The following is a 138633-nucleotide window of genomic DNA, read 5'->3' as shown; positions in this document are numbered from 1 at the left end:
CAGTGATGTGTTGAGCAGAAATGGAAAGTAGGCAGTTTAGAATTTGAGAGAGGGTGACTTGCGGATAAAGCGTGTTTGGTGTGATGGAAGTCAATTTGATTCCAGTGAGCATAGAACAGGAGAGAAAAGGGGCTGGACCAAGCCCTCAGGACACCGACATTTAATGGGTGCGTGTGCATAGGAAGGTGACCCAGTAAGGGAGACTGGGAAAGAGTGACTGGACACGTGGGCAGAAAAGTACAAGAGAATGCTCCCAGAAAGAAGACACGGTCAGTTGGTTGGATGATGCTGAAAAGCCTGGTGAGATGTGTGCTGGGTTTGACAAGGTGGAGGACACTGCGGTAAGAAAAGTTTTGTTGGGAGCGGAAGCTAGGATGAGAGGGTGAGGTGTGAATGGTGGGTGGAGTAGACACAGTGAGTGTCCTTTCTTGGACAGAGCAGCTGGTGTATGGTTGGCCCGTGATCATGACACTAAGGTGGGGGTGGCTGCCTGGCCATTTAATACCGACAATTAAAAAACAATCAGGAAATTAAGACTAAAGGCCAGTCGGTTTTTTTCTTACCATGCACTTGGCAGTTCTAAACAAGATCTGTGATAAAATTCTCCTTCTCTTTAACATCTTCAGTGGGTCTAAGTTCTGTTGAGTTTTGATGATACGTACAAAAGCTTCAAGTTAGCACGTTTATCTTACTTGTCCTTACATACAGCTTGTATTCCACATGGGGATTCATTGAGAGCTCCCAGGTGTGCACTGGGCCCCCAACACACACTGACTCAGCTTCACATCTTCATTTAGAGATGACGTTTACTGTTTTTGAATCATTCAGGCCTACTGGGGCACAGTTTACATCTCCCACCCCTGTGTTTCTACATAACCCTGCATTTAAATAATATATTTGAAGTAAATGATAATGGACAGTGATGGTAAAGGTAAAGCAAAAAACTTGAATGGCTCCAGTTCTGTCATTCTGTGTAACCACTTACAGTTTTTATTGGTGTTTAAAATTTTAAGCAGTGAAACAGTGCAGACTATGAAGTGTAACACTTTTGTTTGGAAAGAGAAAATTTTAGTTCACCAATGAAACATAAAATGAACAATCAAGCACTATCAATCTTGTGATTTATTAGTTGTTCAAAGTTTACTTTTGGCAGATGTATTGATTTTATTAAAATCCACTTACTAGTTACTGGACAATTATTTAAATAAACATTTTTATATAGACCTATAACCAAAATAACCAAAATTAAAATCATTAAGTAAATATATAAATATTATATACATGTAAAAAGTTTAAGTATTTGTGCTCTATTTTGTCCTATGATACTTATTTAATGTGACTGACATAATTACTTTAAAAATTCAATAAAATATTTTCACTGTCTGCATTTCTTGTTACTTCATTCATGATTATTACTGAAGATGATTTTGTCATATCGAGGAGGGGAGAGTTTAAAAGATGATCCTCTGGACTTCCCTGTGGTACAGGAGATAAGAATCCTCCTGCCAATACAGGGGACAGCAGTTTAATCCTTTGTCCAGGAAGATTCCACATGCCTTGAAGCAGCTAAGCCCATGTCCCACAACTACTGAACCTGCACCCTAGAGTCTGTGAGCTGCACCTACTGAAGCCCATGTGCCTGAGGTCTGTGCTCCACAAGAGAAGTCACAGGAATGAGCAGCCCAGGCACCACAACTAGAGAGTAACCCCGGCTCTATGAAACTAGGGAAAGCTCATGCACAGCAACGAAGACCCAGTACAACCAAAGATAAATTTATGAATGAATTTAGATTTTAAAAAAATGATCCTCTGGGTTTTGAGTACACTAGGTACACCACTGGCCAAGGTAAGGATCCTTGGGGACGTCTAGGTCTGCCATCTCTGCAAATAGAATAGGAGTTGGGTCTGACAACCAGGGAAACCAGATCGAACCAAGGCCCTTAATGATGCCAATAAGAGGAGCATCTTATTACTGAGGGAGTGAAACAAGGAGCACATCTTCATGCAGCCTGAGTTGTGGGAGGGAAAGGAAAATGAGAGAGGCAAGATCTAGAATGAAATAACCCTGAACTTGAACTTGTACTAGTTTAGAATGAACTGCTTTCCATCCTTTGCCACACCATGGTCCACCCCACACTAAATCCTGTCCACAGGGGCAACTATTTTCAACTCTTCTCCAATTTCTTCTTGGTTTTGCCTCTGTTTTTTTCAAACACCATATTTTTACCACCTATTCTTGAGTTCTTTCCATCAAAGATGTTATCTACTTTTTTCCTACTGTGGAAGATTAGAATCTGGCTCTTTTCACCCCTTTACCCCCTGCCCCAAATACTTCACTGTGAAAAAGGGGACATCATTGCAGATCCTATAGACATTTAAAGGATAACAAGGAGATACTATGAATAACTTTGTGCTTTTAAATCTGACAACTCACATAAAATGGACACATTTCTTGAAAGGCACAAATTATCAAAACTGACAGAAGAAACAGAAAATCTGAATAGCCTTGTATCTATTAAAGAAACTAACTTTGTCATTAAAAATCTTCCCAGGAAGAAAACTCCAAACCTAGTTAGCTTTACTTGTGAATCCCATCAACCATTTAAGGAGAACTTAATTTCAATCCTGTACAAATTTTTCAGAAAAGAGAGGAAAAAGCACTTTCCAAATCATTTTATGAGGTTAGCATTACTCTAATATCAAAAATGAATAAAAATTTTATAAGAAAACTAAAGACCAATATTCCTCATGGACACAGATGCAAAATTAATTTCTTAAGTTTTTAGCAAATTAATTCAATAAGTCATGAAACCCAATTGAAAATAAGCGAGCTTCTCAGCAAACATTTCACAAAAGAAATATAAAAAAGGCCAAAAAGCACACAAAAAATCTTCAGTATCCCACTCTCAAGGAAATGCAAATTAAAACCACAATGAAACACTACTGCACGCCTGTGGAATAATGTTAAGAATTATGATGATAGCAAGTATCAGCAAGGATGATAGCAAGGATTGGCACATGGAATTCTCATACGTTTGCCAGTGGGGATGTAAAATAGTGAAACTAGTTTGGAAACAGCTTGGCAGTTTCTCAAAGAGTTAACCATACACTCACCACAAGACTCTTCAGTTCTACTCATAGGTATCTACTCAAGAGAAATGGAAATACATTCACACAAAGATTTGTGCACAAATGTTTAATATAGTGAAGTCCTGGAAACATGTCTGTCAATAGATGAATGGAAAAACAAACTGGAGTGTAACACAAGGATGGACTTCTGGTCAGCATGGGACATGAACAAACTACGGACATGCAAAACCACAGGGATGAATCTTGACATCCTATCCAAACTTTAAAAAGATAACTCTGTCAGTGGTGTGGATGGTGGATGGAATGGAAATAATTGGAAGGAGAAGTTCTCCTTAGGGAAATATTCAAATAGTCCAGACAAGAGAAGATAAGGAGTTCAACTAAGGAAATGGAAAGAAGACAAGAGACACGAAAAAAATCTACCCAGTATGCTGATGGGCATATATGCCTGGTGGGGGGAAGGACCACTTTTGCCTGACCAGAATCAACTCTTCCTGGATTGTATATAATCCAATTAAATTGCCAATCAGTGCAATCCTATCCCTAGATACAGGGATTGGTTCTAGAATGGATACATGATCCAGTCAAAGGGAATCCAGGCAACTGGACAGAAGTTACCAGGAAGAGATGGTTTCTTTCCACTGGATTTGAGCCTGTAAGCTGTGAGCCTGAAGCTGCAGGGAGCAGGGTCTGGGGCGGGGCTGCCCCAGAGTGAAGCAAAATGGAGAGAGGCCAGATCTCAAGGACATCCCTTGAGGCCCTGGGTTTTGCTTACATCTGTTCAAAGGTCCATTTACTTGTGTAAGTCACTTGGAACAGGAAGGGTCTTGACTACATACTAGAAGATGGAAAACTGGGAGAGGATGGGCAGGTGGCGAGTTTCATTTTGGACACATTGAACCTGGGACCCTGTGGAACCTCCAGTGAGCAGTGTTGGAAAGATATCTGAGAGTCATTCTTTTGGAGATGATGGTTGAAAAATACCTCGGAGAAGATGACAGTGCTCAGAGAAGGGTGTAAAGTGAGGAGAGACGTGGGCTAAGGTCAGATCCCAGGGGAGACCTGATGGAGGGACTGAGAGAGGAAGAGGAACCAGGGAAGGTCAACAGAGGGGTGATGATGGCAGAGCAAATGTTCTGGAGGGAGAGACTGGGATGTGGTGTCCAGCTCTGCTTGGAGGTCAGATTGCGCAGGACAGAAAAGAAGCCAGTGCATTTGGAAACTAGGCCACAAGCGACTTGCACCCAGTGGTTCTGGTAGTGGCAGGTGTTGAAATAGGATCTAAGAGTGAAGCAGTGAGTATAGATCTTGTGTTAAAATTTGTAGGAGAGAAAGGGAGAGAGTGTTTGTTTCCTTTCAGGTGCTTTAAAAACTATGGGGAGGGACTTCCATGGTGGTCCAGTGGTTGAGAATCCACCTTGCAATGCAGAGGACTTGGGTTCAATCCCTGGCCAGGGAACTAAGATTCCACATGCCTCGGAGCAACTAAACCCACATGCTGTAACTAAAGAGCCATGTGCAGAAATGAAAACATCCCAATGACGCAACGAAGACCTTGTGTGCTGCAACTAAGACCCATCTTGGCCAAATAAATAAAATTGAAAAAACAAAACAAAACAGCAGGGATGTGGCATGCTTGTGGGTAGGAGAGGAAGATCTAGGGGAAGGGGATTGCTAAAGGGGGAGGGAGTCTGACTAGGGGTGAGTGGAATGGGAAGAAACAGGCTCTCAGAGGCCCGGGTAGGATGCCTGATAGCCAAGAGCTGGCCTGTTGCTTGAATCCTGTCCAGCTGTACTTTGTCACATTAACCAAAATGTTTGATGTTCTCTAGTTTTGTGTTTTGAGGCTTTAACTCCCAATAGGCTATGAGGCCTCAGCAACCCCTGAAAGGCGGGGTGCCATCAGGGAAGCAGAACCTCAGGGGTTAACAGGGAAGCCTGTGGTGTTATGGGAGTCAGACCCATCATGGTGGTGGGATGAAGCCTAGGACTAGGGAAGGGCCCAGGGTAGATGTCTTTGGAAGGCTCTTGGCTCTTTGTGACTGTCCTCTGAGGGTTTGCAGCCAAGGGCCTTGGGTCAGTGTAGGTCAGTGAGGCTGGCCCTCAGGGATAAGAGCTTCCTGCGGGACAGGAGCAAGAACCCACCCTAACCCACCAGCTCCCCACTGTCTGTCTCCCACTGCCTCAACCTAACAGTGACCTTGAAAGCCCAGTGACTGCTGCTCACTTGTGTCTCCCAAACTGCATGCACCTTCCCTTTTGGCAACTCTGCCTTGGGATCATACAGGAGAGAGATCCTGAGCCCCATAACTCTTAGCATTACCAAGCAGACCAGCGCCATTCCATAGAAACAGACAAGTCATACACATAACTTAAACTCTTCTATGAGTCACATTTTACAGAAAAAGGAATTGAAAACATATTGCATTAGTGATATTGTTGTTCAGTCTCTAAGTCGTGTATGACTCTTGGTGACCCCATGAACCTAGCACGCCAGGCTTCCCTGTCCTTGACCATCTCCTGGAGCTTGCTCAAACTCCTGTCCACTGAGTTGGTGATGCCATCCAACCGTCTCGTACTCTGTCACCCCCTTCTCCTCCTACCCTCAATCTTCCCCAACAAAATATTATCATTTACTGTGTAATCAGCAGACCAACTATTAATGAGATATTTTGCATTCTTATTCTGCACTACATATTCAATGGATACAAAATCCAAAATTTTGATAACTGAAAATTGCCAACCATTTTGCAGTGCTTGATTGTATTGGGTCTTTCTTGGGCTTTTATTTAGCTAATGAATGAATACATTTGACACTTTGGGGTTTTAGTTGGGATTTTACATAGCTTAAATCTTAATTCTTCGGTTCTTCACTGTTTCTATTCACCCATAGCATTATTTTCCAATACTTTGGCCACTTTTCCCAATAGTAATCTATTCCAGTACTTTGGCCACCTGGTGCGAGGAGCAAACTCACTGGAAAAGACCCTGATGCTGGGAAAGATTGAAGGTAGGAGGAGAAGGGGATGACAGAGGATGAGATGGTTGGATGGCATCACCGACTCAATGGACATGAGTTTCAGCAAGCTCCGGGAGTTGGTGATGGACAGGGAGGCCTGGCGTGCAGCAGTCCATGGGGTCGCAAAGAGTTGGACACGACTGTACAACTGAACTAAACCAGTAGCATTATTTTAGTAAATGTTATAATACCAACCTACCCCCCCAAAATGTCTGGTGTGTGTTGTACTCCCAGCATCTCAGTTCAGACGAGGCGCTGTTCAGTGGTCATGTGTAGCTTGGTGGCTGCCACATAGGACAGAAATGGAAGGAAAGACAACCCACCATTGGTTGTTACACAGAAACACAAAGAAACAAAATATCCTGCTCCCAAGCCCTCGGGGACTGCAGGCCTGCGACTTGATGCAAAGAGCAGGTTCCTGAAGCCCATGCCTGGCCCAGCTGAGGAGCAGCCTTCACCCTTCTTGGCAAACATATCACCTGTTCCCTGTCTAGCCTGAGAGAGTCTACAGGGGCCCAAGACTGTGATTCCACCCGACTCCCCACCTGGACATCACCTTTTGGGATGGGTCAGGACACTCTCAAGCCCCCCAAGATGGAGGATGTGCGGGACTGTGGCAGGGTGGCCAGAGGTGGTACCAAAGGCAGAACCAGCCCTTCCTTGCACTGGATAAAGCTGAACCAGCCAGGGCAGGGGTGGGTGCCAGAGTTTGGACACAATCACTTCTGAAGGCTCCTCTGCCCCAGGCCCTCCTGAGTCCCTAACTGTGACTACAAAGGCCACTGTGAAGGTTCAAGTCTCTGAGTTAAGACCTTGGCATTTGGGAGATTTTGGTGGACAAAGAGCAGATTGTTGTTCAATCACTAAGTTGCGTCCAACTCTGTGACTCCATGGACTGTAGCATGCCAGGCTCCTCTGTCCTTCACTAACTCCTGGAGTTTTCTCAAATTCACGTCATTTGAATCGGTGATGTCATTCAACCATCTTATCCTCTGTCACCCCCTTCTCCTCCTGCCCGCAATCTTTCCCAGCATCAGCGTCTTTTCCAATAAGTCAGCTCTTCACATCAGGCAGTCAACATTTTGGAGTAGATTGCTATCAGGTGTTCAACTTTGGCTTGTGGGGGTCCTGAATCTGTTTCACTTGGGGGCTCTTTGGGAACACACATCTGGAAGAGAGAACAGTGAGGAACAGTCAAGAAGGGAAGCAGGACTGCCATGGGAGAACCAAGGCCATGATCTCCTCTTTGCCAGGGAAGCAGATGACACCAGAGGGGGAGGATAAGGTGATGTGGGCAGCCAATCCCCAGCCCACAGCTTGCCCAGGCCAGTCCAGGCAGGAGTGACCAGTTTTCTCAGAGCTGGGTGCCCAGGGTGGAGTGGCCTGGCCTGTCTGAAGACTCCCTGTCAGCCTTAGGGAGGGTTAGTTCAAGTCTATTTAACCACAAAACTTTGGGAGCGCTTCACGGTGTACACTGAGTCCACCAGGGCTAGAGGGCCTCTGTTTCTCCCTTGTTTGGACTCCAGGAGCCTGACTCCGTTTCTAAACACCAGTATCAGATTAGGCAACTCTGCAAACAAAACCAAGGATCTGGCCAGCTGCCCAGGGTGTATAAAACGCCAGGCACAGAGGCCAGAGGTGAGCATGCAGACACACCATGAGTGAAACAGAACAGGGGAGGAGTACACCAGTCAAAGCCCTGGGGGCCAGGTCTGACCTGAAGCCTCTCCTGGGCCCATCTGTCCTGGGGTTCCTTAGTACATGACTTTCTGGCTACAAACTTCATCCAGTTTATGTCAGAGGATGACTCCTGGGAAAGCAGGGACCCCGTCAGTTCGCAGCTCACATTTTGGCCCTTGGCTTTGTTCTGTTAATCTAGTTCTCACCTCAAGACAGCCCTCACAAATGACTAAAGAGAATGGCTGTGAATATTAGTGTTCTAAAGTCAATAAGTTTTAATATTTCAAATATGTCAACAGACTGAAAATGGGAATGATGAAGCATTGGATATAAACTGTCTTTGCCGGTGGGGGAGAATGTTTCCATTTTAAGAACGAAATGGGCACTTTGAACACATGACAGGCAGAAAGTGGAAGTCACTCAGTTGTGTCTGACTCTTTGTGACCCCATGTACTGGAGTCCATGGAATTCTCTAGGCCAAATTACTGGAGTGGGTAGCCATTCCCACTGGTGGCTTCCCTGGAGGTTCAACTGGTAAAGAATCTGCCTGCAATGTGGGAGATCTGGGTTCAATCCCTAGGTTGGGAAGATCCCCTGGAGAAGGGAACAGCTACCCACTCTAGTATTCTGGCCTGGAGAATTTCATGGACTGTATAGTCCATGGGGTTGTGAAGAGGTGAACACGACTGAGTGACTTTCACTTTCATATAGCCTAGTTTATGGTCAAATTGTTGGGTTTCCATGGTTTGGGTATTTTCTTGATGGGACTACTGAAACAAATCTGTCTAGATGATAAAGTTGTTCAGTCGCTAAGCTGTATCCATCTCTTGGTGACCCCATGGACTGCAGTACACCAGGCTTCTCTGTCCTTCACTATCTCCCAGACTTTGCTCAAATTCATGTCAATTGAGTCGGTGATGCCATCCAACCATCTGATCCTCTGTCACCCCCTTCTCCTCCTGCCCTCAATCTTCCCCAGCATCAGGGTCTTTTCTAATGAGTCAGCCCTTCGCATCAGGTAGCCAAAGTATTAGAGCTTCAGCATCAGTTCTTCCAATGAATATTCAGGACTAATTTCCTTTAGGATTGACTGGTTGAATCTCCTTGCTGTCCAAGGGACCCTCAGGAGTCTTCTCCAGCACCACAGTTTGAAAGCATCAATTCTTCAGTGCTCAGCCTTCTTTATGCTCCTAGTCTCACATCCATACATGACTACTGGAAAAACCATTGCTTTGACAAGATCGATGTTAGTCGGCAAAGTGATGTCCTTGCTTTTTAATATGCTGTCTAGGTTGGTCTTAGCTTTTCTTTCAAGGAGCAAGTGTCTTTCAATTTCATGGCTGCAGTCACCATCTGCAGTGATCTTGGAGCCCAACAAAATAAAATCTGCCACTGTTTCCACTTTTCCCCTTCCTGTTTGCCATGAAGTGGTGCGACCAGATGCCATGACCTTTGCTTTTAGAGTGTTGAGCTTTAAGCCATGCTTTTAAACTCTCCTCTTTCACCCTTATCAAGAGGTTCTTTAGTCCTCCTTCGCTTACTACCATTAGAGTGGTATCATCTGCATATCTAAAGCTGCTGACACTTCTCCTAGCAATCTTGATTCCAGCTTGTGATTCATGCAGCCTGGCATTTCACCTGATGTACTTTGCTTACACATGTACTTGGCAGAAAAAGTGAAGAGGAACTAAAGAGCCTCTAAATGAGGGTGAATGAGGAGAGTGAAAAAGCTGGCTTAAAACTCAATATTAAAAAAACTAAGCTCATGGCATCTAGTCTCATCACTTCATGGCAAACAGAAAGGGAAAAGGTGGAAGCACTAACAGATTTTCTCTTTGGCTCTAAAATCACTGTGGATGGTGACTACAGCCTTGAAATCAGAAGACAATTGCTTCTTAACAGGAAAGCTATGACAAACCTAGATGGTGTGTTAAAAAGCAAAGACATCATTTTGCTGACAAAAGTCCTAATAGTCAAGGCTATTGTCTTTCCAATAGTTATGTACAGGTGTGAGAGCTGGACAGTAAAGAAGGCAGAGTGCTGAAGAACTGATGCTTTCAAACTGTGGTGCTCGAAAAGACTCTTGAGAGTCCCTTGAAAAACAAGGAGATCAAACCAGTCAATCCTAAAGGAAATCAACCCTGAATATTCATTGGAAGGGCTGATGCTGAAGCTGACACCCCAATACTTTGGCCACCTAATGCAAAGAACTGACTCATTGGAAAAGACCTTAGTGCTGGGAAAGATTGAGGGCAGAAAGAGAGGGCGGGGGCGACAGTGGATGAGATGATTGGATGGCATCACCAACTCACTGGACATGAGTTTGAGCAAACACTGGGAGATAGTGAAGGGCAGGGAAGTCTGGTGCACTGCAGTGGGGTCGCAAGGCATGGACACAACTTAGCAACTGAACAACAACACTCTTCTTTGGTCACAGTTAGCTGTGATATTGGTGTTTTCGTGAGAGGAGGTAAGCTGAAGTCCTTCTACTCCACCATCTGAATCACTGCAGAAACATTCTGGAAATCAAGCATGCTAATCTCCTAAGCCCATTAAAAAATACCTTGGAGAGGAAACATGGAGTTCCTGCAACCTAGTTCTCCTTTATTCTTCTATCTTATGGTGCTCCAGCCAGTTTGCCATTTACCTTCCATGAGGATCCCTGCTTCTTATATCACTTCCTTTGGTCTTCTACTTTGTGTAGAAGCATCCACGTTTTTTGGGTCTTTTCTCAAAGGACCAACGTCTGCTGGATCAAGGCTTCTCAAAGTTTCAGCTGCATATGTCTTCTTTGCTCTTTCATAACATCTTGAACACCATTCCACATCAACACATAAAGAGTTTTCTAACTTCCTTAGCGTAGAGTTCCATGGTACAGGTATACTATAATTTATTTAACCATCCCTCACTGATGATCATTTAAGCTGCATCCCAGGTGGGACTAGCGGTAAAGAACCTGCCTGCCAATGCAGGAGACATGAGATGCAGGCTTGACTCCTGGGTCCAGAAGATCCCCTGGAGAATGAGATGGCAACCCACTCCAGTATTCTTGCCTGGGTAAATTCCATGGACAGAGGAACCTGGTGGGCTATAGTCCATGGACTCACACAGAGCCAGACGTGACTGAGTGTACATGCATTCTGTGTAAACAAGCTTCACAAAAACTCTAGTCTTCTTGCTATTAGAAACAAAGCTGCGATGAATCACCTTAGACAGTCTCATTTTTTGACACGTAAATTAAAGTTCAAAAGAGGAATTCCTGGACTTTTGCACAATTATAATTTTGGAATATATTGCCAAATTACCTCCTTTTAAAAAATGTAAGTGTATCTGACATAACAATACTATGTTAGTTTCATTTGTACAACATAGCAATTCGACATTTGTAAACAGGCACACCTCAGAGATACTGTAGGTTCAATTTCAGACCATTAAAATCAAGTGAATATTGCAATAAAGTGAGTCACATAATGGTTTTTTGGTTTCCCAGTGAATATAAAAGTATGTTTACACTCTATTGTAGTCTATTTAGTGTGCAAAAGCATTACATCTAAAAATGATAATGTACATACCTTAATTAAAAAGTATATTGTGTTAGTCACTCAGTCATGTCCAACTGTTTGCAACACCATGGACTGTAGCCCATCAGGTTCCTCTGTCCACGGAATTCTCCAGGCAAGAATACTGAAGTGGGTTGCCATTTCCTTTTCCAGGGGATCTTCCTGCCCCAGAGATCAAACCTATGTCTCCTGCATTGAAGGCAGATTCTTTACTGTCAGAGCCACCAGAGAAACCCTTAATTAAAAAGTACTTTACTGTTAAAAAATGCTAGCAATCATCTGAGGCTTCAGTGAGTCTTAATCTTTTTGCAAGTAGTAAGATCACTGATCACAGATCACCATGACAAATATAACAATAATGGGAAATTTTTAAATATTGTGAGAATTACCAAAATGAGACACAGAGACAAGGAGTGAGGAAATGCTGCTGGAAAAATGGCACCAATAGACTTGCTCAATACAGGGTTACCACAAACCTTCAATTTATGAGATGCGCAATATCTATGAAGGGCAGTGCAATGAAGTCTCCTTCCTGTTGAATTGTCACTGAGTTCACAGAACCTTTTAATTCTCATGTCCAACATTTTATTAAGTGAGTCCAAAGAATTCTTCATTTCAGATACTGTATTTCTCAGTTCAAGAATTTTCATTTAAAGCATTTTATTTCTATGCTGAATTTCCTCATTTGGGCAAAGGTTGTGTTCACCTTTTCCTTTAAATCCTTTAGTACGTTTATATATTTTCATCTTTGCCTGCCAATTCCAACACCTGGAGTTTACTGCTATTGACTGATTTTTCTCTTGGCAATAGATCACATTTCCTGCCTCTGTCTTTGTCTAGTAATTTTTAAAAAATATGTTGGATATTTTGAATGTTACATTGTGAAGATTCAGGATTATAACATCATCCTCTGAAGAGTGCTTTTTTTTTTTTTTTTTTTTTAATTCTGATAGGCAGCTAAGTAACTGGAAGATTACCTTGATCTTACTGATAATAGATTTTAAACTTTGTTTCAGCTTCCTCTATTGTCCTAGGGTGAAATCTTTACTTCTAGGCTGTAGCCTTTCTGGATTTTTAGCTGTATTCTTAGAGTATTCACTAAGGTCTCTCCTCTAAGTGTGGCTCAGAACTCCAATATCACTCCTGCACTGAAACCTCTGAAATCTCTGTTCAACCCTCAGCCTCCAAGCACATATTCTGCTAGGCCTTGCGAAGTCTTGCCATCTGCGTGAACACTTTAGGATTTAGCTATGGACCTTAGGAAATCCATGTGCAAAAATTTGGGACTCCATTTCTACTGCTTTTACTCTGTGGTTCTTTTTTCTTTGGTTTTCTCCCCACAAATTCTTACTGCCTTAACAACCCTAAACTCTGAACTCTCTTGACCACCCAGTGAGACTCTTAACTCTTTGCTTGGAATTTCCTTCCCTTTGCCACAGTTTAAAAGCTACTCCTCAGCAAAAGGTCAAGGTGAATGTGGAGCTCAGCTTCATTTGCTTCCCTTCTCTTAAGGATAGTAGATAGCCTTGCATTGCCTGTGGTCCAGAGCTTGATAATGTTTGTTTCACATATTTTGTCTAGTTTGTTTTATACTTATTTATGTCAGACAGATTAAGTCCAATACCAGCTATTCTGCCATGGATAGAACCAGAAATTTCTCTATTCTTCTTTAATCCCTTTCCAATTACATTTTTATCCTCCAGACTCCACCGTTTCCAAGGTCATAACTGACCTCCACCTTGTCAATCTAGTCTTCATTACAAGGTCTCATCTAACCTGAATAAGCAGCATCATTTTTCGTGGATGATCACTCTCTTCCTCTTAAAATGCTTTTTCCCTACTTGTTGTTTTTCAGTCACTAAGTCATGTCCAACTCTTTGTGACCCCATGGACGGCAGCATGCCAGGCTTCCCTGTCCTTCACTTTATCTCCTGGAGTTTGCTCAAACTCATGTCCATCGAGTCAGTGATGCCATCCAACCATCTGATCCTCTGTCTCCCCCTTCTCCTCCTGCCCTCAGTCTTTCCCAGCATTAGTATCTTTTCCATTGAGTTGGCTCTTTGCATCAGGTGACCAAAGTATTGAAGCTTCAGCATTAGTCTTTCCAATGAATATATTTTCCCCACTTGGCATCCAGGAGACCACTGTTTTTTGCTTCTTCACCTACTTCAGTCTTCTTTGCTGCTTCTTCCTCATCTTCTTGGTCTCCAAATGTTGGGAAACCTCAGAGCTCACTATCAAATCTCTTCCTACCTCCTTCCATACTCTCTTTGGTTAACTCATTGAGTCCCAAATACCCTCTACACATTCATAATTCTTGAATGTATATCTCAAGCCTGGATCTCTGCCCTGGAACGTGGCCTTGGAGTTCCAACTGCGCTTTCAACATCTCCACTTAAATCTGAAAAGCATCCCAAACTTAACAAGCCCAAAACAGAACTCATAATTTCTTCCTTCAAAAGCCTGCTTCTCCCTTAGTCTTATCCATCTTATAACTCCAATCTTCCAGTTATTGAAACCAATAATTTTTGATTCACCCTGGAAACTTCTCTTTTACTCAAACTTCACAAACTGTGGTTTTGGAGAAGACTCTTGTGAGTCCCTTAAGATCAAACCAGTCAATCCTAAAGAAAATCTACCCTGAATATTTATTGGAAGGATTGATGCTGAAACTGAAGCTCCAATACTTTGGCCACCTGATATGAAGAACTGACTCATTGGAAAAGACCCTGATAGAAAGATCAAAGACAGGAGGATAAGGGGATGACAGAGGATGAGATCATTGGATGGCATCACCAGTTCAATGGACATGAGTTTGAGCAAGCTCCAGGAGATGGTGATAGGGAAGCCTGGCGTGCTGCAGTGGGTCGCAAAGAGTCGGACACAACTGAGCAACTGAACAACAACCACCACATCCAATCCACCAGAAAATCTTGTCGCTCAGCTCAGAAGTATATCCTCCCTTATTTCCCTTCTGGATTATTGAAATAGTTTCCTAAACAGCCTCCTTGCTTCCACCCTTGCCTCTGTATCAGTCAGGCACACAGCAGGTAATAGATGGCACATTCAGAGGATATGATTACACAGAGGTCATCAAAGGAGCTGATTACAAGTTGTGGGTAGGGTCAAGAGTACCAACAAGAGATAGTGAAATATCTCACCCCTGGAACAGATAGAGAATTATAAGTCCTAAAAGTGAAAGTGAAGTTGCTCAGACGTGTCCAACTCTTTGCGACCCCATGGACTGTAGCCTACCAGACTCCTCCCTCCATGCGATTCTCCAGGCAAGAGTACTGGAGTGGGTTGCCATTTCCTTCTCCAGGGGATCTTCCCAAGTCAGGGATTGAACCTGGGTCTCCCACATTCCAGGCAGACGCTTTAACCTCTGAGTCACCAGGGAAGCCATAAGTCCTAAAAAGGGCCACCTAAAGGAAGCCATAGCCTTTGGTAGGAAAAGTAATTTATTGTCCAACTATAGCCCAATAGAGAGAGAGCCAGGGAAGTCTCTAACTTCCTGCCTTTGTCTCCCATTGGCTGCATCTAATCAGAAGTCAGCATGTTGGGAGTCCTTTAGAATAGTCCATGGAGGTTGAGGTTAGCCTCCCGGGGCAGAGAGGAGGGTGGGAAAAGGGACAATGGATTTAGAGGGCAAATGGGGAATATCCACCAAACCCCAGCTCTGTCCCCCATGTGCCCACAGCATGGTCTTTTCTCATAACAACTAGAATGATCTGTTCAAACCAGAGGGCACAGCAGAGCCACAAGCTGGATGGAGCCTGGGTCTGTGAAACACTAAATGGAGCACGGCTGCCTGCCAACCAGGAAGCCTCATCTTGGTTACATAAACAAGAAACAAACTGCTATCATATTTGGGTTAAAAACTATTTAGAAATCTGTTTGTTACCACAGTTTAGCCCACATAACTGATACTTCTGTAAAACAAGAGTCACAATGTCATCTCCATAGAGTTGTTGGGAAAGTTCAATAAGACATAACTGCTTAGAGCTATGCTTGGCATATTATTAAGCAATGGTAACAGTTATGTAATATTTGAAATGAATACAAAATCATGCTATTAATCATTTTTTTTTAAAAAAAGACATGTCTTATTATAGGATTTGGGAGATTTTTCCAGGTGAACTGTGGAGGGAGTATATATCAGTGGGAGGGGAGAATTACAGCCTCTCCTCGCCAAGAAGCTCTTGGTCCCCTTGGCCTCCAGGCAAAGAACACAGGAGAAAAGAAAATGTGTCTCACCCCTTTGCTGAGCAAAGCACTCCCACTGTGGATCACACTGTGATAGCCAGTCTGGCCCCAAGAGACCACACTTTCCATCATCCGCTCCCCTGGGTGTCCCCTCCCACACTGAGTCTGGGCTGGCCCATGGCTCACCTTAGGATATGGTGTGCCTGCTCCAGGTCAATACCTTTAGAAGGACCAGGCCCTCTACTTTTGGGAGCCCTAAGTCATGATAAGTAGGGTGGCTATCCTGTGGGAGCGACCACATGTAGGGGTCACATGGTCAGGGAGAAACCCTGAGGCTCTGCAGGGGCGGAGGGTGAGTCACTCAATCACCCCAGTGAACCAGGTGAGCCAGTCCTCCAGGTGTCTCCACAAAGGTACCAGACTTGTGCATGAACTGGGCAGAAGCTTTCCAGTCCAGTGGCGCCCTAGATGGTGGCCACTCCCGCTGACATCACACAGAGCAGAAGATTCACCTCGCTGAGCCCAGTCAACCCTCAGACTCAAGCAATAATGACACGGGGGTTGTTTTAAGCCTCTAAGCTCTGGGGAGCTTGCAACGTGGCAGCAGGTAACCAGACAGCCACCCAAGCCACAGGAGTGGTTTTTGCTGTCTTGAATTTCCAGCTCCCCCAGCTGCTCTCATTGCAGGGGAAACCAAGGGCCATGAGGCAACCAGAGACTCGGGCAGGGGTGGAATTCTCCAGTCACTCTTGGGTGGGGGGTGGGGGGAGTCTGGATCCTGCCCCCTGGCCCAGCCGAGGAGGCTGAGCTCCGCTGCTTGTCGCCATTCCTCTTCTTGATTGGCACTTTAATGAGGGCAGAAGGGGCTGACCCCCTGCCAGGGGGCCAGTTCATGCCCCGTTTATCTCACAGCTCCGGGCAGACTAGAACAACACTGCAGGCGAGCGGCCGGCCAGGAGCCCCCGCCCTCAGTGATGGATTGAGTGACCGCGGCGAGTTGGCAGCTGAAGTGTGTGGTGGCTGCACCGTCCTGTCAGCGAGCAACAATGGAGCCCGGCCTGGCCCGCCCGCTCTTCCCGGGGGCCGGGAAGAGTGACAGCAGCTCCCGGGGGCCCAGTTCTCTCCTCTCGCCCTCCCCCAACGCCAATGCCAAGTTTCAAAGGACAGGCCTGGGGACAGAGCCCAGCAGACTGGAGCAACCGTCCTGGGTCGGGGGCGGGGGGGGGGGGGGGGGGGATGGTGCACGGGGGTGGGGCGGGTAATTCTGGGCTCACAGGATTGTGCAAAACGAGTGCACAAACTTCATCCATTCTGGCTCCTGGCTTCAGGGTCCCAGACTGGCTTGGGTTCTCAGCAAACACCCTTCCTGTCTGTTTCAAAGGTGGATTCTGGACTCCTGCAACCTGTAGAGGATCCCAGCTGGGTCTTTTACCTAGCTGTGCAGCCTTGAGTGAGTTTGACAACCTTTCTGAACCTTAAAGCCCTCATCTGGAAGAGGCTAATACTACTTCTGCCTCCATCACCACCAGGTTCTTGTGAGAATGACGTGAGACTTGCTGGCAGAGCCTCCCTCCCAGAAGGCAGGGTCCTACGAGCAAAGCCTCAGTTTACCTGATGGTCTTCAACCATCTCCATGGCACCCAGGTCAGTGCTGATGACAGACTGAGCGCAGCCACTGGTGGCAAACCCCCCTCCCTCCCCTCAGCTGCCGTCAGGATCCATCACCAGGGGCCATACCATCAGCACTACGCCCTGACGGGCAAGGGTAAACCCATTTTACAAGTGGGGAAAACTGAGGCTCAGTGAGGTAGATCTGCCCAGGATGCTATGGAGCATAGAGACAGATCAGGGAATCTGACCCAGAATTGTCTGGCTCCAAAGTCCATGGAGACATCCCCCAAGGCCCCAAGTGATGGGGTGAAATTTCCTCGCAAGAATGAGTAGAAAGCCAGTGACAGCCCCCGGGCATTTGCAGAGCGGTCACAGAACACACAGCAGCTGGTTGTGTGCCCAGGGGGATGGCCATGCTCATCATCCTGGGACCACAGAGTGAACTTGAGCTCTGAGCCCGTCTCTGCACCTCGAGGGGAGCAGGGGCCACCTAAGGAAATACAGTCCCTCCAGCTTGGGGAAGTCACAGTGGTCTGGCCTGAGCCCTAGGGTCCCCGAGTCAGGGATCCTTCCACTAAGCCCGTGGCTAGAACAGGACAGTCACAGGAGCCCCTGCTGCCTGGTCCCTAGAGCTGGGGAGGGGACAGGACAGAGCTGGATGGACAGTTCTTCAGATCCAGCGAGCCCTGGAAGGGGAGGAAGGGGCCTTCCCGGTCCTCCCTGGAGGAAACTTCACCTCCCCGTGAACTCTGGACGACGGGAGGCCAAGCCCCAGTTGAGGTCAGAGAAAGTAGCAGGGTGACAGTGAGGCCATATGGCCCTCCCTGCTCTCTGCCTCCCATCCTCCCCGAATAGGTTCCGCCCCTCAACTCTCCTGACACCTCTCCCACCCATCAGATAAGAGACAAGCTGCTTGGGTGGGGCAGGGGCAGATGGGGCCCTGAAGGCGGGCCAAACCAAGACAGGGGTCCGCTAAACACTGACCCAGCTGACTGGGAGGGACCCTTTCTTTCAGCCCAACTCTAGACCCGGCTAAGTGGGAGCTGGAAACTGCTGCTTCCTTTATCATCGGCCATCTCTTTGTGTGGTTATTTGGTTAAGAATGATGAGGGTCATCACTACTCACTCAGCTGGGTGTCCCCAGTCCCCGGCAGACAGCCTGACACACAGTAGATGCTCAATAAATACTCTTTAGCTGCTGTTTGGCCAGTGTGCATCTCCCAATAGACTGTGGGCTCTACTGGGGCAGGGATGTGTCTGTTTCATTCACCATTATATCCCTGTACCCAGAGTCTTACACACAGAAGGCTGGAAAGTCAATAAATAAATGAATTTCCTGCAAAAGGAAAAAAGAAAGCAAAAATAGCAGCCACAACGAAATCAAGAAAACTGACTTAGATTGAGGCAAGAGGCCTCAGAATGAGGAGCTTCTGAGCCCTTTCATTTCAAAAGAATTATGACACATGCTTCAATGAGGCCAGTCCCCAGGGAACCAAGACATCAGGAAAGCTGACTGAGCCCAAGACCAAATCAGCTAGATCACTCTGACCCGTAAACCGGCAGACTTGCATGTCTGCCCGCTTTGTTTCCAGACAGTGCTGGAGGGACGGAGGCCCTAATGCCACCCAGGACAGCTCTGGGAAGGAACAGACGTCAAAACCCACCAACTTTACAATAGTCTAAATTTTGTGAACAAAGTAAAATGTCAGGAAACCTGAGGTTAAGGTAGAATGGCTGCAATATATAAAGAGTTCATAAACAAGAAAAGAAGGGGCTTCCCTGGTGGTCCAGTAGTTAAGAATCCACTTTTCAACACAGGGGATGCTGGTCTGATCCCTGGTCAGGGAACTGAGATTCTACATACGGGCCTGCATGCTCAGTTGTGTCCAATTCTTGTGACTCCGTGGACTATAGACTGCCAGGCTCCTCTCTCCATGGAATTATCCAGGCAAGAATACTGGAGTGGATTGCCATTTCCTCCTCCAGGGGATCTTCCTGACCCAAGCATCGAAACTGCATCTCCTGTGTCTCCTGCACTGGCAGATTCTTTACCGCTGAGCCACATGCTGTAGGGCAACTGAGCCCATATGCCGCAACCACTGAACCTGCGTGCTCTGGAGCCCTCAGGACACAGCTAGAGAGTAGCCTGTGCGCCGAAACAAACAAAAAAAGATCCAGCGTGCTGCAAGGAAGATTCCACATCCTGCAACTAAGACCTGAAGCATCCAAATAAATAATGTTTTTTAAAAAGAAGAGGGAAAACATTGAGAGTCCAATACATGTAAACAGAGAACATAGAACGATCATTCCCATACAAAGAAATCAGAGTCAAGCAGTTGGTGTTTGTTAGCCTGTGGGAAGCGCTGCCTTAAGAAGTTCACATTGTACTGCAAGAAAATCCAACCAACACATGTGAAGTCTGGGGACAATGACATGTTCCCAATTTTTTTCTATATTATCTATGAAATGCCATAATCCTTTTGTTTGTCCCAAGAAGACTCAAGCATTCCTGTCTTAATTAAATCTCTTAAGCCAAGCAGGTTCCTGCAAGATGTAATTCTTGCATGCAGGTGTGAAAATCTGGAAAAAATTTACATATTCACAACCCTGACAGCTGTGTCTGGGATAAAATTAATTTATTTCTGGGTTCCGCAGGTAATGTAATTACAGGCACATCTTGTTTGTTACGCTTTGCTTTATTGCACTTAGCAGATATTGAAGTTTTTAACAAACTGAAGATTTTTGGCATTGCTGGGTTATCAGGTGATGGTTGGCGTTTTAGTAATAAAATGGTTTTTTTGGTAAACTTTATTTTGCTTTTCATTGGTGTATAGTTGATTAACAACGTTATGTTCTTTCTGCTGTAAAGTAAATCGGCTATACACAAACAATAATCAACGCATTTTACATTATTTTTCCATTTGGGTCATTACAAATTATAAAACATTTATAAATAAAGATGTGTACATTTTTAAAAGACATAATGCTATTGCACATGGGATAGACTATAGTATGAAAGCAAAAGTCACTCAGTCGTGTCCGACTCTTTATGACTCCACGGACTATACAGTGGAATTCTTCAGGCCAGAATACTGGAGTGGGTAGCTGTTCCCTTCTCCAGGAGATCTTCCCAACCCAGGGATCCAACCCAGGTCTCCTGCACTGCAGGCGGATTCTTTACTAGCTGAGCCACAAGGGATGTAAACCTAATTTTTATATGCACTGGGAAACCAAAATTCGTGTGACTCACTTTATTGCAATATTCACTTTATTTCAGTGGTCTGGAACCAAACCTGCGTTATCCTCTACATGTACCTATACTGTTGGATGGTCAAGTTACCCTTAAAAGACTCATTTAGAGCAGTTCTGAGCAATACTGGAAATATGAAAACACTGTAAGCTCTCAGGTCAAAGCTCCCAAGTCATGCTTTGGGTACTTTGAAAGTACTGCCTGTACCCGAGGCACATAAGTATGCAAATAAAAATCAAATGATTGGGTGAATCAGAAAAAAAAAATCACAATGACACTATGAACAGTGGTATCATACCGTTTCTATCTGACAGTCTGGGGCTCTGAGATTTGTCAAGCTCCCTGGCCCTGAACCACCATGTTGGAAAGGCTTATCACTGCTCATCATCCAGGAAGAGCTGATTAAGGCAGCACCAGGAGGCCATATTTACTAAGTTGGCAAAAAAAAAAAAGTGTTTTTAAAGCCACACCCAGCCTTGGCAAGCATTCAGAGAAGTTCACATCCTTACCCTGCTGCTAAAGGCACTGCAAATTGGTGTCTCCGTTTGGAAAAGCAACACAATAACACTCAGGAATAAAAAGCTGCAAGATTATTATGTTCTCAAGATATGTAACTTCTACTGGAATTCATCCCAAAGGAAAGGTTTAAAAGATGCAAAAGATGCAGCTGCTAAAAATATTCACAGTTGCATTGTTGTCAATGGAGAAAAATTGGACCCAATCGATACGTCCATTAGAAAAAGAACTTACCAACAGTATGGGAGAACCACATGAAGGAATGGCATAAAGTCATTAAAATGATCTTTTTAAAAACAATTTTATTTATTTGGCTATGCTGGGACTTTGTCACTTTTCTCTAACGGTGACAAGCAGGGGCTACTCTCCAGTTGCAGTGCATGGGCTTTTCATTGTGATGGCTTCTCTTGTTGTGATGGCTTCTCTTTCATTGTGATGGCTTCTCAGGCTCTAGCGCGTTCGGGCTTCAGTAGTTGTGGCACATGGGCTGAGTTGCTCTATCGCATGTGGGATCTTCCTGGAGCAGAGATTGAACCCATGTCTCCTGCATTGATAGACGGATTCTTTGCCGCTGAGCCACCTGGGAAGACCTAAAATGACCTTTGAAGTGAGAATATTAAAGATTATGTTGAAATTTTAAAAATCTATTGAACTGCTAAGTAAAAATTGCAAACCATAGACATAATTTAAAAAACTGTGATGACAGGCAAATTTATCTGTGCTGGCTTCCGAGGACCATCTGAGGAAAGAAAACAGTACTTGTTAGGCAGTTAGTAAATGCCCTACATATATATTTTTTTCTTTACATCTTTTTCTTTCTTGTCACGACACCATCTTTTTAATAATACTAAGTAAATATTTTAAAACAATGGTCCCATGGACAGACCATCTGCTCTGGGAAGCCCCTGGCCAAGGAACTGTGGGAAAGGCAGGAAGCAGAGAGGTCACCAGGCCCTAGGGAAATCCCACTGTTAGGCAGGCCCGGCCTGAAGGGGAACCTGTTTTCTGGGGGTGTGTGGGGGGTGGCCAAGATGCTGATGGCCACAAGAGCCCATTTGAAAATAGTTAGCTGTCTTTGAAGGATCACGTGAATATCTGCTGTCATTCATTCATTCATTCATTCACTGACTCACTCATTCAACGCAGCTGAACGGGGCATGTCCCCTGGGACAAATCCAGCTGTCAGGGAGCCATCAAGGGAAGGCAGCCCTGATGCAGGGAGATGTCTACTGAGACCTAAATGCCTTTTAACATTATTGTAATTTTTAAAAATAATGATGAGGGAAAAGGAGAGGGTGGGATGAATTGAGAGAGTAGCATTAACATATATGCACTACTGTGTGTCAAACAGATGGCTAGCGGGAAACTGCCTTATCGTACAGGGAGCTCAGCTCAGAGTTCTGTGATGATCGAGAGGGGTGGGAAGAGGGTGGGGGAGCCTGGAATGAAGGCTCAAGAGGGAAGGATATATGTATACTTGTGGCTGATTCATGTTGTTGTATCGCAGAAACTAACACAACTTTGTAAAGCAATTATACTCCAATTAAGTAATAAATTGCGGTTTCTCAAGTGGTGCAGTGGTAAAGAACCCCTCTGCCAATGCAGGAGACATAGGAGACAAGGGTTCAATCTCTGAGTTGGGAAGATCCCTGGGAGGAGGAAATGGCAATCTGCTCCAGTATTCTTGCCTGGAAAATTCTATGGACAGAAGCACCTGGCAGGCTACAGTCCATCAGGTCACAAAGAGTCAGACATGACTGAGCACACACACACACACACACACATGCATAAATAATAAATTTTTTAAAAAATGAGTATTTTGTAGTTAGGAAACACAGCCAATTTCATGTTAGGAGACACAAGTAGGGTGATGGTTGATGGAATCCCAGGAGGATTCCCTGAAATGGGGGATCTCTTCCTAAGAAAGACACATTTTCATCTTTTCTACCCTGGGCTCAGTTATCTGGCTCAGGTCCTGAGGCCCTGGTGTAGGATTATGGGGGTGATGCCCATGGGGTCCACCCCCAATAGTTCCCTGTCCACCACCTGCCAGGCTCCCAGTCCATCCCAGAAGGACCAGGCAGGAGGGAATAACTGTAACTGTGAGCAGAGCCCCTCTCTTAGGACCACAGCATAAGGGGACCATCTTCTTGACATGATTGGGCTGAAACTGGATATATTTGTTTAATAGGAAGGATGGTTTTGGGTCCAACAGAAGAGCAGGCAGCTTCTCAGGGCCCACAGCCATGAACAGATGCCCATTTTCTCTTCCTACAGTCATCTTGGACCCTTCAACCCTGAACGTTGGTGGAAACGAAGCTCCCACACAGCAGGGACCAAAGCACTCAGGTCTCCACTTCCTCCTCATAGCATGCGTGCTAAGTCATTTCAGCTGTGTCCAACTCTCTGTGACCCCATGGACTGTAGCCCTCCAGGTGCCTCTGTCCATGGGATTCTCCAGGCAAGAATCCTGGAGTGTGTTGCAGTGCCCTCCTCCAGGGGATCTTCCTGACCCAGAGATCGAACCCGCATCTCTTAGTCTCCTGCACTGGCAGGCGGGTTCTTTACACTAGAACCACCCTCGCAGCGTAGGCAGCATTCAAATGTCTGTAGCGGTGAGAAGGGGGCCAAGTTCTTGAGCTTTTCTGCAGAGCTGCAAGTTCACATCTTCCCCTCCGCCTTCTCCCTAGGAGGGAGGCTTCCTTTCCAGGCAGCTGCATTCTTAGACTCTTCCTTAGTCTTTGGGAAGGTTGATACTGAGCTCCCATTTTACAGAGACCTAAACTGAGGCTTTGAGGACTGAAGTCAGGTACCCACATTGCTCAGATGGCAAGTGACAGAGCCTGGGCTCTATCAAGATCACCCATCTCCCACCCAGCCCCTCTGCAGTGGGCAGGACCACACGGTTACCATGTCAGGGAAGCAGATATAGAGAGGATAATCCATCAGGAGGGCCAAGGGAAAGTCTAAGATCTTGGCCTCCATCTGGGTTCTGACACTGCCCCTTGGCCCTCTTCTTTGGGTTCCCAGCTTTCCGCCTCACCCCACACCCCTCCCTTTCCTAGGCTGTCCCCTCCTTATTATTCCAACCTCAGCTCAAGTGTCACCTCTTGCTTAAGGCCGTCCCTGAGCAGCGCAGTCACTGTCAGATATCTGCCCTGTGGTTGGTCTGTGTACCTGCCCGTCTGTCCATCCACCTCCAGACGTACCTCAGTCTCCCCTGCTGTCCCCTCCCGCCCCACCCCACCGCCCACCCAGCTCGCTCTCTCTGTATCCCCGGCACCAGGCCCAGTGCCCAGTACTCCGCAAGCATTCAGTCCTGGTGAACGGAGGGAGCACCAGGCCACCTCCTGCGGCTTGTGCTCACTGAATCACCTGCCTTTCGCCTCCTGGCCCCGGGCACCCACGCCGTCAGGCCGTGCATTTCCTCTGGGCACCATCTATGTGTCCAGGCTGGGCAGCCAGGGGTGAACCGGAAAGTGGGAGGAGCTGCTGGGTAGCTGGGCCTCAGGACCCTTCAGCTCTTCTGCAGACTCCCTCCCTGTGACTTCCCTGGGGTCTGCCTGACCATCATGCCCTCCTCAGCACACGCTCTGTAGCCTGCTGGCCCATGGCCATTTCTGTCCTCAGGCCTGCCTCCGAGAAGGCTGTCTCTTGAGGGGACCCCTCAGACTCAGTCTACCAGACGGAGAGCCTCTTTCTTTGCTCAAAGATGGAGCTGGTCCCTTGAGGGGTGGTTCAGGCTAGGGAAAAAGCAAAGACAAGGTAGATGCGTAGAAGGTTCCTAAACCTCCAGAGCCACCCCCAGTGAGGACACTGGGCAAAGGGAGGAGAAGGTGGGTGGTCTGTCCAGACTGCCCAAGGCTGATGGAGCCCTGGGTCCTGAGTGGATGTCGGCAGCTCCTCACAGGGCCTGCAGCTCGGACCCTGTCCTGGGCGGGCTCCACCCTCAGCCTCTCGCCTGGGTGGCAGTGGCGGTGGTTGGGGAAGAGGCAGGTGACAACACCCCCCATGAGGTGACAGCCTCAGGGCGCGAGCCGCCGCCACCTGAGAGTGGGCGAGAGCAGGTTCGCTGGGTGAAAAGTTCACCGTGAGGGGAGCTGTCTGTTTCCCTCGCTTAATTTATCCACTATTTGGCTAACCTTGCTCTGAACCCAGGCCCCGAGACCCCTCTCCTCTCTCCCCCGCCTCCCCACTGGGCTTCCGAGCCCCGCCACCAGACCTCCTGCCCCGCGCCCAGAGGCGGGGGCCACGCTGGCCTTGAAGAGGCCTCGAGCCCTTGGGCCGCCCCAGGGGGAGAGGCTGGTAGCCTGGCCAGGCAGTTATTTATGACCTGAAACTTCCCATCCTTAGTAACCAAAATAAAGTCCAGTTGCTGGTGAGGTCCAGGCCCCCAAATGCCAGACAAGGGCCGAAGGAGCGCTCAGAAGGCGCCCCACCCCGCCCGCCTCCGCCAAACACACAACTGCTCCGGAGACGGTGACCTTTCCTTGGGGGGCCATCTGTCATTCTGGCTCGGGGCGGGAGCAGGATGCAGGGACCAGCCGGTCGCAGAGGGGAGACCAGCCTCCTTGCCTTGGCCCTGGGTGGCCCCTGGTCCTGACCTTCTGCCTGTCCTGGCCACGCTGGTCCTGTACATGCTTCCCCTTCCCAGCCTCCTTCTTCTGTGGAGTGGGGACGTGGGGGCAGGAAATAAGAGGCAGATAGATGAGGGCAGGAAAAGTTAGGGAGGGTGGGGGGAGAGACAGGATGGCCATCACAGCAGCGACAGCCACCCCCCGGCTCTGGTAAGAGTGACCCCCTGAAGTCTACGTGGCAGTCCCTCTCACAGCTGAGAAGACAGGCCGGGAGGTGGCCAAGGCACCCTCCGCAGGCTCCAAGTCGTTCATAACAGGACGAGGATTCCAACCTGGGTCGCTCTGACCCCAAAGCCAGGCTCTCAGCCACTGTCCTCTCTCTGGTTCTCACTTTTCATACTCTCATTAAGATCCCTTTTTAGCAACTATAAAAGCAACACATGTCCCAGGAGCCAGTGGAAACACAAGGATGCATAAAGAGTGAACTATGCGAGTGCGAGTCCCACCTCGCACTCCTCCATCCCCACACTTCAGGGGTCCGTCCTCCACTTGCTCCACCGCATGCCCAGATGCACACAGACTCACCGGGCACTCATGCGTGTGCACACGTGGGCTGTGAGCAGACAGGGAGTCCCTCATCCATGCAAGGACGGTGACATCCCACATCCACATCCCTCCGCAGCTGGTGTACTAACAGTGTGTGGAGGCAGCTCCCAGCCTGTCTGTCCTGCCTCCCACCCCAGTGTTGCTTCAAATCACCTGCTTCTCTACATCTGCCCCCTCTCGCCCTGGTTACCTCTGGTTCTCAGCCTGATTACTGAACCACTCTCTGCTTCAGCCTGTGTCCTCCATAGTCAGATTTTTCTGGGTCCAGAACGATCTTTCTAAAATGCAAGTCTGGGGCTTCCCTGGTGATCCAGTGGTTAAGAATCCCTCAATGCAGGGGACATGGGTTTGATTGCTGACCCGGGAAGATTCCACGTGCTGCGGGGCAACTAAGCCCAGGCACCAAAACTATCAGCCCGTGTGTTCGAGCCCATGCTCCGCAACAAGAGAAGCCACCGCAATGGGAAGCCCACTCCCTGCAACTAGAGAGTAAGCCCCTGCTTGCCAAAACCAGAGAAAGCCCATGCCCAACAACAGAGACACAGCGCAACCATAAATAATAAATAAAATTCAAGTCTGTTCATGACACTGCCCTGCTCAAATGCTTTCTCCCTCAGGAGAATGTCCTAAACCCTTACCAGGGCCCGTCATGCCCCCTACGATTTGGCCTCCTCGACACTCTGGACCCCTGTGGCCCCTCACCCGAGTATCCTTCACTCCAGCCTCTGTTCATTGCCCTAAGCTCTTCTTTACCTGAGTCTTCCCTCTCTGATCCTCCTGTCGGGGTCTCCCCCGGGTCTCAGCTTACGTGTCTGCTCTCTGGACCACCATCTCCACCCTGTCTAACAGGTCATGACTCGACCCAGACTCCCTCTCCCTGATGGGCTGAAAGCTCGGTGAGGACAAGCTATGTCTGTTAAGTTCACTGCTACCCGCCAGGGCCTGACCCAGGCCAGCCTTTCAGAGCTCTTTGTTGGAAGCTGAGTGACACCAAATGAACAGGGGAAAACCACACATCCATCCTAACAATTCCTGAATCCCCTCATTCCAAGACCATTCTACCCTGGCTCCCAGAGTGCACTACTGGCCCCAAACGGCCTCTTACTGCCACTGGACAGGAGCTCCTGCGAAAGCCTTTGTAAGCAGCCTCAGCCTCCCTCTCCCGGGTGGGGAGAGATGGTGCTAGGGTGAGGCTGGGTGGGATGGTGTGGACCCTGGAGATCTCCCCTCTGGCCCTCAGGACGGCCCCATGAAGGACTTCCAGACAGGACTCGTCACTTGCGAAGCGCTGAGTCAGCCAACTGCTCACCAGGTGGCCCACTGACAGCCAGTCGGAGGGGCCAGCGGTCCAGCGTGGGGCTGCCAACTGCCCGTCACCCCTTCAGCCAACTGTCAATCAAGAGAGGCGAAAGTCTCGCTCTGGGATCTCAGGCCTGCCTGGCTGGGCATGGCCAGCTGCCACTCCAAAAAGTCCAGGGGCAAGTCGTGGAGTCCATCAACGGTCATTCTGGTGACAGTTGTTTCTGCACCCAGTGTCCTTTCTCTCTTCTGGCCAGGGCACTCCACTGGACCTTTGGGGAACCACCCCTCTCCAATTCTCAGCCCATGTGTTTCAATGGGTTAGATTCCCTCCCCGGCTGCAAAGACGGATCACATGACTTAGCACTGACCAATCAGAGCACTACATTCCTCTGACCCCTGTGATTGGTTCATGTGACTCAAATCAATCCAATGAGAACCAATCAGAGCTAACTCTTTGGACACACTCTCTCCTTTTTTCTTTTGCTATTTTTTTTTTTTTAATAAATAAGATTTATTAATTTTTGGTTATTTATTTAACTATTTTTTGATGCACTGGGTCTTCATTGCTTTGCCTGGGCTTTCTTAATTTTTGGTTATTTATTTAACTGTCTATTTTCATTGCTTTGCCTGGGCTTTCTCTAGTTGTAGCAAGTGGGGGCTACTCTCTGTCGCCATGCACAGGGTTCTCATTGTTATGGCTCCTCTTGTTGTGGAGCATGGGCTTCAGGCATGAGGGCTTCAGTAAAATTGGGACACACAGATTCAGTAGTTGTGGCTCACAGGATTAGCTGCTCCATGGCATGTGGAATCTTCCTAGATCGGGGATCGAGCCCATGTCCCCTGTGTTCAGGCGGATTCTTACCCACCATGCCACCAGGAAAGTTCCTCTTCCTGCTTTGAATCTGGGAGGGTGTGAGGATGGAACTGAGGAGCCAGCTTGCCATCACTAGAATAAGACATCTGAGAATCAAGCCAACAAAGAGGATATGGAATTGGAGGACAGAGAAATTGAGCCCTAAACCAAGTACTGGAAGCACTGCTTGCACCTCTGGATCCAGCCATACCTGAAACTGACTACAAATGGGCTTTTTACTTATTTGAACCAATTTCACCTTTTGTCTAAGCAAAAATCATTGTGAGTGGGACTCATAGCCACTCAGGGAGTCTGCCAGTATCCAGTGCTGGTCAGGGCACCAGTTCTTGTCTGAAGCTCAGGGTGGGTCTAGGGGAACTCCTGACCGAAAGTCACAGACAAGCATGTTTGCTCTCCCTGCTCCTGGCTCCCGAGGCTTGCACACGCAATGATGGCTCCACCAATCAGATATTCCCCCAGCCTTTGACCCAAGCAAGTGATGTGGAGTAGTGGGATGGGGTAATTTTCTTCAGTGGTAGCAGCAGCAGAGATTGTCCAGGGCCAGCAGGTTGGCCCAGGGTCCAGACCTTCCTGTGGCAGGATCTGGGGCTGGGGGCCGTCTGTATCCCGTGGACTCTGCCCAGTTTTCAAGCCCTGTTTTTGGTAGCCCAGGCTACTCTGAAGCTTCCCAGGTGGTACTAGTGGTAAAGAACTTGCCTGCCAATGCAGGAGAACTAAGAGATGCAGGTTCGAGCCCTGGATAAGGAAGATCCCCTGGAGAAGGGAATGGCTACCCCCTCCAGTATTCTTGCCTGGGAAATCCCATGGACAGAGGAGCCTGGCAGGCTATAGTCTTTAGGGTCACACAGAGTTGGACACGATTGAAGTGAGTTAGCATTCAGGAGCTCTCAGCATGTACACAGGCCATTCTGAGCTCCCAACACCCACTCTAGAAAGTCTGAAGGTGGAATCTGTGTCTGCTGCTGAAGCCAGTAGTACCTTGTGCCCTCAGGGAGGGGCTGGGGTAAACACGGAAGGGAACGGCTCTGGGCACGTTAGACTCCTGCCTGGGTCACCACTGTTCATGCCCTGAGCTGGCACTTCGTGAACTGTTTGGTGTCCCTTGGAGCACCTGGTAGAGTGCTGGGAACATTTTAGGAGCTCAGAAGTCGGTGATGGGGCGCAGTCTGTCCATGGGCACCAGCTTTGTACCTCGGGGGCCTAGAGAGGGTGTGTCTGAGGAAGGTCTGGGGCACTGAAATAGTAGACACTTCCTCCCTCCCAGGCCATGGTCAAGAGAGCAGGGCTGACCACAGCAAGCTCTGGAAGGAGCCTGTGTGTGTGCTAAGTTGCTTCAGTTGTATCCACCAGGCTCCTCTGTCCATGGGATTCTTCAGGCAAGAATACTGGAGTGGGTTGCCATTACCCACTCCAGGGGATCTTCCAGACCCAGGAACCAAACCCATATCTCTGGCATCTCCTGCATTGCAGGCAGGTTCTTTACCACTAGTGGCACCTGGGAAGCCCTCTGAAAGGAGACTCACCTTAGATGTGTCTGATCACAGAAGAGCCTCAGATGCCCACCTAGGCTGGTCTGACTTGGCCCACCTGATATGGGAACGGGGCTCACAGCTGGGCCGGAGGTGCTGGAATCTGACAGAGACAGTGGATGTGGATCAGCCAGGGAGAAGCCTGGCTGCCTGGTCAGATAACGATGTTAATGAATAATGGCAAATATTGTACTCTGCTCACTTTACACATAGCCATCCCTTGGTATCCTCAGGGGAGGTGGTTCCAGGACCCCTGGTGGATACCAAATTCTTGGATGCTCAAGTCCCTTATATAAAACGGTGTAGTATTTTCATATAAACTTGGCACATCGTCCAGGCTTCCCTGGTGGCTCAGATGGTAAAGTATCTGCCTGCAGTGCAAGAGATCCGGATTGGATTCCTGAGTTGGGAAGATCCTCTGAAGGTGGAAATGGCTACCTACCCAATATTCTTGCCTGGAGAATCCCATGGACAGAGGAGCTTGGCAGGCTACAGTCCATGGAGTTGCAAGGAGTCAGACAATACTATTAATAGATTAATACTATTAATCAATTACTTATAATACCTGATACAATGTCAATGCTATGTAAATAGCTATAAATATGATGTAAATACTATGTAAATATTTGCTTGGCCAGTAAATTCAAGTTTTGCCTTTTGAAATTTCCTGGAATTTTAAAAAAAAATACTTTTGGTCGGGTGGAGAGGGAGGTGGGAGGGGGGATTGGGATGGGGAATACGTGTAACTCTATGGCTGATTCATGTCAATGTATGACAAAACCCACTGAAATGTTGTGAAGTAATTAGCCTCCAACTAATAAAATAAAATTTAAAAAGAAATAAAATAAAAATAAAAAGTACTTTTGATCCACAGTTGGTTGACTCAACAGATTTGGAACCCATGAGTACGGAGGGCAAACTGTTCTAGGCTTCTTATTCAAGAAGCTGTGAAACCCAGGGGTTAAGCACAAGGGCTTTGCAGTTAGACTCTGGGGTTCAGATCCCAGGTCTGCCAGTCACTAGCCAGGTAGCGAGCCTCAAGTGATAACTGCCTCACTCCCTGCCTCCGTTTCCTATGTACTGGGATATTTAAAAATGCCTGGAGAATCCCATGGACAGAGGAACCTGGAGGGCTATAGTCTATAGGGTCACACAGAGTCAAACATGACTGAAGCAACTTAGCGCGCACACCATTATTAAATACATATGAAGCACTGAGGGTCTGTCATGTACTAATCACAATAAATTTATTACTTTTATTATAAAATATGCATGATCTAAATGGACTAATTTATACCATGCTTGGTATTTATTAATTCACTTGGCATATCCTGGCATTTAGTAATACTGAGCACACATGCATCAATTATTATGTGTTTTCCTTCTTTAATTGTCACCAACAGCTCACTAGAGAGCAGGGCTATTGGTCCCATCCTACAGACAAGGAAACTGAGGCTTAAGGAGGTTAATTTACCTGCTCAAGATCCAACAACTGGAATCTCAGCCCCAGGGACTGACTCTGCCCTTCTCTGCAGGTTCCATGGCTCAGGCTCCTCCAGCCCTGAAGCTGGCCCTCAGCCAGTGGGGACCCAGTGTGGCTGAGAAGATGTGGGTCAGGCCAGAACCCACAGCAAGAAGCCCATGCTACGTGGTATTTGGGAGACGCTCTGCCTCGTGTCATTCTGCATGGGCCAGAACTGTGGACGTGAACATGGCCCCGGGCAGCCCCGGGCCTTGGCTCTGCTCGTGGTCCCCAGTGTGACCTCCCCAAGCAGGATCCTGTTACATGGAAGCAGCAGCAAGGAACAAACACAGCTTGCGCTTCCTTCTGAGTGCTTATTTCCTTTGTCTTGTGAACACTGAAAAATGAAAGGAATGATAAGGATTTGGCTGGGGCGGCGGAGTGGGGGTGGCAAGTAGGTTGGCCCAGAGAATTCTACAGCCTTGGCTCCACTCACCAAGAGGGCAGTGTGAGGGAGTTTTCAAACTGAGTCCAAAGAAAGAGAAAGTCAAGTGGTGGCCTAGCTGGCCCGAGGAGTCTGAGGTCCCCTGGGTCATTGGGTCCTGCCTGGGGGCCCAGGACCCACCCCTGGGGGCAGAGGCGTCAGGCCCCGATTCTACTGCTGGTATCTCTGTGGTCAGACCACCAAACTCTGGGCATCTCCTCAATGGCCAATAATTCTGCCTCCCACTGCTCCGGATTGTGATGGAAAAGAAATGAAAACGTGGGCAGACCAGGGCTTCTCTGCTGGGGGTGAATTATCTCCCTGTGGACATTTGCAGAAATGTTTCTAGTTCTCACAACTAGGAAGGGAAGGCGCTCCTGGACTCTAGTGAGTAGAGACCAGGTGTGTTGCCAAATGGCCAGTGGTGCGCAGGATAGCTCTGGACAGAGAGTTAGCCTGACCAAGATGCCAGGAGTTTTCCAGTCGCTCAGTCGTTTCCGACTCTTTGCAATCCCATGGACTGTAGCACGTCAGGCTTCCCCGCCCTTCACCATCTCCTGGAGTTTGCTCAAATTCATGTCCATTGAGTCGGTGATGCCATTCAACCATCTCATCCTCTGCTGTCCTCTTCTCCATTTGCCTTCAGTCTTTCCCAGAATCACGGTCTTTTCCAATGAGTCGGTTCTTCGCATCAGGTGGCCAAAGTATTGTAGCTTCAGCAACAGTCCTTGCATAAGAATATTCAGGGTTGATTTCATTCAGGATTGACTTGAGGATTGATGTGGAAGGTGCCATAGGGAGAAACCCCGGGGTGGCATCTGAACATGTAATCATAAATGTTGGTTTTATTACTCAGGGGAGCCATGTGGTTGGATCCGGAAAGGTGGCTGGGAGGACAGGGTGTGTTGGTTGCCTCTGACAAAGGTTCTGTCCCCTCTTCACTCAGACAGCAAATATTTACCAAGTGTCGTCTGCATCTTGCACTCTCCTAGGTCCTGACAGGTGGACCTGTCCTTGGGCTCCTGGGGTGGATGGTCGAGAGGGCCAGACAGACCAAGAGAGCAAGCAAATAATACTAAACTCAGTATCCTTGGAAACAACTGTGGTAGACACACACAGTCTACACACAGATTTATTTTTTTTAGCCACACAAAGGCACAAAGTCCTGCCACAACTTACAACTTGGAGGATGAACCCTGGAAACATTATGCAAAGTAGAAGTCAGACACAAAAGACCACATCCTGTGTGTGTGCTCCCAAAGTTGTTAGTGGTGACAGTTGCACAACCCTGTGACTACACTAAGCACCATTGAATTGTATGCTTTCAGTGGTGGATTGTGTGGTGTGGGAATTTAACCTCAATAAAGCCATTCTATATGAAAGTAATAATCATAATGGCAAAATGGTGAGATGGGTGATGAGGGAAGCAAGTGAAGGCTGAGATGGAGCAACCTAGACCGCAGTGGGCGTGTGGGGCGTCTCCCGGAGGCGACGTCAGCGGAGGTGATGTCTGAGGCTGGCAAGCAGGGATGGGAAGTGTGTGTAGCCGCCGAGGGGTTCCTGGAGGCCGGCCTGTACATCCTGGCTGGAGGGGGCCTTCTGCCTGATCATGCAGATTGGATTTTGTACATTTGGCCCCCTGACACCTGGCCTCAGGGCCCTGCAGAAACCCTCAGTCACAGCAGTTTCAGTCCAGAGAACTCTGTGACCCCCCAGCTCACCACTGTGGAGGAGCAGCCGGCTCTCCTGCCAGCCAGTCTGGGATGGTGGCTCTTTGAGGGCTCTGCCCCCGAGGTCTGTCCACCCGAGGGGACCCCAGCGCCCAGAGCAGCTTCCCAGAAGGACAGTGGTCATCCTGCCACTTCCAGCAGAGCCTGTGGGACTTCTGTGTTTATTTTCTTCCAGAGCCATGGAGAGACTTGGGCACAAAGGGCCAGTCCAGAGCCACTCCAATGCCAGAGAAGTGTCTCCCCCCATTCCCTGCCACACCCCGTGCAGGGGGATGACAGCTCCTGTGTGAAGAACCTCCCCACCAACCCCCATCAGGCTCCTTTGCTCTGCCCTCCCCAGGGCTGTGAGCCCGAGCAAGCTCTGGGAGATGGTAAAGAACAGGGAAGCCTGGCGGGCTGCAGTCCATGGGGCCCCAAAAAGTTGGACACAACTGAGAGACTGAACAGTAACCACCCCAGAGCTTCCCTAGCCTCTGCACCCACTGCCTTGTTGGGGTCTTCTAAGTCACGTTTTTCCTTCTGGCCAGGCCAGGCCAGGCCAAGACAGTGGCTCCCAGAGTCCTGGTGGGGGATGTCCGGATTCTGGCTAGGAGCTGCCAGAGCTGAGCTGCTGACATCGCATCGTCCGCTGGAGTTTCCCAGCCCAGGAGGCTGGAGGGGAGGAACGTCTGGGCCCTTCTGCAGGTGGGAAAGGTGACGTCACACACAGGAGATCTCGGAGCCAGTGGGGCCCCAGAGTCTGGAGGTATTTCTCTCCCCAAATACCAGGGCCTCCCACCTCTCGGAGGGCCACCTTGTCTCATGGTGGGCTGTGAGAAGCTGGCACCCAGGGGTCTGCTGCATTGTTAGAAGCTGAGGGCCTCAGGGGAGCCATGAGGGAGATGGGGGGGGGGGTTACAGCTGGACCTCTCATGGCCAAAGGACACAGCCCCCCAGGGCCCAGGTCTGGTCCATAGCAGGAGGCCCTCGGTTTATGAAGAGAAGTGTGTTACAGAATGTTAATAAATGGAATTGTAGTATAACAGCCCCACTCAAAGGGAGTGAGAGCAAAGTGACTGGGGTGCCCACAAGCTGCTCCCAGCCTTCCTTCGGTGTCAAGGGACATTGTCACCTCCTGGCTTTGCCGGAGATGAGGGGTGTCTGTGTATAGATTCTTCTCACATAGACTTCTGGGCTCTTATTAATAAGCCCCTACCTTCCACACAGTGGAAACAGTGTCAGACTTTATTTTGGGGGGCTCCAAAATCACTGTAGATGGTGACTGCAGCCATGAAATTAAGACGCTTACTCCTTGGAAGGAAAGTTATGACCAACCTAGATAGCATATTAAAAAGCATAGACATTACTTTGCCAACAAAGGTCCATCTGGTCAAAGCTATGCTTTTTCCAGTGGTCGTGTATGGATGTGAGAGTTGGACTGTGAAGAAAGGTGAGTGCAGAAAAATTGATGCTTTTGAACTGTGGCGTTGGAGAAGACTCCTGAGAGTCCCTTGGACTGCAAGGAGATCCAACCAGTCCATCCTGAAGGAGATAAGTCCTGGGTGTTCATTGGAAGGACTGATGCTGAAGCTGACACTCCAATACTTTGGCCAACTCATGCAAAGAGTTGACTCATTGGAAAAGACCCTGATGCTGGGAGGGATTTGGGGCAGGAGGAGAAGGGGACGACCGAGGATGAGATGGCTGGATGGCATCACCGACTTGATGGGCATGAGTTTGGGTAAACTCCGGGAGTTTGTGATGGACAGGGAGGCCTGGCGTGCTGTGACTTATGGGGTCGCAAAGAGTCAGACACGACTAAGTGACTGAACTGAACTGAACTGAACCTTCCACTTTGGAAGGCCTTTCCAGAAAGTCAGAGAAATCCAGAGGTGCGGTAGTGGGAGGGAACCCAGGGAGGGAACCCAACGGGAGGGAACCCACCCACCTCCGCCCCAAAACAGGAGCCCTGAAATGACCTTCATTCTCCCCGTCCTACCCCCGACTCCTCCGCCACCAGTCCTGCAACTGTTCTCGTCCCTCTGTGCTGCTTGGCACTTGGGCTGCAGAATTTGTATACTTGTGACCCAGTTCTTTTTAGTCCCCTATCAAACTGACGTGTCTCCTGAGGCATGGGTCATCCGCCCCGTCAGAGGGTCTCTTGGTGGGGGCTGGAGCGAGCCCTGTGGTCAGGCCTGGAGCCTTCTGTCCCCTTGGCCCCTCCTGACCATCAGTTTGGCTCAAGGAGAAGAAAGCTCACCTCTCCAAGCCTTCTTGCCCCAGGAACAGGACGGTGGGCACGGGACTCCATTCCTGACCTCTTGCCAGACCAGAAAGCCCGGTCCCCTGAACCATGGTGGGATAGGCTCGCATCTGGTGCCTCCCCATGCCCACCTCCAAACTGGTTCTCTTGGGAGATGGGGAGGAGCCCAGGGCAGGGCAACCGGGTCATTTCCCAGGGCCCAAGTCTTCTTTGCGGGGTTGGCACATCCTGTCCTGCCCTGCGGGAGAGTCCAGGAGCCAGGGTTCAGTGCTTGTCACTCTCCTGCACTTGGCTAAGCGAAGGGACAGAATTAGCTCTTTGCTTCAACTCTCAAGGCTCTCCAAGTGGCCATTGGGGGAGGGAGGAGGACGCCGCCTCCTGGGAACCTGCCCAAGGCTTTTTCCCTGGTTCCTCTGGGAAAAGATCCAGAAAAAGAAAGTATCCCAGCTGAGAGGGAGGGGGTAGGGTGGGACTGGGCCTGGCTGTTGGGAGCCCTTGGGGCTCTGGGAAGATGCGAAGTTCTGGTGAAGCCAAGACAGCGATTTTATTCTCAGTGGGCCTTGGGGAGGGCCGGTTGGGCCTCCTCACCCCCAGATCCACTCAGACCCCTGGGGTCCTCCCTGCATTCCTGGCCTGCAGGCCAAGTGCAATTTCACGGAAACTTCAGGAGTTGAATCCTCTCCGAAATGCTGAGTCCAGAAATGAGCCTGCCACTCAAGTTTGGTCAGAAAAGTCAGGGCTCAACAGACTGAATTCCCACTCCTTCCTCGTCTGTCCCTAACCACTGAGATGTGTCACCCCCAGCCTATCTCCTGGGAGAGCCAGTGACCAGCACCTGGTCTGTGGCACCAGGACTATTGGGGGGGGGGGGGGGCAGGCCACACCCAGCAGACCAACCCACATTGTATTCACATGCCAAAGGGGGGCTACAGTGCAGGCATGGGCCTTCCAGGCCTGACCTTTGCAGGCCGGATCCCTTCATCAGCTTTCCCCCAAAACTCACTTCAGTGACACAGATCCTCGAGAACCAAAATGAAAGTGGTGATCCCCAAACTTGCTATGGTAAGCCAGGGGGTCAGGTAGACCTGGGTTCAAATTCTGGCTCCTGTGTTCACAAGCCCCAAAACTTGGGCACGTTATTTCCCCGCTCTGAGCCTGTTTTCTCATCACTGAGGTGGTCTTTCTAATACCACCCTCCTGAAAGGGCAGTGCTTCTTTGGGGCTCTGCTCAGAACTGGGTGTGTAACACCTAGAGACCCCCGTTCCAGGGCAGGATCTGTCTGCCTCTCTCCACCCTCTGCCTGAGTGTGTGCATGCTAAATTACTCTAGTCGTGTCTGACTCTTTGAGACCCCATGGACTGTAGGTTCCTCTGTCCATGGGATTCTCTAGGCAAGAATACTAGAGTGAGTTGCCATGCCCTCCTCTAGGGGATCTTTCTGGACCAGGAAGTGAACCCATGTCTTTTACATGTTGTGTCTTTTGCATTGGCAGCCGGGTTCTTTACCACTAATGCCATCTGGGAAGCCCATCATTTGCCTACATTTTTTCTTAAGTTCCTACAGACAGCTCCTTTCACAGTGTGGCGGATTACAGTACAGTTCAAGATCACTGACCATTCCTCCAGGGGGATTGTATACCCAGCAGTATCCACAGCGTGTTTGACCATATGACCTGCTCTGGCCAATGGAATGTGAGCAGAAGTGATGCACGTTGTTTCCAGGCAGAAAATTTCAGAGCCAGTGCATGTGTTCCCAGGTGTGTCTACTTTTGCCCCAAAATAACATCATCCCAGAAGGAGACTCCTCTCTCAGCTGGGGCCCCAGAGTGAAAAGGACACACAGCAGAGCTGCAGCCACCCTCTGTGGACAGAGGCAATGTAATACAAGCTCTGTTGTTGGAAGCCATGGACATCTGGGGGTCATATTTTGTCTGATACACATTGTGGCTCTTCAAAGTCTATAAAGGGGTTCCTGAGAGTTGATTTTTGTCTTGACCACTGTTAGATACAATGGATAAATAACACTTAAGATGTTAAACTTTGCAGCTTGGCTGCTATTCCGTTGGTGCTCAATAGACAGTGAATGTGATTGTGACTTGGCATCTTTGCACACAGACCAGACTGATGACTGTTGAACCGCAAGACTGCTCTTCCTGTCGTGTGAGTTGTGTGAAGGTGCAGGCTTTGTGTGATGCTCCAGCAAGCTTCTCCATTGAATTTGTGCCTGTGATTTTCTCTGTTATCTTCTGGAACCACTGCCTGCTCCTGTCCCCCATTCTGCCAACCACCTGCAAGAGCTATGTAGATGGAGGAGCTATGTAGAATCTCGCCTTAGATGAGATTCCATTGTCCACCGGTCCCCTGGCAGTAACAGAGAACACACACAGGAGGAGCCTTGATGCATCTCTCCCCACATTTCCTTGGCTGTCATTTTCCCCATTGCCTGAATCCACATCAAACCCCTCTGCCATCCCAGACTTCTCATTCTCCTTTGCTATTTCACTTCTATCCCGTGATCAGATCTGACCTGGGGTCCCACAGTACCCTCTTAGCACTGGCCTTGGTGTGCTGGTGGTCTTCAGAGTTTTGGCTTCTCAGCAGCATTCCCCTCTCGGCACATGCTAGGTAGACAGTAGGGGCTTGATAAAATCTGGTTCTTCTCTCCTGAGTTAGTGGCCTGGGGACTGGTGGGGCCATGGCAGGGCAGAGGGCAGGTCTCTGTAGGCTAGTTCCTGATGGTTTTCCACAGATGCAGGTGGGAAGGCAAAGTGCCCCCCAACCTGTGACTGTTGGGAGGGGCCTGAAAGAGCTGGCAAGAAACCAGTAACTCCCTGCCCCCACAGGCCTGGATTCCAATTTCTCTCCTGATTTCTGCCTCCTTCTTGTCTACTCCACCCCTGGCAGCTGGGGACCCCGAGCAGACCAATTCTCTCTGAAAGGATGGGATGTTATGGTTGGGACTGGTCCCCTCTCCACTGCCCACCAAGGACCAGAGGTCAAGGATTTCAAGAAAAACACTCACAAAAGCTTTCTCTCTTTATTTTATATATTCCTGCCGTTCAATCAGTTTGCACAAGCTGAGGATGAGTGAATTTTGGAGGCGAAGGAGGAGCATGTGGGCACAGACCATCCCGGAAATAGTCTATGCACATTGCCGAGGCTGGTTAGACTTGAGAAGCGATTTAACAATAAACTCTACAGAATCAGAAATGTACAAAAGTGTCAAGGCAGCTGCTGGCTGATTTCTTGCCTCCCCATGGGGGTCAGAGTTACGCCCATCAGTCCTGTACAAAGGTCCTGGGGCTGGCTAGGGGGGCAGCCGGATTCTTCCCCAGGATAGAAGCAGTCCTGCTCACCCAGCAGAAGTGTGCCGAGGGACAGGCACGTGGGTGTATGCCCAGGTGCCCATGCCCCCTCAGATTCCGTGGCTTTTGAGCCTGTGTCTCCATCCTGTCTTTATGTCCGCCCTTTGAAAGTGTTCATGCAGGTGTAGGTTCCTGAGAATTTGTGGATCTCCTCGAGGGCAGCCTGTGGGAGTATGCTGAGGGAGGGAGAAAGGAGAAAAGAAGATGGTCAATGGGGGACGAGCGGACAGGTAGCCAAACAAGATAGGTAGTTGAGTAGTGGTTCCCATGAGCTCTCCCCACCCCTTCTCTCCAACACAGGCCAGCTCCCCCCATAAGCCAACCCACCCGCCCCTCCATGGAGGAAGGGCTTTCAATTAAGTAGATAAATGAAAGTGAAGTGAAAGTGAAAGTGTTAGTTGCTCAGTTGTGTCCGAATCTTTGCGACCCGGGGGACAGTAGCCCAGCAGGCTCCTCTGTCCATGGGGATTCTCTAGGCAAGAATACTGGAGTAATTGCCATGTCCTCCTACAGAGGATCTTCCTGACCCAGGGACTGAATCCAGGTCTCTTGCATTGCAGGGAGATTTTTTACCATCTGAGTCACCAGGGAAGCCCAGTATAAATAGTTTTTTACAAGGTAAAGGGTAGGTATAAACAAACTTTCAAAGCCACATTCTGAGCATTTTAGGGTCTATAATTATCTCAGAAATCTATGAATTCCAGATGCCACTTATTCAACAAATATGTACTGTGTGGGGCTAATGAGTTAGGTACTGGGTATTACCTTCTTGTTTCCCCCTACTCCATGTATTAACTTATTTATTAAGCAGCCACACTGTTTTCCTGATACATTTTACTACCAAAGTCTGTCCTATCTACCATTTCAATATTCTCAACCAAGTTTGCTCCACTCCAGAGTGGTGTCTTCCTTTAGCTGGGACCTTCCTTTTATTTCTCTCCCTTTATTTCCCTCCAGATAGTAAAACACCTGCATAGACTGGGCTGGTGAAAAAGTCCATTTGGGCCCCTTACGACAAACTTGAATGAACTTTTTGGCCAACCTGATACCTTCAGGCCTTGACCTTCAGCGTGACACAATTTCCTGCTTTGTGGGAAATTTCCCAGACTCACCCGTAGGCCTTTCCTGGGGCTCCCTATAGCCCTGTGCTTCTCCAACAAGGCCTGGAGTTGTGCTTGTTATTTCTTTGTTGGGCCCCTGGGTGTCTCTGTGGTAGATATTTCATCTCTGATTCTGGCACCTGGCACAGAGGACCCAGCTTAGAGACACCCTCAGTTCATCTGCTGAATCAAGTTTGAAGGGCTCCAGCCCATCCTAGGTGCAAGATGGGAAAGCCTCATTCCAGCTGGAGCAATCGGGAAGGCTTCCTGGGGGTGGTGGCAACAGAGTTGAGCCTGTGAGGATTTCTCTTGGGGAAGGCGAGAGGGGCATGCAAGTGCAGGGAATGGGGAAGGGCTGGCCTCTGCTTCTTGTGGGAAAATAGTGGGGGACAGAACAGGAAGTGTAGGCTGGGGGCTTACTGTGGACAGTGCTGAGGTGTTCTAGGCAAATTAGCTTTTTTCTAGAATGTCTCCAAAAGCTTCTAAGAAGCTCCCTGAGGTGGACAATTAGCTTGGCTTTGGTGAGGATCCGAGTTCCTGGACTCCTAAGGCTCATGGAGGAGCCAAGGAGCAGCTCAGAGCAATAGTCAGCATGGACTGAGGGAGGCTGAGGTGGGGCTTGCCTGCCCGGCGCCCCCCGCCCCTCCCTCACTCTGTGTCCTGGAAGGGCTTTGAATTTGGAGAAGGGATGGACTGATGCGTCCCCCTGGTCCTGAGGTTACAGCAGCTACTCAGGTGCCCACTGTGTCCACAGTAGCCAGAGGGGAACCTGGTTTCCTGGGGTTGGACATCTGATAAAGGCACTTGGGTGTTTCACTTCCCAAAAATGCCTTTTAGAAAATGATATATGTGAATTTACTTACAAAACAGATACAGACTTCCAGAACAAAGGGATAGTTAGGAAATTTGGGATGGACATGTACACACTGCCATATTTAAAATGGATAACCAACAAGGCCTTATTGTACAGCATAGGGAACTCTGCTTAATGCTATGAGGCAGCCTGGATGGGAGGGGAGTTTGGATACATGTATGTGTATGGCTGAGTCCCTTTGCTCTCCACAATGTCACAACATAGTTCATAGGCTACGTGTGTGTGTGAGCTAAGTTGCTTCAGTTGTGTCTGACTCTTTGCAACACTATGGTCTCTAGAACACCAAGCTCCTCTGTCCATGGGATTCTTCAGGCAAGAATACTAGAGTGGGTTGCCAAGCACCCCTCCAGGGGAATCTTCCCGACCCAGGAATTGAACCTGCATCTCTTACATCTCCTGCACTGGCAGGTGGGTTCTTTACCACTAGTGCTACCTGGGAAGCCTGTTCATCGGCTATACTCCAATATAAGATAAAAAGTTAAAAAAAAAGAAAAGGCCTTTCAGGTCAGAGGGGTTCAGTAAGCTGGGGGCTGGGGACCCAGAGGAGCCAAGAGACCATGGTCACTCGGGGCTCCAGGGTGGATGCTCTCTCTGCAGCAGGAGAGGCTCATGAAAACTGGGCTGAATGGGGCATGTGGAATGGCCTGTTTAGTGTGGGACTGGGACAGGAAGAGTTTTCTGCCCAGAGTCTGGAAAGTTCTAGAATGTGATGCTGGGCAAATTCTGGAGGAGCAAGTTCTCCTCTGTAAAGCCCACCTCCCAAGGTGGTCTCCCTGGTGAATCCCACCTGGCGAGCACTGTGATGTTTCTATGAATCTCAAGCCCTAGGCAAGGAGATTCCTGTCTTCCCCATTAGGTTAAAGGCTGCGGCCAAGATTTAGTCTCTAGACTGGCAGTTCTCAAAGTGTTGCCCAGGCACCCTTGGGCATACCAGAGATCTCTTCAGAGGTCTGTCTGCAAGTGCAAACGACTTTTATTATAGTACTGCGGTAGGATTTGACTTTTTTAACGTTCATTCTCATGAGTATAACGGTGGAGTTTTCTGGAGGCTACATGACGTGACATCACAAAAGATGAAAATCAGAAGCAGATACAAGTATCCATTTGTCTTTAATTAAGTCAGATAATAAAGAGCTTTGCAAAAATGTAAAACAACGCCATTCTTTTTACTATATTCTTTTTTTTGAAAAATGCTTACTTTTCACAAAAATATCGTTTATGTTAACACCAAATGGATTTTTTATTGCTATATATAAATGAATACATGTATAAATCCCATACTTTCCCTCCTCAGCTTTAATTCCTAAAACAATAGATACAACTCACATAAATAAAAGAACTCTAGGTTCTTCAACAACTTTTAAATTTGTAAAGGGTTCTGGAGAGCAACAAGACTGACACCCTAATCTGCAGTAAGGATGTGTGTGCTCAGTCATTCAGTAGAGTCCAACTCTTTGTGGCCCCATGGACTGTAGCCCGCCATGGAATTCTCCAGGCAAGAATACAGGAGTGGGTTTCCATGCCCTCCTCCAGGAGATCTTCCTGACCCAGGGATCAAACCTATGTCTCTTTCATCCCCCGCATTAGATGGGTGGGTTCTTTACCACTAGTGCCACCTGGGAAGCCTATATTAAGGATAATAATTCCATAACCCATACGCCACGACTCTCATTTTCACACCCACAGCAGACATGACTAATTGATCATGTGGGTTCTTTCTCTTGCCTGAGGCCTCTTCCCCACCAGGGTCCCCTGGGAGGAGGGGACACGGCCTGCACGAGCCTGACTCTGAGCTTCCTCCCCCAGCCCTGTATGTACCTTTTCAAGATAATGAGGGCGTGCATCGTCCACGGCAACAGGAGGAGGGCCTGATTAAGCTGCACGGCTTCCACTGTCCTCCGGGCCACCGTCTCCGGCTTCAGTGGGGGGAAGAGGTTGGGGAACCTGCATGCAGGAAGAGACAGTGTGAGTTTCTCCTAAAAAACAAGTGCTGCTGCTGAACCCCCTCCCTGCCCCCGTCTCCATCTCCGTCTCTAACATGTGTGTCCATGGGATTCTCCAGGCAAGAATACTGGAGTGGGTGAACATGCCCTCCTCCAGGGGACCTTCCCAACCCAGGTCTCCTGCACTGCAGGCAGATTCTTTACCATCTGAGCTACCAGGGAAGCTCAAGAATACTGAAGTGGGTAACCTATCCCTTCTCTAGGGGATCATTCCCAACCCAGGAATCGAGTCGGGGTCTCCTGCAGGGCAGGCAGATGCTTTACCAGTCGAGCTAATAGTGAAGCCGCTTCTCTAACGTGTCAGGGTCATCCCTTTGGCTTCTCCTGTGTGGGGAGACTTGAGACCTGTTTGAAATCCTCTCCCTGCTCCCCTGCTGCCCCAGATGCATCGGGAGTTCCTAATCCCCTCTCTCCTCCCAGCTGGTCTCCTCCTGCCCACCCATACCCCGGGACTGGTTCTCAGAGCATGGCAGAGAGCTCCCCAAAACCTCACCCACACCCTGTCACTGCCCTGCTCGAGCCCTCCCAGGGTCCCCTAAGCTGTCTTCAGCCCTACCCTCTCTGGGCCCACCTCTCCTCCTTCTCTGCCCAGCGATCCTGGCCAATCCTGTCTCTTAAGATCCTTCCCATCTCAGCCATCCCATCAGCGAGGCTCCCTCCTCTCGTCCACTCAGAGTGGCCTCTGATCTCGTCCCCTGATAACTGCCTTGGCTGAATGGACTCCATCGAGAATGGCCTGTCTCTCCTCCTCCACCCTTGAGTTCCCCAAGGGCAGAGGGCTGGTGGGTCTTGCTCCCTGCTTTCTGCCCTGAGTGCAGCGTCGGGATATCGTAGGTACTTAACAAGTGTTTGCGGAATGGGTGGACACAACGACGTGGCATTCCCCGGGTCTGTCCTGTGCATCCTGTGCAGAGACAGGGGCTCTGCCCCACTTGCTGGTTCACTCCCTCAGCCCTTGACTCATGGATACACTCACTGATTCATTTAAACATCTACAGAGAGATCCCACGGGGTTGATAAATAAATGAATGGCTGAATAAGCAAACATCAGGGGCTTCTTATGATTGTTCAAAAGCATTGGACCTGAGACCCCTAATAGTAATGATGCTCCTAAGTACCAGACCTGTGCTGAGCGATCAATCGGCATTATTCACTCCAACTGACAGAAGCTGGGGCTCTGGGGAGCTGGTTAGGACCTGGAGAGTCAAACCAGGCCCCTGGAAACCCCAGGCCAATGCCCTGCTTGCTGCTTGTCCCTTCTCTCCTGGGCCTAACGGTGCAAGGCTGCTGGTGCTGCTGGCTCTGACCTCAGTCCCACAAAGCGTGCTGCTCCAGCACCAGGAGGACTGAGGGTGATAAGCCAACCTCTATCCATGTGGCCTTGGGCAAGTACCTTCGCTTCTCAGTCTCAGTTCCCCCAACTGGGAAATGGGCTTAAGAACTCTCACAAGCTTGCAGAGGGCCACATGCAGCAGCATTTATAAAGTGTCTGGTGGCTCAAACACAGAAAAAAATCAGTAAATAGCAATTTACAAACAGCAGCACTCACCTATATGGTCATTCTTTTCTTTTTTCCAAATACTTATTTATTGGGCTGTGTCAGGTCGTAGTTGAGACCTCATGGGATCTTCCATCTTTAGTTTCAACATGTGTGATCTAGTTCCCTGACCAGGAATTAAGCCTGGGTCCCCTGCACTGGGAGTGCAGAGTCTTAGCCACTGGACCACCAGGGAAGTCCCTGTTATGGCTGCTCTTGCCAGAAAATCCATCAATTTTGTCCTAAGCACCTGTCTCCAACCCTCCACCCTGAGAAGTTGTTAAGCATGGTTGGAGAGAAAGCCAATGCTTTTTTTTTTTTTTTTCCTTTCAAGAAATAGGGCTTCCTTTGTGACTCAGACAGTAAAGAATCTGCCTGCAATGCAGAAGACCCAGGTTCGATCCCTGGGTCGGGGAGATCCCCTGGAGAAGGGAATGGCTACCTGCCCCAGTATTCTTGCCTGGAGAATTCCATGAACAGAGGAGCCTGGCAGTCTACAGTCCAAGGGGTTTCAAAGAATCAGACATGACTGAACAACTAACCCGCACACACTAGGTACAAATAGACTTTTACTGCTCTTCTCCTAAGCCCTCAGGGCTCACCTGCAGTCCACAGATAACGAAGCTTCACCTAGTGCTTCCTACCTGCCAGTCAGCTAGTTGATTCACACATGGGAGCTCATCTAGCCTGCAAAGTCAAGATACCATCATCAATCCCTTCTCACGGACTAGGAAACCAAGGCACAGGAAAACTAAGTAACTTGCCAGAGGTCACACAAAGCTAGGGTTGCATGCTAAATCGCTTCAGTCATGTCTAACTCTTTGCCTGCCAGGCTCCTCTGTCCATGGGATTTCCCAGGCAAGAATACTGGAGTGGGTTGCCATGCCCTCCTCCAGGGGATCCTCCCAACCCAGGGATCAAACCCACATCCCTTCCATCTCCTGCATTGGCAGGCAGGTTCTTTACCACTAGCACCACCTGTCTCTGCAGTTTGGGCCCACACTCTGAACCACCGGAAAAATGACTTGAGAGAGGCCTTGGATTTCCTTCCTAAAGTGATGAAGAGGAAACCATGCCAGAAGGCGAAACAGGCACAGGAATGCAAGGTCTGTGAGAGTCCTGCACACTTCTGTGCTCGAGGTGCCCAGTTAGAACCATGGATCGCTGTGGCTGCATTTCCATCCAGTATGTTTCCCTGGTGGCTCAGCTGGTAAAGAATCTTCATGCAGTGTGGAAGACCTGGGTTCGATCCCTGGGTTGGGAAGATCCCCTGGAGAAGGAAACGGCTACCCACTCCAGTATCCTGGCCTGGAGAATTCCTTGGACTGCATGGGGTCTCAAATGGTTGGACATGACTGAATTGCTTTCACTTTCACATATTTATTGAGCACTTCCTGTATGCCCAGATGAGAAGAAACTAAACCAATACATTGTAGGGGGAAAAAACCAGTATAGAACATTCATAGTCATTATTCCAGCACCCTCTAAATTCAGAATCTATGATAATTTGCACATAAGTCAGGTGGAAATTAGGCTTCCCTGGTAGCTCAGCTGGTAAAGAATCTGCCTGCAATGCAGGAGACCCCGGTTCAACTCCTGGGTTGGGAATGATCCCCTGGAGAAGGGATAGTTTACCCACTTCAATATTCTCGGGCTTTCCTGGTGGCTCACATGGTAAAAAATCTGCCTGCAAGGCAGGAGACCTGGGTTTGCTCCCTGGGTTGCGAGGATCCCCTGGAAGAGGGCATGGCAACCCACTCCAGTATTCTTGCCTGGGAAATCCCATGGACAGAGGTGCCTGGCGGGCTGCAGTACATGGGGTTGCAGAGTCGGGCACGACTGAGCGACTAAGCACAGCCCAGCACATAACAACTGAAGTCTGCTAGAAAGATTAATAGCAGATGCACTTATGAAGATGTTTATTGTTAGAAAAAATAATAATACTGAGCATCTTGTATGCCCCAGGCTTTGCACTAGATACATTACATGTGTTATTTCTAATTCTCCCAATAATCCGACAAGGTAAATATGATTTCCACTGTTTGACAGATGAGCAAAAGTAAAGCTCAGACTGGTAACAAAACTGGTTCAAGGTTTCACCACCATATAGTAGCTGAGGTTAGATTCAAAATCAGGTTTTTCTTTTAAATTTTATTGAAGTATAGTTGATTTACAATGTGTTAATTTCTCATATACAACTAAGTGACTCGTTTAGTTGTGTCCGACTCTGTGACCCCGTGAACTGTAGCCTGCCAGGGTCTTCTGTCCACGGAATTCTCCAGGCAAGAATACTGGAGTGGGTTGCCATTCCCTTCTCCAAGGGCTCTTCCCCACTCAGGGATCAAATCTGGGTCTCCTGTACTGCAAGCAGATTCTTTACTGTCTGAGCCACCAGGAAAGCCCTAAGTGACTCAGTTATACATATATATACATACACACATATTCTTTTTCATATTCTTTTCCATTTTGGCTTTTTACGGGATATCAAATATAGTTCCCTGTGCTATATGCTACATTAGTCACCCATTCTATCTATAATAGTTTGCCTCTGCTGATCCCAAACTCCTGCTTCTTCCCTCCCCTCCCCACCTCCCCCTTGGCAACCACAAGTCTGTTCTGTTTGTCTCTCAGTCCGCAAAGCAAGGTGTTTTGATTCTTGCTTAGCAAAACCAGCCCTAGTGATAATCACTAAGGTGTTCTGAGTGATTCCCATATGAATGTACTGTGCTACATGCCTTCCAGGATCTCATGCAATCCTCACAATGACCCTTCCATGCTATCCTCATGTTTGGAAGAGGATGATGCATGTAATTTAGAAGGCAAAATTATCATTATATGCTGCTTTGCAAAAAAAAAGCAAGGAAAATAGTTTTTGGATGATTCCCCATTTTCATTTACCCATAACCTTGTGTCCCTTCACAAGCGTACATCAGTGTAGCACCATTTACTGGGCACTCACAATGTAGCACATAGGGTATTGTGTGCTGGACCCCATTTTATTCTTATCACAGACTCCTACTCCCATCATCCCATTCTACAGATCAACAAGAGAGGCTGGAGTAGGAACTAACCAGATCCAAGTCACACACATCCTGGGGATCTGACTCCAAAGCACAAGCTCTAAACCAGTGGTTCCTGTTCCCCGTTGATTTAATTGATCTGGAGGTGGGGTGGTTGGGCTTCAGTATTTCTTTAAACTAAGCTATAATTTATATACAATAAAAGGCATAAATATTAAGTGTCCAGCATGATCAATTTTTACCTCTGCAACTCCTACTCAAATCAAGAAGAGAGAACATTATTAAAAGTCTAGAAGGTTCCCTGGTGCTCCCTGCCAGGCTGTGTCCCCACGTCTCTAGGAGTGCACTGTTCTGATTTCCATCACATCTGCCCAGCTTTGCCTGCTCTAGAACTTCAGAAAAATGGACTCATGCAAAATGCACTATTTTTTTTTTTTTCAAAATGCACTCTTGTGTCTCTGGTTTCTTTCATTCAACATAATGCTTTCGAGATTCATCTATATCGTTTGCATAATCAATACTTTGCGCCCTTTTTATAGGTGGGTGAGTATTCCATTGCATGCGTTTAGCGTGGGTACTCTGTGAGGCCCCGGAACTGAGAAGCAGGACCCTAAGCCACTCTAGAACCCCACTGCTTTGCAGATGGAGACTCAGGTACTAGACCAAAAAGCCAGGGAAAAAGCACTTCTGGGTTATTTTAAAATTTGGTCTCTGTGTATAATGAGTCCCGTCGTCCAACGGGCTAGAGGGACTTGGCCCGGAGACGGGGTCCTCTGCCACTGACCTGACCCTCATGCCCTGGAACATCTCGGTGCTGGTGTGGAAGGGCAGCACGGTGGTGGCGCTGACGCCCGGACAGTCCAGCAGCCCCAAAGTCAGGCTCTCCATGAAGGCGAAGGCTGAGGCTTTGGACGTGCAGTAGTCGATGGCGCCGGGGATGGCGGAGAGCGCCAGCACGGAGTTCAGACACACGATGTGGCCGTTCTGCAGCTCCAGCATCCGCGGCAGGAAGGCCTTGGTGGTCTGAGGGTGGATGGGGAGATTAGTGGGCGGCAGCCACAGCTTCCAACACCCCTCGACTTCCCCTCTCGGGGAGAACAGACCACCCTGGACACAGGCAGTCCTCAGCCACGGGGTTTTTCTGTGACGGGGAGGTGAGGGGTGGAGGGCGAGGGCACTGAGCCTCACATTTCAGAAAGTCCAGATGACTCCTGGAGAGCCTACCATTCTTCTTGTCCAGCCACCCTCTAGACCTAAGCCCAAGCCCTGGTGAGCCTCTCCCCACTCCCCTGTAGCTCCCAGCCTCCCTGGAAGGGAAGAACATGTCACTAACACACCCAGGGCTGGCTCTGGCTCAGGACAACCTTACCCAGAACTGGCCCAGGGTGTTGATGTGCTGGGACTTGAGAAGGGCATCATCATCACTGTCCATCAGGCTCTTCCCGTGGACCACGGCAGCGTTGTTCACCAGGATGGTGATGTCACCCACCTGTGGGCAAGAAGGGGCCACGGGGCCATTAGGGCAGCCAGCCCCAGTGGCCTGTGGGACCTGGCCCTGGGCAGCCACGTTGCCTCTCTGAGCATCAGTCTTGATTTGTAAGATGGGGCTAATAACCATACCAGGGTTGCTCTGGGGATCAGAAATAATTTATGGCACATAATACATCTGTCACAGAGAACACCTATAATAAATGAGGTTATTGTGACATAAACATAGTTAACATTTGCCATGTGCCAGATATCTAATGGGGTGGTTTCTGCTCTCTCGGATCTCACTGATACACTCAGTCTAAATAGATAGCTGGAGTCGGGGGGATTTTCCCAGACAGCCATAAAATATTTGCTCTTCCTCCCCGCCACCCCGCCACCCTAGGGTTTAGGACAGACACTCACGGGCCTAAACTTCCAAAGGGGACAACAGGTGATTTAGTCAATCTGTGTCCCTAGTACCTGCTCTCTGCAACACACACACACACACACACACTTGGACCAGCTTCACAAGAGAGTCCTACGAGATGCCCTGCACACAGCCATTCCACCATCAGCAAAGCTCTCTCCCAAGCCCCGTGAGACTGCCCCCTTTAGCTAGGATTCCGGCGGAGCTGAGGCCAGTGCCTCCCAGGCCATTCACCTTCTCCCGCACTGCCTTGGCCGTCTGGTACACCTCCTCCCGGTTGCCCACATCACAGATGAAGTAGTGGCACTCGGTGCCCATCTGCCGAATCTCCTCTGTCGTCTCCTTCAGGCATTTCTCAGTCCGGCCCCACAGAACAATCTGGAAGGAGAGGACAGTGCTGAACAGGTGGTCACTAAGGAAGCCATCATGATTCAACCATTGCCATCAGAAATTCAGTATGTAAAGTAATTTGCCCCATGACTGCCATGATTCCATTTGAAGAGAGTGTGTAAAGTCACAATACGTTTTTTTAAAGGGAGGTCGCCTACTCAGAAGGAAATTAAGAGTTTCTGAGCCCACTGATGCCCCACCGATGGATGCATGGTCCGCAAGTCTTCCCTTTTTAAAATTTATTGTACTGTTGGCTGTGCTGGGTCTTCATTGCTGCATGCAGGCTTTCTCTAGTTGCGGTGAGCTCAGGCCACTCCTCATTGTAGTGTGGGGCTTCTCACTGCAGTGGCTTCTCTTGTTCCAAAGCATGGGCTCTCGGGTTCTTGGGCTTCTGCAGTTGCAGTACTTGGGCTTCAGTAGTTGTGGCTTCTGGGCTCTCGGGCACAGGATCAATAGTTGTGGCCCACAGGCTTAGATGGGGCTTCCATGGTGGCTCAGATGGCTCAGATGGTAAGGAATCTGTCTGCAGTGCAGGAGACTGAAGTTTGATCCCTGGGTCAGGAAGATCCCCTGGAGAAGAGAATGGAATGGCAAACCCACTCCAGTGTTCTCACCTGGAGAATCCTACAGAGGAGCCTGGCAGGTCATAGTCCATAGGGTCACAACGAGTTAGACATGATTGAGCAACTAACACTTTCACTTTTCACAGGCTTAGTTGCTCTACAGCATGTGGGATCTTCCTGGACCAGGGATCAAACCCGTGTCCCCTGCATTGGCAGGCAGATTCTTAACCACTAGACAACCAGGGAAGTCCTTCACAGGGGACTTTCTTTCTTATGTATTCCTTCTAGGACGGCATCTCCTGCCAGCCCCATTCCAGTGATCCTATCCAGTTAAACGTAGCAGCAGGGTTCTTCCTGTACAATGTTCCAGAATGCTTTCAGTTAGGAGCAAGCTGGTCTTCTCACCTGAGGTCTAGAGCCTGGTGGGTGAATGGACTGCAAGGTTCTGGCCGTAAGGCACCAGGAGACTCAGCAAGCCTTCCCTTCTACCCAGCTGTGGTCCCAGGTGGAAGGAGGGTGGGGAAGACAGGCAGCCGAGAAAGAAACACGACCTCACCCCACAGGTAATAAACATGGGACTCATTACACCAGGAGATGACCCTGGCGGGACCAAGACATGAATTCTTAAAGGGAGTTGGACAAATTTATGAATGGCTGGCCATAAAAGGCTCAGAAGAAAGGGTGGGCTAATTCTCAACCTTGACCTACAGGAGAATGACACTCCTTCCCACGACACGTCGTTGAGTCCAGAGAGGCCCCTGTTGGTAAAACAGGGCTGGGTGACAGGGAGCTAAGAATCCCAAGATCCAGCATAATCAGCACAACGGCAGAAAGGCTGGGGGCTGGAGAGAATCAGAGAAAGGAAGAGATAAAAGGCTCCTTGGGGATTAATCTAATGGGTTTCTATTTTTGTTTCTTCTCTTTAAAATTATCAATGAAATTCCTCCTTTAAAAATAAAACCCAACACAGAAACCCCATGTGTGAAACCAGTAAAAGGAATAAATTACACAGCCAGCTCCATGTTTTCTTACTTGAAAAGCCATGCGTGAAAGCAAAAAGGCTGAGCTGGGAAGGTGAACATTTTCAAGTGGGTGATGGACGTAACTTGAGTCACACCAGACCAGAATCTATTTGCTCTGCAACTCAGGACAGAGACACACAGACAAGTAGTTGTTGGTGATAACAGTTTATCAATTGTTTACCTTGAAATATCAGAACATTCACAATACCACACAGGGTGCAAAATGGCTGCAGCTGGTGGGACACACAGATGTGTTGATGGCTCCCTCGGATTTGACTTTCTAATTAGAGGTTTTTTTAAACTAATTTATTTATCTGGCTGTGCTGGGTCTTAGTTGTGGCACTTGGGAACTTTAGTTGCAGCATGTGGGGTCTAGTTCCCTGCTCAGGGATCGAACACAGGCCCACTGCACTGGAAGCATGGAATCTTAGCCACTGGAGCACCAGGGAAGTCCCCTGTATTAGAGTTTTTAAAACTTTCGAAATATTTCTTGAAGGAGAATAAGAGTGTTCTTTCTACTCCTGCAACATCTCTGGGAAAGCCCAATTTTAAACCCTACCTTGTCCAACCACTTTATTTATTTTAACTGAAGTCTTGAAATACGGGAAGGGCTTTACGAGGGAGAATTCCATCAGCCACCCTCCACGATGACAAAAGTCCTCCAAGAGCAAACGGACTGCAATTAGACAGGCTCCAAGGGACATTTTCTTGTCTGTAGAACTAAAAACAGACTTCTAATATGTTTCTCCAGGAAAGGCTGGAGAGATTTCCTTCATGAAGAAGAAAGAGATAAACTGTTCAGGGTGTTCAGTCATCCTCCATCATATCAGACCTCATCGCTGTCTTGTAGTCACTGTCATCCTAGTTTCCTCCCATCTTCCCTTGTCACTCCATCCGTCTGTCCATCCATCCTTCCTCACATTCATCCACCCACCCACCCATCCTTTCTTCTTTCTACTCACCCCACTCCATTCCACCCTACTCCACTCCATCCATCTAATTTCTGAACATGTCAGATTGAGGTGGAAGAAATCCTTGGCCTCCTTTCTTCTGCTCTGGTCCCTGCCTAATGCCGTCCCACCTCCAGCCTGTCTGGGAACAGGACCCGGGGGCTTGAACAGTTCCCTAGTGTCTGGCTGAGGACAAGAGCGGTACTTCTGGGACTCTGAGAGCAAGGAAGCTCAAAGCAGGGATGCGTACGGGTTAGAAGGTGCAGGGGTCCAGATACCTGGGAGCACAAGGAACCCAACAGACAGAGAACCAGGGAGGCAGAACCGTCTGCATGGCTGGAAGGACACCCTGGAGAGGAAAACAGGGACTGGACTGAGGGAGGTGAAGCAAAAGCTGTGCCCCACTGTCTTCCCTGCACAGTGGATACACCCAGGTGGGATGCTGAGGTCTGGCCATTTCCTTCCGGGGGTCTGCTGAGGATGACCCTGGTGGACTGGAGGACTGGCCTCCTCATGTTCAGAGCCCCCATCTCTGACAGAGAGCTGGGAGGGGTTTCTGTCCTCCTCACCCCATCCCTCTGAGCCAGGAGCTCCCTGAGGGCCTAGATTCTGCCTTCTTCATTTCACATCTCAGTGTCCGGCAACGCAAGCGCTGGTTGTTCAGCGAATGAATGAAAAGTTCAGGGCTGCAGGTAGGAAGGGTTGGGAGGTGGTTAAGTAGCCTCTCTAGGGCTGAGATGAGGTCAGTTCCCTTGATTGAGCTGTTTAGGGTCCCAAAAGCTTCTACCCAAGGGCTACTTAGACCAAGAGTCAGTGAGACCTGGGGTTTCACTCAGAACCTCAGAACCACCCTGGACCGAGCTTCGAGGTGAGGCCCAGTCCAGTGTGTTGCCCTTGCTGCGTGTCTCTGTGCACGTCTAATTGAAAGTGTCTCTCTCTGCATGGGTGGTTGTGTGTGCAGCCTCTGTACTGCTGGGTGCTTCCTTGGGCCCATGGTGGATGCTCAGAGTTCCTGGGAAGCCAGGGACTCTTTTTTGGGGGGGGGGGGGACTCTTCTTTTTACATATTGTTTTTTTTTATTTATGAACAAATTAAAAGAAGTCCCAGATGGCCGCGGGGGCAGCTGGGTTGCTGTTGCTGCTGCTGTTGCTAAGTCACTTTAGTCGTGTCCGACTCTATGCGACCCCAGAGACGGCAGCCCACCAGGCTCCCCCGTCCCTGGGATTCTCCAGGCAAGAACACTGGACTGGGTTGCCATTTCCTTCTCCAATGCATGAAAGTGAAGTCGCTCAGTCGTGTCTGACTCTTAGCGACCCCATGGACTACAGCCTACCAGACTCCTTTGTCCATGGGATTTTCCAGACAAGAATACTGGAGTAGGGTGCCATTGCCTTCTCTGGCTGAGTTGCTGACTTGCTTACAAAGGAAGTCTGTGGACAGGAATGGGTGCAATCAGACTCCAAGCCTAGAGACCCTTCTCTCCCACCCACCTTAGGGCCCTCTTGGCCTAAAATCATTGGTCCCAACCTTCTTTGACAGCAATTCTGCCCAGGGCAAGTTGCTGTGGTGGGGATAGTGTGGGGCAGGAAATCCCATCCCCACAGGTAAGGCCGGGGCTGCAGAGGGCCCAGTGCAGAAAGAGAGGAAAGGGGACAGGGACCCTCCAAGCTGAATGATTGGTCAAGGTTTGATGGGTTGACCATCAACCCATCAGGCTGGGCATGTTCCCATCTTAGGACCCAGGCACGTCTCCGCGGTGACGGGGAGGGCTGAGCTGGTCACCCTGATGGAGACTTCAAGTAACTGAGTGCACCTCAGTGGGCGCACTGCAGCTGCTGTCCCGCCTCCTCCTCCAGCCCCGTGCAGGGACCCCTCTGGGACCCCAGAGTCACTGACCAGGAACCTGGCAGGTACAGTTCAGTGGGTGGCCCAGGTGGCTCCTCACCAGAGTCACTGGGGGTGACCCCAGACACTTAACAGGACAGGGGTCCCACCAGGTGACCGAATGAGGCTGAGGCCTAGGCAGATAGGAGGTCTGAGAGGAGCGTGGGGTAAGCCGCCCGGGGAACGGGCAGATTTATGAGCCAGGGGAATCCAACACGGCCTCCTTTTAATTAACTTCCAGGACAGAGAGCAGCTGGGGAGGGTCAGCGGCCCAGGATTTACTCCTAAGCCAGGTTTACAAAGAGCGAGCTCAGAGAGGCTCGACACCTTCTGGCCTCCCCTCCCCTTGGGGCAAAAGGCTAGCTTCTGTCCCGGAGAGGAGGAGGGAAGCGGGGTGAAGACCTCTGGCCTTCCAGGCCTCGGGGTCCCGCCCTCCTCTCCCACGGCACTGCCCTCACAGTGAGCCTGAAACCCCCCAGCAGCCCCCGAAGCTGACGGCTACCATGATCCATTTATTATGGCCGAGAATACTGGCTCAAAGGCGCTAAGTAGCTTGTCCAAAGTCACGCTCAGCGAGTGGTGGGGGCAGGATTTGAACCCAGAGCCTTTGTCCTCTGCAGAGGCACTCCTGAAACCCAAGGCACGGAGTGGGGGGAAGTTTATTTATTTATTTTTTTCTTTCCCATCTTTGTTTGTTTTATGTCAACATTAAAACTGAGTACTAGGATCAATACAGCTGGTAATTTAAGATCTTATTTAACTTTATAGCCCTGGAAGCAATCTTTATGCTCATCAATACACCCCCATTTTATGGATCATGTTCCTTCTTATCTGTATCAAAACTCATACTGAACAATGAGTTGTGGGTTGCAAAAGAGGACTTACTTTCGCACTTGTCTGTAAGTCTTTGTCCACAAATTAAACAAAAACAAACACAAGTGCTATGGGGGGAGGTTTCTGAGCTTTGAGCATCCTACTCCCAAATCCCATGTGTCCTCATACCCGTGTTTCTTCCCACCTAACTCTCAGCTTCGTCTCCCTGGACGTTCACACCCCACGAGTCTGCTCACCAGGACTGCACGGAGGGCCTGCTGAGGGCTGGGCGCTGTGCCCTCAAGGGGGTTAACAGAGCAAATCAGACATGGTCCCTGTCTCAGGGAGACAGCGAGGAAATGAGAAGGCAGTTGGACACAAAGTGCCATGAGTGGGAAAAAGAATGAGGTGAGAACTTGACACTAAGATATTGGATTTTTTTTTTTTTTAACCATTTTCAAGTTAACTTTCTAACAAGTGGAAAGCAGATGCTTATGAGAATCTAGATGTTTTAAGAAAAATATTCAGGACTTCCCTGGTGGGGCAGTGGTTAAAAATCCACCTGCCAGTAGAGGGGACGATGGGTTCAAACCCTGGTCTGGGAAGATTCCACATGCTACAGGGCAACTAAGTCTGTGTGCCACAACTACTGACCCACAGGTCCTACAGCTGGTGTTCTGCAACAAGAGAAGCCAGAGCATCGCAACTAGAGTGTAGCCCCTGCTCCCTTCAACTTGAGAAAAGCCCATGCAGCAACAAAGACCCAGTATAACTGAAAAAAAAAAAAAACCCAAGAGATCCATGTCAGTTTCTAATGTATTCATGAATTATAATAAAGATGACTATATATTTACATTTAAAAAAATAGAAGAGAAATTGGGGCATTTCTGAGGTCACCGTATTATGCCCATTGTATATCTAATGAAATTGCAACTCAGAGAGGCTAAGCAAGTGGTCTGAGGTCACACAGCAACCAACAGGACAGAGATGGGACTTGAGCTGACGTTGTTCACCACCATTCCCTGTTCCAGTAGGAGAAAAGCTATTTCTTCTCTTCATGTGGTCCCGTGGGGATTAAGCATGCAGAAACTGGCAGCCACTGAATGTTCAACACATTTTCTATTTCCCATGGAGAAGAGCTGAGAAAGTCACAGCACTATCCCTTGAGACACTGTCTTCTGCAGCTATTAGAATGAAGAGAGTTCACACCATGGAAAAATGGTCAGGATAAAAGGGTACAGAATTACCCATACAGGATAATCTCATCTCTAAAAACATAACAAGTTGGTGGACATCACCAGGCTACATAGGGACAGAGGTGATCTTGGGTAGGACCTTAGGTTTACTTCTTTGTGCTTGCCTATCTAATGCCTCTAGAAGAAAAACATCATTATTTATGATCTTCAAAAAAGGAGGACAGAATAACAGCTTTCCCATACATCATTTCCAGAACAGGCCATTTCACACAAGTGACTCAGCACAGCTTGTCCAACCTCTTCCGGGCTCCCATCCAGTGTGAGGTGACTATTTGCATGTCTCTTCTCCCCATTGTGAGTGAATGCGTGAGGCTACAGCAAACACCTTACACTCACTCATTCTGCACTGTGTGCTGTCTTACCATTTCACATCTGCGTATGATCTCTTGGAGGGCAGGAACTAAATTTCACCTATTCTGGGTTCCCTGAGACCCTACTAGTATGCAGCACAGATTGTTTTAAATGCCAAGGCCACTTGGGAAATCCTATTCATCCTGCAGAACTCTGCTTGAACGGCCCCTCAAATCTGAAGCTTCCCTGGTTCTCTTTCCATCGTCCCTGCAACAATAACACCACTATACACTGGCTAACATCCACTGAGCATTTTTCATGAGTCAGATACTGTGCTGAGTACATCCAAATGTTTTCTCCTTTCATTCGCACAATCCCACTTGTAGGTAGGATCTCTCCCCTTCCACAGGTGAAGTGCAGACAGGTAAAATGACTTGCCCAAGGTTATACTACTTATAAACAGTGGCATAGGTGACTCAGAACTCACGTTCCTGAGCACCAACACTGACCCTGTACAGATGTGAGAGTTGGACCATAAAGAAAGCTGAATGCTGAAGAATTGATGTTTTCAAACTGTGGTGCTGGAGAAGACTCTTGAGACTCACTTGGAAAGTAAGATCAAACCAGTCAATCCTAAAGGAAATCAACCCTGAATATTCATTGGAAGGCCTGATGCTAAAGCTCCAATACTTTGGCCACCTGATGCGAAGAGCCAGCTCATTGGAAAAGACTCTGATGTTGGGAAAGATTGAGGGTAGGAGGAGAAGGGGGCAACAGACGATGAGATGGTTAGACAGACTCACTGACTCAACGGACATGAATCTGAAAAAAGTCCAGGAGATAGTGAAGGACAGGGAAGCCTGGCATGCTGCAGTCCATGGGGTTGCAAAAAGTCAGACAAAACTTAGCAACTGAACAACAGCAAAGCACACAGATGTGAGTGTGCTGGGCCTATTTATGAATACCCTGCCTCCCCTACGAGCTTAAGAAGTCCTCTGGGAAGTCCTTAGTCAGCATCCAGCATGGGCCAGGTACAGAGTAAAAACCAAGTGCTGTCACGTGACACTGGCCCCAGGAGGGCTCGAGAAAAATCTGCTGACCAGAGAACAGTGAGTGCCTCTCCTCCACCCAGGGCTCACAGGAATGCCTGGCCTTGGCGTTCATAGCTGGAGTTCAGCTGGGGCGCATGGTCCCACCAGAGACGTGAGCTGGGTGGTCTCCGTGTGACTCCCAGGAGGAGCATCTGTTTATAATTGGCAGCCCCGGAAAGATCCAAGTCTATGGGCAGGTCTTTGGCAGACCTGCTTGTGTCCCATGGGCTCTGGGTTTTGGAGCAAAGCAGTGCTGAGCTGGCTTCTCAGAAGGAAAGAAAAGACCCACTGGAGACCCCAAAGTGTGGCAGGGTGGGTAGGGGTGGGAAGGTCACAATGTGAAGAGTACACAGCTCTCCTCCAAACTCAGCACTTCCAACAGGAAGATGTGAACAAAAACCCACCCTGTAGCCAAATGAGAAGCGAGCAGCAAAACCAAGTGTGTGATGCAGAGCAGGGCGCCAGCAAGGAGGGGCTGAGTGGACATGCCTGCCGGCTGGCAGGTCATACTTGAAACACTGACACACACTCCCAGTAGGTACGTATATAGAGCAAGTTACATTCTGAGTTTTCTGCTCTTTCACATCCCTCTCTATTTCCAAAAATAGACCTCCTTTTTTTTTTTTTAATTTTAAAATTTTATTTCATTTATTTTTTGGCCACATGGCATGCAAGATCTTTGTTCCCAACCAGGGCTCAAACCTGTGCCCCTGCCATGGAAGTGCAAAGTCCTAACCACTGGACCACCAAGGAAGTTCTGAGACCTCTTTCTTCGGTAGAGAAGCCTAGAATATGGGCTCAGGAACAAGATAGCCTGGGTTCAATTGTCTGATCTACCACCTACACAAACCTGAAAAACCCACTTAACTCCTCTGTAAATTAAGGTTGTAAAACATCCACCTGGAAAGGTGGTTGGGAGGATGATGGAAGGACATGATAAATGGTGGCTATTATTTTTATCATTGTTATTGTTCAGTCACTAAATCGTGTCTGACTCTTGATGCCATGGACTGCAGCACACCAGGCTCCCCTGTCCTACATGATCTCCCAGAGTTTGTTCAGATTCCTATCCAATGAGTCAGTGATGTTATCTAACCATCTCATCCTCTGTGCCCCCTTCTCCTTTCTTATTATTATTACCACTACTATTATTATTAACCCAGGAGCAGAAATAGATCCTCCTTGCTCCCAGAAGTCTCCTTTATCCTTCACAAAGGTCTTCCCTGGTGACTCAGATGGTAAAGACTCTGCCTGCAGTGGAGGACACCCGGGTTCAATCCCTGGGTGGGGAAGATCCCCTGGAGAATGGAATGGCACCTTACTCCAGTCTTCTTGCCTGGAAAATGGGTGGAGGAGCTTGGCGGACTACAGTCCAGGGGCTGTAAAGAGTTGGACACAACTGAGTACATGAGCAACACATCCTCCAAAAACTGGAGTCATGAGGGTGATGGATGCCTTTGTTATTGCTGTTCAGTTGTTCAGTCGTCTCAGACTGTGACCCCATGGACTACAGCACACCAGGCTTTCCTATCCTTCACCATCTCCCAGAGATTGCTCAAACTCATGTCTATTGAGTGGGTGATGCCGTCCAACCATCTCATCCTCTGTCGTTCCCTTCTCCTTCTCCCCTCAATCTTTCCCAGCATCAGCGTCTTTTCTGATGAGTCGGCTCTTCAGGTAGCTAAAGTATTGGAGCTTCAGCTTCAGCATCAGATCTTCCAAAGAAAATTTAGGACTGATTTTCTTGAGGATTGACTGGTTTGATCTTTTTGTTGTCCAAGGGACTCTCAAGGGTCTTCTCCAACACCATGGTTCAAAAGCATCAATTCTTTGGTGCTCAGCTTTCCTTATAGTCCAGCTATCATGTTCGTAAAAGACTACTGGAAAAACCATAGCTTTGACTATATGGACCTTTGTAGGCAAAGTAACGTCTCTGCTTTTTAGTATGCTGTCTATGTTCATCATTGCTTTTCTTCCAAGGAGCAAGCGTCTTTTAATTTCATGGCTGCAGTCACTGTCCACCATGATTTTGGAGCCCAAGAAAATAGTTTGTCAGCGTTTTCACTATTTCCCCACCTATTTGCCATGAAGTGATGGAACTGGATGCCATGATCTTAGTTTTTTAAATGTTGCATTTTAAGCCAGCATTTTCACTCTCCTCTATCACCTTCATCAATAGGCTCGTTAATTCTTCTTCAATTTCTGCCATAAGGGTGGTATCATCTGCATATCTGAGATTGTTGATATTTCTTGCTACAAACTTGATTCCAGCTTGTGCTTCATCCAGCCCAGCATCTTGCATGGTGTACTCTGCATATAAATTAAATAAGCAGGGTGACAATATACAGTCTTGACATACTCCTTTCCCAATTTGAAACCAGTCCGTTGTTCCATGTATGGTTCTAAATGTTGCTTCTGGACCTGCATACAGGTTTTGCAGGAGGCAGGTATGGTGGTCTGGTATTTCCATCTCTTTAAGAATTTTCCACAGTTTGCTGTGATCCACACAATCAAAGATTTTGGCATAGTCAGTTGACTTTGCCCTCCAGGATGTCTGGCTCTAGGTGAGTGATCACACCATCGTGGTTATCTGGATCATGAAGATCTTTTTTTTTATAGTTCTGTGTATTCTTGCCACCTCTTCTTAATATCTTCTGTTTCTGTTAGGTCTATACCATTTCTGTCCTTTAATGTGCCTATCTTTGCATGAAAAGTTCCCTTGGTATCTCCAATTTTCTTAAAAAGATCTCTAGTCTCTCCCATTCTATTGTTTTCCTTTATTTCTTTGCATTGTTCACTTAAAAAGGTTTTCTTATCTCTCCTTACTATTCTCTGGAGTTCTGCATTTAGATGGGTATATCTTTCCTTTTCTCCTTTGCCTTTAGCCTCTCTTCTTTTCTGAGCTATTTGTAAGGCCTCATCAGACAACCATTTTGCCTTTTGCTTTTCTTTTTCTTGGGGATGGTTTTGATCACCGACTCCTGTACAATGTTACAAACCTCCGTCCGTAGTTCTTCAGACACTCTATCAGATCTAATCCCTTGAATCTATTTGTCACCTCCACTGTATAATCATAAGGGATTTGATTTAAGTCATACCTGAATGGCCTAGTGGTTTTCCCTATGTTCTTCAATTTAAGTCCAAATTTTGCAATATAATAGTGGTGGATGCCAAGACTCCAGTTGGGGCTTCTTTGCCTCACCTGTGGACACAGCCTTGACTGGGGCTGAATCCTCAATCTTAGAGAGCACCCGTTCCCATCCTTCTACCAGACTTAGAGGACCCTCCTGAGTCCACACCCCTGACCAAGGCCTAGGAAGGAGAAGACCAGCATCAAAAGCATCCAGCTGCAAAGCAGGCCGCGGGGCACCTGTTAGGAGGATTTCTTGAGAGGAGAGATTTTCAAGCTGAGCTCTAGGGACCCTGAGGGTTCTAGTAAGGAGCTTCAGGGGTTGCTGATGGGTGGGGAGCTTGATAGACAGAGTTCCAACCCACCCACCCACCCTCCACCCTGTAGAGCTATGGCACTTTCATTAGGCTTCCATAATAGCCACTTCCACAAAGATTCTGTGGCTAAAAAGAATAGAGTTTGAATGGTACCACTCTGGATTATAGTCTTTTGCTTCCAGGATGGGCATTTCTTTTTTTTTTAAACTAGGAATGAACCCAGGTTGGAAGCCTCTAGCTCTCCCCTACTGGGACTGCCAGCCTGTCACTCCTGCTTCCCCAACAAGCCAGCAGCCTTTCTTCTTCCAAAAGGCAACCCTTCAGAATCGACAATGGAGTGTGGGTACTGCTTCCAGGTGTCTCCTTCCCGGATCTCAAATTAATTAAGTAATCTATTTTTGGTCACACCCCGAGGCATGCAGAACTTCCCCAGAGATCAAACTCGTGCCCCCTGTATTCTAAGAGAGGAGTCTTAACCACTGGATCATCAGGAAAGTCCCGGTTCCTAGGCTTTCTTTCTGCCGTTCCCCCCTGGGAGCCCTGTTTCCAGACTCTCCAAGCCCTGTCCGCACCCTGCTCTTTAAGAGGCCTGGGGTTCACCACCTGTGTCCCACTGTTGACCCATGACCTTGGCAGGTCACCCCTGGGCCTCTCTCTTAGGCACTTAGGCCAGAACCCGCCTTCCCCTCTCGCTCCCTGAGCAGGCCTCCCACGGAGCTGCGCGTGGTCGGATCGCACAGGCTCGTCCCCTGCCCGGGCCTGCCGAGAATGCTCTGGCTACTGCTGGCTCAGCTGTTGGAGAGGATTGTTTTGAAGCTCCTCAAATTAGATCGCCCAGCGGTGTCCTCCTCCCACAAGTTGCTGACCACAGCCTGGAGCCGGGCAGAGACTTCCTCCCGGCCGCTGTCCAGCCTGGAACGGGTCCCTTGGGAGGCACAGGGATGACCCTGAGGGCTTGCACCAAGCTCAACACCTGTCGGGGTCTCTCATCTTGTCCTCTGAGAGCTCGGGGGGTGGGGGGGGTGGGTATTGTACCCATTTCGTCCAGGAGAAAACCGAGGCACAGAGTTACAATACCGGCTGTGTGATATACCCAAAGTTCCTCAGCTGGTAGGAAGCTGAGCTAGAACTCCAACCTGCAGGGTCTGACGCCCTGTCCTGCGCCCTCCACCTCTGTCCTTCACCTGCAGGAGCGAAGGGACCCCCTAAAAGGATGGGTCCATTCACTGCCCACGTGTCACCGAGCACATCCAAGGGGCAAGGACTGGACAGTGGGGAAAGAAGGAAAGACGTGGCCCTGTCCTGCCACAGTGCCTGGACTTGCTGACCAAGCACTTGCTGAATGATGACAGTGATGATGCTCACCCCGCTGTATGGACACTGGACGTCTTTAGAGGCTGAGACGGGAGAACAGAGGGGGACAGGAGCTTCTCCGCGGAGCATGGTGCTCAGGGCTGGTGGTTGGGAGCAGCCTTGCTTCTGTCGCCTCCTCCACTGCTGCCACTCTGGGCCGAGCCCCATCATCCCTCACCTGGACCACAGCCATGGCCCACAGAGGTCTCCCAGCTTTACGTTTGCCCCAGGGCCCCCACCCCTGCCTCAGTCTCTTCTCAATACAGCAGGCAGAGAGGTCCTTCCAGAACTGTCAGACCCTGTCACTCTGCTCACAGCTCCCAGTGGCTCCCCGTCTCACTCAGGGTGAAATCTACAGTGTTCACTACAGAACACTAGTTCACTAGTTTCACTGTAGTGAAATGTAGAGTGACGACAAGTCTCTCCTGCTCTGATGTGCCCCCATCCCTCCCCCTCTCAGGGCTGACTGGTCTCTACAACGTGGGTCTCCTTGCCTGCATGACCACCTAGCCCGCTTCTACCCCAGGGCCTTTGTACCAGCCATTCTGTCTTCTTTGCCCAAGCAGCCCTCTTCTCATGCCCTCTCCTCTTACAGATTCTGCTCAAACATCTCTACATGAGGGATCTTCGTGTAAAGTCCTCCTGACCCCCAAAGACTCGCTCCCCAACACTACCTCTGCTTTTTAAAAATAGTTTTTTATTAATAGTCTTTATTTTTAAGAGTCTTAAGATTTCCTACACAATCCTGCCTGCACATATGGACGGCTTCCTCCACCATCGACATTACTCACCAGAAGGGTACCTGCATTACAGCTGAACCCTCACTGACACATTATTATCACCCAAAGACCATAGTTTACATTAAGGTTCACTCTTGCTATTGCATCTCCTGAGTTTTGGCAAATATATAATGACATGTATCCACCACTGTAGTATCAGAGTGTAGCTTCACTGCCCTAAAAATCCTCCAGGGTTTCCTTTCTTTCCCCCAACCCCTGGCAACACTGATCTTTTTACTGTTTCTATAGTTTGGCCTTTTCCAGAATGGGATATAGTTGGAATCACCTAGGATGTAGCCCTTTCAGACTGGCCTCTTTCACTTAGTAATATGTACTTGTGGTTCCTCCGTGTCTTTTCACAGCTTGATGATTTATTTCCTTTTGATGGTTCATTTCTTTTGAGCACTGAATAATATGCCACTGTCTGAAGGCTCCACAGTTTATTTACTCATTTACCTACTGAAGGACTTCTTGGTAGCAAGATTTGTCAATTAGGAATAAAGCTGCTATAAATATCCCTTCTGTGGGTCCCCGCTTTTTTAACTTCCCAGATTTCTTCTTTCTCAGTCCCTGAGACACATGATGAATGCCTCCACGCTGAATGCCTCATGTCTCTGAGGACAGAGGGCGCCCTCGTCAAAACCTAGCAAGGCCACCTGCCAAGAGCCACAGCTCAGAAACCAACTATGACAACTCAGTTAAGTCCCTTCTCATCCCTGAGTGTGATTCTTGTGAACCTTTCTGGTTCTGAGACCACTGGGAAAATCCTCCAGGGAAACCATCTCCAAGACTGACTCTATGGGAAAGCCGAATAACATCTCACTTCCAGCCAGAAACCCAGGGGCTGTGCCTCCCCACTGTCTGTCCTCAGGCCACACGTGGCAAAACTCAGAGGGGGTGGGGAAACTCAGGCCAGAGTCACTGGCGGAAGCCCCATGACCATTGTCCCAGTTCCTCCACTTGGACTTCCTGATGGTGAACGCCAGGTGACCTTGGGGGTGCTGCCAAGAAGGGGAGAAGAGGGACAGCTTTTGCAGACCACTCTCCAACCCAGTGTATGTCTTCAGTATTACCATCCTGAGCAATGGGGCCATACTTCCAGTGCTCAGGCAGGCTGAGTAACCCTTGCAGGCTGTGCTGCCAGAAGTTTCAAGGCAACACTTGAGCCTGAACTCCAAAGCCAAGCTCTTTCACTACTCCCCGTCCTGCCTCATTCACTCATTTGTTCTTTCACTCACTCATTCGAGGTGTAGTTACTGGATGCCAGGCACCGTTGGAGGCTCCAGGGTACAGTAGGAAAGAAATTCATCCCACTCTCCTGGGGTTTGCTTTCAGGTGTGTATGGGGAACAAGGGGACCAAGAGACAATCAGCAATTGGCCATACAATATATAAAGGTGGCCAAAAGTGAAGGAAAGGAACAGAAAGCTTTGTAGGGGGGCTGGATAGAATGATCATGCAGCGGGAGTGGTATTTAGCCAGGGATGGGGACAGGGAGGGGCTTCCTAGGTGGCTCAGTGGTAAAGAACCTGCCTGCCAATGCAGGAGACGTAAGAGACATGGGTTTGATTCCTGGGTATGGAAGATACATGGCAACCCATTCCCATATTCTTGCCCTGATTATCCCATGGACAGAGGAGTCTGGCAGGCTACAGTCCATAGGGTCTCAAAACAGTCGGACACAGCTGAAAGAAACCTAGAATGTATGCACGCATGGGGACAAGGAGAGCTTATCTGATAAGCTAACATCTGGGCAGACACTTTAGGGAAGTGAAGAGGAGGCCATGCAGATATCTGGGGAAGGAGCATTCCAGGCAGAGGGAAGAGTCAGTACAAAGGCCCTGGGGTAGGAATAAGCTTGATGTGTTCAAGGGACAGCAAGGAGGCCAAGTGGAAGAGCTTAGTGGGAGACATGAAGCTGGGGCAGTGACCAGGGCAGTGACCAAAGCCAGGAGATGGATGGAGGGGAATGAGGAGGGGTGGGGAGGAGCCGCGGGGGTGGGGGGCGGTGTGCTTGGGTGAAGGTGATGGAGGAGGAGGATTCAGCAAGACTGCAGGTTTGGGCTGCCAGGAGAAGAGGGGTGCCCGGAGGACCCTAAAAGGTTTGACCTGAAAAATGGAAGAGCAGGGTTGCCATAAATTGAGGCCCCAAGCCTTCCTCTCCTGGGAAGGGCGGCTTTGGCAAGTCCCAGGTTCGCAGGAGGAAGAGAAAGATCCCCAGGTTCCTTCCGCTTCCAAAACACCCAGCTTAAGCAGGGGGTGGAGGGAGCGGTGACGGAGGAAACAGTTCCAGGTGGCCAGGCTCCTCAGGAAGAGGGCGCCTGGGGCGGGCCACGCAGGCCAGCTACCCACCTAGCGTGCCCGGGTAAACACGCCAGTTTCCAATAACAAAGTGGCGGGCCACCCCAGCCCGCTCGGCGCGCAGGGAGGCGGTCCGCGCTCACATGATGGAGTGAGGGGGTGGCAGGAGGAGCCGCCGAGGGGAAACCTCAACGAATCTGGCAGGAGGCTCCAGGAAGTCCTTCTGAAAGTGGGCCCCGGGCCGGGCGGAGGGTGGGGTCCGCGGGGGTCCCGCGAGGGGGTGGGTGGGGCTGGGCTGGAGTCCTCCGAGGTGGGGATCGGGCTGGACTCCCAGCAGGCCGACGGGGAAGGGGTGGAAAGGGGAAGGGAAGGGGCTGGGAGGTAGTTGGGAGGGTGTGGGGCAGGGCTGCGTCCCGGAGGTGCCGGGGTGAGGAGGGGCTTCGCAGGTGGGGGCTCGGGAGGGTTAGAAGGGGCGTCGCCTTGGGATGGGACTGGGGATACAGAAGGGGCAGGGGACAGTGGGGAAGAAAGTGGTGTTGGGGTCGCGGCGTGGATTGGGGAGGGGGCGGGCGGGGGTCGGGACGCGGACGGGACCGGGGCGGAGGGGGAGGGGCCAGGTTGGGGTCGCACGCGGTGGGGGCGGGGGAGGCAAAGGGTCCCCTCCCGCTCCCGGGACCGCCCGCGCTTCCTCCCTTCGGCGGAGCGGTAAACAAACGCCGTGATGTCACCCGCGCCGCTGACCTGCGGCTGAACCCGGAGCTGTAAATGAGATGCAAGGTGCCAGCAGCCTCCGGGCCGCGCGGCCTGCGAGCCACACACGCTCCTCCGCGCCGGCCCGAGGTTCCCCCAGCTGCACACACGGACAGGATGCTGCAAACGCCACCAGACATTGCAACACGCAGCCAGTCTGCTGGCCGCGGCGTGAACCTTCCCGCCGCCTCCTCCGCCGCCCCCCGGCAGGCACCGGCCCAGCTGGAGCGCGGCCTCCCTCCTCCGGAGCACGCCTGGGGCCTGGCAGCGTCCACTCATCTGGGGGTCAGCTCTCCGCTAGGCACCCCATCGCCTGCCTCCCCAGGGGGCTTCCAGACCCGAGAGCTGGGCCTGGGTGGGGTGGGGTCAACTTTGGGCTTTGTGCCCAACAGGTCGGGAAGTGCCTGCCTTTGCACTCGGCTCTCTGGGAAGCTCATTCCTTTTCCGCGAGGCTGGGGGCGCTGGAGGCCCCTTTTTCAGGTGGAAGCCGATGCCTAAGTGTCCCCTGGCTGCCCACCAGCTGCTCCCTCACTCCACAGGGCAGGGGGCCACCCTTTCTTCCAGAGAGCTCCCCCAGAGCAGCCCTGGACTGCCTACCCTTGGCAATCCCCCCACCGCGCCCCAACCCATCCCGGGCTCTGAACTGCTCTTGGGAATGGAAATCCGCCTGGCTGGGGCCAGGAAGGCCAGTACTCGGTTCTGGAGTTGATTTTGCTGTGTGACTTGGGAATGAGTCACTTGGCATCTCTGGGCTTCACCAAATCCCACTGGGGAAGTGGGGAGGGTTGAAACCGGCCTCCCTCTGCCAGTGTGCGGAAGGTCAAAAGTGCAAGAAACCCTCACCAGGCTGCCAGGGCTGGTGAGAAGCCTCAGGTGCAGGGGCCTGGCCTGTTGAGAAGGTAGAACTGCTCAGAGAAATTGGGGCCACCCCTCCCTGCTCCCAAGCTTCTTTGTGAGAAGCTGGGGCTGTGAGGACATACTGGTAAACAGTCCTGGGGGCCGAAGGAGCCCACACACTGGCTCCTCTACATGGACCCCACTAACTCAAGTCCTTTAAGAAGCTGGGAGAACCTAAAATGACCATAGATCTTTCAAAAGCACCCCAAGAACCCAGCTTATAATGCCAGAGCCCATTCTAGCTTCTCTTTTACTGAAATTAATATTTGGGCTTCCCTGGTGGCTCAGTTGGTAAAGAATCTACCTGCAATGTGGGAAACCTGGGTTTGATCCCTGTTTTTGGAAGATCCCCTGGAGAAGGGAATGGCTGTCTGGAGAATTCCATGGACTTAATAGCTAAATCCCTCTCTCTCACATCATCCTGTTTTCCAGCATTTTGTCACTGTCTGAAAGTTTAATAGTTATTTGCTTGCTTGCTTTGTCTGTCCCCCTCCCCCAATGCACACTACAATGTAGGTTCACTGTGTACTCCCCCGCACCTGGTGAATATGTGAGTGAATGAATGAAATCATCTTGCCTCACATGTGATATGGGCACTGACATCCCTGGAGGGGACCTTGGGAGGAATAAAGTTGACATCCCAGGAGGTATGGCTATCATGAGGACCAGTCATACCACTTGTTGGGCCCGAGAAAAAAAGGACAATGTGTGGCTGCCAGTTGAAAAAATTATTGAGAATGTCAAGATGGTGAGAGCAGGGCACTGATAAGTATAGGGCCCTTGTGAGCCAGGGGTTGTGTGTGACAGCTAGGGTCACCTACCCAGGAAGCCAGACAGGGTGTGCATACATAGAGAGCACTCAGAAGCAATGCCCAAGGCGGGGAGTGGGGAGGTGGAGGGACCGTATGCCAAGTCTCAGGCTTTCCACACCTTCCCTGGGCTGCAGGAAACTGGATCCAATAGTTTCTCCTTGTTGCAGAATGGATGACACCTCCCACGCAGACAGCTGACAACAGCTAGCTAACTGAGGGTTGTCTGTGCTCCCAGTGGACACGTGCAAAAAGCAAAAGCAGGCAATATGGAGGCATATAGGATTTAGGGGCAACAGTAAGCATGTAATGGTCATTGCCCTGGTTAGCATTTAGTCAGGAGCGTCTCTAAAGTGCTACAGTGAGGCCCATAATCCAAAAAGCTCTAAAATCCTTTAGCCCCCCCCCCCCCCCTTAATTAGACCCATACATTTAGGCAAGTCCACAAGGGGCTGTGGACCTGAGCTGCTGGCCCACTTTAGAGATAAGGCACCAAGGTCCTGGCAATATCAAGGGCATAGCCAGGAAATGGCTGAGCTGGAACCCTGGCATCACTTCTGGGAGCTGCTGGCGAAGGTGAGAACACAGCTGTTGTTTGGGGTAGAGAATGACGGCCTTTTTATGGGGGCAACTCTTTCAGCATCCCCTTTCCAACCCCAACCTGAAGCCTAGAGGCCGTTGAGCTGGTGTGTCCCAGGGAAGCCTCCAGCTAATTAAGCATTATTTATGGACGGGCCTCCTGAAGACAAGCTTTAAATTACTTGCAGGCTGTGCCAAGGCAACTGTCTATCCTACCGGCTATTAATTAGGAATCAGTTTAATCTCTGCTGGACGAAGGTCAAACACTATGGAGTTGACCCAGCTGGCTGGCGTCGCACTATCAGGCTGAGGATCTGGGCCTGGAGGGCTGGGGGCCTCGGGGGAAGTGGCAGGACATTGCAGCGGGAAATGACCTGGTCAGCACATCCTGCAAAAGGCCAGGATGCTGAGAGCAAAGCCACGTGGGCCTCGGCCCAGGAAGCCAGGCAAGGTGGGGTTTCCCTTTAGCACCAGCCCTGCAGAGAGTGGATTTCAGTGGTCCTCAGAGAGTGCCCCAGCCCTCCAACAGCAGAGAATTCTGCTGGAAATTCAGGCTTCCCTCACCTTCCTGGTCATGCAACCTGCAGAAACCCTTCTGTGCCTCCCTGGTGCTCTTCTAGGGCTTCCCAGGTTGCTCGTTGGTAAAGAATCCACCTGCAAGGCAGGAGATATGGGTTTGACCCCTGGGTCAGAAAGATCCCCCGGAGAAGGAAATGGCAACCTACTCCAGTATTCTGGCCTGGAAAATCCCATGGACAGAGGAGCCTGGCGGGCTACAGTCCCACGGGGTTGCAAAAGAGGCGAACACAACTTAGCAACTAAACAACAACAGTGCTTGTCTAATCAAGTCCCAATTCCAGCCTGTGGCCACCAAGCTCTATGAGCTCTGCCAGGCCAGACTCTCTTATCTCCCACTTTCCAGACAGGCTCATCCCCTCTGCCTGGAATGTGCGCCTTCCATGGCTTGCACCTCAGCCTTGATGCCTCACCTTAGACCCTGCTCCTAGCCATTGCCAGCCTTCCTTCCCCAGAAGCTAGATTGCCTGGATACAGAGCTCATGACTGTGTGTGCTGTTAAGCAAGTATTTAACCTTGTGAGCCTTTGTTTTCTCATTTTTAAAATAGGGACATGGGACTTCCCTGGTGGTCCGGTGACTAAGACTACACGCTCCCGATGCAGGGGGCCTAGGTTCCACCTCTGGTCAGGGAACTAGATCCCACATGCCGCAAGTAAGAGTTTGTATGCCACAACTGAAGACCTCGAGTGCTGCAACGAAGACCTGGCACAGCCAAATATATGAATATTTTTTTAATTAAAAAAAATAAAATAGGGACAGTCATAGTTCCTCCCTCATTGGGTTCTGAGGAGCAAATCAGATTGTTACTGTAAACAATTTAGTGTGTTGTTGTTGTTTAGTTGCTAAGTTATGTCCAACTCTTTGCCATCCCATGGACTGTAGCCCCGCCAGGCTCCTCTGCCCATGGGATTTTCCAGGCAAGAATACTGGAGTGGGTTGTAGTTTCTTTCTCCAGGGGATCTTCCCAATCCAGTGATCGAACCTGTGTCTCTTGCATCGGCCAGTGGGTTCTTTATCGTGAGAGCCACCAGGGAAGCTCCACTCAGTGCATAGGAAGAGTTTTATTAACAACGGCAAAGACTGATCGGAAACCCCTCCCTTTGCTCAGAGCTGCATCCCACTCCATCAGAGTGTCTATCATGCCTCAGTGTCACTGAGAGCCACGGGTCGGTTCTCCCAGCTAGCCCGAAGAGGGGACCTGTGCTTTTCCCCTGAGATGCCCACCTGGTCCCTGTGACCTAGGAGAGCCCGCTGCACACCCTTCCCTGCTGTCAGATCTAGCCCCATAAGAAGCCTTCCAGGATGACCCACAGTATTCTTCTCTGTGGAGCAGCTGCCAACCCAGCGTGGGTTCAGTGCAGGTCCCCTGTTGCCATTTTGTTCTCCAAGGACAAATCCCACAGATGACACTCTACTGTCCCAGCCACACTGCCGGCCTCTCTGTGTGCCTGGTGAGGGTGGATGGCACCTGGAACAGAAGTTTGCATTCAGCAGGTGTTCGGGGCATATCCAGCCAGTGTTTTCTGAGCCCCTGACTGGCATGTTCAACAGTCTCCTGGGAGGTTGGGACTAGCACTGTCATATAATAGATGAGAAAACCAGGGCTCAGAGAGTGTGGCTGGCAGAATAATGGCTTTCTCCAGGACGTCCAGGGCTTCCCAGGTGGCTCAGTGGTAAAGAATCTGCCTGCCAATGCAGGCGACGCAGGAGATACAAGTTCAATCCCTGGGTCGGGAAGATGCCCTTAGAGGAGAAAATGGCAACCCATGCCAATATTCTTCCCTGGGAAATTCCATGGACAGAGATGCCTGGCGGGCTAGTCCCTGGGGTCGCAAAACAGTTGGACACGACTGAGCAACTGAGCAAACCAGGATATGGTTTCCAGTCACTCTATTGTGTCTGACTTGTTGGAATCCCATCAACTGTAGCCTGTCAGGCTCTTCTGTCCATGGAATTCTCCAAGCAAGAATACTAGAATGGGTTGCTATTTCCTTCTCCAGGGGATCTTCCCAACCCAGGGGTCGAACCCACATTTCCTGCATTGGCAGGTGGATTCTTTTACCATTGAGCCACCAGGGAAGTCCTGAGCATACCGGGATGCTCATATCCTAAACCCCAGAACCTGGGACTATGTCAATTTACACAGGAAAGGGAGATTTAAGGTTGCAGATGGAATTAAATTTGCTAATCAACTGACTTTAAAATAGAAAAACTGTCCTGGATTATCCAGGTGAGCTCAGTGTAATAACAAGAGGCCTGAGAAGTGGCAGAAGGAGACAGAAGAGAGAGGGAGATGTGACCATGGAAGCCGGGTTAGGGTGATGCAATCTTGACGGCTTTAAAGGTGGAGGAAGGGGCCATGAGCCAAGGAATGTGGGCAGTTTTTAGAAGTTGGAAGAGGCGAGGACATGGATTCCTCACTCCAGCCTCCAGAGGGAACATAGCCCTGACACCTTGATTTTAGCCCATGAGACCGCTGTTGGACTCCTGACCTCCAGAACTGTGAGACAATGAACGTGATTTTTAAGCCGCTGAGTGTATGGTGTGTGTTAGCGCAGCTGCAGGAAGCTCAGGCAGAGAGGTGGAAAGCCAGGTGGAAACCGGAGTCTGTCTCCAAAGTCTGTGGGCTTCCAGTGGCATGGCAGCCCCTACCCCATGCTAACCTGTCAGCATCACTTAAAACAAGCCCTCTATTGGACTTCCCTGGTGGCTGGGAAATCCCATGGGCAAAGAAGTCTGGTGGGCTAGTCCACTGGGTGGTAAAAGAGTTGGACGCAACTGGTGGCTCAGTGGTAAAGAATCTGCCTTGCAATGCAGGGACATGGGTTCAATCCCTGTTGTGGGAAGATTCCACATGCAGCTGTGACTAAGACCCAATACAGCTAAATAAATAAATATTTAAAAAAACACCACCACCAACCCTCTGTCATAAAGATATGCCCCAGAGGCTTTTGTAGAGGGTGCATGAGAGAGGTTGCAAGGAACAGTCAAACAGGAGCCACAACCTCATCTGCATGACCAGGACTTTTCATACAGTATCTCATTGAAATCTCCTTTTATAGATGGGGAAACTGAGGCTCAGAGAGGTCTAATAACTTGCCTAGGGTCACTCAGCAAGTGAGTGGAAGAGCATGCATAAGAATTTTGATTTGTTGCCTCCTGAGCTCAAAATCTCAATCACAACTGTATACCAGCTCCTTAAAAAAGAAATAAAGCTAAACTTAGGTGCACACACATGTGCACTCATGCACACACACACACACCTGCCAACCTGGAGGCTCAAGAGGTGGCCCCCAAACCAGCACAGCCAGTCAGGAGGAGGAGGAGGGCACAAGCTGTTCCCAGCCCACACTGCCCCGTGCCCCTGGCAGATCTGGAGAACCCCCACTGCCTCGCTGTGGGGTCACCAGAGAAGTGGCCTGGGGAGGCGAGGCAAGGTTGCCCCCTCTGCCAAGTGAGACATGAGGACATGGCATGTGGGAGTCGAGGGTGGCCTGACTCCATGTGGGTGTGTCTGGCAGGACTGCCTGCCTGCAGGAAGGTCACACTGCCCTTTGTGGTCATGCTGGCTCCAACCCCAGCTCCCCATGATGAGCTGGTATGGGGCCTGTGAGAGCTCAGGGCATGCTGGACTGGCTAGCTGAGCTTGACACTGTCCCCCGGCCCCTGGGAGAGCTCTAAAGGCACCCAGAGACTCTCCTTCCAACCTTGGAAGGACTCTGCATCAGAGAGCCGGCTTCCCACATCCAGGGAAGCACAAGTAGCAACACTGACTTAGCAAAGGAGCCTCCTTTCCCCTCCTGTCCAAGTGGCCTTACCTCTTATAGAAAAGGATACCAAGAAAGATTGTTGACAGCCTGCTGGACCACCGTAAGTGGCTGTTCAGAAGGCTTCTTTGAGGTACAAACTCCCTGAGAACAGACAGGTTTCAGCTCAAGCCAGAAAAGTCTATTCTGTCTTTTTTGTTGGTAAGTGTCGATAAATGACCTGATAAGGTCTGCAGGACTGGTGGCTCAGTGGTAAAGAATCTGCCTGCAGTGCAGGGACACAGGTGACTCGGATTCAATCCCTGGGTCAGGAAGATCCCCTGGAGGAGGAAATGGCAACCCACTCCAGTATTCTTGCCTGGAGAGTTCCATGGACAGAAGAGCATGGTGGGCTACAGTCCATGGCATTGCACAGAGTTGGACATGACTGAACGACTGAGCATGCATGTCAGTAAATGACCCGAGAAGATCTGCAGGACTAGACCTGGGAGGACTGGCTAAGAGATGCCTGGAGCTCCTGGACATTTGTGCCTAAGATGAAAAACTGGATTGGTTCCTCCTTAAGAAAGAATACCAGACATCCACTCCTGATCCCCTTGCTCCTGGTAACAGCAACCCCATGTCCCCCACAGAAGCCCATCTCCCCACTTACACGCTGTGGCTTGGCTGTTCCTCTAACTCAGAGTCTCACGGCCTGAGACCCACATCTGGCCAAACAGTGGTTATACCATTGCCAGTGTCTGCTTCAGCCCAATCCAGCCACAGTCAGGGAGACTCAACTCCTGGACCCCTGGAAAAGTTGGGAGGAAGATACTGATCTGCCTGCTCCACTGGGAGCTGAGGGGGTTTAAGGCAGCAAGTGGCAGATATGAGCAGTCCCAGGGTGGGGAGGGCCTGCCTGAGGTGAGACTGAGTCCTGACAACACTGTTTGATCTCTGGGAGCCAGGCCTGTGCTCCTGTCGTTTAGACCCATTTAAACTCCCAGTGGCTAAAAGGACACGTTGCATGGACTCTGCAGGGCTGTCAATGTGATCTGTTCTGTAAAATGATTAACTGAGAGGCCGCAAAACTCACTGGTTCAAGAGTAGATGCCCAGGGTTCAAATCCCACTTGGTCTGTCACCAGTTGTGTGATCTTGCTATGGACCCTCAGAATCTGGACCAGTGAAAAAAGATGATAGGGCTTCCCTGTTGGTATAGTGGTTAAGAATCCACCTGCCAACTCAGGGGACATGGGTTCGATCCCTGGTCTGGGAAGATCCCGTGTGCCTTGGCAGAACTAAGTCTGGGGCACCACAACCACTGAGCTCTAGAGCCTATGAGCTGCAACTACTGAAGCCCACGTGCCCTGAAGTCCATGCTCCATAACAAGAGAAGCCCCTGCTCACCGTAACTAGAGAAAGCCCGTTTGCAGTAACAAAGACCCAGCATGGCCATAAATAAATAAAAACAAGAGGGATACCAATTAAAAAAAAAAAGAAGACAGCACTGCCCACACTTTATTATGTGTCAGGTGATGGCACATAGTAGGTGCTCAGCAGACATGGGTTCTAACTAGCTATGATGGATCAGTCATGCCTTCACTCAAGCAACAAAGATTTATTAAGCGTCTACTGAGTGCCAGATACTGCCAGGTGCTCAGGACGCTCGGGGAGTAAGAGGACATGTCCCCTGCCTCCCAAGGAGCTCACAGCCTTTTGGAGAAGACACATGGCAACAAGCAACCACAAGCATGGGGAGTTGCCATGGTAACCCATGACTTCGGCCTCACCGCAGCCCAACCCTGACCAATTGAGCTACTTGGACGCAGAGGTGAAGATGACTAATGGGGAAGCTGGGTGGCTGTCTGTGGAGTGGGCAGCCAAGACCAGAGCAGAGGCCCGGCCTTTGACCAGCCTCTGTGCCTGGACTGGAGATGGGCCTGCATTGGACCAGCCCTTGAACACTAGGACAGGGGCCTCCAGTAGGAGGGAAGATGTCAGGCTCTGAGCCCTCCTTGAGGAAGAGTGATTCATTCTTACTGACTTCTAGAAAGGGTCAAGAGCTAAAATTCCCGAGGGCTTCTGTGACAGGAGCAAAGTTCTCCCTTTTCTGCAGACTCCCAGAACTAGGGTGAGTCTGGCCAGCGGGCTCTTTGCCTCTGTGCCCAGCAGAGCACTTGGGCCAACAAGCCAGGGCTGGGGATGTCCGCTTTCTCTCCACCCCCACACCAACCAGAGGGAGCCATCATTTCTTGCAAAACCTCTGGTGCTGAACTAGGAGGTTTACATACATGACTTCACGGAATCTTCATACTTTCGTTTTTCAGATGGGGGAAGCCCAGAGAGATGGTTATTGCCCAAGGTCACCCAGCAGGTTGCTGGGAGGCTTCCTAGGATTTAAAGGATTAGGAACTGGCTCCCAGCAGCCCTGGCTAGCATCATGAATGGCAAGAGTGCTCTGGCCAGTGGGCTGGTCTCCACCACTTGAAAGACCTCAGCAGCTGTGACATTGTCCACGGGCCAGTCCTTGGCTTTGGGGCTGGGGTGGCCAAGTCGCATTCCCCCAGACTGGGAGCTGAATGTGGGCTGGGTTCCCTTCGGAGGCTGGCTCAGTCCTGGTGGAGTAATTAGGGTTTCTAGCTCCTGGGTTGCTTAGTGGTGGCATGAGGAGCCTGGTTGAGGGCTGAGCAGAGCCTGGGGTTCCATATGCCAGGGTGAGAAGAGGGAGTCCTCCCTTGAGGAACAAAGGCACAAGCTAGAAAGAGCACACTTCTTCACCTTGGAGTAAAGAACCAAAAATTGAGGACCCAATGAGATGACACATGGCAGATTACCATTATGCTGGAGTGGGATCCCTACTCCGGGAGCTCTTCCCAACCCAGGGATTGAACCCAGGTGTCTCACATTGTGGGTGGATTCTTTACCATCTGAGCCACGAGGGAAGCCCAAGAATACTGAGTGGGTAGCCTATTCCTTCTTTAGCCAATCTTCCCGACTCAGGAATTGAACTGGGGTCTCCTGCATTGCAGGCAGATTTTTTACTGGCTGAGCTACCAGCAAAGCTCCAAGTAAGGAGCAGCTAAGAGAAAAGACCCTGATGCTGGGAAAGATTGAAGGCAAAAGGAGAAGGGAACGGCAGAGGATGAGATGATTAGATAGCATCACCGACTCAATGGACATGAATCTGAGCAAACCCTGGGAGATAATGAAGGACAGGGTAGCCTGGCGTTCTGTAGTCCATGGGGGTGCAAAGAGTCAAGCAGGACTTAGTGACCGAACAACAAGAGAAGTGTGTCCTAGGTAACTTCCCAGAATAGTTCAAGCCTTATATTTTCCTTCTAAGTAACGGCATCCTTTCAAAATGCACACAAAAATCTCACACAGAAATCTAAGCTACAAGACCTAAGTGAAGCTGAGTCAATTAAATGGAACCCCTTGGAACCCCATCTGCTCCACCACCCATGGTTTTCCACCTTCTTGGAACCCCTTGGGTGCTTTGGAACCCAGTTTGAAAACTCGGTCCTAAAACCTCAACTGGTGTTGGGGTCTGCCTTGAGGCTGCTGGGGTTCAGATGGCCCAGAGCTATGTAGAAGACTGAAATGCAGACAGGTATCTGTAAGCACTTCCCCAGGGTCTGTTTCAATGTGGACAAAATAATCATATGGTTCATTGCTCAAAGTGCTTTCTTAGCCCCTTCCTTGAAAGGCTACCGAAAAGGGGTTTCAAGATTGATTTCCCCAAAACAGGATGTAGCCAACGGAGTCAGGAAAGCTTGAGCACAGTGACCTTTGCCAGGTTGACTCTTGCTGGTATTAAGTACTACCAGGCCACAAATCTGTATTGTCCACTCTGGCTTGATCTTGGCTTTGGGTTGCAGTACTCCAGAGTCTCCTGCCTCTGACATAGGCTCCAGTCCTGGGCCCTGAATCAGAGCCTCAGGTTGTTGGATGGGTTTTGATTGGATCCAGTCCAGAGCTTCTTAACCTGGTGTCTGGGATAGGCATAAGGGGGACCCAATGACCTCCTAAAAGTATAAAAATCTGTCTCTTTGTGCATTCTTCTTCAGACTGGTTTTATATTACTTTCTTCAGATCCTCAAAGGGCTCCACAACCAGCAGAAGATTAAGACTTACTGCAAACTCTTTAGTTGCCACCTCCTTCAAGAAGTCTTCTGAGATTTCCTTAATTTACAGTGATGGCTCCCTTCTCTGAATTGTCAAAGCTCTAGGTCACTGGGGAGGATCCAGCTGGGTGACCTCAAGTTTAGATGGAAGGAGCTGGCACTCACTCATTCCTCAAAGTTGGCATCTAGCTAGAGGTGCCAGCCTGGTTGTAAATGAATGAAATACAGCTGTGCTGTTTTCCTGCTCATCAGTTACTTGTTCAAAGCAAACCCTGATAACAAATGACTACCTTAATCCTTTGGCAAGTAACCCACCCATTGTATGCAAATACTGCTGTTCAGCGCTTAAAAAAAATGTTTTGGTGAGGTCAAACTTAAGTACATCCTGTTGACTCCTGGACTGCTCATCAACTCTCTTTCCAGAACCCTCTGTGTTCTAGGTAGTTCCCATTATTAAACAGCTTGTCTCTTGACCTCGCCATAACCCTGACTGGGGTGGGCTGGGTCAGGCTGATAATATTTGACCCAGATGGAAAGGGCCTAGTGTTGAAGCTAAAATCCTGAGTTTGAAATCTGCCTTAGATCAACCATCCAGGGCAACTCACTTCACTTGCGTCTTAGGAATGGGCTTCTGATCGCCACTGTGGAAAACAGGATGGCGGTTTCTCAAAAAACTAAAAATAGAACTACCCTATCATCCAGCAATTCCCCTCTTGGGTATATATATCTGGGGAAAAAAAAAATCAAGGACACTAATTAGAAAAGGTACATGCACCCCAATGTTCATAGCAGTGTTATTTACAATTGCCATGATACAGAAGCAACCTAAGTGTCCATCAACAGATGAATGGATGAAGATGTGGTGTATATCTATATCTATACACGCACACACACACACATGCTGAAATATTACTCAGTCATAAAAAAAGAATGAAATTTTCCCACTTAGAGGGCATTATGCCAAGTCAAACAAGTCAGAGAAATACACATACTATATGATATCACTTATATGTGGGATCTAAAAAATACAACAAACTAGTGAACATAACAACAAAAAAAGCAGACTCACAGATATAGAGAACAAAGGAGTAACCACCATTTGGGCAGGAGGGGCAATATAAGGATGGGGGACAGGAGGTACAGGTTATTGGGTATAAGACAGGCTCAAGAATGTCCTGTACAACACGGGGAATACAGCCAACACTTTGTAATAATGGTCAATGGAAACTAACCTTTAAAAAGGATATAAAAATTTTAAATTATTTTTTAATTGGAAGAAAGAAAAGAAGAAAAGCAATGGGTTGCTGATCACACCTGCCTCTGGGCCTAGACGGGACAACGAATGTGAAAAAGCCCTGTGGAGTCAGTCCTGTAGACTACCACAGTCACACAGGGTATGGACCAATGTCTCATGTTGTCTGGGGAGCCCAAGGAAGCCCTCAGCATCCAGTTCGGGTCTAAGCTATGATTGATGATCAGAATGAAGGATGTGAACACAGGCCTGGCCTGTACCTTCCCTCCTCCTCCTCTCCTCTCCCCAGCATCCTGAAAAACCCCACCAAAGGAATGACCCAGCCACTGAAGGACCCCGCTGAGGTCAGGCTGAGAAGGGTTGTCTTCTTTTAATTTTTGAGCATTGGTTGATTGATGCTGGTGGCCTCTCTTCCTCCTGGCCCCTGACTCTGTCTGGGTCACTGACATTACTCTAGTAACAAAGGTTCACAGAATCAGTGCGGTAGAAGGGACCCAGGTGATTGTCCAGAACCCAACCTCTCCTGATGCAGGAGTCCAGAGTTCCCTCACTGCAGCCTGCTGACCCCGGAAAAGCTCCAGAGCACGGGAAGGTGTTCCTGGGCCCCAGCCTCACGCGGACCTCCATCCACCTGGAAGGCGGCCGATACTGCCTCCAGCCCCTGAAGCAGTCAACCAAGCGCTTCTGGATTGGCCATCCCACCTAAGTCATGGCTTCTGGTCCTTTTCATCCAGAGCCTGCTCCCTGGGTGCCCCCCAGTTGCTCAAGGACCTTCTCAAAGTTGTGACCGATACTGCCCACAATGCTCCTGGGCTCCCTCGACATAGTAGAACTGAAAAGTGTCTCCTTTGCTCTGGGCACAATACAGTTGCTTTCATTTTCTTTGCAGAGGGAGTTAAATTTCTGTTGCCATTAAAGTCATCTTACTGGAGCTGACTCCTCTTTCCAGAGCATCAGGGGCTTTATTGGAGACGATCATCACACCAGGACCTAAGTGCCACCAGAGAGAACCTTGTTAAGGTGGCCCCCTGCGGCAGCCCTAAGCCCAGCTGCCTAAATCGAGGAATGAATTTGACAGTCACAGTTCCCCCAGAGCCGTGTCACCATTTTTTCACCCCAGGCATCCGCAAGCACCGATCACGGCTTGCTGAGCGGGGGTCTCCCCAGCAGACTCTGAGGCCTAGGTCCTGGATGACTTGCACGCATCCCTCCAGGGGCACACCAGTCTATCTAGATCTCCCTTCAGCCCACACACTTCCATTGGACTAAAAATATCAACAGCAGTGTCTTCTCAAATCCAAGCACCAAGCTGAGAGCTTTAGAACGCCCTCAGAAGGGGGCCAGGCAAGTCTGGTCTCATGTACTTAGAGGAGCCCAAGAAGCCCCCCAACCCCTCTCCTGCCCTTGGCCTGCCACCCCCTCCATCTCCCCAACTCCAACTCCCTAAGTGACCTGGCAGAGACTTAGGTTAGATCATGTCACTTCTACTCCCCTTCACAGAACCTGCCAACAGCTCCCAGCTCCACTTGGAGCCAAAGCCAGAGCGGGTTCTAGAGACTGTGGGCCCTACCTGCCCTGCCCTGCTCCCCCAACCCGCCCCCTGCCCTGCTCTCCCACCCCACCCCTTCCTGTTCTGCTCCCCGCCCCCCATTACTCGCCCATCCCCTGCCCCCCACACTGCAGCCCTCATTACTCACTCTGCTCCAGCCACAATGGCCCCCTACCAGCTCCCCAAATGTCCCAGGTACATTTCTTTGAGTCCCTCTCTCTTCCCTCTACCTGGAACGCTGCTCCCTCCATTCCCATCATGTCACTGTCTGTCACTGGACCTCATCTGTTTCCTCCTTACTGTGATGTAACAGGCTGTTTTCTGCATCCTGTTTTTATCTGTCTCCCTCACCAAACTCCCAACTCTACATGGGTGGAGACTGGTGTCTGCCTTGCTCCCTGCTGCCATATCTCTATGCCTAAAACAGTGCTGGGCACACTTAGGGTGTGCTGTAGATTTGTGGAATGAACGAATGAGTTCCCACCAACCACTCATGTGCTAAACTGTATCTGGCACTCTTTTTTAAAATTTTGTAAATTGTAATTATAATTTTTTAAAAAATTATTTTTTGGGTGTGCCGTGTAGCACAGGGGATCTTAGTTCCTAGACCAGGAATTGAACTCATGTACCCTGCAGTGGAAGCATGGAGTCTTAACCACCAGACTACCAGGGAAGTCCCCTAACACTCCCTTTCTGAGAATCCAGAACTCTAAGACTTCATGCCTTTTAAGGGACCTCATTCATCTCAAGGCAGATGAGTCTGCATTTAGGAACACGAGCATCTAAACAGATTTGCTTGTCTCCTTTTCATTTGGCTTCAGCTCTTTCCTAACCTTCTTGGTTCATCTGAATAGTATGTTTCAAATGTCTCCCTTTCAAGCATCTTACATACTTGGTACATTTTTTTTTTAGATTTTGTCTTCTAAAGGAAGCAAGTAGAACATCTTACAACATTCTAGGTATGGTCATGCTTCGGCCTGAGGATACAGAAGAACAGGTTGGATCTGGAACCATTCGAGCCCGGGAGCCCAGAACTATGTGGGCTTTTGAGAGCGGCAGGCTGGGATGAGGACCCCAGGGACAAGTTGTAGTGAAGACAACAACCAGATCTCTTTCCTTGGGGGGAAAGGATGGCTAATGGCTCCCTTCTCATCAATACAGCCAAGATCATTTTCTCAAAGTGGTAAGAATCGTTTCTCAGCAGATCACAAGATAAAGATGGGACAGAGAAAGTAACTATTTTGATAAAGAGACTGGAAGGGCTCTGTGCAGGGATAAACCAATGGCCGAGGCTCTGAAAAGCAGAAAGTTCAGAAGAGCTTGGAGTCTGCCCAAGAATGAGCAGACGCCCAGGTAGATGGACCACGGACGTCCTGACCCAGGGTCAGTATTTCCAGGTTAGGGAGCATTCTCTGATTTTAGGATAAACCCTGCAAGTTCCACTTGACATGTCAATTGGGAAACTCGGGCCCTTCGTTCCCTTGGAAGCCACAAGTTGAAAACACTAACATCTCCTGCAAGAGTTGAAATAAATCACACAGCCGGCTACCTGGTGGCTGTTAAAGGGGTTTAGGAATGGACACGAGGCCGTCTACAGACTGAGGGCACATTTTCCAACTCTGAGCTGCTGCTTTTTCATTCAGTGGGATCTGATGCATAGCACAAAAGGCTCGGATCTGCAGTGATAAGGACAAATGTCTTTTGCAGAGAGTTTGGCACGAGGTTACTTTCCTCAGATGGCTGAGCCATGTGTGTTAGTCTCTCAGTCGTGTCCGACTCTTTGCGATCCCCTGGACTGTAGCCCGCCAGGCTTCTCTGTCCATGGGCTTTTCCAGGCAAGAATACTGAAATGGGTTGCCATGTCCTTCTCCGGGGGGATCTTCCCAACCCAGGATGGAACCTGGGTCTCCTGCATTGCAGGCAGATGCTTTACCATCTGAGCTACTAGGGAAGCTACTAACAGGAGCCGTAACAGAATTTTAGCACATGCCAGGGTCTTAGGAATCATTGCGTCTCCTTTCATTTTTGTAGGCGTGCTTCTTAGCCTCAGCCTGGAGAAGGGAGTGACTTTTCCAGGGTTGTAGCAAAGTCAGGTCTAGAACCCAGGTGAGCCTGGTCACAAGGGGCGTGGTCCCAGATGTGGGCACCTTTGTTCCCCAGGGGAAGTGGGTGGGGCAGTAAAAGGGAGGTGTTTGTCTATTCAGGTGACAGTCCAAATTGTAAAGCCCATTGTTTGAAACCCAAGGACCAGATGCTGCACACTGAAAGAATTTCCTAGATGCCACAGGTAGGACAGGTAGCCTACTTTGCTGCTCCCAGACTGCGTCAGATGAGAACCTGGTACTTTTCCTAGAAATTCCCAGCAAAGGCTGCATTCTACACACCAATTGTTTAATGCAGCTTCTTTGGCCTGATGACTCTGGGTTCCAAGATTACCTGTCTGAACCCTTCTCTCCTCTTTCTTCTTTTTCCTATTCTCATCAGTATTGGCCTAACTCAGAGTGTGAAACACAAATTATCCCTTCAACATTATTTTTTCTTTCATTCCCTTCTGCCTCCCATCCCCAGTTTCAGCCAGGTGCACAGTCTTTCATCAGTGATTTCTTGCATGTGGGTTACCCTTCCCCACCTCTTCTGGTTGAAACTCTTGACCTTCTTCAATGCCACCTCCTTCAGGAAGCCTTCCATGCACTCTTGTTAGAGATGAATAGCTCTGGGCTGCTTCTGTGTAGTGTGCTGTACTGTGCTACGCTGAGTTGTGTCTGACTCTTGCGACCCCGTGGACTGCAGCTACCAGGCTCCTCTGTCCATGAGATTTCCTAGGTAAGAATACTGGAGTGGGTTGCCATTTCCTTCTCCAGGGCATCTTCTCAACGCTGGGATCAAACCTGCGTCTCCTGTGTCTCCTGCATTGACAGGCAGATTCTTTACCCCTGAGCCACCTGGGAAGCCTTCTGTGTAGTGTAGCCCCCCAACTTCATGTCCACCCAGGACCTCAGAATGTGATCTCATTTGGAAATAAAGTCTTCAGAGATGTAATTAGTTAAGGATCCCAAGATGAGGTCATCCTGGATTTCTTGTGGGCCCAAATCCAATGACTGGTGTTCTTATGAGAAGAGAGGACACACAGACACAGAGAGATAGCAAAGACAGTCATGTGAAGAAGGAGGCAGAGATGGGAGTGATGCTGCCACAAGCCAAGGAATGCCAACCCGGAGCCACCAGGAGTGAGGAGGGAGGGGGTGGGAGGAGGAAGAATTCTCCCTGGAGTCTTTGAATGAGGGGGGCCCCACCAACCACCGGATTTCAGATTTCTAACCTCCAGATTGTGAGATAATACACTTCTATTGCTGCAAGGCACCAACCTAGTGGTCATTTGTTATGGCAGTTACAGGAAACATACACTATAGCTTGTGCCTTCACATTAAGCACCTGGCCACGTCTCTGAGCCTTCTTTGCTCTACCCACCCCTCTCCAGGCCCAGCACTGCCCTGAACACTTGACACCTCGGGCAGGTTCGCTGGAGTAGGTCTCTCTGAGGTGGTCGTCAAGGGTAGGTGGGCCTGGGCCTGCCCCAGTGCCGGGATGGGAAGGATTTGCTGAATGGATGTGATTTACCAGTCTAGGTGAAGGGTCTATTTCTAGTGAGCTGCTTTAAGAAAAGGGCTACAGACCCATGGACTATAAATTCACTAACAACAAAGCAGGTGCAACTGTGAACCAGTCCTCATACTGGCTCTGTGAAATGGGTCCCCGAGTCCTGGCTCTCTCTTCCATGAAGGGACTGGGTCCCTGCTCAAGGGTTCTGCCATCATGGCCCAGGGCTCTAATCCAGCCACTTGCCTCCTACTGGGCCAGAGGCTGGAACAATCCCTGCAGATACTTTCAAACAAACAGTTCAATTCTGTCCTCCAGGGGACTGTTGCTAAAACCAGGTCAAAGTGAAAAACCAGAGGCTAGGTGTACCACTAGCCTACCCAGAGCCTTGGAGGTGTAGGAGTGAGTCCAAGCTCTATGAATGCTTTCATGGAAGGAATTCCAGAAGGACACACCAAATATAAAGGGGTTGTAATGGGCAATTACCCAGCAAGAGTCTTTGCCTTGAAGACCCGGATCATAGCTGACCCTGTCCGGGTGAACCTCGTATAAGGTGGGTAAGCAGAGATATCTCAAGGTGAGGAACTTTCCAACTTCTGTGCCTTTGGGTCTCTTTAAGAAAAACCCTTATTTGGGTCATCTCTGCAGCCTAAGGGGCACCACTGCCCAAAAATATTACCAAATCATTTGACTCAAGGTCGTTTTTTGGAAACTGGGTTGTTGCTCCCCCCAAAGTTAACGGACCTCTCTCGGACATGCAAGCAATCTGCAGACTCTGATTTTCCTCCCTTCTTTCTCTTTAGGGGGGCCTTTCCCTTTGGATCCTGCCTCTACTTCCACCCAGGGGAGGAGGGTCACGCAGGCCATGGAGGTGGCCCGCCTAACATCACTGCAGGCTGTGGGTGCGCACCATGCTCCCCAACTCTCTCCAGCTGCTCCACAACCACCCTGAGCCCACCACCCACTTAACTCTCTCGGCCATCTCCCCCACAGTCCTCACTCCACAACACTCATCCCTGTGTCCCCAAGCCCACCAGTCCCCCAAACACTCCCAACTCTGGGAGTGGTCCCAAGGCCCTTTCACTGGGCCCCAGATGGATTCAGGCAAGAAATGTTGATTCTAAATTCCCCACCATGACAGCGAGCCTAAGGCTCATTAAAACGCAGCTCCAGTAATTGGTCTGATAATTACAAGTTATAGGGAGGGCTCTTGGTCATTCTGACTGGTCTGAGGACTGAACCAGTGGTGAATGACTGAAGGTTCATAGGGCCCCTGGTTCCTATTTCTGGTGACCAGATACCAATTAAGACATATCACTCAATGGTCTTGGGTTTATTCTAAGAAGGTACACATTTAAAATTCAGTGGGGCATGGTTCCCAGTGTATGGTGCTGCTCTGCCCCTCCCCCACCCCAATGCCATACACTTCTTTCAATTTAGGCTTGTTTATAGTCAGTCAAGTTTTTCCAGATTGACTAAAAGAGTTCTTCATATGCCTACAAGAGCAGTGAAAGAGACCCAGGACTTGGGCCAGCTGGAAGAGCCAGAAGAAAAGTTTCTGTGGGATGCAGACAGCTAGGGAATGACAATCACACACGATTGTCCCAAACCCTACAGCTCCCCTCCCCGCAAGGGCACCCTCATCTGCCACTCCTCCATAACAGGGGGTGGGGGTGGGGGGCATAACCCCCAAGGAAATGAAACTGCTGAGAACAACTTCTGCTTCTCCTTTTTCGGTGTGTCCAAGGGTTAAAAAACACTTCTGAACTCCCCTTCCAACTGCAAGGTCAAGCAGCTGTCCAAGCCACCCAAGGAGAAGCAGGAGCCGGGGGACAGTCGACCCCAGCTAACTTACTCAGCCTTGACAGCCCCCAACCTACAACCACCACCTCCCTCTAAACGCCGCCCAGGGAAGGAAGAGTTAATCGGCAATCGGCTTTGGCTGATAGTTCAGGCTCCAAAGTTCAGTCCCAGTCAGAGCCACCCCGGAGGAACTGTAAATCTCAGGGCAGTATTTAACAAAACAAAAGCAACCTGGAATTACATGCAGGTTTGGTTTTCTACAGTACATATTTACTTAATCCCCTAGGTATGTGGCTCCATGTCAGATCAGCTGGCTTTGCCGGCCCTTTCACCCCCCTCGCTCACAGCAGTTTAAATTTCAAACTAATTCCCTGTTTTTGCTCTTCCTCTTCACAAGGCTGGCTGGAGACAGCCCAGCCTGCTGGCCTCAAATCTCTCTATTGCTCTAGTCACTGGGTGAGTCAGCCTGGTTTGGGTTGGCGTTGGGTGACAGCTGGCTCAGCCTCCCCACTCTTAGGCACCAGGTCTGGGAAAACTGGAGGAAGAGGTGCTGGAACTACCAAAAAGTTAAAGGCAGGGCTGGAGGGTTGGAAGGGGGGAGGGGTGGTTCACCACAGTGCCACCTTTCCTCTTGGTGGGGAGGGATCCCCTCCCGGGCTGTATTTGGGTGGTGGTGGGGGTGGTGTGCGGAGGCAGCACTGAAGTGAGAACAAGGTCTCTTGATCAGCTGCTGGTTACCCCTGTCCCCTCTCTCTAGATCTCGGAACACCTGGCTTTCGAGTGCCTATCAGGCTAGGCTAGACATCCACCACCGCTTCCCCCTTTTCAAACCACACCGAGTACCCACTCTTTCCCAGCTTCCAGAGCCGCAGCCGTCCAGGTTGGGGCTGGGAAGCGGGTTGCCAAGGAAAATACGAAGCGCCAGTTAGCAGGCGGCTCCCCGCTCTACCCAGGAGCGCACACACCCTGCCTTACCAGGGTGGCGGCAAAGAGGGAAAGCGAGGGGAGGAAAAAACGCAACACCTTCCTTTGGGAGGGAAGAATGTGGGAAATGGGTGGGTCTGCTAAGTTTCGAGGTGGGGGTGAACAGCCAGCCACAGATCCCAAAGGAGCGGGGCAGCTCTGGACCTGCCAAAAAAGACAGACAGTCTGCTGCCCGGGAAATGTACAAGGTGAAACTAACTAGCTCAGCACTGGCGGGTGGCGCAGAGAAGTAGGGTGGCCGGCGACTTTCGAACCCTGGGCGCGGGTTCCTGCAGCGGCAGCGGCAGCAGGTGGGCGCAACCCCTGTCCCCTGGGCCCCCTCGTCTCCGGCCCCCACCCCTCTGGATTCGCGGGGTCCCGGTACCTTTCTGGCGCCGCGCTCTGCGAACTCGCGAGCTAGCTGGCGCCCGATGCCTCTCCCGCCGCCGGTGATGAGGACGTTCTCCCGGGACAGGTCCCGCAGCTTGGCGGGCAGCACCAGTCCGACCGCAGCCTTCACCACCAGATAGATCATCTGCAGAGGGAACACCACCAGCGCGCCCAGCCGTTTCCAAACCATCCTCCGCGCCGCGGAGCCGGGCGGCAGGGGCGAAACTCCCCGGACCGAACAAAACAGGACTTAAAAAACAAAACACCCCCAAACAATAATAAATAAACCGAATAAGGGGGCAGAGAGGCGTCCCACCTGACCACTCTTGAAATCACCTCTTCCCAAATGCAAAGCAAGCACCGGGTGAGAAAAAGAGGGGGGAGAAAAAAAAAAAAAAAGATAAATCCTCCGGAGAAGAAAAAGCGTCTCCGAAGGTTGGGACAGTAAAAAGGGTGGAGGGGAAGCCAGAGGTGGAAAGTTCTAACAAGAACTTTCTTGCCCCGGCAGCCAGCCGTTTCGGCTGGGGAATTCTCAGGTAATGTTTACAGGCTGACAGAGGAGTTTAGGCAGGGGAAGAAAAAAAAAAAAAAAAGCACCAACCACACGCGCGCACCCTGCTACAGTCCCGCGGTTTCAAAGTGCAAGATTAAGGAAAAAAAAAAAAAAACCGTTTCCAAATTGTAGCGCCCCCCCACCCCTTTTCCAGGAAAAAAATTTTAAAAAGTAGGGGGGAAAAGTGCTTGGAGCTCCCAATTTCAGCCCGCGAAAGTCTCCAGACTCATTGCTATTCTTGGGCTCAGGAAATTGCTTAAACGCGATCTGATTGCCAGCAACGTGCAGGAGAAGTGGGGGGTCCGGGTGTCAGTTTCTTTACGTGCATGGCTCGCCCTCGCGCGCGCCCGCTCTCTCCGACTCCCTCCCTCCCTCTCTTCCAGCAGAGGCTGGGAGTTGCCGCTCGATCTGGCTCCCTCTCTCTCCCTTGTTAGCATTTATTGCCTTCTTTTTGTCCTTTCTAACTTGGAGAGGGCCCGGGTGCGGAGCGCGAGTGGATCGGACGACTGGGTCTGCGCCGCCTCATCCGTTCGCTCCCGGGACAGCCGCGGCTCAGAACAAGAGGGCGGCCCTTCCCAGCCCCCCCCCCCCCCATTTTTTTAATACCCCATTAAGTCTGATTGACAGTTAAAGTTGTTCTGAGGCTTCGCTACGGTTCCTCTGAGTGGCTGCCGCGGGCTCCCCTCCCCCTGCGCAGTGGCGGGGTGCGCGCCCGGGCGCGCACACCGGCTCGCAGAGGCTCCGCTCTCCCCGGGCCGGCTCCCCTAGCTGCAAGCAGGGGCTTGCCGGCGGTGTCCCTGAGGGCTAGCCGCAGTAACTCGCACACGCTGGAACCGACTCCAGCGAACCGGCTCCCTCCTCGAGACATGCCTTCTGGCCCGGGGCTCAGTCTCCCAGAGTAGGGAAGCCTGCGGGCCAGGTGACCGCCGGTGTGTGCCTGCCGGGCAGACCCGGGGGAGCTTGCGCTCGCCTTGATCCATCAGGTCGCCCAGGGTTTATTTCAGGTCATTTGATCATCCCCTGCCTCCAGGTAGGATCAGGAAGCCACTTCTGACCCTTACTCAGAAGCCTCCTGTCTTCACTTAGCACTTTTTAAGTCTGACCCGAGTCCGTCGTGTTGTAAGGGCGGGGGCGGGGAACAGCTGGGGAGCAAGGTTTTGCTTTGAGGGGTGGGGGTGGGCAGGGTAAGGGAACCTCTGCCCCCGAGGTGTCAATAAAATCCCCATAAGATTAGCTGGGAGCGTATTTATTGCTCATCTGGGCTAGAATTACCTTGACTGACAGCAATTTCCTTAACAAACGCCTGTAAACAAAACTTGCTAAACCTGACCCCCCCCCCAAGCCCCCGCCCCGCCCCCACCCTCCGCCATGCTGTGCAGGCGGACTTCTCTCTTTGGGTCTCCCTGGGCTGCCCTCCGCGGGGTGGGGTGGGCCCACTTTGTAACCTCTTGCTTTTTCCCAACCAGAATGTCTCCCCTGCTGGAGGGTGGGACCCAGCTATCTAGAGTTGTCTGTTGCAGGAAGTCTGGGAGGTGAGTCACAAAAAAGCAGCGCCAGTGAAAATCACTGATCGGACTTGCCTCCTGCTGCCCCTGATGGTCCCAGGCCTGGAGGAAGAGAGGATGATGAGCCAGGGAGCTCGCCCTGTAATCTGGGCCATAGGTTCTCCAGCAGGAGGCTTGTTCAGGCGAGGAGTGCAGGGCCTCATCCCCAGACCTTCTGATTGAGCAGGGCTGGGTGTGCTGGAATCAGTACGTTTAATGATCTGCTGAGGATCCGGGGAGAATGTCACTTTGGAGAAAAGCTGGTTTGGGGAGGGGGTGGCTGGGGGTTTAACTCCTCCCTGGGCTGCAAAGACCTTGTAGTTCTGGAGAGAACTTCTGCCCGCGTGGATGTTCCTTCCAGGTGAATTTGGGAAGTCATTATGTCGCCCGCTGGAAGAGTAAGAAGGGATAGGAAGAGTATGGCTGGATGACAGACTATCCTACACTGAGAGCTTCGATTCTGAAACTGAATCCTCCCACTGACCTTGCAAGGGGGGGTATCATTATCCCGGTCTGCCAGGTAGTGCAGGAAGGAGGGCTCCAGATCCAGACATGATTCCACCCCACCCTATTCTGGCAGGAGGAGAGGACCAGGCTTCCTCCTACCTCCCTCCAACACTCCAAAAATAGGACCCCAAGGCAGGACATTGCCTTCCTAGACTCCCAGGCCACGGCTAACGGCAGGACTTGGTCAACATGACGGCCTCCTCCCACCTAGGAGGTCTGTAAAAATGGGAAAGAAATTCCAACCCTGGAGAGGCTCTCCCCACCCAGCGGTGGCGGGTGTCTGCGGGGCCTGCCAAGACAACTGGGAAAGTCTGGCGCTGAAACCCCTGCGCGCAGCCTGTTCTCATCTGTTATCCTCGACGCCGCCTAGTGGTGTGGATGCGATACTGCGCCTCCAAGCTGCCCAAGTCTCCAGTCTCCAGTGTTCCCGTTCTCCTACCAGCCATCCTTTTCCTTCCAGGCTTTTCTCTCCACCTAAGATGAACACTTCAAGCCTAAAAAGGCTTGCAAGGATCATAGCTCCCGCACACTCGCTGCTGTATGGAGTAGGTTATTGAAACACAGGGATGTGAAGCAACTCTTAAACCTAGCAGTGTGTTCACTGAAATCCACTGATGCTCACCAGTGAGCCAACCCTGTTCAGATACCAGATCAGCTGGGAGACCTCTAGGTCCCACTTACATTTGCCCTGGGTGTGAGTTTGAGTGGGAACGGGGTTGAGAACCCAAATTAACCTTCAGAGTATCAGGACCATTACACGTACTCTGACTTCATCTCTGAAACAGTCTCCAGGGGTGGTCATCACAATGCCAATGTATTAATAACACTGGGCTCAGCAATGTAAGTGACTCATTCAACTCAAGGCCACACAGGGGGCTGCCCTTAACCTCTCCCAAACATCAGGTTTAGAGTAAAATCACAGTATAAAAGAACATGTTGTGTGTGCATGCTAAGTCTCTTCAGTTGTGTTCAACTCTTTGTGAGCCTGTGGACTATAGCCTGCCAGACTCCTCTGTCCATGGGATTCTCCAGGCAGGAATACTGGAGTGGGTTGCCTTGGCTTCCTCCTGACCCAGGGATGGATCCAATGTCTTGTCTCCTGTATCGGCTGGTCAGTTCTTTACCACTAGTGCCACCTGGGAAGCCCATAAAGGAACATGTCAGGTAGCCCTAAAAGATGAACTGTGGTTGGGAATGGGACACCTTTTTTCTACTTGTTCCACCTTCAGGATATGAGTTTTACCGGCCTTGCATCCTGTGGACTCAGGCCTCTTCCATCATCAGCTTCCCAGAGAGGTTGTGTCTGTCACCTCCTTTATGTCCCCCAACTTCCCAGGGAAGATGGAGGCAAGGGGGGGGGGTGTCCTGGGCTGGGGGATGCACAGGCCAATGGGTTGGTCCAGAGGGTCCCCGTGTCCTGGCTTCAGTAGGAACTAAATTGGACACGACCCCTCCCCCTCCTCTCCTACTTCCTCCTACCTGTGTTTTTGGCTCTTGGTACCCCCTCCTCCCTTACTTGGGAGCAGGGGGTGGGGAATTTAACTCCAGGGTAAAGTTTGAAATTTCACATCCCAGCCTGGGAGAGGGCCCCACAGTTTTCTCTCCACTCCTGGAAATGTGAAAGGAGCCTTTGTAGACTTGATGGAGGAGGGAGGTAAACTGTAGCCCAAAGAACTAACTTTTTCCATGACTCAGCTCTCCTGGTGTGGGGCGGGCATGGGAGGTGCAAGAACCCAGCAGGGCAGGCTGGAGTCGCCTTCCAGCCCAGAGCCAGCAGCTCACAGTTAGAGGTGGGCCCCCCCAGAGAGTCAGCCCTGTTACCTGCAGGGGAACTTGCTGGCCCTGGATGGGCCACCACACTGTACCTTCCCTGTGCTCCCATGGCTCTGTCCAATTTTTTTCCCCAGGTTATACATATTTTTTTTAAAAAGCATAGTTGATTTACAATGTTTCAGGTGTACAACTAAGTATTCAATTTATATATATATATATGTTCTTTTTCAGGTGGTGCCAGTGGTAAAGAATCTGTCTGCCAGTGCAGGAGATGCAAGAAACGCAGGTTTGATCCCTGGGTTGGGAAGATCCCCTAGAAGAGGAAATAGCAACCCACTCCAGTATTGCCTAGAGAATCACATGGACTGAGAAGCCTAGCGGAGTGAAGTCTATAGGGTTGCAAAGAGTTGGACACAACTGAAGCGATCCAGCACACATGCATATTCTGTCTCAGGTTCTTTTCCTTCATAGGTTATTACAAGATGTTAAATATAGTTTCCTGTGCTATACAGTAGGCCCTTGTTGTTTATCTGTTTTATATGTAATAGTGTGTGTCTGTTAAGCCCCAGTTCTGAATTTACCCCCACCCCCATTGCATCCACAGTGCCAAGCACATGAATGCTCTTGTGTAGTCCTTTAACCAGGAACTTCCCCCATCACCATCCCAGCTGAAAGCTAGAAAAGCAAACAGGTTTCAAGCCCTGCCTTCTACTTATCTGAGGCTTACAGGGTTAAGAAAGTCACTTAGGATCATGTAGCCCAGAGCAGGAGGTGGGATTTGAATCCTGGTCAAGTGCTCAGCTCTTTTGGCTTTATCTGTGGATGTCTTTCAGAATGTATAAGATCTACTGGGGAGCTTGTCAACACTCAGATTCCTGGGTCCCCAGCCTAGATGTCCTGGGCCAACATCCTAGGGTGGGAGCCCCAAAATGTGTGTGTTGGCCAGTGTTTGGGAACTTCCCAGTGCTGCCTCTCAGTTGTCGTTCAGTCACTAAGACTCTTTGCACCCCCCATGGGCTGCACCATGCCAGACCTCCCTGTCCTTCAGTACTCCCGGACTTTGCTCAAGTTCATGTCCATTAAATCGGTGATGCTAACTATCTCACCCACTGCCGCCCTCTTCTCCTTTTGCCTTCAATCATTCCCAGCCTCAGGGTGGCCCCTGGTTATTAAGAGCCCCTTCACGAAGCCTTCCTCACCTCTCCTACCACCTCACAAGCTCTTCCCTCTTTTGTCCTTGGGATGTATCATGGCACTGAATCTCACCCATGGCCTGCTCTAGGCTGGTGGCTCCACAGACACCTAACAGGGAAGCAACCGGAAGCTGGAGGAGCAGGGGGTACCTCCAGTCAGCTAGTCAGCTGCTGGTTGTGGAGTCCTTCCCTTTGGCCACCATCTGTCAGGGCCACGGGGTGGGGGACAAGGCAGGATGTGTCAGAGAGGAGCAGGAGGGCGATGCTTCTGGCTTTGGGGTCTGGCAGTCTGGTTCAGATGCCAGCTCTGCACTTCCCCCTTCCTGTCTCCAGTGTCTTCATTTATGAAGGGAGGGTAGCAGTGAGGATGGGATTAGCTACTCATAAAATCCCGTACCAAGAGCCCAGTAAGTGCCAGCTCTTGTTTCTATGGGGGCATGGTGCCTGCTTGCTGACGAGCCAGTTCAGCCACAAACGAGATGCAGGACTTACGTTAGCGGTGTTCCTGGATGGCCCCAGAGTAGGGCTTCTGGACTGGCCTCAAGGACTGGCCTCTGCTGGGTCTTTCCTCACTTCGCCTGGTTACCTTCCACCCCCACACCCGCCAGCATACTTGCTCCAGGACCTTTACTCTTTGGCCAAGTAAACCCCCTACTCATCTTGTAAGGTTTCCTTTAGCTTATGCAATATTTTTTCCAGGAAGCTCTATCCAGCTGCCCCATTGGTCCCCAGTGCCCCCTCCCCCCTGCCAAGGCTGGCCCAGGGGTTTCTGCTCTTGGCTTGGGAGGTATTTTCCTACCTCCCAGCGCAGTGACACTGCCCTGTAATTGCTGGTTTTTTCTGTGTCTCACAGCACACTGGGGGCTTCTCAAGGGTAGGGGCAGGGCCTGGCTTGCTGGGCGTGTGACCTGTGCAGTGAGCATGGGCTGAAGCTCTGCTGTCCCCACCTTCAAACCGGCCGTTTCATCTTGACTCTGTGTTTCATAACAAAACACCAGGTGACCTGCTGCCCACCAATAAGGAAATAGAGCTGCTGGGACATGACCTCGGGAGCAAAAGCGGTGAAAGATTGCAGATGTGTGCCTTCATTCATGCATTTATTCATTCATCAACTTATTCATCCACTAGATAATTATTGAGCAGTGACTGTGTGCCAGGCTTTGCCTCATGGGGCTGGCATTACCCCACTGCTAGGTGAAGAGTGCCAGGAGGAATGTAGGCAAGGTGGGGAGACACAGTGATGAGGGCAGGTGAGAGGCAGAGGAGAGAATGGGTTGGGAACAGACAGATGCAGGAGTTTGCTAGCTGTTCACGGAGTGGCTGGGAAAGCCACTCTGAAGCGGCTCAGGGGCAGAGACCCTAGAGGAGTGAGGGGTGAACCCCAGGGAAATCTGAGTGAAGAGAATTTTTGTGACAGGAGGATGCCTGCTGGGCTGGAGCAGCCCTGGGGGAGGGGTGGGCAGGGTAGCTCACCCGAGGTCTCCGTGCTCACCGAGTTCCTAGACCCGCAGCCTGGTGTTGCCTGGGTGCTCGTGGGAAGTGCAGATTCCCAGGCCCCACCCCAGACCTCCAGAAGAGATTCTGCATTTTACTTACTGCCATCCCCACGTCCTTTTTGTGCACGTTGGCGTCTGAGGAGCGCTGAGTCAGGGTCCCCTGGAACAAGGATGACTGCAGGTTCCATTTTCAGTGTGACTGGACAGAAAGAGACGTGATGGGCCCTGTGGTTTAGAGGCAGCGTCTGGAACAGCCTGCGGGGAGCCACGAGTGGGGGCAGGGTGACTGGTGAGGAGGTTGTGGGATGCTCAGGTGTGAGGTGGCTTCAGGTCCCAGGTGATGGCCAGGTGGACAGTGACACCTGGGAGCTCTGCTGCCACGGGCGCCCAGAGCGGGGACCTTCCTGGAGGTCCTGCTCTGTGAGGGACATGCCTCTGAGCAAAGCTTCACAAACTGTAACTTGGTGCATGGAGGCGTGGACACACAGACACACTTATGCAGAGACACACGTACAGAGGTACACGCAGGCATTCAGACACAGATAAACACAGGCACACACAGACACACTAATACACAAACACAGACACAGAGAAACACAGACACACACAGACACGTACAAACACACACACAGACACAATCATAAGCAGACACATAGGTAAACAAGAGACATATTCAAATAGACAGACACAGACATACACACACTCACATGGAGACATACACAGACACAAAGATAAACACACACACAGAGACATATACAAGTAGACACAAACAGACACACACAGATGCACACACTCCCATGGAGACACACACACTCGCACACACACACTCACACTCACTCACACACACACACACACACACACACACGGCTCTCTTTGACGACTGGAGACCCTGCCCCGAGCAGAACAGCTGGCAGTGTTGACTGAGGAGTCGAACTGAAGACTCTCTGGTCGAGCGGAAACCAGTGTTCCATGAAGTTTAAGATGGGCTGCCTTGGGGGGCACCTCATGGGGACAGACTCTCAGGGGGACAGGAACAGGGTGAGATGGCCTGCTGTCTGCCTGGCCAGAGGAGACCGAGAGCGGAAAGCAGGCTTTAGACGAGATTCTCTGTGGGGAGGGGACACACAGTCTGCAGAGGCTGGAGACCTCATAAAATACCTCCTCTTTCTTATGCAGAAAGTGTGCCAAGAGGGCCCCTTTTCTCTTTGGCGAGGCCGGCTAATAGGACAGGATACATTAAAAAAAAAAAAAAGGGCAGGTAGAATGGCTGGTTTCAGTCCAGGAAAACCACCCCCACACAGGTGAGTGTTGTCCGTGGATGCACGTCTTCCGGCCGGTCCAGGGCCACTGTCTGCACACACCCGCAGGCTGTCCTTTGCATCACTATCCCGAATCCCAGACTGTGGTCCAGAGAGGTGGGCTCTTGGGCTCCGTGTGACTGGATGCTGGTGCAGGCCGTGTTTATTCTGGCTGCCAGGGTTGGGTGGAAATGCAGGCGAGAGCCAAGGCTGGGAATGTGGCAGGAACACAGCTGGGGTGGGGTGCATGGGGTGTAACCCAAGAGAGCTCGGGTGGAGGCCCGGGGTGGGGGTGGGGGGGGTGGGTGTGGGGGGGTGGGTGTGGGGGGGCGCCCAGCAGTCATCACCTGCCTCCTTCTGCCTTCTGGTTGGTCAAATAGTTCTACCAGGGTGTGGGTATTGGTGTGAGGATAGTTCTGGACTTAGCAAGGCTGTGTTTCAATCCAGCCTGTGCCACTTACTAGCTGTGCAAGTTTGGGCAGATTATTTCCCTTTCTGAGCCTCGGTTTTATCATCCTTGAAATGGAAATTTTGCCACCCACTGGATGATATTTTTGTTTTTTTAATTTTTTATTTTGCATTGGCGTATAGCCAATTAACAGACAATGTTGTGATAGTTTCAGGTGAGCAGGGAAGGGATTCAGGCATATACATACATACACATGTACCCATTCTGCCCCAAAGTCCCCTCCCATCCAGGCTGCTACATAATATTGAGGAGAGTTCCCTGTGCTATACAGTAGGACCTTGTTGGTTATCCACTTTAAATACAGAAGTGTGTACATGTCCGTCCCAAACTCCCTATCCCTTTCCCCCAGCCTTCTTCCTCCCCAACAACCAGAAGTTCGTTCTCTAAGTCTGTGAGTGAGATGATGTCTTTAAGTGGGCCAATGTCTGGCAGGAAGAGGGCGCCCATTAGGTGTTCTTCCTCCTAGTTTCATGTCCCCAAAGAACACACTATCTAGGGTGAGTGGGGTTATCCATTTTAACCATGTCTGGGGCAGGAGGTGGGGGAGGTAAAAAAGGTGAGTGTAACTGAGTGGCCTATGCGTAAAAATTCTTCCCTGGAACCAGAGCGGGGGCCATAGAAATGCTAACTCCTTACCCTGGGCCAGAAGTTGTTGAACCTTTTTTGTAAAGGGCTTTGCAGAACATAAAACATCTGTTGTAATATCAAATCTGCTGTGGTAGCAATAGATGATATGTAGATATAAACAATATGTAAATAGATGATGTGTAAATAGATAGTATGTAAATAGCTTTTACTATACATACTATTATATGTATCATGTATATTATATGTATTATACATATAATAGTATATGTGTATATAATAATGCAATAGTAAATATGTTATATGTATTATAGCTCCTTACATGCAAATAGACAACATGTAAGGAGCTATAATATACCCTCTCTAGTGAGCATGGCTGTGTTCCAATAAAACTTTATTTTTTAAAAAATGTTTATTTTTGGTTGCGCTGGGTCCTTCTCTAGTTGCGGCAAGCAGGGGCTACCCTTCGTTGCAGTGCTTGGGCTACTCATTGCGATGGCTTCTCTTGTTGTGGAGCACGAGCTCTAGGCATGCAGACTTCAGTAGCTGCAACACTCGGACTTGGTAGTTGCAGCTCATGGGCTTAGCTGACTCGTGGCATGTGGAGTCTTCCCGGACCAGGGATCGAATCCATATCCCCTGCAGATTCTTAACCACTGGACCACCAGGGAAGTCTAAAACTTAATTTATGGACACTGAAACTTGAATTTCACATACATTCACAAAGTATTCTTGTTTCCAACCATTTCATAATGTTAGACTATTCTTAGACTTGCAGGCAGCTCACAAAAAGGTAGTGGCCAGACCCTGTCTGTAGACTGTAGTTGACTATTTCCACCGCCATCAAGCAAACATCAATCTCTCAGGACCCCAGAAATAAATGAGGTGTGAGCTTTGGCTAAGCAGAATCTGTGTTTTTGGCCTCTTTCTGGAAGTGTATTCATAGGGACTGACCTAAGTTAACATCCACTGTAAAGAAATAGAGGGCCATTGGAGAACCCAAGTTCACTGAATTTTTTTCATTAGGAGGAAAGCAAAGTTCAATATTTGTAAGAAGTAATTAACATTTCTTTAAATAAGTGAAAGCAAAGTCAATTCAGTAAATAATAGTAAGCACAAAGTATAAAATAATTCAATGTATTAGATCAAGGTATTACTGAAAAATTGTTTTTAAATTAAAAATTTTTTTTCTTTCTAGATTGAGTTGGTGTCATGTATTCTTGGTTATCAAAATACTCATAGCTTTGGGACTTTGAAATGGTAAATATTCATGTTGTGTGAAACAGCATGATACATAACTGTATGATCTTAATTACATAAAAATGGGTGTTTAGCTGTGAAAATACACAAATGAGACCTAGAAGGACACATCAAATGGTAAACTGCTTGTGATTATAAATGGCTTTGTTTTTTTGCTTCTTGTGTTTTTTGGTTTTCTATTATGCACATGTTGACTTTTAAGAAATAAATGTTATTTTAAAAACCTTAAAAAAAAACAAAAACCAGTAAGACATGAGAGTCTAATGATAGATGGAAATCATCACATCTCACAGACCTTTACTGAGTGCCTGCCACACCATGCTGCTATTTCTGTCTCATTTAGTCCCATCAAGTAGGGCACTGAGACCCCAAGTGTTAAGTGGCCTGAGACTGTAGGATGATAGACATTCCAACAGAAGGCAAAACCTGCAGGGTCTATGTCAGGATCCTGGTGACTACCCTTCATTCTCTCTCAGCAACTAACCTCCTTTGAGGTTTACTACATCTCTGCCATTTATCCTGAGGACGTCCAAAGATGACAAAGAAAGCTCAGATCCTGTTTTCAGGTGGGGAGAGAGGAGAGGGCCCCTGGCTTTCTTTGCACATGTGTCCAGACTCACAGGACCTCTGGTTCCTTTGCTGTGTCTGCTCTGCTGTCTCCCAGGAGGCAGATTCACACAGAGAGGATGCTGACCTCCCTGGCTCTGCAGTTGAAAAGCCCTGCTTTGGGGAATTATTTCAGTGACCTATTATTGCATGCTGCCCTGATTAGTTTATAAAACCAAGTAGAAAACAAACAAATGGAAGTATATATATTTACCATCAGAAGAGTGAGTGTGCATGTGTGTGTACTAAGTCGCTTCAGTTGTGTCTGGCTCTGTGCGACCCTATGGACTATGGCCTGCCAGGCTCCTCTGTCCATGGGATTCTATAGGCAAGAATACTGGAGTGGGTTGCCATGCCCTCCTCTGGGGGATCTTCCCAACCCAGGGGTCGAATCTGCATTTCTTATGTCCCTTGCATTGGCAGGTTCTTTACCACCGCTGCCGCCTGGGAAGCTTAATCTGAAGATTCAGTTCCGTTTAGTCACTCAGTCAAGTCTGACTCTTTGTGACACCTGTTCACCAACTCACGGAGCCTACTCAAACCCATGTCCATCGAGTCAGCAATGCCATCCAGCCCCTCATCCTCTGCCGTCCCCTTCTCCTCCCATCTTCAATCTTCCCCAGCATCAGGGTCTTTTCAAATGAGTCACTTCTTTGCATTAGGTAGCCAAAGTATTGGAGTCTCAGCTTCAGAATCAATCCTCCCAATGAATATTCAGGATTGATTTCCTTTAGGATGGACTGGTTTGATCTCCTCGCAGTCCAAGGGACTATCAAGAGTCTTCTCCAATACCACAATTCAAAAAATCATCAATTCTTTGGCACTCAGCTTTCTTTATAGTCCAACTCTCACATCCATACACGACTACTGGAAAAATCATAACTTTGACTAGACGGACCTTTGTTGTTAATGTCTCTGCTTTTTAATATGCTGTCTAGGTTGGTCATAGCTTTTCTTCCAAGGAGCAAGCGTCTTTTAATTTCATGGCTGCAGTCACCATCTACAGTGATTTTGGAGCTCAAGAAAAGAAAGTCTCTCACTGTTTCCATTGTTCCCAGTCTATTTCCCATGAAGTGATGGGACCGGATGCCATGATATTAGTTTTCTGAATGTTGACTTATAAGCCAGACTTTTCACTTTCCTCTTTCACTTTCATCAAAAGGCTCTTTGGTTCTTCACTTTCTGCCATAAGGGTGGTGTCATCTGCATATCTGAGGTTATTGATATTTATCCCAGCAATCTTGATTCCAGCTTTTGTTTTCTCCAGCCTGGCATTTTGCGTGATGTACTCTGAATGTAAGTTAAATAAGCAGAGTGACAATATACAGCCTTGATGTACTCCTTTTCCTATTTGGAACCAGTCTGTTGCTCCATGTCCAGTTCTAACTTTTGCTTCTTGACCTGCAGTTAGATTTCTTAGGAGGCAGGTCAGGTGGTCTGGTATTCCCATCTCTTGAAGAATTTTACACAGTTTGTTGTGATCCACACAGTCAAAGGCTTTGGCATAATCAGTAAAGCAGAAATAGATGTTTTTCTGGAACTCTCTTGCTTTTTCAATGATCCAATGGATGGTGGATTTGATATCTGGTTCCTCTGCCTTTTCTAAATCCAGCTTGAATATCTGGAAGTTGACGGTTCAGGTACTGTCAAAGCCTGGCTTGGAGGATTTTGAGCACTACTTTGCTAGCATGTTAGATGAATGTAATTGTGCAGTAGTTTGAGCATTGTTTGGCATTGCTTTTCTTTGGGATTGGAATGAAAACTGACCTTTTCCAGTCCTGGGGCCACTGCTGAGTTTTCCAAATTTGCTGGCATATTGAGTGTAGCACTTTAACAGCATCATCTTTTAGGGTTTGAAATAGCTCAGCTGGAATTCCATCACCTCAACTAGCTTTCTTTGTAGTGATGCTTCCTAAGGTCCACTTGACTTCGAAATCCAGGATATCTGGCTCTAGGTGAGTGATCATACCATCGTGATTATGTGGGTCATGAAGATCTTTTTTGTACAGTTCTTCTCTGTATTCTTGCCACCTTTACTTAATATTTTCTGCTTCTGTGAGGTCCATACCATTTCTGTCCTTTATTGTGTCCATCTTTGCATGAAAATTTCCCTTGGTATTTCTAATTTTCTGAAAGAGATCTCTAGTCTTTCCCATTCTATTGTTTTCTTCTATTTCTTTGCATTGATCACTGATCACTTTCTTATCTCTCCTTGCTATTATTTGGAACTCTGTACTTAAATGGGTATGTCTTTCCTTTCCTCCTTTGCCTTTTGCTTCTCTTCTTTTCTCAGCTATTTGTAAGGCCTCCTCAGACAACCATTTTGCCTTTTTGCATTTTTTTTTTCTTGGGGATGGTCTTGATCACTGCGTTCTGTACAATGTCAGGAACCTCCGTCCATAGTTCTTCAGGCACTCTATCAGATCTAATCCCTTGAATCTATTTGTCACTTCCACAGGATAATCAAGGGATTTGATTTAGGTCATACCTGAGTGGTCTAGAGGTTTTCTCTACTTTCTTCGCTTTAAGTCTGAATTTGGCAATAAGGAGTTCACAATCTGAGCCACAATCAGCTCACCATCTTGTTTTTGCTGACTGTATAGAGCTTCTCCATCTTTGGCTGCAAAGAAAATAATCAGTCTGATTTCATTATTGACCATCTGGTGATGTACCTGTGTAGAGTCTTCTCTTGTGTTGCCAGAAGCAGGTGTTTGCTATGATCAGTGCGGTCTCTTGGCAAAATTCTGTTAGCCTTTGCCCTGCTTCATTTTGTACTCCAAGGCCAAATTTGCCTGTTACTCCAGGTGTTTCTTGACTTCCTACTTTTACATTCTAGTCCCCTATAATGAAAAGGATATCTTTTTTGGGTGTTAGTTCTAGAAGGTCTTGTAGGTCTTCATAGAACCGTTCAGCTTCAGCTTCTTCAGCATTACTGGTTGGGGCATAGACTTAGATTACTGTGATATTGAATGGTTTGCCTTGGAAACGAAGAGAGATCATTCTGTCATTTTTGAGATTGCACCAAAGTAACGCATTTCAGACTTTTGTTGACTATGAGGGCTACTCCGTTTCTTCTAAGGGATTCTTGCCCACAGTAGCAGAAATAATGGTCATCTGAGTTAAATTCACCCATTCCTGTCCATTTTAGTTCACTGATTCCTAAAACGTCAATGTTCACTCTTGCCATCTCCTGTTTGACCACTTCCAATTTACCTTGATTCATGGACTTAACATTCCAGGTTCCTATGCATTATTGCTCTTTACAGCGTTGGACTTTACTTCCATCACCTGTCACATCCACAACTGGGCATTGTTTTTACTTTGACTCCATCTCTTCATTCTTTCTGGAGTTATTTCTCCACTGTTTTCCAATAGCATTTTGGGCACCTATTGACCTGGGGAGTTCATCTTTCAGTGTTCTATATTTTTGCCTTTTCATACTCTTCATGGGGTTCTCAAGGCAAGAATACTGAAGTGGTTTGCCATTTCCTTCTCCAGTGGGCCATGTTTTGTCAGAACTCTCCACCATGACCCGTCCATCTTGGGTAGCCCTACATGGCATGGCTCATGGTTTCGTTGAACTAGACAAGGCTGTGGTCCATGTGATCAGTTTGATTAACTTTCTGTGATTGTGGTTTTCATTCTGTCTGCCCTGTGATGGATAAGGATAAGAGGCTTTTTTTTTTTTTCATTTATTTTTATTAGTTGGAGGCTAATTACTTTACAATATTGTAGTGATTTTTGCCATACATTGACATGAATCAGCCATGGATTTACATGTGTTTCTCATCCCGATCCCCCCTTCCACCTCCCTCCCCATCACATCCCTCTGGGTCTTCCCAGTGCACCAGCCCTGAGCATTTGTCTCATGCATCCAACCTGGGCTGATGGTCTGATTCACCCTTGATAGTATACTTGTTTCAATGCTGTTCTCTCAGGACATCCCACTCTCGCCTTCTCCCACAGAGTCCAAAAGTCTGTTCTGTACATCTGTGTCTCTTTTTCTGTTTTGCATATAGGGTTATCATTACCATCTTTTAAAATTCCATATATATGCATTAATATCCTGTATTGGTCTTTATCTTTCTGGCTCACTCTGTATGATGGGCTCCAGTTTCATCCATCTCATTAGAACTGATTCAAATGAATTCTTTTTAATGGCTGAGTAATATTCCATTGTATATATGTACCATAGCTTCCTTATCCATTCATCTGCTGATGGGCATCTAGGTTGCTTCCATGCCCTGGCAATTATAAACAGTGATGCGATGAACATTGGGGTGCACGTGCCTCTTTCAGATCTAGTTTCCTCAGTGTGTATGCCCAGGAGTGGGATTGCTGGGTCATATGGCAGTTCTATTTCCAGATTTTTAAGGAATCTCCACACTGTTCTCCATCGTGACTGTACTAGTTTGCATTCCCACCGACAGAGTAAGAGGGTTCCCTTTTCTCCACACCCTCTCCAGCATTTATTGCTTGTAGACTTTTGGATAGCAGCCATCCTGACTGGTGTGTAATGGTACCTCATTGTGGTTTTGATTTGCATTTCTCTGATAATGAGTGATGTTGAGCATCTTTTCATGTGTTTGTTAGCCGTCTGTATGTCTTCTTTGGAGAAATGTCTGTTTAGTTCTTTGGCCCATTTTTTGATTGGGTCATTTATTTTTCTGGAATTGAGCTTCAGGAGTTGCTTGTATATTTTTGAGATTAATCCTTTGTCTGTTGCTTCGTTTGCTATAGTTTTCACCTATTCTGAGGGCTGTCTTTTCACCTTGCTTATAGTTTCCTTTGTTGTGCAAGAGCTTTTAAGTTTCATTAGGTCCCACTTGTTTATTTTTGCTTTTATTTCCAATATTCTGGGAGGTGGGTCATAGAGGATCCTGCTGTGATTTATGTCGGAGAGTGTTTTGCCTATGTTCTCCTCTAGGAGTTTTATAGTTTTTGGTCTTACATTTAGATCTTTAATCCATTTTGAGTTTATTTTTGTGTATGGTGTTAGAAAGTGTTCTAGTTTCATTCTTTTACAAGTGGTTGACCAGTTTTCCCAGCACCACTTGTTAAAGAGGTTGCCTTTTTTCCATTGTATAAGGGATAAGAGGCTTATGGAAGCTTCCTGATGGGAGAGACTGACTGTGGGGGAAACTGGGTCTTGTTCTGATGGGCGGGGCCATACTCAGTAAATCTTTAATCCAATTTTCTGTTGATGGGCAGGGCTGTGTTTCCTCCCTGTTTTTTGACCTGAGGCCAAACTATGGTGGAGGTAATGAAGATAATGGTGACCTCCTTCCCCGGACCCTACACCAGGCCACCACCGACCCCCACCTCTGCTGGAGACTCCTGGACACTCAAGGGCAAGTCTGGGTCAGTCTCTTGTGGGGTCACTTGTCCTTTCTCCTGGGTCCTAGTGTGCACAAGGTTTTGTTTGTGCCCTCCAAGAGTCTGTCTCCCCAGTCCTGTACAAGTTCTGGTGTCTCTATGGTGCGGTTAATGGAGACCTCCTCCAAGAGGGCTTATGCCACACCCAGGTCTGCTGCACCCAGAGTTCCTGCCCCTGTGTCAGGCTACTGCTGGCCCATACCTCCTTAGGAGACACTCAGACACTCAAGAGCAGGTCTAGCTCAGTCTCTTGGAGTCTCCTGGTGCGCACAAGGCTTTGTCTGAGCCCTCTGAGCATCTCTGGAGGGTATGGAGTTTGATTCTGAACAAGATTTCCTTCCTCCTATCATATTTCTATGGGGCTTCCCAGGTGGTGCTAGTGGTAAAGAACCTGTCTGCCAATGCAAGAGAACTAAGAGATGCTGGTTCGATCCCTGGGTTGGGAAGATCCCCTGGAGGAGGAAGTGGCAACCCACTCCAGTATTCTTGCCTGGAAAACCCCATAGGCAGAGAAGCTTGGTGGGCTATAGTCCATGGGGTCACAAAGAGTCGGACATGACTAAAATGACTTAGCACACAACTGTTTTGCTGGGGCTTCTCCTTTGCTGTTGGATGTGGGGTACCTTTTTTTGGTGGGATCCAACATTCTCCTGTCAACGGTTGTTCAGTAGCAAGTTGTAATTTTGGAGTTCTTGCAGGAGAAGATGAGCGCACACCCTTCTACTCTGCCATCTTAAATGTCCTTTACTCCGGAGCCAATTTCCATTCATGGAGCTGGGGGGAGTGCTTCACGTGAGAAGTGACCCTGCCACTGAAGGCTAGGAGGTGGTGCAGGGGGTGACGTGGCGTGACAGGAACCCTGACTCGGCCCCGAGGCAGGGTGGTGATGGCTTCTCCTCAGCCACTGCACTCCAAAAGCTCTGGTCAGGAGGAGCACCTGAAGAGGGCCAGCCTCCTGGTGCGTCAACCTTGGACCTGTGGATTGTGTCTCTCAAATGTAAGAAACTTATAATATGTATTATCATTTTAACTTTTGCTGAACACTTAGTAGGCACTGGGTCTCCTGCCTCATGTAGATTCCTTGGTGTAGCTGTCACAGTCACCTGCTGGGAAGGGGGTGTGTGTCATCACTGCATCCCCATTTAACAGATGAGAAAACTGAGGCCCACGGGAGTAATTTGTCCATATCATGTGGTTTTAAGTGTTGCTGGGACATAGACTAAATAATCTAATCATATGGGTGTTGAGAATCTGTGGCCTCAGTCAGATGCTTGTTCAGCATGTGCTAAATGGTCAATTAGAAGGAAAATATGAAAAATAAAGCCCCCAGAGCAGGATTTCCCCAGTGGTCCAGTGGTTAAGACTGTTTCCAAGGCAGGAGTTGAGGGTGTGATCACTTGTTGGGGAACTACCATCCCGCATACCTTGGGTATGGCCAAAAAACATTTAAAAATCCTCCAAAGCATGTGCACAATATTGACTCTGTGTGTGTGTGTGTTTGTGCATGCACATGTGCACACTAAGTCACTTCAGTCATGTCCAACTCTTTGTGACCCTACGGACTGTAGCCCACCAGGCTCCTCTGTCAGTGGGATTCTCCAGGAAAGAATACTGGAGTGGGTTGCTTACCCAAGCCCTCCTCCAGGGGATCTTCCCAACCCAGGGATCGAACCCACATCGCTTATGTCTCCTGCATTGGCAGGCTGATTCTTTACCACTAATGCCAGCTGGGAAGCCCAAAATTGACAATATACCACATCATGAAAAATTTGGCCTAGGGACATCTCTGGTGATCCAGCAGTTAAGAATCCACCTGCCAACGCAGGGGACATGGGTTCAATCCCTGGTCGGGAAAGATCCCACATGCTGTGAAGCAACCAAGCCCATGTCCCACAACTACTGAGCCTGAGCGCTGCAACAAGAGAAGCCACTGCATGGGAAGCCTGTGCACCGCAACTAGAGAGTAGCTCCTGCTCAACACAATGAGAGAAAGCTTGCACAGCAGTGAAGACCCAGGGCAGCCATAATAAATAAATAAGTAAAATTACTTAAAAAAATTTAGCCTAAAGAGCAGGGTGTGATTGGGAATTTTATACTTTTTTGAGTTTTTTTTTTTGGCTTGATGGGAACAGAAGGCTGTTTTCCCACAGTTATATTAAAAAAAAAAAAACCCCAAACTTAAAAGTGTTAGGATACAAATTTGTGTTGCCAGGATGATTCCACTCTTGGAAAGAAAAGCCCTGAAGTCCATATTCATATTTATTTAGTTACCATTCAGTCGGGATTTACTTTGTGTCAGGCAGAATATTAAATGCTTTGTATTCATTTAATGTAATCTCATTTAATCAAAACAGTTCTCTTGAGGTAGGATCTGTACTCCCCATGTACATCTGTGGAACTGAACATTAAGCAGCTTGGCCAAGGTCAGGGGACCCATGAGTGGCAGGTATGGAATTCAAATTTAGCTCAGTTTTACTTCAAAGCCATTCTCTCTGCTTATTTCTCTTTCTGCTCTGGACATTTGTCTTTCTCTGTCTACACACACACACACACACACACACACATGCACACACATGCAGGTATGCATGCACAGAAAGAAGGCAGAAAGGGAACACAGAAGGTTCACAGTGACTATCTTTGGCTCATAGCAGTACATGTCATTTTATCTTCTTTTATGTCTTTTTACATATTCTCAATGTTCTAGAGTGAGTTTATATTAAGAAAACACTAGCCAGTGATCTTTTTTTGTACAAATATGCGTGTTTTCGAGTCAGCAGGATATTCGAGTTCTGGTGTCAGGCTTCAGAGCCTCTGGCTGTGGGCCTCTTTAAAAAAATATGCTAAAAAATAAGACAGGGGAGCCAGTACCTTTGCTTCTTGGAGCTCTCTAATCCGTCCTATAATACCATGCTTTGTAGGAAAGTTCTGCGCATAAATCCCATAAAATCCCATAATGTGGAGCTGACAGTGAGCCTACCCAGAACCAAATCTGCTAATGGTCACAGCTTGCCAGGAGCCTGCAGAAGGGTCAGCCCTGTCACAGCCCCCATGCCTGCCTCCCACCTAAGCCCTTTCTAATAAGGACTCTTTTCATGAGTTTATAAAAAACACTTTGTTTGGATCACGTTGGGCCTCTATTTCATCTTACTTGAATGGTGAATGGCTGGGGGCCGGAAGGGGCTGAGGCTGGTCCTGGAGTTTTGGGACCCAGAGAAAACCACAGGTTTGTAAATCCAGCAATGGTGACCTGCCTCCCTCCCTGCTCCAGCCCTCCACCTCCCTGAGAGACTGGCCCTTCGCTGCAACTGCTCTGGGTGATGAGGGTGGCAAGAGTGGGCTGGAGTGAAGTAAACATTGGCGGTCCCCTGGTAGTGGTACTGGGGAGAGGGGTCTCCCCTACAAAACCCGACACAACTTTGGGCCAGATAGATAAGCGCTCTGTGCCTCCACTTCCTCAGATTGAAAGGGAGGGTTGTATAAATTACCTTTCTGGGCTGTTGTAAAACCACCGAGGCTGCCTGACATTTGATTGGTGATCTTCTTTCCCTCTCTTGTCCCCCGCCCCCCCCCCAACTCCTGCCAGACCATAAAGAAGGCTGAGCGCTGAAGAACTGATGCTTTTGAACTGTAGAGTTGGAGAAGACTCTTGAGAGTCCCTCGGACTGCAAGGAGTTCAAACCAGTCAATCCTAAAGGAACTCCACCCTGAGTATTCATTGGAAGGACTTATGCTGAAGCTGAAGCTCCAATACTTTGGCCACCTGATATGAAGAGCTGACATGTTGGAAAAGCCCCTGATGCTGGGAAGAATCGAAGGCAGGAGGAGAAGGGGATGACAGAGGATGAGATGGTTGGATGGCATCACTGACTCAATGGACTTGAGATGGAGGAAACTCCGGGAGATAGTGAAGGACAGGGAAGCCTGGGATGCTGCAGTCCGTGGGTTTGCAAAGGGTTGGACACGACTTAGTGACTGAGCAACAACAGCAATGGCTGCTTTACAACGTTGTCTTAGTCACAATGCTGTGTGGCAAAGTTTATGTTTATCCTCTCTGTTCTGGATTTTCTTCCCATTTAGGTCACTAAAGAGCACGAAGGAGAGTTCCCTGTGCGCTGCAGTAGGTTCTCATTAGTTATCTGTCTTACACATAGTATAAATACTGTCCATATGTCAATCCCAGTCTCCCAGTTCACGCCCCCGCCCCCTTGGTATCCTTAACGTTTGTTCTCTACATCTGCGTCTCTATTTCTGCCTTGCAAATAAGATCCTCTTTACCATTTTTCTACATTCCACATATTAAAAGCTTTTAAACTGTAGGTCTGAAAAGACTTACAGGAAAGTTGCAAAAATGAAACCAAGAATCCCTGTGTAGTCTTTACTATGTGTTAACATTTTATATTTGCATTATCTGTAAGTCCATCTGTCTGTCCATCCATCCATCTATCTAGTCATTCTTTATACTTGTTTTGGGAGAATACTCTGTGAACCCGATTGCCTAAGAGTCTCAAATATTTTAGCATATACGTCTTAAAAACAAGAAATTGCTATTACATAACTATAGTCCTTTTAAATCAAAATCAGGAAGTGGATATGGATACAATATGATTATGTAATCGACAGGCCTTATTTAGATTTTGCCAGTTGTGTCACTAACATCCTTTATAACAAAAGAAAAACAGTCTTTCTGGTCTGGGATCCAGTCCAGGGACACACATGGTACTTCCTTGCCATGCCTCTTTGGGCTCTTTCAGTTTCTGGTCCTCTGCTTCTCTTTGTCTGTCACGACCTTGACATTTTTGAAAAGTACAGGTTCTTCTGGACTGACTTGTGTCTCCCTAAATGCACACACTGAAGCACCAATAACCAGGAACTCGGGATGTGAACTGCGTTTGGGAGCAGAGCCTTTCACGAGGTGATTACGTTGTACTGAGGCTGTGAGGTGGGCTCTGTTCCAGTCTGGCTGGTGTCCAGAAGAGGAAATCTGGACAGAAAAAGGGACCCCAGGAATGCATGTGCAAGAGGGAAAGACCATGAGAGGACCCAGGGAGTGGGTGGTCATCTGCAAGTTGGGGAGGGAGCTTTTGGGAGAAACCACACCTTAATCTAGGACTTCTAGACCTCAGAATTTTGAGAAAATATGTTTCTATTGTTTAAGCTGCCCAGTCTGTGGTGTTCTATTATGGTGGTCGAAGCAAAGTAACACACAGGTCAGTTATCTTGTAAACATCCCTCCACATGGTCGTGCCTCATTCTTAGTCATTTCTTCTTGTCATCAGGGATATCCCTAGATGGTTTTCACTCATTTTGACTCATTCTGCCATATTCAGGCAAACAAGGCACAAACTGGGCTTCCCTGCTGGCTCAGCGGTAAAGAGCCTGCCTGCAAAGCAGGAGCTGCAGGCTCAATCCCTGATCAGGAAGATCCTCTGGAGGAGGGCATGGCAACCCACTCCAATATTCTTGCCTGGAGAATCTCATAGACAGAGGAGCCTGGTGGGCTACAGTCCAAGGAGTTGGAAAGTCAGACACGACTGAAGCGACTCGGCATGCACACTCATGCAAGGTAGAAACTATGCCTGTGTGTGCCATCTTCTTAAGGAGGTACTTTTTTTTTTGTAGAAAGTGCTGAAATACATGTTTCATATTTTTTTGTCTTAATATCTTTTCTTTCCTTTGTACACAAAGAAGTCCTACTTACTGGAGCTAAATTACCTGATGCAAGTATCAGCATTCACATAGAAGTAGCAGGCAAATAGTACAAGGATGAATGGCCTCGTCTGATGGTACCAGCCTGATACCTCCTACTCATTCCCAGTGACATATATACTTCATATAGCAATATGGGGACTTTATATTTTAGCTATAAGCAAAGCCTTGAAAACACTGCTATTTCATTAAATTTGGAGTGCTGTTAATAAACTATTTATACCTAGAAAAAGAAGCTCTTCCTATATGCCAGGCTGTGCTGAGGGCTTTGCTTTCACAGTCCTCAGAACAACCCATTGAGGTGTGGGTTGTATTGTACCCACTTTACAGATAAGGAAAATTGAGTGTGGAAGAGTTACAGCCACATAGCTAAGAGGTGGAGGAGCCAGGCAATTTGGCCCCAGAGGCTGTGGGTCAGAAAAAATGAGTCCAGGAAATGTAAAACTAATTCAATGACATGAAGCACAACCAAGAAGGTGAATTCACAACCACCAGAGTCCTGTAGGTCAAGGGCAGAAGCCATGGAATCTGCCACTGTTTGTACAGAACTCGTATTTACGTGTGTGTATCTCAAGACTCAGTTGACCCAGCATCACTTCCAATGAAGTTCTTATGGAAGTTTCTCCCACCCACCAACTGACCCTTCTCCCCTTTTTGAACCTATAGGAACAATAATAGCTGTTATTTATTAGGTATATATTATTTGCTGTTTTCCCCCCAGTATTTATCAATAAAAATCATTTGTCAAAGAGAAAACCACAGACCTCAAGTTTCATCACTTGTGCTAAAGCCTGTGATGCTAAACCTAGACTTAAAATCTGAATTAGTTGCGGTTCTGACCTTCCCAAGAGATGTAACCTTAATCGATCAGCTTGAAATCTTCTGGACAGGACCAATGAAGTAATCTGTCATGTGGGCCCGCTCTACTCCCTGCCCCCCACCAAGATCAGACAATCTATATGATAAAGACCCTGCTTCTCAAAAAGAAGATGTCTTGACCTCAAATATAGCTTTTTTTCCTTTTTAAAAATATATTTTGAAAACATTTATTTATTTGTTCTTGGCTGTACTGGGTCTTCATAGCTACATGGGCTTTTCTCTAGTTGCAGAGAGCTGGGGCTTCTCTTTAGTTTGAGTGTGCAGACTTCTTATTATGGTGGCTTCTCTTGTTGTGGAGTACAGGCTCTAGGGCACATGGTCCAGGGGTTGAACCCATGTCTCCTTCATTGGCAGGCAGATTCTTTACCACTGAGTATCCAGGGAAGCTCCTTTTCTTTCCTTTTACTAATGACTTCCTTGCCCCAGTCTTCTCCCTATAAAAACCTCCCACTTTGTACTACTCCTCAGAAGCCCCTTATAATTTTTATTTTATATTTTAAAACACCTCATCTTTTTCTTTTGGCTGCACAGTGTGGCATGTGGGATCTTAGTTCCCTGACCAGAGATTGAACCTGTGCCACCCGCATTGGAAGTGTGGAGTCTTAACCACTGGACCACCAGGGAAGTCCCCCTTCTAGTTTTTTGATGCCTGAATCATGAATCAGTGAAGTAAGTCAATTATATCTTCAAATTTATTAGGTTAAATTTTGTTCTCATAATAATTTAATGCTTGCAACAACCCAATGAAAGAGGTGGGCACAAACCCAATTTACAGATATAGAAATGGATGACAGGTGAAATAACTTGTCTAAATCTTCCATCAGATTGAGAGTTTTTCGAGGGTCTGGATTGGGTTGGCTTCGTAGGCCTGTGACCTGTGCAAGTCACATGAGGTCCCACACTTGGTTGAATGCTTGACTATTACCATCTTTAAATTCTTAATAGTTTTTGAACAAGGAAAATAAATTTTACATTTTGCACTTAGCTCTCTAAATGACGCAGTCAGTCCTGTGTCTGGCTCCGGACACCTTGCACAACTTCTTCTCTGTGCCCATTGAAGACAGCTATCAGAATACCAGAGACGATTTACTGCATGTGTTCATCTGCACGTTGGTCTCCATCCCCAGCCTGGGGACCACGAAGGGCCTAGGTGGTGTCTTAAGCACCCAGCACAGGACCTAGCACAGTGGATAAGTGAAGGAAATGTTTGTTGCGCAAACTGACTAATGGTCTAACAGATTGTAGATTCAGCTCTAGAAGAGGAATATACAGAAACTTCAGCTGCATAGAGACAAGAGACCAGAAGGGGGAGCGCGCTCACGCGCTGCAATGACCACAGAGCACAATAGGAAGAGGAAAGACTCTTCTTTCCTGGTGCCAAATCAGCCGGTGAAAAGCCATGGACTCTTCATTTATAATGCAAGTGTGCTAAGTCACTTCAGTGGCCTCTGACTCTTTGAGGCCCCATGGACTGTCCATGGGGATTCTCCAGGCAAGAATACTGGAGTGGGTTGCCATGCCCTCCTCCTGAGGATCTTCCCAACCCAGGGATCAAACCCGTGTCTCTTACATCTCCTGCATTGGCAGGTAGGTTCTTTACCACCAGTGCCACCTGGAAAGCCCCCCTCCCTGCTTCCTTTTCCCTTCTATGAAAGCGTCTCCTTCCCTTGCAGTGGGAGGATCTGCATGTCGCCCACACCACCAAGCTTGCAGGCCTTGACTTGCAGTTCTCTGCTTATCCTGAATAAACCATCTTTGCTGAAGGAATAGCTGATAGTCTGTTTGTTTTGGGTCAACACAACCGAGATGAAAGAGGGCCAGGTACCCAAGATGGAGGTTTCCCCCAAGGCTATCTTGGCAACTGAGCAGCCTCTCATCACTTCTACCTCCTTCCTGCCACCAGATTCAGACTTTCAAATTAGCCCCTTGTCTGCGACTGTGGCAGCTTGGGGAGGAGGGGGAGGAGAACCATCTGGAAAGAAAGGAAACAAAGACCTCTGTTGTGGACAGGGGAAGGTGTGGGGCAGGGAAGTGCCTGCTGCTTTGCGTAAAAACTCAGTTCACCTAAACCAGTCACTCCAAAGGCTGCCTGGATTCAGAAAGCCCGGTCATTCCTCAAGGACTCACACAGATGGTCCTTCCAGAAGGTGCAGAAGCCACCTGGAGAGCTCCTGGAGAGCAGCCAGTCCCTCCTCATTTCTACCCACCCCTCAAGCCCCAGTTGAATGCCACCTCTTCCCAGAGTCCCTCCTCCGCACCGACCCCCTAACACCCTGCTGCCCCAGACTGTCCCCAGGCAGAGTAGTTCATCCCAAACTGTGTGTTCACACGCTGGGTTTCTAATGAATTTAAAATTATGGTTTGGGGTTCCCTTTATAGGAACTGATCCCCAAGATTGTGAGAGCATAAGGATTATTAATCAACATACCCTATCTGTATTCTCCATCTTTGAAACCTCAGTCCCTCATTCCCTCCGGATTTTTACTCAATGTCACCTCCTCAGTGGAGGTCTTCCCGGAAGCCCCTTGACCCTGTGACATCACCTCGCTCTCATTTTGAAACCCCCCTTCACCCTCTATCTCCCTCTCTTCCTCGTTTTCCTCATTAGCAATTCTCATCTGACTTACTGTATTTAAATTACTGCTTGTTTAGCATCTGTGTCCCTCCTTTGGGTATCAGCTCCCTGATTACAGGAATTTGTCTGCTTGTTACTGTTGTGTCCCAGAACCAGAACAGGGCCCAGCCCCTAGTAAGTGTTCAATAAATATTTATGGGGTGGGCTTATTCCCATTTTACAGGCAAGAAAACTAAGGCTTGGGAAAGTCAAGTCACCAGGCCATGTGGCTGGTGAGGGGCAGTCAGTCTTTCATTAGAAACCCACAGGGCTTCAAAAGGTTAAAAATGGCATTTTCAGATGACCCAGAAATTCCACTTTTGGGCGTATACCCAAGATAAATGAAAACATACATGCTAAGTTACTTCAGTCCTGTCCGATTCTTTGTGATCCCATGGATCATAGCCCACCAGATTCTTCTGTCCCTGGGATTCTCCAGGCTAGAACACTGGAGTGGGTTGCTATACCCTCCTCCAGGGGATCTTCCTGACCCAGGGATCAAACCCACATCTCTCATGTCTCCTGCATTGGCAGGTGGGTTCTTTACCACCAGTGCCACCTATGTCCACACAAAAACTTTTATATGAATGTATGTAGCAGTACTATTCACAATAGCCAAAAAGTAGAAGCTAATATCTATCAGTGGATACATGGATAAAACAAATGTGGTGTGTCCATACAATACAATAGTATGCAGCTATAAAAAGAAATAAAATACTGATACATAATGCTACAGCATAGATGAATCTTAAAAACATTATGCCAGAGTGAAAGAATCCAGACACTCTTCAAAAGTGACAGTTGGGTTTTTTGGTCTCTTTGTATCTTTTTGTCCAGAATTTGCCCCAATCACACATGTGCAAAGTTATTTTCAGTCCTATACAGTTTCTTCGTATTTTGTTGCTCAAGGAGAGGTGTGTCCAAGTGCAAGAACTGCAGCAAAGGGTCCCAGGGCCCCAGGGTCCCACATTCCCAACCTGTCTTATTCCCTGCTGAGAGACTCTACATCCTTATTCTTACAGGATAAGGCACTGAAGGTCTCTTCTTCTGAGACTTCTTCCTGCTGATCAGGGGGCACAGACTTAGCCTACACTATGTGTGTAGAAGTCCCTTGCTGACTCTTCCAAGGACCTATAGTGACCAGGGTCACTTTCTGCTGGGATGCTCTGAATTCCTTGAGCCACCATGAGCCTTACTTCAAACTGTTGGAGCTGGCCTGATCCATAGACATACCCCTACTCTCACCTGATATAAAGAACAAACCTGCCCCCCGACCGCAGGAAGTGAGCAAGCAAGGGAACCTGTCGTTTACTCTTATCGCCACCTCCCTCAGTAAAGGCTTGTCTGGGAAAAAAAAAGACACTAAAGACCACATATTATATGATTTCATGTGTATGAAATGTCCGAGGTAGGCAAAACCATACTGATAGAAAGTGGCTTAATGGCTGCTGGAGATGGGGAGGAGGTTGAGTGGAGTGACTGCTAGTGGCACAGGATTTTTGGCGGCAGCGGGTGACGAAAATGTTCTATAAAGTTGATTGTGTTGATGGTCGCACAACTCTGTCAATATGCTAAACACCACTAAATCATATACTCTCGTTCATGTATGGATGTGAGAGTTAGACCATGAAGAAGGCTGAGCACTGAAGAGTTGATGCTCTTGAACTGTGGTGCTAGAGAATACTTTTGAGTCCCTTGGACTGCAAGAAGATCAAACCAGACAATCCTAAAGGAAATCAACCCTGAATATTTGTGGGAAGGACTGATGCCTTCAGCATGTACTTTGGCCATCTGATGTGATGAGCCAACTCACCGGAAAAGACCCCAATGCTGGGAAAGATTGTGGGCAGAAGGAGAACAGAGAGACAGAGGATGAGATGGTTGGATGGCATCACTGACTCAATGACATAATTCTGAGAAAACTCTGGGAGACAGTGAAGGACAGAGGAACCTGACGTCCTGCAATCTATGGGTTCACAAAGAGTTGGACACGACTTAGCAACTGAACAACAACAACAAGATAAATTGTATGACATGTGAATAAGTGAAAGTTGCTCAGTCGTGTCCAAGTCTTTGCGACCCTGTGGACTATACACTCCATTGAATTTTCCAGGCCAGATAATGGAGTGGGTAGCCTTTCCCTTCTCTAGGGGATCTTCCCAACCCAGGGATCAAACCCAGGTCTCCTGCATTGCAGACAGATTCTTTACCAGCTGAGCCACCAGGGAAGCCAAGCATACTGGAGTGGGTAGCCTATCCCTTCTCTAGCAGATCTTTTCAATCCAGGAATTGAACCGGGGTCTCCTGTACTGCAGGCAGATTCTTTACCAACTGAGCTATCAGGGAAGCCCATATCTCAATAAACTGTTATTTAAAAGAGAAAAACCCCATGGAGTCTCCATACCGGGTGTTGGAGGGATTAGCTGTCCAATGAAAGCAGGCATGGATCCTGCCCTCTCTCCTCATTAGCAGTGGGGAGGCAGAAAGAAGTCATTGGTCACAGAAACAAATTCACATTTGTGGAGATGTCCCAAACGAGGAGGAGTTGCAGGGTGCAGAGTACAGGGCAGGCAAGTGGGAGTTTGCCCAGGGCAAAGTAAGAGCTCCTATTCTTTGGCCACCTGATATGAAGAGCAGACTCACTGGAAAAGACCCTGATGCTGGGAAAGATTGAGGGCATAAGGAGACGAAGGGAACAGAGTCTGAGATGGCTGGATGGCCTCGCTGACTCAACAGACATGAGTTTGAGCAAACTCCGGGAGGTAGTGAACGACAGGGAAGCCTGGCGTGCTACGGTCCATGGGGTCGCAAAGAGTTGGACATGACTGAGCAACTGAACATAAACAAAGTAGGTGAGGTTGGGGAAAGTTTACTGGAGGAGAGGAGAGCACCTAGGCTTCCTGTCCCCAACACTCGCAAGGCCTGGGCCATACTGTCGCCAGGATACTGTGGAAGCGAGTCTTGTGTACTTGAAGCTCCACCGGGGGCAGGCAGGAGCCCCTCCACAGGGTTGGCGCTCGTAAGGATGTTTTCTTGTATTGTATTGCTTAGTCACTAAGTCGTGTCCGACTCTTAGCGACACTATGGACTGTAGCCTTCCAATCTTCTCTGTCCATGGGATTTTCCAGGCAAGAATACTGGAATGAGAGGCCATTTCCTTCTCCAGGGGGTCTTCCCGGGCCAGGGATGGAACCTGCATCTCCTGTATTGGCAGGCGGATTCTTTACCACAGAGCCACCTGAGGACGCCTTATGCTTTTTAAAACCCTGGGTGGTAGCCAGACTGGTTCAAATTCTGCTGTAATGAGTTGAAAGGTAGCTCCCTCAAAAGATATGCTGGACTTCTGTGGAGGTCCAGTAGATAAAGATCTGCCTGCCCATTCAGGGCACATGGGTTTGATCTCTGGTCCAGGAAGATTCCACATACCATGGAGCAGCTAAGCCCGTGTGTCACAACCCTCAGCCCATGAGCCTATTGAGCCTGTGTGCTGCAACTACTGAAGCGCAAGTGCCTAGAGCCTGTGCTCCGTAACAAGAGAAGCCATCACAATGAGAGCCCACACACTGCAGCTAGACAGTAGCTCCTGCTTTCCACAACTAGAGGAAGCCGTTCACAGCTACAAAGACCCAGAGCGACCAAAAATAAAGAAAGGAAGAAAAGAAAAAAATCCAGCACAACCAAAAGTAAAGAAAGAAAAGCTGTGTTCACATCCTAATGGAGATTACACTAAGAATCTAGATCACTCTAGATTACCCAAAGGACTCTAAATCCAAAGACATGTCATTATAAGGGAAGAGAGACACAGAGAAGAGGATAAAGGCCTATGAGGGCAGAAGCAGAGACTGGCGTGAGATGACCACAACCCAGGTCCACATGGAGCTTCCAGAAGCTGCAAGAGGTGGGGAGCGAGTCTCCTCTACAGCTGTCAGAGTGGGGGTGGCCCGGTCCACACCTTGACCTTGGCACTTCTGGCCTCTAGAATGGTGAGAATCAATTTCTGTTGTTTTGAGTCACGTTGGTGGGAATTTGTTAGAGCAGCTCCAGGAAATAACTCCACCTGCCTTCTGCATTTTCCAGCTGCTTTACCTGGAACACATTTCCTAAAGATTTGAGGCTTGGGTTCCTCAGTTTTGCAATGGGGACATCAAAAGTGCCTACGCCAGAGGGTGTGTAGGAACTTGGTGAGATGATCTGGGTAAAGCTCCCAGAGAAAGGCTTGGCACTCTCCCTCAGTACCTCTCACTTGGCCGCAACCACACTTCTGTCTCCTTGCAGGGTCACAAAAGAACTTTAGAAGCCCCCATGCCAGCCTCCATGCATGCTCTGTCATACCTGGCAGAGGACCTGGATTCATTAAGGACCTGGTTGTGATTAAGGTTGTGATGTAGGAAATGCTGCTAATGACCCTTTGTGATATCATTTTTAACCCTATTAAAAGGGATAGAGGATCTCACAAAGGTCAGACCACAGACACTAGATTCAGACTCTCTGAGTTTAGATTCCTGCTCTGTGACCTTGGGCAAATTTCTTAAACTCTCCGTGCCTCAGTTTCCTGACCTGTAAAATGGGTAGGATATTCATCATGCTACTATCCTTCAGTATTTATAAATGCATAGACCGGTGCTAGAAGATGCTGAGTGGTGGTTAATTAAAGGTCAGGCTCAATTAGGAGGACATTCCTTTGAATCTGAAAACTAACCAAGTTTCCACTTGAGGCAACACTGCCTCTCTGCTGCTTGCCCTGACCCTGCCTCCAAGTGGAGAGCTCTCAGGCAGCACATTACTCAGGATTTTCCCAGGCAACACTTCTGAAGGCTGGAGGGTGGATGCGTGCCTTGGCCCTTGGCCCTGTGTGCCTGGGTTTCTCTCTGGAAGATGTATCCAGCTTCGCACTGTGAGCCCTCTCAGGCCACGACAGAAATGCTGCATCAACCCAAATAACACATCACAGGGCCTGTTTTCTCAAGGGCCCTGCCCTCCGAATTCTTGGAATGCTTGGCTAATGGGAGTATCTCCCCAGGGCTCTGGGTCAGCTGGGCTGATTCACCCAGCAGGTGGCTCGGGCTGCAGTCTGATGGGATGTGGACTTTCCCACTGTCCCGTGAGGCTAGGTGCGTCCTGGTGGGACTCAGGCCCTGAGATGGGAGGGGCCCTGAGCCCTTCGGGGAGGCACCTAGTGCCTCTCACATGATCTGGGTACATTTCAGTCTCCCTGAACTCATTTTCTCACTGGTAAAATGGGGTTCCTAGCACTTACCCAAGAGCATGGGGTAGAATTCGGGTCCACCGCCTTTCCATGCTCGATGTCCCCAAGAGACGGAGTGTGATCCAAGCCCAGTCCAGATGCCGTGTCCTCACAGCTCATGGGAACTTTGGGTGGCTGAGTACTGGAGCCATTGGTTTGCCACTCAGAGTGCCCTCTATTGTTTTTCCTCCCTGGAGTCCTATTTCAGAACCTTGGTTCAAAACTCTGCTGTGACCAGTGATGCTCCACATGCCTCCAGATTTCAAATTCTATAAAGGTACCCATCATCTGTTCAGGTGTGTTGAGCAAACCTCTGAGCACACACTGGCCTTGGGAGGCAGGGGGGCCCTGGAGGGTGAGCCTTCTTCTACCTGTCTGTCCATCGATCCATTTGTCTGCCAGTCTGTCTATCCATGGTGGATTAGATGGGATGAGTCCTTCTGCTTCCTGGCTCTGTAAACACAGGCAAGTTAGGTAATCTTGTGCTCATCTATATGGGGATGACCCCAGTACCTATCTCTTAGGTGGTGGCTGGCATTAATAAAATTTGCACAGATAAGGGACTTAACAGGCTTCTCCGGTGGCTCAGATGGTAAAGAATCCTCCTGAATGTGGAAGACCTGGCTTTGATCCCTGGGTTGGGAAGACCCCTGGAGAAGGGAATGGCAACCCACTCCAGTATGCTTGCCTGGAGAATCCCATGGACAGAGGAGTTTGATGGGATACAGTCCATGGGGTTGCAAAGAGTCAGACACGACTGAACGACTAAGCCCAGCACAGCAAGGGACTTAACAGCTGTGCCAGCTCACGGTAGGCACTAAACCAGTGTTGGACCGTACTTATTACTGGTCTTGGTATTGCTGTTCTTATTAGGACGTTATTGGAACTTGCACAAAATTAACACCCAGCCTCACACGCTTGGCAGAAACTTCTTCACCTTTGGCAGTGATCTTGGGAAGATGTTGAAGTCTTGCACCAGAGTCTGTTTCATGTTTGTGCACTTATCTCAGTTGGCTTATTGTAGGGCACCGGTTTGGCAGGTCTCAGTAAATGGCAATGATTTCACAGCTGCATTATTGCCTTGAGCACCTAGAGTTTCAGCACAAGTAGCTCCACAGAATGTGCCCAACAGCACGTGCTTTTTAATCTCCTCTGCCTTTGGAATTTCAGGATGACTTTGAATACTCACAACATTGTTCTCACAGCTCCCCGGGATCTGAAGCCCCCTTTCTGCCAAGATAAATCCATTGTCTCATTGAAGTCACCTGGGGGTAAAGGGCTTGGGAACAGAATGGTCTGGGAGTTAAAACCCAAAAGCTCTGAGCTCTCCTTGTCCTGTTTGTGCCCCAAAGATCCTCTATCAGGAAGAAGGAATGATACTGGTTAAGATTGTGGACTCAAGATTAAACTGCTTAAATCAAACCCCTGCTCCAGTGCTTGTTAGTCTAGGGCTTCCCCTTTTTGAGTCTCAGTTTCCTGGTCTGTAAAATGGGGATAATGATGCTACATTACTTATGGGCTTTGGTTAAAGAGTGAATATGATAATATTCCTAAAGCACGTGGTGTCTGGCACACAGTAGGGGTGCAGCAAATATGATTATTCTCCAGTAAGTTTGACCCCTCCGCTTTCCCCTCTGGGTATGTGACCCGGCCGAGGTTTTGCACTCTGTCTGCTGATCCCTCTGGATCTAGTTTCTTCCCTTTTCTACTTCCTGACTTCTCTTCTCTGGGAGGGAATTTGCCAGATGAGAATCAATACCTGTGCCAGTGTTGCCAAGAGTGGACTCCAGTAGCGTGCCCCTCCCGGGCCTTTCACCACCCACAACTGTTAAACCCCTCTGCTTGCACGTTGGAGGTTATTCATGCATCTAGTTAACTACATCCAAACTCAAGTGATTGGTACAGGAGCTCAGAAAAGTAGGAGTGTAAGTACAATATTTCCCATTGCATTTTGCTGTATTTGATACAACAAGGCACCCTTATCCTCACTTTACAGATGAGGAAATTAGGCACAGAGGGGTTCAGCAGCTTGCTCAAAGTCTCAAATAGGGTCAGAGGAGGAGCCCGACACAAACCCCATGCTCTATCCCCAGACCTCTCCTTAATAAACACCAGGTTACACCGAGTGGCCTCTGCTCTCTGACAGCAGGACTGTGGGCCATTATGAGGATTTGCTGGGAGATCCCAAGTCCACTTGTGATTCAGTTCTGGTCACATTAATACATGCTCAGTAGAACTTAACCCTATAATGACAATAATACTGCTTTTGTCTGTTTCCTGACCCACCAACTTGCAATAATGTAGGAGCATCAGTCACAGGATCTGTATATTTTAGATGTTTACTCTTCCTCTCCAACCCACTTCTGTTGATAGTAAAACCCAAAAGAAATGGGCAGGTGTTGGAAGCCTGATTGTAATGCAGAGTTGCAGATTCCCATTAAGTATAAGAAAATCATAAAATTCTTTTCTTTTTTTAAAAAAAATTTGTTTACTTGTTTATTTTTGGCTGTGCTGGGCCTTGGTTGCTGTGTGGACTTTCTCTAGTTGCGGCAAGTGGGGGCTACTCTCTAGTTGCGGTGCACGGGCTTCTCTTTGTGGTGGCTACTCTCTGGTTGCGGAACACATGCCCTAGGGTGAGAAGGCTTCCGTAATTGCAGCACATGAGTTCAGTAGTTGCAGCTCCTGGGCCCTAGAGCACAGGCTCAATAGTTGTGGTACATGGGCTTAGTTGTTCCACAGCACGTGGAATTTTCCTGAACCAGAGATCGAATCCATGTCTCCTGCACTGACAGGTAGAATCTTTACCACTGAGCCACCAGGGAAGCCCCATAAAATTCTTTCTTGATTATAAGAGTTATAATTCTGTGGTTATTGTAGTACATTTGGAAAAAAACAAAACAAAAACATGCCGTCTGATGGAGTCAGTTTAGATCCCAGGGTTTCAGAGTCGGAATGGGAGGTCAGGTCCACCTGGTAATTCAGGTCAGAGTGAGGGTTGGAGGCTGGGCATGGAGTTGGGGCTTATAGGGGAATGGAAGGGGCTACAGACTGTGGGAGGCCACAGAGGGGGTGGGAGCGGCAGGACCCTCCTCCTCATCCACTGTACTCCATGAAGTTTCTGAACTCAAAAGATGCTGACAGTGGCTGGGTTTCGCGTGGCAGAAATTGCTGGGAGGCTGTGGCAGAGCTAAGTCTGGACAACACGATCCAACACAGGCAGGAGGACTAGAAAGAAACAGAAGGAAAAGTCAAGGTTTTAGGAAGTAGGGGTTTTACCCTGAACTGGGTGCTGGCTCTCAGGAAGCTGGGCGATTCTTAATAAACCTTATTAAGAAGCAGAGAGGCTAGACAGAAACTAAAGCTATACTTGCCTAAGAAGCAGCAGTCACTCATGTGAGCCATGATTGGTCATTATTGTGCCTTGGACAATGTTCATGTTTTGTCTGATTATGAAAGAGTTAAAAAATTTTTTTAATTATTAAAATTTTATTTATTTATTTTTTAGCCATCATGGTCACCAAGTGGCTTTATCTAATGTTGTTTTGTTGTTCAGTTGCTCAGTCATGTCTGACTCTATACGACCTCATAGACTGAATCATGACAGGCTTCCCTGTCCATCACCAACTGCCGGAGCTTGCTCAAACTCACGTCCATAGAGTCGGTGATGCCATCCAGCCATCTCATCCTCTGTTGTCCCTTTCTCCTCCTGCCCTCAATCTTTCCCAGCATCAGGGGCTTTTTGAATCAGTTGGCTCTTTGTATCAGGTGGCCAAGGTACTGGAGCTTCAGCTTCAACATCAATCCTTCCAATGAATATGTAGGGTTGATTTCCTTTAGGATTGATTGATTTGATCTCCTTGCAGTCTAAGGGACTAAGACTCTTCTTCAGCACCACAGTTTGAAAGCATCAATTCTTTGGTGCTCAGCCTTTTTCATGGTCCAACTCTCACATTGGTATGTGACTACTGGAATAACCATAGCTTTGACTATATGGACCTTTGTAGGCAAAGTGATGTCTCTGCTTTTTAATACGCTGTCTAGTTTGTCATTTGTGTTAGTTGCTCCGTCATGTCTGGCTCTTTGCGACCCCATGGACCGTAGCCTGCCAGGCTCCTCTGTCCATGGAATTCTCCAGGCAAGAATACTGGAGTGGGTTTCCATTTCCTTCTCCAGGGGATCTTTCCAATCCAGGAGTCGAACCCGGGTCTCCTGCATTGCAGGTAGATTCTTCACTGTCTGAGCCGCCAGGGAGCCCCTGATGCTCTAATATCACACTGTAGACAGCCTGTGGCCAGAGGACGAGGTCAGTATCCTGGCACTCTTCTGCCACATCCATGCCTCACCTGCTGTGAAGTTCTGGTGGACTCCAGGGTTTGGTCCTAAATTTTAAGATCCCATGAAGTCTCCAGTAAATGGCTAGTTGGGAAGAAACGAGGTTTGTCATACTTTTTATCTAATTTGATGTTCTACTAAATTGTTAATGCTCACCAGGAAAATACCAAGGTGTAGGTGACAGTGCCCAAGGTCAGTTCCCAGAGGTCAGGTCTGGTTTTCTTTCTCAGAAGTGAGGTATAGACACTTCCAGAAACCAGAAGGAGCCTTTGGCACCCACATGCACTGGAAGGAGGATGGCAGCTGGTGGAACCCAGCTCTCCAAGGGGTGGGCCCAGTCTTTACACCTGGATGACAAACGGAAGTCTATAAGGAAAGAAACAGAAATTGGTCCTAAGCCCACCATGCAGTGGCAACAGTCTGGGCAACCTCCGAGTCAGCTGCCCCGAATGAAAATCCTAGCTCTTAGTCGCTATGTGCCATCTTTGACGGAGTTACTTAAACCCTTCTGTGCTTCAGTTTCTTCATCTGTAAAATGACGATAGGGTTCATAGGACTGTGTGAAGTTTATCGAGATAGAGTGTTTAAAGTGCCTGGTATATGACGAGCATTGAAGTGAATGCTCTGTGTAATTCAGTCTCCTGGGGTTTGGCTAAGCAATATATCAAGACTGTCTCATTTGTGGACTTCCATGGTGGTCCAGTGGTTGGTAATCCACTTGCCAACACAGGGACACAGTTTCGATCCCTGGTCTGGGAAGATTCCGTATGCCTTGGGGCCCGTGTGCCGCAACTACTGAAGCCATGCCCTAGAGCCTGTGCTCTGCATCAAGAGAAGCCACTGCAATGAGAAGCCCACACACGGCAACTAGAGAGTAGTCTCTGCTGGCAACAACTAGAGAAAAGCGTGCATACAGGAATGAAGACACAGCACAGCCAAAAATAAATAAAATAAAATGCCTTGTTTGCTCACACATTCCCCAATCCTGGCATGATAGTTGGCACAGAGCAGACACTCAGTAAAATTTTTTGAATGAGTAAGTGAGGGCATTTGCCTAAATAATGCTTCAACCTTTTGAAGAACTTTTGTCTCTTAAATTGCATAAATAATAAATTGCCGTTACTGACAATTTATTATTGTCAGAAAGTGAGGGCATTTATTTAATTTTTCACTGTTATTGAACATGGAGGTTATTTCCTATTTCTCTTGTCATACATCACACAGTGCTGTGTGCATCCCGCAAGGACCACATATGCAGTCCAGCTTCCCTGGTCCCCACTGCTCCCTACAGTCTCCAGTGCTGAGGTCATGGACTGCTGCTGTTTTTCATCACAGGTGTGTTGTGCTTTTTGTTAAGTAAATGTTGCTCTGCATCGACTCTCTGTCAAAAATGGTAACATAAAAGTAGGATGCAGAAAGTTGTCCCTTCCTAGAAATTTGGGAGTTAAGCAAGCTCCTCAATGAAGCTGATGAGCACCTTGCATGCAGAGCATACAACTGTGCAAAGTGTTCTTGTCCTGTACCCACTCGCCTTGCTTGAAGGCATATCACCCTTCTTTATCTGCAGGATTTGAGCAAGCATGCTTCGTCTAGCACGTGTGGGAGCACACCTGTAGAACCAACAACTGGTTGAAGAAGCAGACGTGTCCAGCCTTCAGAAGCCAGTGTTGTGCACCTTCAGGGATTAATATCATAGACTAGTCTGACCTCTTTGAACTTTATGGAAGTGGAAACATACCCTGTGCATTCTTTTGTGTAAATGTTGTATTTTGGAGGTTCGTCCATATTGTTGTTGTAGTTTGTCCATTTTCATTGCTGTGTAATATTCTATGGTATGGATCTATGGTAGTTATTCATTTTACTCCGGATAAACACTTTGAATTTTGTTTCTATTTTTGCCCTATTACAAGTGATGTCTTTAAGGAACATTTTTATGTCTTTTGCTTATCACATGGATACTTTCTAATAGTTGTGTTGCTAGGAATGTAATTGAGACTGTTCTGCTTTAAAATATTTTGCCAGATGGTTTTCCAAAGTGCTTAAGTGTGTTTAAAGTTGTTTTCTTTCTCCCCACACTGCACAGCTTGTAGGATCTCAGTTCCTTAACTAGGGATTGAGCTCAGAATCCTAACTACGGGATTGCGAGGAAACTGTCTGTTAGAAGTCTTTTAACACTGGATATTCACTTAGTTTTGAGTGTTCTTAGTGTCCTTGTTTCACGGATAAGAAAACTGAGGCTCAGAGAGGTGCATTAATTTATCTTAGGTCACACAGCTGGTCTAGGTTGAAACTGAATCCAGAGACTTCACTCTTCAACACCACACGATATTATTTCTCATGGAGTTCCACACTAAACAGTGTAGTGTCTGGGACACAGGAGGAGCTTAGTGAGTGTTTGTTGAATAAATGGGTCAATGAAAGAATGAATCCCCCAAAGAAAGGGCTGAGGGGTCCTATTAATCTATTTTCCGGGAGAGTGGTTGATTTTTAGGACATGACAGTTTAGAGACCCTGAAGTGCTACCATTGCTTCTGCTTCAAACTTTTGAAGAACTTCTGTCTCTTAAATTGCATAAATAATCAATTGTCATTACTGAAGAATTAGAAAAATTGCTAAGTAAAAAAAATTCCTTTCAAGCTTTACCACCCAGATATAGCTACTGTGAACACATGACTAGTTATTTCCATGTGCTGTTGTTGTTAAGTCCCTCAGTTGTGTCTGACTCCATGGACTATAGCCTATCAGGCTCCTCTGCCCATGGAATTCTCCAGGCAAGATTACTGGAGTGGGTTGATATTTCCTTCTCCAGGGAATCTTCCAGACCCAGGGATCAAACCCAGGTCTCCTGCATTGCAGGCAGGCTCTTTACCATCTGAGCCACCAGGGAAACCCCTGATTCAGGGGGTGCAGCCTCAGGATGACTTTTTCCCCTAGGGCACTCTGACATCCTCTAATCTCTCTGCTAAGTTATCTGCTTCTGCTGGTGTCATATCTAACTCTTAGCCTAATTACGAGATAGGCTGCTTTGTTTTCAGCAATGTTCTGGGAGCCAAATTGCTCCACAAACTCCTCTAGGCCCAGCTCCTGAGGCGTGCTTGGCTTCCCCAGAGCTCAGATCCTGAGACATGTGTGGTTTTATCAGCTCCAACTCCTGCTGTTCAGATGGCTTCTCCTGCAGTAGCTTTCCCTTTCAGGGAAAGCTTGGGTGATTTCATTGCAGAGTGCCTTCTGCCAGACGCTTCCCTGTGAACAAAGACCTTTCCCTGGCACCCAGGAGGATAGAGTTCCAGCAAGACTTTTGGGTGAGGGTTGGGGTAGATGCCAGCCAGTCCTGCTGGTATAGCAGCAGAGCAACAATTAGCCAACTCAACAAGGCCCTCTTGTTAGCAATTTCTGAACCTCAAGCCAAAGCGGTGAGAGGTGGGTTTTTCATTGGGTGTGCTATCTCAGCTCTGGGGTAAGAGTTGTTCCTTATATCTGCAATTATTTTGAGCTTTCTTTACTTCTTGCCCATCAACCTCGCATACCCTGTTATGGTTAATGTACATGCGTGCTAATTCGCTTTAGTCGTGTCTGACTCTTTGCGACCCACTGGACTGCAGGCCCCTGGGCTCCTCTGTACACGGGATTCTTCAGGCAAGTATACTGGAGTCGGTTACCATTTCCTTCTCCAGGGGAATCTTCCCAACCCAGGGATCAAACCTGCCAGGCGGTCTGCAGGATACTGCAGTGTGAGTACCTAGAACTAGGAAGCAGAGTCCTTCTCTCCTGAGATGTCTCACAGTACTCTTTCTTGACAATGCTTTGCTGCCAATGGACAAAGGAAAGATGTTGAAACATCCAGCCCATTTTCAAAGAGCAGGCAAAAATTGTGAGTTTGGAGCTAAGAGGCAATGCACCGACAATTGGCAAAAACTCAAATGTAATTTAGCAGCAGAAAAGGTAAAAAATTGTGGTATATTCATGCAATGGAATGCTATACCAGAATGAGAATGAATGAACTGATACATACAACACAAAGATTACATACAACACAGTGTTCAAAGAAAGAAGCTGGATATAAAGGAACACTGCATGATTCCATTTTTACAAAATTCAGAAACCAGACAAATGAGTCTTGGTTGTTAAAGAAGGATTGTAGTTACCTCTGTTGGGTGTAGTAACTGGGGGAGGGGGCATGGTGATGGGGAGAAGAGGCTCTTTATCCTGGTTTGGGTGCTGGTTACCTGGGTGTGTTAGTCTTGTAAGAATTCCTCAAGCTGATCCTTATGAATGAAGCACATTTTTGTATGTCTATGTACGCATATATTTTTTTTATCATAGCTCAGCAAAATTGACTTGACAAATGAGAGGATGTTTACACACTCATGCTTACTGCAGCACTATTTGCAATTTCTCAGTTAGGTTCTCTAATTACCCCTTCTTACAGAAGAAGGGGTTTCCCCGGTAGCTCAGATGGTAAAAGATCTGCCTGTAATGCAGGAGACCAGGGTTCAATATCTGGGTCAGGAAGTTCCTCTGGAGGAGGGCATGGCAACCCACTCCAGTATTCTTGCCCAGAGAATCCCCATGGACAGAGGAGCCTGGAGGGCTACAGCCTACAGGGTCACACAGAGTCAGACATGACTGAAGCGATTTAGCATGCGTGCATGCACAGGAAAGGAAACTGACATGCAGAGAACGGACATAACTAATCTAAGACTACAGAGCCAATAAGTGGAAAAGTCAGGATTCAACCCAGGAGGGCTGGCCTCTGAGTGGGTCCTTTTAACTTTGGGCTGTGTCGCTTCTCCTAAGGTAAACTGGAATATCAAAGTGGGGCCAGGACAACCAACTGGTGTATGATGCATTTTGCCCACCCTGACCAGATGCCCATGAGGAAGACTGGCCACATGTGTCCTGTTTTATAGTGAAAAGATCAGGCCACAGCCTCCTATGCAGCCTGTGGGAGACCCCTCCCTTGGGACTCAGGTGCAGGTGCCCTTTGAGCCTGATCTTTACTGAGAATTTGGGAAGCGCCTCTCCTAATACTATCCCCTGCCCCGATAGGCGGAATTGGTTTTCTTGGTCCCTGTATTCCTGAGGAAGTGAGTCACTCTGGCTCCCATTGGTCGTGCTGTGACTAGCTCAAGTCACAAGTCAAAGTTAATCCAAGAGCGGGAGGGAGGACAAGCCCATATGACTGGCTCAGGTCCTGCCGAGCACCAGTCCCTAGCTCCTCGCAACCTTGGGAATATGGTTGTCCTATGGTTGGTGCTTCCAGCCGCGCTAGGCTCCTTTCTCCTGGGGGTCTTTGTCTGGGCTGTCTTTGAGCACTTCCTCACCACTGATGTCCCCTCTGCTCTACCACATCGTGCCAAGTTCAGATTTTTGCACTGTATATTTGTCTATGTGGTCACTTTGGTGCGTTAGCACTCAGTCCCCTCATGGATTGGAGTGAGCTTTCTCTCTCTCTCTCTGTTCCTCTCTCTAGGTCTCTTGGAGGGATAGGAGGGCCTGTCCTTTCATTTGCCTTCCCTCTCTGTCTTCAGATTCTCCCTAGAAAGACAGACTTTGCTACACAGGGGGCTCTCCAAGTCTGCAGGTCCTACATCTGTGGATGGGGGTCAATTATAAGAGATTGAGCATCTGAAGATGTTGGTATCATGGGGGTCCTGGAACCAATCCTTCATGGACACTGAAGGACAGATGGACGATAGTCCTCTCTTTTGTATATGCTATTCTGTTTCTCTCCCTCTTCCCTTCCCATCCTTCCTCTCACCCACCCTCCCTCTTTTTCCTTCCTTCAGCAGCATTTACGAATGCCAATCAGCGGGCTCGTTTCTGAGGCTTCCCAAACTATCCCAGTCCCAGCCTCTCCCCTGAAATGGTTTGGAGCCTGACAGAATGAACTTGCTTCAGCTTTAGCGTCTTCCACTTCACAGCACACAGGTGTCTCCCACCCCCAGCAAAGATTGCTAGCTCCTGGAAGGCAGGGCCCACCTTATCCATCCCAGGACCTGGTGCCTAGCAAATGCTTAGTTACCATTTGCTGATCAGTCACCAGGGAATTCACCCAACATTTCAGAGTGGCCACCCCAGCTGGGCTCACTCTGAGCAGGGGTTTGAGATTTGGGATGAAATGGCACATGCCTAGAGCAGCAGATTTGGGAATAGTTTGGCATCTAGTAAGAGGCAGGCCGCAGAAGGCAATGGCACCCCATTCCAGTACTCTCGCCTAGAAAATCCCATGGACGGAGGAGCCTGGTAGGCTGCAGTCCATGGGGTTGCTAAGAATCAGACACGACTGAGCGACTTCACTTTCTCGTTTCCTTTCAAGCTTCGGAGAAGGAAATGGCAACCCACTCCAGTGTTCTTGCCTGGAGAATCCCAGGGACGGGGAAGCCTGGTGGGCTGCCGTCTATGGGGTCACACAGAGTTGGACATGACTGAAGCGACTTAGCAGCAGCAGCAAGAGGTAGGCAACTTGATTTAATTATGATGTCCCAACCATGGGTGGAGATCAAACAGTTCAGGCTGATGACCTGCGGGGAGAACAACTGTTGAAGGAAGTGAGGAACTTCCTTAATGCTCAGCTCTGAGAGTTACTCCCTGGCTGTGTGATTTTGGGCAATTTACTTCACCCCTCTGTGCCTTAGTTTCATTATCTGTGAAGGGGGAATAATTGTGTTTCTTCCATCAGGTTGGTAAGAAGATTAAGACACCAGGTGACAAGGATTTGGTGATATTTGGCAAATAATGGGCTTCCCAGCTGGCCCAATGGTAAAGAATCTACCTGCCAACCCAGGAGATGTGGGTTTGACCCCTGGGTTGGGAAGATCCCCTGGAGTAGGAAATGGCAACCCACTCCGGTATTCTTGCCTGGAAAATTCCCTGGACAGAGGATCCTAGTGGGCTACAGTCCACGGGATTGCAAGAAGTCAGATGTGACTGAGCACTGAGCACATTTGGTAAATAAGTAAAGTGTTTCTTGTGCTGTTGGACTGTTTCACCAAGGATACAGATGACTTTCAGAGAAATGAACAAGTCTAGTTTATAATTAGGTGAACGCTACTGCCCCAAGGAGACAGGCTGAGGAAGTGGTATGCACATCTCTCTTATTAATCCTGGTCAGGCACTTTGCTGGAGGTCAGGTCGTCTCAAGCCAGCAGCTGCAATCTGTATGGAATTTCAGGCTAGTCTGAGGCCCTTGGACTGAAAATGATGTCCAAGTGGCCCAGAAAACCTGCAATCTTTCCAACCTTCGGTGATTCTCCTCAGGCGTAGCCCACAAGCCAAGCATCTCCTGATGACATCTGCTCCTGGGAGGCTCTGAGATGGGTCTGAGCTTGGCTGTGGAGGGTGAATCCAGCTTGTGAAGTTCCATCCTGGTCCCCCTAACCGTGAGCCCTCCTAGAACAGACTGCTCATCATAGGTGAGAATGATGAGCATGGCGATATCCAAGTGGTTCATTTGATTCCAGAAGACAGATAGATACAGAAGTCACATGAATATTAAGGAGAAGGAGGCAAAAACCTAAAAGACTCTACAGCCCGGAAATCAGGTGCCTAGTTTTGTAGTCAGACAACTTTGGGTCTGAGCACTGAATCTCCACTTTCTAGTTTTGTGGACTAATGTCTTTGAGGCTCTATTTTCTCCTCTAAAGTGGTGAGGATAGCTGGAAATGCTCTTTATAGGGGTGAGGTGGGGAGTGAGTGAGAAATGCATTTAAGGTGCAGGGTAGAGTGCTGGGTGCTTAGAAAGGACTCCGTAAAAATAGCTTATTAGTAGTATATATACAAAATCTTTGAAGGCAAAGACACAGCATTTGCTAAAATCATTATCGATTTGAAGGCTGTTATGAATGACTTCATAATAAGAATGGAGAAGGAAATGGCAACCTACTCCAGTATTCTTACCTGGAAAATCCATGGATGAATTTTCCATGGTTGGAGGAGCCTGGTGGGCTACAGTCCATGGGGCCAAAAAGAGTCAGACACGTGCTGCTTGGGCTTCACATTGTGGTGTCTTCTCTTGCTGTGGAGCACGGGCTCCAGGGCTCTCAGGCTTCAGTACTTGCAGTGTGCAGGCTTAGTTGCCCTGCGGCATGAGGAATCTTCCTGGACCAGGGATTGATCCCATGTCTCCTGCATTGGCAGGTGGATTTCTATCTACCACACGACCAGGGAAGTCCTGATACATTCTTATAAATAATATTAGATGGGCCAAAATGTTTGTTTGATTTTTCCAGACAATGTACAGAAATAATATACAATAATTATAGTATTTATATATACATATAATATATAAAAATATATATAATATATTATATAATATTATATATATTATGTATTATATAATTTTTATAATTATATAATATAAATTTATATAAATTATATATATTATACATTATATATTCATATATTATTAGATACATTAGATATATTATATAGTATGTACATAACACAATATGTATACTATATATAATATATAATAATATCTAATGTATCTAATAATATATAATAATAATATATAATGTATAATAATATATAACAATATATAATATAATACAATATATTGTATATAATATATAATATTATATAAAAATAAAAATATATAATTATATATAATATGTATTATAATATATTATATACTATATATTAATATATAACAATATATTATAATTAATAATATATAATAATCAGTTATGCATTGTATTACTATTATATTATATATATATTATATGATATATACTATATATTATTTATATTGTACATATTATATTATATATTATATACATTATTATATAACTATTATATAATATATATTATATAAAATGTATATTATATATTATATAATATATCACATTAATTTATTTATAATGATTTATTATATTGTGTATATTATATTATATATATAATATAATTTATTTATATTTGTATATTTATATAATATGGAATTTATATATATAAATATTAATATTATTGATATAACATAATATAATTATAATATATAATACATCATGATATATATAATATATCATATATGTATACTATAGTATATAATATAATGTAATATATAATATATAATAATATATGATAATATAATTATATTATTAAATATAATATAATATTTTATAAAATATATCAATATATTAATATATATTAATACAAACATATATTATAATACATATTATATTATGTACAAATATATATTATATATAGAAATATATAATATATAATATCTATTAATATAAATATATTAATATATTTTATAAAATATATGAAATGTAATATAATATATAGTAATATATAATAACATAATATACATAATAAAATAATAATATATTAACATATAATATATATAATATATTATATATTACATTATATTATATACTATATACTATATTATATATTATGATGTATATGTATATATTATGATGTATATGTATTATGATGTATATATGCATTTTAATGTATTATATATTATAATTATATTATATCAATAATATTAATATTAATGTATATTATATATAGTATTATATAATATATATTGTATTATATACTATGATTATTATAAATTATAAATATAATTATAAATTTGTATTTTTAAGTGTATATTGTATTGGTTAATTTGTAAATGTGTATATATATATAACTAAAAAATTTATAAATAAGGTTATAAATTATATAATATAATTATATTATAAAATATAATTTTATATGTTATATTATATATAATAATATAAATATATAATAATAATATATCTAATATATATTAATATATAATATGCATATAACATAATAACATGCAAGCAATATAATATAAATATATAATATGTATGCACTTATACATTTATACAAATATAAATTATATAAATATTATATATTTATGTAAATATAAATATAAAGCCTAACATAAATATTATATATTCATAATATTATAAATAATAATAGACAGTAATCAATCTTCCTAAATTGCCTCTGTCCTAAATGACTAGCTCTGGCAAATGTGAACTCATTGCTGTAGAAAACAATTGAAACCAGACTCTCCTGGTAGCCCAGTGGCCTAAGTGTCCACCTTACAATGCAGGGGACCTGGTTTTATCCCTTGTGCAGGATGACCCCACATGCCACTGAGCAACTAAGCCCATGTGCCACAACTACTGAGCCTGTGCTCAGAGCCCATGCCGCAGCACAGGAGGCGTCAGCACGATGAGAAGTCCGCACGGCAACTAGGGAGAGTAGCCACTTCTCTCTGCAGCCAGAGAAAGTCCGTGCACAGCAGTAAAGACCCAGCACAGCCAAATAAATATTAAAAAAAAACAACAAAAACAATTTAACTTCCTGGCCGTATCTAGTGACCTTTCAGAATGTGGTGCTAAGAGATGTTTATCACCACCTTGCATTGTTCAAAATCCGTGAACCATTTACACTTCAAGATACTGGAATGGGTTCCTCAGATGTGGGCCAAGGGGTGGGAAAGGAGGTCCTCCTCACAGCCCTGGTAAACTTGCTCTCCTCCAACTCAAGCAGAAAAGTAGTGGTTTTGATGGGAGTTCTCTTTTGAGACACCTAAGCCTTGGCAGTGGGGTAGCTGGCGTAGAAGTGGGGATGTCTCCATGGAGGGAATGTACTGGGGCATCCCACAGACCTTGGGCAAGGTCACACCAGTGGGTGTGACCTCACACTTGCCAGAACCCACCAATGACACACTCCCCATGGGTGGTCACATCTGATTCCCAAGCTTCATCCTTGGCGACTGTAGACCTGATTCTTCAATTTTACGAACGAGGAACACTGAAGCTCAGAGAAGGGAACGCTTGAGGTCTTTCAGTGAGATAGCAGTAGGTAGAGCTCAGTCTTGAATTCAAATCTGCTTGATTCCAGAAGCCACACTGTTTCTAGTTTAGTGGTTGAGAACATAACATTCTGTATCTTACTCATTGATGGGCAAGGCACTTGACCTTGGTATGCCTCACTTGCCCCATTTGCAAAATGGAGCTGATAATTGTGCTTGACTTAGAAGGGTTGCTGAACAGTTAGAGCCAGTTAATAACCTAAATCCCTTGGACCAGGATTGGCATGTTGTAGGTGACTGGTAAGTGTCAGCTGTTCTTACTGTGTTCACTATTATCATCCTGTGCTGTTTTCTTCCTGACACAGACACATATTCCATGTGAGGTCCACAGAAGAGATGATGCAACATGGTTGAAATGCTTTTATTATGTGTGATACAATACCATGTAACTACAATAACTACATCTCATTAAATATTTCACTATTTGTTTGCTTATAACCAGAGTGACCATATTAGTTTAAAAACAATGGACTTCTTTTCACATTTGGCATATAGATGGCCCTTGTACCATTGATCCCTCCTCCTGAGCCCATGGGCTTCCCTGATAGGTCAGTTGGTAAAGAATCCGCCTGCAATGCAGGAGATCCCAGTTTGGTTCCTGGGTTGGGAAGATCTGCTATAGAAGGAATAGACTACCCACTCCAGTATTCTTGGGCTTTCCTTGTGGCTTGGCTGGTAAAGAATCTGTCTGCAATGTGGGAGATCTGGGTTCGAACCCTAGGTTGGGAAGATCCCCTGGAGAAGGGAAACGCTACTTACTCCAGTATTCTGGCCTGGAGAATTCAATGGACTGTATAATCCATGGGGTCTCAAAGAGTCAAACACAACTGAGCGACTTTCACTTTCTTTCCTGAACCCATGGCAGACATCCCTAATTGGTCTTATTACTTTTTACTGTTGAACATAAATGTGGCTTAAGCATCTGTCCTAACCCAGGGAGGCAATGATGGTGTTAACCCAGGTGTTAACCTGTCTCTGCCATCTCAAGCTGGGGGCCTAAGACGGCAAGGTTGCCAGTCATCTTGCCTTGGACATTGGCTTTGATGAGCTCAGTGCCCAACCACTCAGCCCAAATGTGGGCGAGCTCTTTGGCAAATTCATACCACTGTTCAACCGAGAGCTTTTGAGAGGAAATTCTGCAAAACCAACCCTTTTTCTGGACACACTCTCCAGAGCCTGTCACTTCCTGATGAGCCCTGGGGCCATGCTTGGAGGCACATGAGAAACTGCAAGAACATTCTAGCCGTTACAAGGAGTAGGAGTCATCTATAATTCAGAAACCCTAACCTCCCTAATCTCTTCCTCTCTTTCTCTTACCTCTAACAGGGGAATGTATTTGAGAAGATAGGGGTTTGCTCCCTGCCCAGATTTCTCCAGTTTTTGCAGAACAGCGTGAGAATCAAGGAGGACCCTGCGCTTGTGGTAACCAACCTGCATTTTGGGACCATACTGGTCAGGCTGTTCCAGCCCAAGGCAGCCTCCCCCAACCCCCGGTGAGGCATCATTTTCTTTCACGGAGGAGGTGCCTTAATGGGGAGCCTGGGTAAGATCCTCCTCGGTGGCTTTATAAAGGAAGAGCCTCATCCACACACACAGCTTTGCCCCCCACCCCTCCCATGGAACCTTGTTGGAGTTTCTCCAAGAAATCACAAATGGGTTGCCATTTCCTTCTCCAGAAAGAAATCAGCAGTTGGAGATTTTTATTCGGAGTCCAGACTATGGACTTTGGGCTCAAGTCAGCAGACGGTGTGGAAATGTTCTTTTTTATACTGTGATAGTCTAGGTCAAGGAGAGTGTGGTGAAGTGGCTGGGGAGGTGAGGGGGGTGGGATGGCATTTATGGCCCTGCAGTAGCGACTCTGCTCCCCTCCCCCTGCTCACCACTCACAGCCATTGCTAGTCCTGTCTGTTCTTCCCCCACAATATTTCTCAAATGCACACGTTTCTTGCAGGCTCTGCAAGATCATTGTGATCTTTCTCTTGCCACATCCCTTTACTCCCACATCTCAGCAACTGCTGTCCCCCATCACTCCTGGCCCTTCATGGTCTCATCCTCACCCAGTAGCCAGAAGGAGCTCATGAAAGTACAAGTTGGAACTTGTCTGTCTTGCACCAAAACCCTTCCTGTGGCTTTCTGGTTTTTTGTTTTTTTTTTTTAATAATGTTATTTATTTCTGACTGTGCTGAGTCTTCTTTGGTGCTCGGGCTTTTCTCTAGCTTTGGTGAGTAGGGGCTACTCTCTAGTTGTGGTGCATGGGCTTATTGCAGTGGCTTCTTGTTATGGCTCCCTAGCTCTAGAGCACAGGCTCAATGCCTGTGGCACACAGAATTCGTTGCTCAACGACATGTAGGATCTTCCTGGGCCAGGTATCGAACCCATATCTCCTGCATTGGTAGGTGGATTCTTTACCACTGAGCCACCAGGGAAGCCCTAGGGTCTTTTCAAAAAATAAATTTATTTATCATTTTTGTCTGTGCTAGGTCTCCATTGCTGTGTGTGGGGCTTTCTCTAGTTGCAGCAAGCGGGGGCCACTCTGCTGCAGTGTGCAGGCTTCTTACTGAGGCGGCTCCTCTTGTTGCAGAACACAGACTCTAGGGCACTTGGGCTTCAGTAATTGTGGCACATGGGCTTAGTTGCCCCGTGGCATGTGGCATGTTGTTTCCCCGACCAGGGCCTGAAGCCACGTCCCTGCATTGGAAGGCAGAGTCTTACCACTGGACCACCAGGCAAGATCCCTCCAGGGTCTTTAGATGAAACCTGAACTCCCCCCAAAAGCTGGTGCTGGCCCTTCAGACCTCTCCTGCCTGCTCACCTGGGCCTCCTGCCTGCCCAGAGTGATCACTGCGGGAGCCACGCTGCCCATGCTGCCGACACACCAGGCTCCTCTCTGAATCTCCCGCACTTGCTATTTCCCGGCCTCCAGAGTTGTCTCTCCACACGCCCTCACTTTGCAGGACTGCTGACTCCCTCTTCATTCTTCCAGTTCGATCTCAAGGGTCCCTCCCCAGAGTGGCCTCCTGGACATCTTCTCTAAAGAACTCTCCCTGCCCACTCTAGTGCCCTGCCCTATGCCCGGTGTCCATCCATCCTTGACATCATCCTTTAACATTTTCTTCATGGCAGTTGTCACAATCTGAATGAATCTCCTTCCTCCAGGTGTTTCCTTATTTACTGTCTGCATTCCGCAACTAAGAATGGAAAGTCTGAGAGTGCAAGAAAGACTTTTGTTTGCTTGTTGCAGGACCCCAGGGCCAGACCCATGGTTTTATTTTTTGAATGAATGTATAAGCATGAGATCTCTTTAAGAAAATTGGATATAGCAAGGGAACATTTCACGCAAGGATGGGCACAATAAAGGACAGAAATGATAAGGACCTAACAGAAGCAGAAGAGATTAAGAAGAAGTGGTTAGAATACAAAGAAGAAGTATATAGAAAAGGTCTTAATGACCTGGCTAGCCATGGTGGTATGGTCACTCACCTGGAGCCAGATATCCTGGAGTATGAAGTCAAGTGGGCCCTACAAAGTATTACTACAAACAAAGCTAGTGGAGGTGATGGGACATTCTAGCTGAGTTATTTAAAATTCTAAAAGATGATGCTGTTAAAGTGTTGCATGCAAATTTGGATAATTCAGCAGTGGCCACAGGACTGGAAAATGTCAGTTTTCACTCCAATCCCAAAGAAGGGCCATGCCAAAGAATGTTCAAACACTTGACAATTGTGCTCATTTCACATGCTAGCAAGATAATGCTCAAAATACTCCAAGCTAGGCTTCGATAGTATGTGAACCAAGAACTGCCAGATGTACAAGCTGTGTTTAAAAAAGGCAGAGAAACTAGAGATCAAACTGCCAACATCCCTTGGATCATAGAAAAAGCAAGAGAATTCCAGAAAAACATCTACTTCTGCTTCATTGACTACACTAAAGCCTTTGACTGTGTGGATCACAACAAACTGTGGAAAATTCTTAAAAAGATGGGAATACCAGACCACCTTACCTGTCTCTTGAGAAACCTATATGTGGGTCAAGAAGAAACAGATCTGGACATGGAGCTACGGACTTGTTCAAAATTGGGAAAGGAGTATGTCAAGGCTATATATTGTCACCCTGCTTATTTTACTTATATGCAGAGTATATCTTGGAAAATGTCAGGCTGGATGAATCATAAGCTGGAATCAAGATTGCTGCTAGAAATATCAACAATCTCAGATATACAGATGATACCACTCTAACGGCAGAAAGTGAAGAGGAACTAAAGGGTTTCTTGATGGTAGTGAAAGAAAAGAATGAAAAAAATGGCTTAAAACTCAATGTTCAATAAACTAAGATCATGGCATCTGGTCCCATCATTTCATGGCAAATAGAAGGGGAAGAATTGGAAGCAGTGACAGGTTTTATTTTCCTGGGCTCCAAAATCACTGCAGATGTTGACTGCAGCCATGAAAATAAAAGATGTTTGCTCCTTGGAAGGAAAGTTACGACAAACCAGACAGTCTATTAAAAAGTAGTGACATCACTTTTCTGACAAGGGTCAATATAGTCAAAACTATGGCCTTTACAGTCATCATGTACTGGATGTGAGAGGTGGACCATAAGGAAGGCTGAGTGCTGAAGAATTGATGCTTTCAAATTCTCCAGGTGCTGGAGAAGAGTCTTGAGAATCCTTTGAACTGCAAGGAGATCAAATCAGTTAATCCTGGAGGAAATCAGCCTTGAACATTCACTGGCAAGACTGATGCTGAAGCTGAAGCTCCAGTATTTTGACAACTTGATGAGAAGAGATGACTCTCTGGAAAATAGCCTGATGCTGGGAGATTGAAGGCAAGAGAAGGGGGTGGCAGAGGATGAGATGGTTATATAGCATCACCAACTCAATGGACATGAATTTGAGCAAAACAGAAGGGCCTCGTTTGTGACAGTCCTTGGGGGTCCCAAAATGTCAAACACAGCTTAGGGACTGAACAACAACAATGAGCATATGAATACATAGATGGATGGATGGGTGGATAACTGGGTAAAGGGATATAAACCAACCAACACACAGGAGGATGGAGAGATTATCACACAGGAGAAAATTTGCCCTTGTGAAGAGCTGAGCGGTCCCATTACATGTTGCCTGAGATTAGGCTGTACTGCCACCTGGTGGTAGAATATAATATCTGAACTTCCTGCCTGGATGCTCTCCCTTTCTCTGAAGTTAACTGTATTTACTTTGTGGGGCTTCCCTGGTGGCTCAGTGGTAAGGAATCTGCCTGCAATGCAGGAGACACTGGAGATGAGGGTTCAGTCCCCGGGTCAGGAAGATACCCTGAAGGAAATGCAACCTGGTAACCAACGCTAGTGTCCTTGCCAGGAGAATGCCCTGGGCAGAGAAGCCTGGCGGGCTGTAGTCTGTGGTGAGCACACATGCACACATCTTTGTCCTGGCCCCCTTGTCCACGATCACTCCTCCCTTTCAGAGGCCTCTGGGAGCACTCCATTTTTTGCCTGCGACTGTTCCTCTTCCTCTGTGGAGGAATATTACTTCCAAAAGTAACACCAGGACTCACTCAGCAAATATCTTTTTAAGGACCTACTACATGTCAGACCCTCTTTGAGGCCCAGGGGACATTGTGGAGCACAAGAAAGGTCCTCACAGAGCT

General features: G+C 48.2%; 2 protein-coding genes and 1 non-coding gene across 3 annotated transcripts in view; 1 reads left to right on the top strand and 2 right to left on the bottom strand.

Annotated features, from left to right (window-relative positions):
• Positions 1–38761: 38761 nt before the first annotated feature.
• On the bottom strand, positions 38762–87802 carry DHRS3 (dehydrogenase/reductase 3). The gene is made up of 6 exons (XM_065935727.1): positions 86708–87802; positions 49769–49912; positions 49007–49126; positions 48422–48660; positions 42896–43021; positions 38762–39279 (listed from the first exon to the last, which is right to left on the bottom strand). The coding sequence occupies exons 1-6, from the start codon at positions 86900–86902 to the stop codon at positions 39195–39197; spliced, it is 909 nt and encodes a 302-aa protein (XP_065791799.1). The 5' UTR covers positions 86903–87802; the 3' UTR covers positions 38762–39194.
• LOC136170151 (small nucleolar RNA SNORA40) lies at positions 55160–55286 on the bottom strand. The gene has a single exon (XR_010663592.1). It is a non-coding gene; the product is annotated as a small nucleolar RNA SNORA40 (small nucleolar RNA).
• Positions 87803–127383: 39581 nt separating the features above from the next.
• AADACL4 (arylacetamide deacetylase like 4) overlaps positions 127384–138633 on the top strand; it is an 18048-nt gene continuing 6798 nt past the window's right edge. The window contains 2 exon segments of the mRNA XM_065937136.1: positions 127384–127551; positions 134315–134531. Coding sequence (XP_065793208.1) covers positions 127384–127551; positions 134315–134531 — 385 coding nt within the window.

Source organism: Muntiacus reevesi, chromosome 5 (genome assembly GCF_963930625.1).
Source record: "Muntiacus reevesi chromosome 5, mMunRee1.1, whole genome shotgun sequence".
Lineage (NCBI taxonomy): Eukaryota > Metazoa > Chordata > Mammalia > Artiodactyla > Cervidae > Muntiacus > Muntiacus reevesi.
This window is presented reverse-complemented; position numbering and strand designations above follow the sequence as displayed.

Excerpts from the sequence above, each read along its gene's own strand:
- DHRS3 (XM_065935727.1), bottom strand. The coding sequence starts at position 86,902 with ATGGTTTGGAAACGGCTGGGCGCGCTGGTGGTGTTCCCTCTGCAGATG. Across the intron at positions 49,913-86,707 it reads CAGAGCGCGGCGCCAGAAAG|ATTGTTCTGTGGGGCCGGAC; the intron begins GTACCGGGACCC and ends CTCTCCTTCCAG. Across the intron at positions 39,280-42,895 it reads GCCCTCATTATCTTGAAAAG|CATACTCCCACAGGCTGCCC; the intron begins GTACATACAGGG and ends TCCCTCCCTCAG.